At 46.5% G+C, this 144,179-nt stretch overlaps 3 protein-coding genes across 40 annotated transcripts; 2 read left to right on the forward strand and 1 right to left on the reverse strand.

The window, feature by feature from the left end:
- Nucleotides 1-17,530: 17,530 nt before the first annotated feature.
- On the forward strand, nt 17,531-30,203 carry LOC109754952 (uncharacterized). Of its 38 annotated transcripts, none has more exons than XM_073509266.1 (12): nt 17,601-18,512; nt 19,459-21,038; nt 23,184-23,301; nt 23,411-23,466; nt 23,544-23,613; nt 24,365-24,607; nt 24,785-24,865; nt 24,965-25,026; nt 25,204-25,295; nt 26,940-27,058; nt 28,852-28,974; nt 29,949-30,203. In XM_073509266.1, exons 7-12 carry the CDS (start codon nt 24,837-24,839, stop codon nt 29,995-29,997), a joined length of 474 nt encoding a protein of 157 aa, XP_073365367.1. In that variant the 5' UTR covers nt 17,601-18,512; nt 19,459-21,038; nt 23,184-23,301; nt 23,411-23,466; nt 23,544-23,613; nt 24,365-24,607; nt 24,785-24,836; the 3' UTR covers nt 29,998-30,203. The 38 variants fall into 38 exon arrangements, 13 of the variants coding, with proteins under 13 accessions (XP_073365378.1, XP_073365367.1, XP_073365366.1 ...); XM_073509268.1 differs by lacking the exons at nt 17,601-18,512; nt 19,459-21,038 and adding exons at nt 22,234-22,516; nt 22,762-22,845; nt 22,937-23,016 and having other exon boundaries at nt 24,365-24,865; XR_012203514.1 differs by lacking the exons at nt 17,601-18,512; nt 19,459-21,038; nt 24,785-24,865; nt 24,965-25,026 and adding exons at nt 22,237-22,516; nt 22,762-22,845; nt 22,937-23,016; nt 25,784-25,859 and having other exon boundaries at nt 23,530-23,613; nt 25,179-25,295.
- Nucleotides 30,204-33,537: 3,334 nt separating this feature from the next.
- Nucleotides 33,538-36,351, forward strand: LOC109754948 (pectinesterase QRT1-like). Its single transcript, XM_073509264.1, has one exon. The coding sequence runs from the start codon at nt 34,014-34,016 to the stop codon at nt 35,016-35,018; it is 1,005 nt and encodes a 334-aa protein (XP_073365365.1). The 5' UTR covers nt 33,538-34,013; the 3' UTR covers nt 35,019-36,351.
- On the reverse strand, nt 36,176-84,805 carry LOC109754955 (uncharacterized). The gene is made up of 7 exons (XM_040400693.3): nt 84,383-84,805; nt 41,988-42,959; nt 40,782-40,909; nt 39,793-40,595; nt 38,338-38,471; nt 36,796-36,936; nt 36,176-36,594 (listed from the first exon to the last, which is right to left on the reverse strand). The coding sequence occupies exons 1-4, from the start codon at nt 84,803-84,805 to the stop codon at nt 40,580-40,582; spliced, it is 1,539 nt and encodes a 512-aa protein (XP_040256627.1). The 3' UTR covers nt 36,176-36,594; nt 36,796-36,936; nt 38,338-38,471; nt 39,793-40,579.
- Between the last annotated feature and the right edge of the window lie 59,374 nt (nt 84,806-144,179).

Raw genomic sequence — 144,179 nt, forward strand, 5'->3', positions numbered from 1 at the left:
ACAGATCTTATCTTTAAAGACCATCCCGAAAATCGAGGCGTTTCTGCGGCAATATAATCATGTCTTCCGCCTCCTCTTTTCCCGCGCCCATTTACCAGCCGGCCCTTATAAATAGGCCCGGCCCATAGGTCTTCGTCACTCTTCCCCTCCATCGTCTTCCTCCTCTGACGCTCCAGAGCCCGAGCTCCACCGCCGCCGCCGCGCCTCTTGTCTTCCTCAGCCTCGGCCGCTGCATCAACCTGGGTTGGTCCAGAGAACGGCGGCGACTCTCCGCAGTGAACCTGCAACCGTAAGTCTTCTTCTTCTCGGATGTCAGATCCGCATTAGGGTTCCAAGCTTTCTCCGTGTTCTTTGTAGTTCATCTCAGTTCTTCACAGTTCCGCCACCAAGGTTCCCTTTGATCCAAAACGGTACAGACTCCCTGCGGTAGTAGTTTCTCACCCATTTTTATGCTAGTAGATCCCTTTTGTCCGCAAAAAGACCTAGTTCAGAGCTTATGAACTTCTCTGTATCAGCTTTCTAGGTCTAGAAAATTTTCCTTTCTGGACGATCGTTTGATCCAAAATAATCCCTGCAACCTGTGAAACTTGTTTATGCAACACTTAGACAAAAACTGCATCTGTTAGCCATGGCGGCTCATATCACCGGCTTAGAAGAAGCAGTGCTTTGTGAAATTTCCGGCTTACTCATAATAGAGTTAAATAACTTAAATTGCTTATAATACCCACAGCGGCTTAAATAACCTGACACAATTAGTCATATATTATTAGGCCCCTTCATAAGCCGCCATCTTGAATACTGAACTGAAATCTTCCTCCGGCTTAAATTTGAACCGGAAAATTTCTTTTGTCATAGGCTTCCGTCTTTCACAATGCCACCCAAGGCGCCCATTACATGCAACTGGGTGAGATCCAGCGTTACTGATAACACCTTAGATGACTTCGTGAAAACGGGTTACCTGCCTAAGAAGGAGGTCATGTCCTATCGTGCGCCTGACCCGTCCGAAGAAAGACCTCAACCAAGAGACGGAGAGGTTGTTATATTTGCTGATCACATGAGCCGGGGTTTTGCACCTCCCGGCTCAAAGTTCTTCAGAGATGTTCTGCACTTTTTCGATCTGCGACCTCAAGACATTGGACCCAATTCCGTGTCGAACATTTGTAACTTCCAAGTGTTCTGTGAGGTGTACCTTGGAGAAGAGCCCAGCCTACTACTCTTTAGGGAGCTGTTTTATCTGAACCGCCAAAACGAGTGTGCCAACGGGCCTAGCCTGGAACTTGGCGGGATTTCAATCCAACGACGGAGAGATTGCCTCTTTCCTTATGCTGAGCCACCAAGCCACCCAAAGGACTGGAACCAGACATGGTTCTACTGCCAGGATACTTCTCCGGCTGATGAGAACCCTCTGCCCGGCTTTCGCGCCCTGCGTCTGGAGTCAAATCACCCCCTGCCAGACAAATTATCTCAAGTTGAGCGTCAACCACTCCTCCCCACCATCAACAAGATTAAAGCTCTTCTGGGAAACGGCCTTAACGGCGTTGATCTGGTCCGGGTTTGGGTTGCTTGGCGGGTGATTCCTCTAAGCCGCCGCCCTGGCTTAATGTGTGATTACACGGGCCGGAAGGATGATCCTCTTCGGCACAGCCCCAACGACTTACCTGAGGACGTCGTTGATGATATGACCAAGTCCCTTCTAAACGAGAGCCTAGCAGAGTGCGGGAGGACAGGCTTAAGTCCCTTCTGCAAAGCTAACCCGGCTCCAGCGGTAAGCTACTGATCTGAGCACCTTACTTTCCATTTTAACAATTTTCATCTTTAACTTCAAGAAACCTTGGTTGTATTTTTCAGGCTAATGATAAGTTTTGGAAGGTCAGGTATGACCATGAGGCTGCTAAAAAAGCCAGGAAGGTCAAAAAAGCCGCCAGGAGAGCCGCTCCCCGTAAGAAGGGGAGTAAGCCTAGCGCCTCAGACCTGCTTCAGTTGGATGACACCTCCGAGTCAGAGGTAGCCCTTGATTCTTTAGGCTCTTCTTTTATTTTTTTTGTCTGTTTTTAACCACCTTATTGACACTGATTATCAGCAGGATGATACCGGAGCGAGTAACCCGGTGATTGAAGAGGTAACTATACTTTCCTCCGACTCGGAGCCCTTGCCAAGGCTGAAAGTCCGAAGAGTAACCCGGAAAGTAAGATTTTCACATCCTTTAGCTTATCAAGATCCTCAATTTCTTTTGAAGCGACAGATTCATGAGAGCCGGAGGCAAACCCGGACCAACAAGGAAGCAGACCTCTCCTCCGGCTTACCTGAAGCATCAAGGAAGCGCCGGACCGAGGTTATCTCCAACTTATATCCTTTCCATCCTTTGGCGGGCGTCACTCGTCAACCACTCAATTCTTCTGATTCAAACTATCAGGAAACTTCACCTTCCTCCGGGGACTCCATGCAATCTAACTTGCCGGCTTTCAAGACCGCTCCCGGGTAATGATGATTAGCTTACTTTGTGCTTATCTTACCCATGTTTTTGCACTAACCTTTTGACTTTCAGTGCACAAGCAAAGCTCAGCAAGAGGGCAAAGAAAAGTAACTCGGTCGAAGAGCCGGTCTTGATTGAACCCAACGCCTCTGCCTCTGAGCCGCCGTCTGCACTAGCTCCAGAAACCACCGCTCCAACTGAAGAACAAGCCATGGAGGGTTCTGACAACCCGGAGATTCCCAGCCCAGCTCAACCGGCCGATGACCCGGATGTGGTGATTACCCGGACCGAATATGTTGAGCCGGGAAGACCCACTGTGCTGGCTAGATGCTCTGCTAAGGAAGAACTGCTGGAGCGCCGTAGGGCCAGACTGGATATCACTGACTATGCTAACTTGAGCATTGGAGATATTGTTGCTGGTTATATTGGTCAAGTGCACAACAGCCGGGACCTGGAAATTGACATGGTGAAGCAGATACAGCAAAAATCTGAGGTATAATTCCGTTGTTTACTCCATAGTCATCCTTACCATGCTAGCCCCCAAGTCTATTACTTATGATAGAATATGTTGTAGACTTAATACCGGCTTACCTGGTAACACTCAAGGGCCGGGTTAAACAGCCTAGGTGAACCGGTCTTTTACCTTATGCTTTAATTAAATACTTGAGCAACTTTGCCCATTAGCCCCCAAGTGGCAAGCACCTTTGCCTGCAAAGCGCTTGGGACTTGTTTCCATGAACCGGCACTGTAAATAAAGCTTCTTAGCCTACATTAGCCCCCAAGTGCCAAGTGTCTTTGCTTGCAAAGTGCTTTGGACTTTAATGTTGCATGATAATCACTCAAACTGTAACCCGGAACTTGTACGGGCTGCCTGCAAGAAACTTGAATCGGAAATCTCTGATCTGAAGACCCGCCTGAAGACTCAGGAAAATGAGACCCAGAAAGCCAATGCCAAATTTGAGTTCAGTGTCTCTGCACAAGAAAAACTGAAGAAAAAATTTGAAACAGAAAGAAAAGCCTGGGCCGATGAGAAGACTGCCTTACTCAGCTGGGCCGAACAAGCGGAGGCTGCTCTTACTGAAAGAACCGCCGAACTCTCCGGCTTAAAATGCCATGTATCGCAGATGGTCTCCGCAATCTTTGGTAAGTTACTCTGTAAGCTTGAAATAAGTTTACATCCTTCATGTCTCATAAGCCCCACCATTGCCATCAGCTCACCTGACTTTGTCATACAGGCCCTAGAAGCTCCAATCTCAATCAGAACATGCTAACCAAGCTGAAGGCTGTTTACACCTTGGTGGAGCAACTCTACACCGGGTCACAACGTGCTTTAGACGTTGTGGCTCTGTCCAATGAGGTTCCCACTCACCTGGCAGACGTACTCAGGCGGCTTGCCGTACTTCCTCAACGCTTCCAAGAGCTGAGACGGGCTTCTGCTAGAGCCGGAGCTATAGCTGCTCTGAGCCGGGCCAAGGCGTTTCTACCGGAGCTAGACCCGGCCGACATCGCTCTTGGATACCCCAGCCTGAAGGAAGATGGTACCCCCTTTGACCAAAAAGACTTCGCCGCCTGTGTGAAGAGTGTGCGCCCGGTGGCCACCTTGATTGGGAATGACACAGATCTTACCAAGTATCAGCCGGGCTATGACGCGGAGAATCAGAGGATCCCCACTCCACGTTATGAAGCAGTTAGCCTGATCCCTCAGACTCGTAAGCATACCTTCGCCCCAGAAGTTGACCCGGCCGGGTTAATTGATGATGAGGCTCAATTCGAAGCTTTGAGTGGCATTGACTGGAAATCAACAACCTTCCAGGTCATGGAAACAGCCGGAGGAGCGGAGAGGGATGAGCCGGGAGCTTCAACCCAACAAGCACCTTGACTTCTTAGGAGGCTCATGGTTACTCCTTAACAACAATGCCTCACCTTTTTGACTCGGAGAGTCCTGTAATAGAGTAGGACAAACACTTAATTTTGTCGTGCCTTTGTGCACGTGTGCAGCGCTTAACTCTGTTGAAGTTGCTCTTTTATATTCCTCCGGGTTATGCTTGATCATTTATGTTTCTTAATTGTCCTGCATAGAAAAACCCATCACAAGTCTCTAGGCGGTTTACCGCATGGAGAGTCATATACCTTACACATAACCCGGAATATGAACCAAGGTCATAAAAGACCGGTTCCCAATTATATCTTCGCGATAACCATAATAGCATACCTGCAAGCCTTCAAGTACACTTCCGGTTTATGTAACCCAAAATAATGAGGTTGAGAACTCAACTCCGGCTCACCAGCATCGATAATGCTTATTGTGTGCTATCAACATTGTTAATCAAAGTTAAGCCGGCGGAGTAAGAACCGCCCTTGCACACTGTTGATATGATCAGAAGAACTTGTTGCAAATCAAAAGATCAAAACTTAGGGGCTTCTGGTTCGAATACGACCAGAGAACCGTCCCAAAGGGGTTAAGCTAAGATTCGAATGCGATCATATAGCCCCAGTGGCTTTGGCGTTGCCTATCAAGAGGGTACCGACAGCTATGTTCTCTTAGGTTCGAATACGACCCATGTTTGAACAGGAAGCCCCCAAATGACCTTAATAGTTGTTTAACGACGCTGATTCGAATACGATCCACGTCGGTTCCCAAAGGGGGTTGAGCTATGATTCAAATATGATCAAGAAAAACTCCCCAATGAGCTCGGCAATTTGCCAATCAAATGGGTATCGACAGCTATGTTCTCTTTGGTTCGAATACGACCTATGTTTGAACAGGAAGCCCCAAGTGATCATATTGTTAACGGCTAGATTCGAATACGATCATAAGCCGGATCCATCTCCAAGTGACCACGTAATGTTGTAATGGAAATAACACATTTACCTTTGGACGAGAAAAGGACGGAGGTCCTGCTTTATAATTTATCATAATATATACATGGCTATAGAAATAGGTACGTTATGAGAGCCGGTGGCTCAAGTGTAATAAGGCTGAAGCTGAGCTACGTTCCACGGCCGACGGGTCTCTTCCTCCGACTTACGTGAATCTTTGTGCTCCCGAACATCGATAAGGTGGTATGACCCGTTGTGCAAGTTCTTGCTGACCACAAAGGGCCCTTCCCAGGGCGGGGATAACTTGTGTGCATCTGTTTGATATTGGATGAGCCGGAACACTAGATCACCTTCCTGGAAGACTCTGGACTTAACCCGGCGGCTGTGATAGCGGCGCAGGTCTTGTTGGTAAATCGCCGAGCGAGCCGCTGCCACATCACGTTGTTCGTCCAACAAGTCAAGAGCATCTTGGCGCGCCCGCTCATTATCCGCCTCAACATAAGCCGCCACTCGAGGCGAGTCATGACGGATGTCGCTAGGGAGAACCGCCTCCGCTCCATAAACCATGAAGAAAGGCGTGTAACCCGTAGACCTGTTAGGAGTAGTATTGATGCTCCATAACACGGAGGGTAACTCCTCCACCCAACAACCTGGCGTCCGTTGCAAAGGGACCAAAAGCCGGGGCTTGATGCCCTTCAAGATTTCCTGATTGGCTCTCTCAGCTTGAACATTGGACTGAGGGTGAGCCACTGATGAAACATCAAGCCGAATATGCTCTCATTGACAAAACTCCTCCATGGCGCCTTTAGACAGATTGGTACCATTGTCAGTTATAATGTTGTGTGGAAAACCAAAGCGAAATATCACCCTTTTCATAAACTGAACCGCTGTGGCTGCGTCACACTTACTAACTGGCTCTGCTTCAACCCACTTTGTGAACTTGTCGACCGCCACCAAGAGGTGGGTCTTCTTATCCTTGGATCTTTTAAAAGGCCCAACCATATCAAGCCCCCAGACCGCAAATGGCCAAGTAATTGGAATCATCCTCAACTCTTGAGCCGGCACATGAGCCCGTTGTGAGAACCTCTGACAACCGTCACATTTACTGACCAAGTCCTCTGCATCAGCATGAGCCGTCAGCCAATAAAAACCATGAAGAAAAGCCTTGGCCACAAGGGATTTTGAGCCGGCACGATGGCCACAATCCCCCTCGTGAATCTCACGTAAAATTTCTTGACCTTCCCCAGGGGAAACACAACGCTGGAAAGTTCCAGTGACACTGCGACGATGCAGCTCGCCATTGATAATTATCATTGACTTAGACCGCCGGGTTATTTGTCTGGCCAAAGTTTCATCTTCAGGCAATTCTTCCCGGGTCATGTAAGCCAAGTATGGTACTGTCCAGTCTGGGGTAATGTGGAGAGCCGCCACCAACTGTGCCTCCGGGTCAGGAACAGCCAAGTCTTCCTCTGTAGGCAACTTAACAGAAGGGTTATGCAAAATGTCCAAGAAAGTATTAGGCGGCACCGGCTTTCGCTGAGAGCCCAGCCAGCTTAATGCATCAGCCGCCTCGTTCTTCATGCGATCGATGTGCTCTACTTGGTAACCCTAAAAATGTCCAGCAATGGCATCAACTTCGCGGCGATAAGCCGCCATGAGAGGGTCCTTGGAATCCCACTTGCCTGACACTTGTTGGGCCACTAAATCTGAGTCGCCAAAGCACCTTACCCGGCTCAAGCTCATCTCCTTAGCCATCCGAAGACCATGGAGCAAGGCTTCATACTCAGCCGCATTGTTAGTACAGGGAAACATCAACCGTAGCACATAGCAAAACTTGTCACCTCGAGGGGAAGTTAATACAACTCCAGCCCCCGAGCCCTCCAATTGCCTAGACCCGTCGAAGTGAATAGTCCAGTATGTATTATCCGGTTTCTCTTCAGGCACCTGCAGCTCTATCCAATCGTTGATGAAATCCACCAATGCTTGAGATTTGACAGCAGTGCGCGGCATGTATTTTAGACCATGAGGCCCAAGTTCTATAGCCCACTTAGCAACTCTTCCTGTGGCTTCTCTGTTTTGGATGATATCTCCTAGGGGAGCAGAACTAACCACAGTGATAGGGTGACCCTGGAAATAATGCTTAAGCTTCCGGCTTGCCATGAACACACCATAAACAAGCTTCTGCCAATGTGGATACCGCTGTTTGGACTCAATGAGTACTTCGCTGACGTAGTAAACCGGCCGCTGAACCGGATACTCCTTACCCGCTTCCTTACGCTCCACCACCACAGCCACACTGACGGCTCGTGTGTTAGCGGCCACATACAGCAATAAGGGCTCCTTGTCAACGGGAGCAGCAAGGACTGGTGGCTCAGCTAGCTGTCTTTTCAAATCCTCAAAAGCAGTATTAGCAGCATCATTCCAGATAAAGTCATCTGTTTTCTTCATCATCTGGTATAGTGGCATGGCCTTTTCGCCCAACCGGCTTATAAACCGGCTCAAAGCAGCGATGCGACCCGCCAGACGCTGGACATCATTTATGCACGCCGGCTTAGCCAGAGAGGTGGTTGCCTTGATCTTTTCCGGGTTAGCTTCAATGCCTCTGTGAGAAACCAGAAAACCCAAGAGCTTGCCTGCAGGAACGCCAAAAACACACTTGGCCGGGTTAAGCATCATCTTGTAGACCTGGAGATTATCAAAGGTCTCTCTCAGATCATCTATCAAGGTCTCCTTCTCTCTGGATTTAACTATGATATCATCCACATAGGCATGAACGTTGCGCCCAATCTGGTGATGAAGACAATTCTGCACGCAACGTTGGTAAGTCGCCTGTGCACTCTTGCGCCCAAAAGGCATAGACACATAACAGAAGGCTCCAAAGGGAGTGATGAACGCTGTCTTCTCCTGGTCCTTAACCGCCATTTTGATCTGATGGTATCCAGAGTAAGCGTCCAAAAAGCTTAAACGCTCACAGCCCGCCGTAGCATCAATAATTTGATCAATACGGGGGAGAGCAAAGGGATCAGCCGGACAAGCTTTGTTTAAATCCGTATAATCCACACACATACGCCAGGTGCCGTTCTTCTTGAGCACAAGCACCGGGTTAGCTAACCACTCTGGATGAAAGGCTTCAACAATAAACCCGGCCGCCAAGAGCCGGGCTACTTCCTCACTGATGGCTTTCCGCCTCTCCTCATTAAACCGCCGGAGGAATTGCCTGACCGGCTTAAATTTCGGATCAATATTGAGAGTGTGCTCAGCGAGTTCTCTAGGTACACCTGGCATGTCAGAAGGTTTCCACGCAAAGATGTCCCTGTTCTCACGGATGAACTCGATGAGCGCGCCTTCCTATTTCGGATCCAGATTGGCACTGATGCTGAACTGCTGAGATGAGTCACCTGGAACAAAATCAACAAGTTTAGTCTCATCAGCTGATTTAAATTTCATTACCGGCTCATGCTTCGTGGTTGGCTTTTTCAAAGACGTCATATCTGTCGGGTCAACATTGTCCTTGTAAAACTTCAACTCCTCTGTGGCACAAACAGATTCCGCGTAAGCCGCGTCACCTTCCTCACACTCCAAGGCTATCTTTCGGCTGCCATGAACCGTAATGGTCTCATTGTGACCCGGCATCTTGAGATGCAAATACACGTAACACGGCCGTGCCATGTACTTGGCGTAAGCCGGCCGCCCAAATAAAGCATGATACGGACTTCTTATCTTAACCACCTCAAAGGTTAGTTTTTCCGCCCTGTAGTTGTACTCATCTCCAAAAGCCACTTTCAGCTCGATCTTACCAACTGGATACGCTGACTTACCAGGCACCACCCCATTGAAAACAGTATTGGATTGGCTGAGGTTCTTATCAATCAATCCCATACGACGGAAGGTCTCATAATAGAGGATGTTGATGCTGCTGCCTCCGTCCATGAGCACTTTAGTGAATTTATATCCCCCAACCCGAGGAGCTACCACCAGGGCTAGGTGACCCGGATTATCAACCCGGGGAGGATGATCTTCCCTACTCCACACAATAGGCTGCTCAGACCATCTTAAATAGCATGGAACCGCCGGCTCAACAGCATTCACAGCCCTTTTATGAAGCTTCTGATCTCGCTTGCACAGACTGGTAGTAAACACATGATACTGTCCACCATTGAGCTGCTTCGGATTGGTCTGGTATCCCCCCTGCTGCTGCTGATGACCCTGGCCGGACTGCTGATTAAAGCCCCCTTGAAATTCTGAGAATTGGAATTTGAGCCGCCGCCCGGGCCATGAAAGCCGCCGGCGCCTGAGCCGCCGCCCGGCCCATTGTTGCCATTAAAAGCATTGGAATTTTTGAAGGCCTTCATGATTGCGCGGTCCTTCCATAGATGAGTGGCCGGCTTCTCCCTAGAGCCATGCCTTGGACAAGGTTCATTCAACAACTGCTCAAGCATCGGGCCTGACCCCCCGGCTCGAGGAGGTGGTCTTCCCTTGCGACGGTGGTTGTTGCCCTGCGCGTTGGCGTTGGCCACAAACTCCATGCTGCCATCAGCCTTACGCTTGTTACCTCCCTGGTTCGCCGGGTTATGCCGGTGGCCCTTGCCATTGCCGTTCCGTTTTCCCTTCCTTGTCCTTTCATCATCCGACGCGGGATCCTTGGTACTATCAGAGTCGGCGTACTTGACCAGAGCCGCCATCAGCGTACCCATATCATTGCAATCGCACTTGAGCCGCCCGAGCTTCATCTTCAGGGGCGCAAAACGACAATTCTGCTCTAACATTAAGACGGCAGAGCCGGCATCCATCTTATCAGATGAATGTATTATCTCTTTGACCCGGCGAACCCAATGGGTTGTAGACTCACCCTCCTGCTGCTTGCAGTTAGTCAAATCCACAATTGACATAGATTGCCTACATGTATCTTTGAAGTTTTGGATGAACCGGGCTTTTAGCTCAGCCCAAGACCCGATAGAGTTCGGTGGCAGTCCTTTCAACCAAGTGCGGGCCGTCCCATCTAACATCATGGTGAAGTACTTGGCCATTGCCGCTTCACTGACCTCCAGCAACTCCATAGCCATCTCGTAACTCTCGATCCATGCTCCGGGTTGTAAATCAGCCGTGTAATTAGGCACCTTCCTAGGTCCTTTGAAATCTTTGGGCAGACGTTCATTACGGAGAGCCGGCACCAGACAAGGAACACCTCCAGTCCTCGTAGGTATACCCGCGTCGATGGAAGCCGTCAGATGAGCCGGGAGTGGCTGGTAAGCCGTCAACTGAGCCGCCTGCTCCGCCTCTTGTCGTGCTCTGTCTTGGTCTACCGCATTAAAAACTCCATTATGAACCGGGCCGTGGCCTGGAGGCAAGTCACGGCGTCGGACATTGCTAGAGCCGGTCGCTGAGACCATGTGTCTGCTATAACTCGGGCTCCGGCTCGGACGAGGGGTTGAATGAATCATGTCCCGGCTATATGAATATGCCTCCTGTTGCGCCAGAGCCGTCCGAAGGAGTTCTCTGACCCGGTGGGTTTCAACCGCCGTCGGAGAGTCACCAGTCGCGCCGCCGCGGCGACCATGTTTTCCAACGGGTTGGCATAATGACCCGGTGGTATCGGCACGTACTGAGGCGGGGCAGCGTTCACCCGGGGAGGCCCCATCACTTGGGGCTGAATTGACGTTCCAGCCCCGGGCGCCGTGATCTCTGGCGGGTTACTGGGCCCTGCACCAGGCGTGTTGAAGAGGTTTCGAGGATCGTAAACCGGAGGGAGTCGAGATTGGGCCTTTTGATGCCTCCTTCTCATGACCTCATTGGACGCGTTCTGATCCATCGTGAGCCGGAAAGACTGCGCCTGAATCAGCTGAGTCTGGGCGTCGAGAGTCGCCCTCTCTGCAGCCATCCTGATCCCTTCCGCCGCCAGATCCTCCTTGGCTTTTACTAGATCCAACTTTAACTGTGCCACCTCCGCGTCATGCTAAGCTTGATCCGCCGGGGCGACCGTAGCGGTTAACAGGGTCGTCATCTTGTCTGTGAGATCCATCAGCACCTGAGCCGGCAAGGGCACAGGGCTTCCTGCCCCGGCGGTGGGGTTTTGAACAGGTTGTGCGCCAGCCATGAAGATTCCAACCCGGCTCGGCGGCTCAAAGGGGTCCGGAATACTGTCGCCATCGGAACCACCCCTGAGCCTGCCATCTTGAAGTTGGTATAACGAGTCGGTCTCCTCTGTGGATGATTCGCCGTCAGAGTGAGCGGCCGTCTCCTCGCCAGATCCAGATCCTTCAGAGAGTCCTCCGTGGACACATCCCACGAAAGCATGCTTCAAGGCAGGCAGAGTCCGGGCGGGTCGTGCACGCTGAGCCGTCTCGATGAGATCGGTGCAGAGGTCCGGCCCAAGGCCAGGCTCACCAATCTTGCCAATAAAGACATGGATTCCGCCGAAGGGGACCCGGTACCCGTACTCGATTGAGCCGGCGTCAGGGCCCCAGTTTGCATCGTCGATGTAGAGCTTGCCGCGACGACTCTTGGTCATCCGGCCCACCGCGTATCCCTTGAGCCCTTCGAAGCTACCCTTCAAGAACTCAAATCCATCATGCGCTGGCCCCACGGTGGGCGCCAACTGTCGTGGAATTGTCACGGCAGATGTCCTCGTGCAAGGACTTAGTCGTGGAGCCATCGCAGCTAGGAAGCTTAAAGGGGTTAAGCGGGACAAGGAACATGAGGGTTATACTGGTTCGGCCCCTTACGGTGAAGGTAAAAACCTACGTCCAGTTGAGATGGTATTACTTAGGGTTTCGATGACCAGGGAGCTTAATCGCTATGCCTAGCTCTCGATCTGTTGTCCCTCGTCCTGAACCGCCGCCGGGTCATCCCTTTATATAGAGAGGTTGACGCCCCGCGGCTCTCAGAGTCCCGGCCGGCTTATAACAATATCCGGCTCGGACTCTTAACTAATCTTGGCTTACACTACAAGTCATTGCCACAACGGCGGTTTATAACTACGGGCCTTAAGCCGCCTCCGGGTCTTAAGCCCATTATTGATGCGCCATCCTCAAGCTTGGTACTGGGCTTCACGTGATGATCATTATGACGTAACCCGGCCCCTCCTGGGCGGGTGACTCTAATGGTTATATCCTCAACAGGTAGGGTTTAGGATATGTACACAAGAGAGTATATAACCAAACTAGTACAATGCCCGTGCGTTGCCACGGGCTCTTGAAATAGTTTGCAAGAGTTATATAAAGATAATGCATGTTAAATTTCACACGTACGGACAATATAACACAGACACAATTATTTAATAATTAAAGTACATTTTTGCAATGTAAATTGCCAAAAAGAAAAATTAACGGCATGTCCATGTAACAAACTTAATGGAGTTCCAACTAAACATCTATTATAAAATTATTAATATCTAGGTTATACGCTTAAGAAATTCTTTCACAATATACGGAAAGTTGTCTTTAGCTTCATTCCCACGATGTTTTAGCAAGTATAATAAAAACTGCTTTCTCAACTCATATCCATCCTGCACAAACAATATATGTAGTTAGTATGAAAATAAGTAACGGACAATACTCACCGCGCAAACCGGCTTGACCCGTTCCACCAGAGCATAAGATGAATCATCGCTAATCATAATTCCCATTAACATCAACCAGTATTCTTGGTGTTTATTACTGTTAGTCAACTAGCATTTCAAGTTTCATTACTGCCTGAAATGAAGGTTATCACTCTAAAATAGCATGGTCATATTAGTGACCGTGCAAACTTCAAGATTTAAAACCGATAAGCAGCCCTTCAAATTGGAAAGGGTGCACGTGCAGCGCACGTAAGTTTAGGAATTTCTTCATCATTTTGATTATCTAAATCAAATTTTTTCATAATAGTTGTCACAATAATATGTTATGTTTAACAATAATTGGTCTAAACTGAAATTTTATAACAATCCAAAGTCCAATTTCGGCAAACAGCCTCCTCGCTAGCAAGATGTGTCAGCACCATCCAATCGCCATCTCGCAACTGTCATCCTGGTGGTTTGGATTTCTGAATATGTTTGTCTCTTTCCTGCCGCACGCAACACTTTATCTCCATGTCACGCCGAATCTTCTTTTTGGGCTATCATCAGGGGATTTTGTCTACCTAAATATAATTACACACCATGAAGACAAGCTCGAATTGCTGGTGGCTTGGATCGTCTCAACAACACCCAACCAAGAACCAACCGACCAGGCTCGATCCTCTGCAAGGAGGGCATACCAAATCATCTCCTTTTTTATCAACACAGATAGAATGTTCAAAACAATGCCATCGTAATCAACATGGGCAAAACATAGCAAAAAATAAGGACATGCTATTGTTCTACGCGAGACAATAAGCAACTTCAGCATCCAGTGTCCCATCATCTACCATGAAGATTGGGAACTCCGTCATTCCAAGATATGCTTCAATATTTCAATATTTCAAGATTGGGAACTCATTGCATGTAACTTTTTTCTTGCTTGTTAGCATAAACCCAGACATTATCACCCCACAACAGAAAACATTAAGGTTTCAAAACAAAAGAAAACATTTGAACAAAAGAAAGTTAACGTATAGCAGATCTCAACCCATCTTACATCGCAAACTGTTAACCCCAATATTTCATGATCTGAATGGGGGAATTAAGGTTGGATTTTGTCTCTGACGAATCAGATTTCTGGACATTGTCAACATCAAGATTCCATCGCATGGTTTCATAACAATCAACCTGTACATGGATCTCTGATTAAATTCTAGCCACTACCATGAAGCTCCCGGTCAACAAGAGTTGTATTTTTTCTGTTTAAGCGGGCACCTAGTTTTTCTAATACATGGATGTAATTCTCCCCATGTGGCTCAAAAGAAGCATGATGCCCCTGGGTTCCTGAACCTTGACCCAACGCCACCCATTTATTTGTGACAATTTATGCCCAAATTTATCTCAAACAAAAGGTATGCCCAGATCTGTAACACAAGCAGCTGAACAATTAAAAAATATAAATATCCTAGCCTTCTTTTTCATACGACTCATGAGATTCTACAGCAACAAAAATGATTTTACATTGTTTTTCACACACACATGAACCAGAGCTGCTAGGCAGCAATATTCCACCATTTGACAATAACTATAACGATAAAGAATGACTACCAGACCATATCCTTTACTACATAATGGAATACTAATGTGCAAACAAATGCCACCATTGCTCCTGAAGTATTCATATCATCGAGTAAGAATGGTTGCATGTTTATCACCTTTTCCAATCCAATGAAACTGATGTTATAACGCATTACACATGCTATGAAAGAAATTGATGAGAACAATATTACATTTGCTCTTACTGCAAATCAACACCAACAAATCTATAATAGGTTCATGCATAAAGCAAGTTAATTTGAAAAAGAAACCAGAACCTTATTAAGTGATCCTAATTCCATGCGAAGTTGCCTAGGAAAAATAGAAGTGGAGGATCAAGGTGGATTCCAAATAATAGTAATATAATACTCCTTCAAGGTAAAAAAAATGAAATCTAGTGGGTACAAGAATTTTGAATAATAAACAAAATTAAGATCTAACTATATACGTGCAATACATGTTTCTAAAATTCAAAGTATGTATGAATATATGTAAATAAAAGTTTTGCTTAGGTCATAATTTTTCATACTTCACAAACATCTTATCCTGTCAAATCATTGGTGCACATCCCCATTGTGCAGGATTTTTTTGGAACTTCCTATCTCCACTTACATCATGGATAGCATACAGCAAAAGTTAATTAAAATTCAATAGACTTCTATGAGATGACATGAGTGACGATCGGTGCAAGTTTATGGCATTGAGCATCATCTACTAACCCTTCAAAATGATGATTTTCATTTGGACCAAGTACATCTCAAGCTGCAAGCACAATAAAATCACCATGGGCTTGGAGCCACCACTCTCCACGTTCCTGCATGTGAAGAATTAACCAGTGCCCCAAGTCAGAACTACTGCTAACCTTATTCATGTAGACCTTACTAAAAATTCAGAAAATATGCAGAGTATCCATTTTTGTTAACCTAGCTATCTGCAGTCCAAGACAGAGCGTGACCATAATCCACACTACAACACATGAATATAGCTACCTTATGGGGCATATATGCCTAATCCTCATATCTTCTTGTTTGGAAAAGAGTTGACCATTTGCACATAGTATAGAATGGCGAAGATTGAACATGCTCTTGTACAATTGGGGAATGGTGTGGAGCTCCATAAGAGACGGCGGCGATGCCGGCTACAGTTGTTCTGACAGGAACTAATTTGCTTACTCTTCGTTTTCAGTTAACCACATAGTACTACACTGCCATATACAAAATCAGGAGAGGAGGGTACCTTCTGTACGCCCACTGCACGGGAGAGTTTTGTGGCGGACTGTATACCTGGACGCGATAATCTTGTTTCGGAGGAGCGCCCAACTGCGGCATGGAGGTCAGAGAGGGGTGAGAGCCGGACCGGCGTGATTCACACAGTGCAAACCTGATAAACAAAACGCAAAAGTCCAGCACCTGGTTTACTGCAAGGAGCTCGCTGGTGTCCAGATTCAACCCGAGGTAGACTTGCCCATTATCTCGCCCTTCCGCCATCGGATCGGCGGGATGTCCCCTGCTCAGCCACTCCCGTCGACAGGTACGGCCGTCCGCGACTGCAGGCGTTGTGGCGGCGAGGGACTCTTGGAGATGCGGTCGAGCAGCCTACCCCTTGACTTGCAGAGGCAGGAGCTGATACGGACACCGATCCCACTGAGGGGCCCGGCGGAGTGCTGGTGCGGACTTGATGATTCGACACATGAAGTCGAATAGATCATGGAACCCGGCACCGCCGCCGGCATCAGCGGGGTCCCGTCGCATGGGTCGTGGTCTAGGCTCGGGGGTCGTGTCGACAGCGGCATGGAGGTAAGAGAGGTAAGAGCCTGCTGGCCGTGCCCTTCCTCCCCTCCCTTCCTTCTGTTCTCCCTGGAACCGCAGCAGGCCATGGAGGAGCTCAGCCGCCGCCGTCGTCCCTCCGACTCTCGCCGGAGCCGTCCGTCGTCGACCCGATCCTGCTGCCATCCGCCAGATCCACAGCAGCCCCGCCGGAGCCCACAACTTGGCCATCACCGTTCCCTCGAGATGCCGCCGCCTCCCCGTGTTGACCGCGTCGCTCACCTGCATTCAAGGATCTTTCGATATCGGATTGTGTTTTCCTTTCCTTGGATTAGGAAACGATGTACCGGGGTCGACGCGGGGCGCGCGGAACGTTTGGTACCGCAGAGTTTTCGTCCGCCCAGGTAAATTGCTAAGCGCGTTTTTGGCTCTGGATTAGATTAAATTAAGTGATTCTGATCGTGTGGTTATAATTGAGCTATGTTGTTATGTGTACGTTAGGCTGGGTACACTTAGCGATGTACATGTTTTCTTCTTTAATAAGTAGTAGAGATGGTTTACCTATGAATTTCTTTAAATCCATTATTTGTTTCCTCAAAATCTATTATTTATTTCCTAAAGCAAATTGCATTAATGGAAGAGATCCGTTGATTTGGCTAAGGTAGGAAAGAATCTATCATTTGTTTCCTAAAGCAAATTGCATTTATGAAAGAGATTCGTTGATTTGGCTAAGCTAGGAAAGTTAGATCCGTGATCTTTTGTCATTACGAAAGTGTTGAAAATAAACCGTATTAAATCCATTATTTGTTTCCTGAAAATCTATTATTTATTTCCTAAAGCAAATTGCATTAATGAGAGAAATTCATTGATTTGGTTAAGGTAGGAAAGAATCTATTATTTGTTTCCTAAAGCAAATTGCATTAATGGAAGAGATCCGTTGATTTGGCTAAGGTAGGAAAGAATCTATTATTTGTTTCCTAAAGCAAATTGCATTTATGAAAGAGATTCGTTGATTTGGCTAAGCTAGGAAAGTTAGATCCGTGATCTTTTGTCATTAGGAAAGTGTTAAAAATAAACCGTACCGGACTACCAACTCCTCCATTAGGTTTTTTTCGCTGGTTAATCTTGGTAGGTCTTTTTTCGTTGGTTAACCTTCGTAGGTCTATTTTTTTGGTACGTGGATGGGTGCGGGTTGGGGCCTCAGGAGGAGGTTTTTTCGGTTTCTGGTGGATAAGTCAGAGGTGGGAGTGAGGACGAAAAAAACCGGACGAAAATGATGGGACGAAAATAAACCCGGAACGGAGACTACCAACTGCTCCATTAGGAGTAGAGATTATATGATGTAATTGACTACTATTTCTATCAACTCCTCGTGTACTCAATGTTCACGAGTTCGTGTATTAAGTACTACATTGTATTGTCGCCTCTGTTTAGCTCTTTTTTTAATGCAAGTTTACAGCTACTCGGACTTCCTAATTGCAGGCTATATTAAACTACCGATGATCTAATTTGTGGCATTATTACCTTAAGAAAAGATTTGTGTTTAATTTTCTTTATATGTAGGCGTATAAGTTCTTACCAAATGAACTTGCTCGGATTTAAGAGGTTACTGAAAAAATGCAAATATTTTCAACGCGGACATGGTTTTAAACGGGTCTTTGCGCCATTTGATGTAACAGGTCATCTAGTAATAACAAAGCACTGGTTGAGTCCGTTGGGTTCAACGTCATGGTCTTTTTGCGAAAAAGTCACTGTACGTTTTGATAACTAAACCCGCAGTCCCTTTCTAAGTGACTAAACTGAGATAACGTTTAGTTTTTGCAAAACAGACCCTGTAGTCTGATATATTTGACCCGCAGTCCTTTTAAAAGTGGTTAATCGAGAAAACGCACGGGCTCCTTCTCTGATGCGTGCTCTCTTCGATCCGTAATGGCGCCGCCGTCGCCAGCGGATAGTCTTCTTCTCCGGCCACCGTCCGTCGCCCTTTTCTCCTTCCCCTCCCCATCCGGCCTTAATCTTCTCCGGCGTCACCCGTAGCCTTCTCAATCCCCAACCTCCGCTCTCTGATTTGGATCGAAGTTGGATTTGGATCAAAGTTAGAGTCCGTGTCCTTCTCCAGCACAAAGCCATGGAGCAACTTGGCTGCCATAAGAAGGAAGGAGCCTCGACCGGAATCTCTATCAGGTTGCGTCGCCAGAACCTCCATCGAGCTCCGCCGAGTTCGCCGGCTGAAGAAGAACATCCGTCAAGTCGTACAATGTCGCCTCCGCTGAGTTCGCCGGAGGAACAACATCCGCCGTCCGAACGTGCTTCACCAGAGGTATGCATCCCCTAAATATAATCAGTTGATAGAAGCCTCTGATTCAGTTTACGTTTCTGATTGCTGCCACTTCCGATTGCTCTTGTTCAGTTTATTGTTTCTGAATTGACCAGTAGATAAAAGCCCCTGAAATCTGACCCACCTATGTATTGGCCAGAAGAAGCCCCTGACTTTGTGTTATGCACCAAGATGGCTTAGCATCAGATGTTTCCTGTGTCAATTTCTACTTTGTTTTATGGAACAATTTGTTTCTGAATTGGTCCGTAGATAGAAGCCCATGAAATCTGACCCATCTATTGACTGGTAAATAGAAGCCCCTGATTTTGTGTTATACACCAAGATGGCTTAGTGCCAGATGTTTCCTGTGTTAATTTCTACTTTGTTTTATGAAACAATTCATACAATGGTGCACAATATGGCAAAAATATATATGCAGTAATGATTTATCTTGATAGAGATGCACTGGATTAGCAAGTAGTTTTAGTTTTTTTTTCTAGAAGATAGCTCAAGTACTTAAGCTTCCGCAATCATGAAACAAAAGGTGTCCTGCAGCTGCTCAACCTAATTAAGTAACTAAAATAAAAGCGAACAATAGTCAGGTTCTATTAGCTTCACATCTATTAACCTATATCTTGATATAGATACACTGGATTCGCAAGTAGTTTTAGTATTTTTTCTAGATAGCTCAAGTATTAAGCTTCTGCGATCATGAAAAACAAAAGAAGGTGTTCTGTCCGCTGATCAAGCTAATTAAGTAACAAAAATAAAAGGGACCAGAGTCAGGTTCCAGTAACCAAATGCTTCACATCTATTAACCTGTACTCATATTAGTCCAACGTTGTTCGGTATTGCTTGGAGATTTTCCCTTTTTTACAAATCAAAAACATTATGTGTAACCTGGGCGTGTACTAAAGTTGCATGTACTTTTTAATAACAAACTTGCTAGAGGAAGCAGATTTGGGGCTGCGCTTTGGTCTGCGGCGAGCTGGATAGGGGAAGCATTTAATCCGATCAAGGCCACCAACTAGACAAGAAGAATCGAATAACTCTTTACTGATTACCATGGGAGGCAAGCCAAAATCTGACAGCGAGCACAGCTATTGTGGTGCCTGGTTGCATCCCTTGGTAATTATTTTAATCTTGCTTTGGTGGTGTATCCGTCGATCTAGAGAATATTATTCTGCATTATTTTCAACTGTTACTTTTTATCTATTTGCCTTATGGCCGTTTGGTTATCACTCAAAAAGAGGCCCAACAATCTCTTTTGGGGACTTCTTATCACCACGTATCTGATCTTATTGAACTACATCAAGAACTACAATCCCCAAAAGGTCATATATGCTTGATGTGCATGAACATATGGTGTATCTTTAACACCATTCATTTTCAACCACTAAAATAGTAAAAGTTGTTTGATTGGTAGATTATTTTTTAGTTTTCTAAACAAATTTATTTGAGCACAAGGTTTCTAGACACATTTTTGTAGATCAGATGTACACTTGGTCAGCACTAAAGCTCTCCAAAGATCTTCATATTTTGCAAACAAAACTCCCAAATCGAGAGGAGATAACAAACACCAGTACAGCTATGTTTCCATTGTATGAGTAGCCTCTGCAACCAGCCAACTGAAGGATGTGGCAGCTCACGTAAACATTGTGGTTAATATCATACGGCAGACTGTTCGGTGCCCCTAAGGTGCCAACTCCTTCAGGTCCATATTGCCCATTAAAGTCGGACACAACAGAGCACATATCTTCCTTGCCTTTCTACTTTGATGCAGGTGGAGCATCTAATAAGAATTTATCTCTACCAGTTTCATCAGCAAATTGCTGGTCTTCATGGATAATAAGCAGATCTGATTCTTCTAATGAAGCATTTCATAGCCTAACTTCAGTGTCATGCTTGAAGCCATCAGAATCTGAACCAGTTTCTGACTAATTATAATCATCCTATCAGCAAGGCTCTCCATACAAAATTTGTTTTTATCTGAAGACAAGGGATCATCAATAGAACAATTGTATTTCCTAGCTCTAGCACCCCTCTGCTGATTTCTTTGATTTGTTCTTGTCAGTACCACCCCGGTGGTATTTTCCCCTGGAATGCCTTAAACTTCTATGGGAGTGTGAAGATGAATGGTGAGAACTTTTTATCTCTGAAATGTTTTGATTCATCTTCTCTGTATTTTCTGTGTTGCAAGAAGAATCATCTCTGTCATACTCCACGACATCAGATGTCTAGATTTCTTGTGATTACCTATTGTCAATATCTAGCATTTCATCTTCAGATACAGATGAACCCTTTTTACAGACCTTTCCTCTTGCGATTACCCATTGTCAATATACAGATGAATGGCAACAACATAAGTATCTGCATTCTCATCTTCCACTGCGTCCTTTACAGACCTTTCATCTATACAACCTCCATCAGATCTTTTTTTTTGGGCGTCGGCGCTACGCGTCTATCAATGTATGATCTTTCTTTGTCATCCTGCATCTGGGATTATAAGATTCAGAAGACTTTTGGAAGGTTTGGTGTTACCTAATGTTATTTTTCTTTCTTTAATTAATATCTCTATTGTTGGTCTGTCCCCTCTTACTTCTACAACTCTGAAATTTTAGTTAGATGCCACGGTTGTCAAAAGCATTCAAACTGCATCCTTTAATATTTTCAGCCAAGATTATTCATAGCCTCCCCAATTATGTGTCTTTTGTTATGGACGATCTTTTTTTTTGTAGGGACGTCATTGATGATCTTCAAGAGTATGTATTTTGACAAAATTATTGTTTATTCCCGTTGCAACGCACGGGCATGTTTCCTTTTTTTTTTAAATGGAACACTTGTATTCCATTACGACACGGCCAAATCGCCGGTCACCGCACTGATTACATCTTCAGGGTAGCTTGTGAACCATTCACAGTGTTCATCATGAGCTAAACCTGCACCCATAGAAGCCAACACATGTGCTGGCTTGTTACAAGATCTTGGAACATAGACTACAGAGGCCTCTATAAAGAGTGCTAAGCTTGAACTTAATATCGCTGAACATGATTCCTAAGGGCGCCAGGTCATAGGCTGTAGATGTCACAGCTTGTTTGAGCACGAGGCAGTCTGTTTCAAAAACAACACGTCCAACACCCAAACGATCAGCCAGAGAGATGGCCTGTAGAAGAGCATAAGCTTCAGCGTGAAGAGCATCCGAGCAGTCATGTTTTCCGCCAGCTGCTGCAAACCGGACATCCGGCGTTTCATCTCTGCAGATAATACCCCAACCACCTGCTACTGTTTGTTCACAAAAGGATGCATCCGTGTTGATCTTGACCAAGTCATTCGATGGTTTCTCCCATCTACATTGCTGCACTATTTCTGGTTTGGGTTTTGGCACCAGGAATTCAAACCATTCATCAACATGGTGCTTGACAGTATACCTGAAGGCCTCAACCTCGAGTCTCTTCTCGCCATGGTTACCTTTGTTTCGCTCCGACCATCAGCACAACAGCAACGCCACTGCTAGAAGCATACGTTCCCCCGGGAGGCTAAAGATTACTGACAAGCACTCTTTGGGTGAAGCACAATCTAGCAGCTTGACTCGGACGTCCTCTAGAAGCAGAGCACGTCATCGTTGCTTGACATGTTTCCTAGTAATAATAATAATAATAATAATATATACATATATATTATATGTTAATATTAATATTATTTTTAATAATAAAGCACGGGTTGACTTTGCGGGCTCACCGTCGCCTCCTTTTTACACAAAGGTCCGTGTGATTTTTATTTATTGAACCCGCAGTCCCTATTTAAGTGGATATCTAAGAAAACGTTTCATTTTTACTGAAAGAACCCTGTGTTATTTAGTATTCAACCCGCAGTCACGCCCTACGTTAAAAACAACAGAGCTTCTACCTGTACGGAGCCGTCGAGGAGGAGGAGGGTTCCGGCGGCGGTCGTTGACGCGGGCTTGACGGAGAGGACGGGATTTGGCGACGGCGCTCCGGAAAAAAAAGGTCACCTGCCTCCTCTCTTACCCCATGCCTCCAGCGCTTCGCCTCGCTTTGCACCGGCGGCGGCCCACCCCGCCGTCCACCTCGCATTGCCTCGCGCCGGTGGCGGCTGGTGGCAGGTCGACCTCCACCGCCCCTCTGCCCTTGCCCCCGCCCCCCGCGTGCACCATCTAGCACCACCAACCCCGCTGCTCCCTCCCCTCCCCCATCCCGATCTAGAAGCCTAACCCGCCCCTCTCTGAGCACAGCGTGCTCCGACGGCGGCTCCTCCTGGCCAGATCGAGGCACGGAGACCTGTGGGATCCCCTCCTTCGGCAGGACCTCCTCATCTGGTGAGATCCCCTCCCCATGTCTGATGCCTCAAACCGTTCGGCAAGCACCACCAAGATTTTTTTACTGAGTAATTAATGTATTGAATGCAAGATTGCATTCTTGCACGGACAGAGAGTGGAACACCACCTTCAGTTTCTCATCTGATCCCACTTCTGGACTCCATGAATGAAGTAAGATAACAATCCATTGGTCAATTACATTGCCTCTTTAGATGGTTTTAAGTGGGCATCAGACTTGGTTTAGATGGCCTTTGTTGTGAAAGAAAACTTATCTTTCTAAAGACTGTACTCTGAATCTTACATCTCATACTTGATTTTTTTTTTGCATATTTTTTTAGGCCTGGTGAGTATCCAATGACATGGGAAATTAAAGATTTGCATGAGACTGACGATTGTGATTTTGGCCCTGTACTGAATAATTTTGGGAGTGACTGGGTGATGATGATTACAAGCCAGGTAACTGAATGAGTCCTTCGGCCGCTGGCTAGCTAGTTGTTCTTATCTTACCATTTTATGTCTTCCTCAGTATTGATTTGTGAATTATTTCTTTTTTCAAACTATGCAGGCGGACTGCATGTGATGAGTTAAGGCACAAGAACTACGACCATTTTAGCTCCAGCAGTAAGTACACAACCAATCAACAATGCATTTTCACGACCGAGGCTTCTGAATTTTGACTGACAGGCTCGCTGGCACAGCCACATAATCTCGCGCATTCAAATTGCTAGCTACACGAAATACGCCCAGATCTACGAGTAGAAATCCAAGGTAACACTTATTGCTTACAAGTATTTACTTCATTTTTCTTCATGTAAAAAGAGAATGCAAGCTGAAATGTAAAGTCTGCAGATTCCTCATGTATGTTCAATTTCCAGAATAGGAAGAACCATACCAATAGCCCTTGAACTACATTAGTTCAAGCAGCATACATACATATTACAGTTCTGCATTTTAAATTTGAAGACCAAGGCAAAGCCCGATCGATGTAATTGGAGCTGAATGTCTGTTTTCTTGTTTGTATTTAATCTTAGAAACAGAATCTCGTAAAGTGAAAATCCGCAGGCATTGCAGTCTAATTGTTCTAGGGATTGGAACCAGACGTGTGACTGAATACTGCTTGGAACATGTGATTCTGCAAAGTTTACGTATATGCACCTTCTTGGATGATACAACTTCTCTATGTTTGTACATCCTCGTCATTAAAATTTTACAAAATTTATGAGTAAAAAGTAAGAAGTAATGTTCTCACTTCTCTTTTTTCTGACCTTCATTATCTCAGTCTCAACAACATCCAGGAGATGTACCTATGTAGCTACTGTTAGTTCAAAAGCTTTATTTCACAAGTTGGCAACACGATATTCAGGATGTTAAGCAGGTGCTATAGTTATAATTTACTTTCTTCTCATAACATTTGGTCTCATAAACAGTAGAGACTGTAGCCCGATGTTGCTCACTGCACGCTTATACTTATTCTGATTTCTGATGGCCTCCTAAATTTGAATTATTGTCTTTATGCCAGGTGGAACACCTTTGCAATCTTATCAAGCTTTACGCTAAACTGGCACTCTTACTTGATCCCATATTACTCCTTCGAACAATTTGTGCGCAAAGTTGAGGAAGTTGGGGCCAGTAATCGTGTTAGAATAAACCTCTTTCTTCCTTTAAGGATTTGTTTCCATACTGTGGGGCAGCAGGATCTGAGTCCCACTATGAGGGATTGACCTTCAGAGATAAGCTACCGGCGTCATACTGCCCCCACAAGGTAAACCCGCCATTTATCTTGGGTCCCAAATTGCAGTGTTTGTCCCTCTTCATTTGTTATTAGTCTATGTGATTTCATTCTTTAGCATCTGATGTGGTAGACCGTTTAATCAATTTTCACGGATAGTCTAGCTCATGTGTTTCTGATCTAAGTGGTGCCACATGTTTCTTCATGAAGCCTCACAAGAAAGTTAGATTCTTCTCCATATCTTCAAATTGGCTGTTTATTGATGAGCAAGGTTGATTTGAGCCGTCTTCTGTAAGTGCTCCATTGCAACCTTAAAACCAGTCGCAAAATTGTTTTGGTCCATGCACGACTTAAATAACCTACTGTGTATTTAACTATTGATGTGTATAGGCAATTATTTACTTCTATATACGGATATCTTCGTTACATCAAAAAATGTTTTGTACTAATTGGTAAGTAAATAAATTTAAAATAGTCAGTATGATAGTTCTTCTCTCCTCAAGTCTCAGATCTGTTTAGACCTATTTTGTTTTTGTACTGACTCTTGAATTTTCTGCTTTCTATTTCCGAACCCTTTTGATATGTTCTTTACTCCTGATTTCAGCCTTTTAAGGTCTGTTCTTCTTCAGGGATTGCAGAGAGCATGGACCACCGTCGTTGTCTTTGGTGTGTTGCTTGCATTTTTCTAATTCTTGCACTACAGAGACCTCAGTCTATCCATGTAGGTCATGCCTTCTAATCAGTCTTGTGACTCTTATGTACGCGTATGCTCTTGCATTACTTACTAGATCTTGTTATATACGATGATCCATTGTCAGTTATACAAAGGTTCTGATTTTAAAATTTTGTAATGTTCAGTTTAGATTTAATTTTATTCCACCTCTTTTTGAATGGACAATGTGTGTGCTGTTTAAATGATCACTATGTGAAATTCATAGGCATTGTGAGGGCATGGAGAAAGGATTCGATTTTTGATTCTTTTTTTCAGGGTTCAGAGCTATTACCTGCTACACCTACACACATGGAAAACTTAAACTTAGCAGTCCAAAATTAAGCAGCAAACTTTATTGCCGGTCATCTGAAAATTCAGTGACAACTGCTGACACATGAGCTTCATTTTTTAGTAGAGTTAGTAGATGATGCAGATGACAGTTCTACCTCTCTGACTGAAACAAGAACTTTCTGACCAAGGGCATACCTGCAGTACAGCAGGAAGTCCTAAGGCACGCATCACGCATTCACAAAAGATATGGAGCTGATGTTTTAGATCAGTACTAGCATATTGGTACGTAGTGTGTGTGTGTGTTTTAGCATAGTAGTACTAGCATACCTGCAGGAGGTCCTAATTTTGTTCAGTTCTATACAAATTTGAGTTGGTACGTAGTGTTGAGAGGATCCTAAAATATTGTACTACATAATCTCTTTCCAGGTTCTTGAAACTTGCACTCTTCTGTTGAATTTCGCATTTTGGTCGATCTGTACTGCATCTTTTATTGTTGTCAGCCTAGAATTAGATCACATTTTGATCTTTAACAGCCAGATTCATAATTATACCTTAATACTAATTTAACTGCATGATTTAATAGTGGCTGCAATATTATTTCATGGTCCACAACAGAACTAAATGTATCAAAATGAAACATTCTTCTTCCCATGTGTCAAAGTATTAAGCAATCAAATATTTTAGTATCTAAATTGTTATGTTTAGGATGATATATTTCAAAGAGCCACATGTGCCCAAAACAATGGTGCCAAGTGCGTAGACAATGAAGCATTACCTTTTCTTGCTAAGGTACATATGTTGATTTCAGTTGTGTGCCACGTGTTTGCTGTAATGTCTAGAGGAGATTATGAAGTGGTTTTCTTTGGCAATTAAACAAATAAACCTCCCGCCCTTAGATTTTGAAGAACGTTTGTTTATGCAAGGGTTTGCTGGGAAAAACCATCTCCAGAAAAATAGGGCCAAATTTGAATTCTAATAGAGTTGAAAAGACGCATAGAGCAAGAGACAAGAATAATACTTCCTTGTGGGCTTCCTGAGAATCTACAATGAAGAATAAGAAGGGGGCAGTAACTAAGTATGCATGTCATAGCTGATTCTATTGAAAATAGTTATACATGCATTTTCAGGAAAATTAAGCTTTGAACCTTACCAACGCCCGTGATTTGAATCTTGGTGCTTGTGAATTCTGAACGAAGTACAAGCAGCCAATCTATCTGAATGAATTTGTTGATGATTTGCATGGTTATTCTTCATTCTGGGTGCATGACTATTCTTGGGTTTGAGCCTTGCATGCAGCAATGAGATCTAATTGCACTGTTTTGTGAGCCATTTAAACTGAAATCAATCATCCATTTTATTCAGAAAGTTTATACCAATACTTTGGATCACTACTGTACTTCTATTTCGACAACAAAATTTGTTTCAACTTGCCATGTGTCAGTTCACCAACAGCACCAAGACCATGCAACTTGGAACATCAAGTAAGAGCATATCCATGTTTACTTATTATATTCTTTGAGAAAGCTATGGGATTTACAAATTGAAAATATGAAATGTTCGAACAATGTTGTTCGTTTGATTACTTGCAAAGTTGTTTGAGTGGTATTTTTTTCAACTGCTTAAGCATTTATTTATTTATTTATTTTTCACCCGGTGCAACGCACGGGCACTTTCGCTAGTAATAATAATAATAAAGCACGCATTGAGGCTCTCGGGTTCACCGTCACGTCCTTTTTACACAAAGGTCTCTGTGGTTTTTAGGAATTGAACCCACAGTCCTTTTGTAAACCGATCAAGAAAACGTTTCGGTTTTACAAATTAACCCTGTATTTATCTGTATTCAATCCGCGATCCTTTCTTCCAACACTTATCCCCTCGCTCCAGCGCTAACCCTTCTCGGCCCCAAGCCGCTCGCCCTGGTCGCCACCGCCGGCCTCCATTGCATCGCCTCGATGCCCGACGCCCGAATCTCGCAGCCCTCCACCAGATGAAAGCCGCCCGCCACCACAAGACCGCTGCTTCCTATCAGACCCAAGGTGGTCTGGGCGCTGATCCTCTCTCCCAGAGGCGCCACCATCTCCGAGCCGCCGTGGATCTTGTGCTGATGGGACTGACCGCCTTCGTGGCCCTGGCAAGCTTGCTAGCCGCTGCCGGAGACCCAAATCCCCGAGCTCTACGAGCAAGCTAGCCGTCCTAGACGGCTCGCCAAAAAACCTCTCCATGCCCCCTTGAGCGGTTGAGCCCCGCAGCCACCTCGCCATCCGCCGTTGGAGCCGAGCGCGCAGGCGGACGGGGACGAGGACAGCGTGTACAGTGGAGGTGTTTCAGGGACGATGAGGAGTTCCAACAAATGGAAGAAGCGGCGGCACTCCCCGACAACCTCCTTCATGGAATCCTCGAGCGCCTCGACCCACGCAAGGGGGCGACCCTTCCCCCACCGTCTCTTCCTCCTGCACCTTAACGTCGGCCACTTCCCTGGCGCTGCACCGGTCGAGATCATGGGCACATTCACGGCTGCAACACATCCATGTATCCTCCTCCAGCCGGGTGCAAATGCGATTGCAAGATTGCTATCGAGGCCCCCTCATCTTATGCATGTCGGTCCTCAAGGGAGCATATATACTCATTGCTTCTCATTCCATATTTGTTCATTACGTTTATTTGCTAAATTGATGCTCATGATTGACTAATTGTGGTTCGCACTTCAGAATCATTTGCATCTCTTTGTTATCAATTTTTGTTGCAACTGTTCTGCCTGCAAGTAGGGATTCTTGGCCGCCCTCACATCCTTCTCCTAGCCTCGTCCAGGCAAGGAAACAGTGACCCAGAGTCAATGACTAAGTTGATTCAAGCCGGCTCCTTACCATGGTGAAGCTGTGATGTGGGATGGCGCCATGGCGCCATTGGTGCTACTTCTGATTGCTCACAATTTCAGTTTGGATGATATGATACAAGCCCCTGTTTCAGTTTATTTTTTCTGAAAAATTATTGTTACTAGCCAAGGATTGAACCATGAAATTTCATGTTGCTGAATACATATACCTAAACATGGTGGCTTCAACTTGGTTACAGTAATTCTTGGGCATGATGCTGGAGTAATTCTTGAAGTTTCATGTATTCTGCTCTTTCTTCAGTTATCAATTAGCTTAATTGCATACACATGAATAGATATGCTTGCTGCACCTAGCAAAATAAGATTAGGAGGTGTATTCGGTGGAGTGCATTTAATTGGTTTTGACATCTCTGTAATATACTGTATCCGTCGACTTTGCAGCTGTCGTCTCCGTCGACTTCGCCTTCGTCGTCTCCGTCGACTTCGCCGCAAGGCCATCTGCCATCGCCTCCGCCGACTTGGCCGGAAGACCATCAACTATCGCCTAGACCTACTTTGCCGCAGGTACTTTTGAATCATCTGATGGGTCTCGTCTGTTTGTCAATTCGTCAGTTTACTGTAGCCAATATAGCTGTTGCCGACAGTAGACTACATTTGACTGACAAGCAACACATGCCCTCCTACATATATGGATTCTGTTTGTACTGGCAGACTAAATTCATAAAAGAAGATGTATGTGATGAGTTCACTGATTAAAAAAAATACAGGATGCTTCAGTGACCCCATTCTATGAATATGTTTGTTTAAAAACAAGCTAGCATGTGTGTTCATTCCTATATTTTCTGTTATGTATGTTAGTTGATTTTATTTACGAAATTTACAAAAAAGAGTTTACTGATGTTCAATGGACTCCAAAAATTAATAGTACAGACTTGCCTCTGCTGCTGGAGGTAATTAGCCAGTCACTGAAAGCTTCCTCTGTTGATGTTGCTTCTTTAGGTAAAGACCTGACCAAATGGGGATCTGCAATTTGGATATGGGGATCCTCGATTTCTTTTTTGCAGTAACCTGAAAATATTTAGCAAATATTTATTGCCTGCCAAGCAATTTCCTCTGATAAATAATCTACAATCAGAAAATTAAGAGTATGTTATTCTTCTAATACATGTCTTGTTATCCACGTAGCAGATCCATCATGTTTCTGCAATGTCACATCCACGCTCAAGCTAGAATGCAGATAGAGGATTGGACTTTCAGTATACCACATAAGTAGAGATGTGTCATGCTATTCAATCATGGTTTGGAGAGGTTAAACTTTATAGTTAGGTTTTTCGGTATGCTCAGAGATAATAAAACTTGATGAGGCCTCTTACAGCGCACTCCTGATATGACAGATTGAGGGAAAGAATTAAAGAAGATATTGCTAAAATGAAGACCATTTTAATTGCTATTTCCTTTACAAAAATCCACTCTTGAGCTTTGCACCAATCAATTTCTTCCTTTGTGTATGACTTAACCTTCATTTCCTACTGATGCAGATGTAATTTTGCTTCAGGGTTGGCCATAGCAGTTCTTCGGAGCCACTAGGCATCAATTGACAGAGAAGAAACTGTTTCTATTAGTCCCTTTGATTTTCTTCCGCTTGGGGAGTTCCTACATGCTTTTAAGTATCTGTTTTCACGGGATAATTCAGTCCCTATGTTTCTTGAGAGGATAGGACTAACTGAAAAATATTATATGGCTCACAACATGAAGAAGCATGCAGTAATTTATAAGTTTTGCTGTTTGCTAAACTCCGGTTCTGATTCGAAACATAGGTACATTATTTTCTGAGTTCGCCTTACTTGGTCAGATTATAAATTGATGCATTTCTAAGATACATGTCCAAGCTGAAGAGTCAAATGTACTAAGTTTAAGAAATGAGTAAACTGTATTATATTTCACCTCAGCTTGGACTCAGGGGGTTGTTAAAACGTAGGCTTTATGGTTTTTACTCTACGTATGCAACTACAACCATCTTCACTTGCTTTTGCTGTGCTATTCTTGACAGCAGACTAAGATGGTTAGTTTGCAAAGTTCTTGGATAAATTAGGAAGATATTGTTACTCTTTTTGTACATGTTGGACTGTCTTATACTGCTAACGGTTTCTTAACTTGGTGTACCTATAAATTGTTCTCTGAGACTGACTAAGCAGTCTTCATTATCATAAATGGTGTTCATTTGGTCTGTATATACAATTGCTTGATGTTGTTTGCAAAAATTAAATAAGTAAAGTTCTGACGGTGGTTTTGCGGTATGTATACTATCAATCTGTTTGAAATATGTATAATTAGATCACTCTATCACCATCTGTATGAAAGTTCCTATGTTAGTGTCGTCTACTGGTCATGTATGGTCAGTGTTTGTGTGCGACCAGAGGTGCAGATGAAGATCTCATTTGACCCGCTCCTCCCCATCACCTACTCACAGAAGGACTAAGTGTTTGCTCTGCAGTGAACCCGTTGAAACGCACGGGCACATTTACTAGTACTTATATAGTATAGTAGTAGTAGTAGTACTAATAAAAGGGCTATCGCTTCTTACCACCGTAATTTCGTCTGTTTTTGGTCCACCCACCTCGCCCCAATAATTTTCGTTTGGTTTCGTACCTTCACAAGTCAATGGGCCAGAATTTTGTTTGGTTTCGTATGTTCTTTGCAACTTTGAGTCAATGGGCCAAAATTTTGTTACCAGGCCGGTAAAGAAGTTCAACCTCACAATCTGCCGGCGGGGAGGATTCAGCGGTGCAGAGCGGGCAGGCGATGGGCATCGGGGGAAGCAGAGGAGGGCGCCTGCCCCTGTCTCTGTGACGGCGCTGAGGGAGGACGAGGGGGTCGAACGAGAGTGGGGCTAGGGTTTTAAGCCAGGACGAGCTTTGGGCCTTGGGCCGGCTGGCTGCTGTTGGGCTTCTCTTTTTCTTTTTTCCTCTTGTCTTTTCACAATTGCAGAAATTGAGAAGAAAAAAAATCTTTTTTTATAAGAACAAAGGCAATGGGTAGGACTTCTCGAAAAAGGTGAAACTTGTTGACAGAGTTTTCTAGAATATTTCCAAACCCACGGAGGTGCTTCCAGCAATTTTGGATGAAGTTGAATTCAAATTCACTTGAACTTAAATCAATGGATTTAAACTAGAGGTATAGTTTAGAAGTGTCCAAAATCATGAGATTTTGGTGGAGCTTGGGAAAAATATGTAAGAATTTTCAGCAAGGTTTGGGGCCAAACTTCTTTCATCAAGAGGATAAAGAGAAACTTGGATTATCTTGAGATGTTCGGTGTTTGTCTATTGGACAAAATCACGTCCACGGAAGATATGGTCATCAAGTGCAGTGATGGAAATGGGTAGGTATACTACGAGTACGAGGTGATAGGGCTGCCACACGCACAGTCTCATCTACGCAACGTGTATATGGAATTAGCTATTTTGTTTTCTCCCATTGCAACGCACGAGCATGTTTCTTAGTAGAATACAATTGCTAGACAGATTTTTTTTGCACAACCAACAGCCATACCTCAAATTGCCCAACTTTAGTCAAAGGGATATATATATATATATATGGGTCATGCCTACTTCCCATAGCCATTCTCTAGCAGAAGCATCTTGGGCACATCACTTGGAAGGCACATACATGCATGAATTACGATGGTCTGGGTATATCAACTTTTAATACTTTTGCATGTAAACAGCTTACTACAGTAAAGTGTGCCATTAAGGTATAGGCGTATAACTACAGATGTTTCCAGTATATCTGAATATTTTGCTTGGCCATCAGCATGTTTGAATGCCCGAACATCTCCAGTTTTTTCTTTCTTTTTTTTGGCGAAGCGGAACATCTCCAGTTAACTTGCATTTTTCTGTAGGACATGACTTAGTCAATCTAATTCCTTACCTGCTACGCCATAGTAGTCTGCTCATATTTATCAGCTAAGTGTGCAACTGCTGCTGATCAGAAATGATAGGTGCATCTAGACGTGGTGAATATTCTACCGAATTTATCTTGCTTTTTGCATGGTTGTGTTACTGCAGCAAGAGTAGCATGAAAAAGGAGGAAGAAAAAGGATCAGAACTCATGTTTAATTAGAGACTTGGTAGCTGAAAACCAAATATAGAAACAGTACATGTTCATACTAAATAGTACTAGCTAGCATGGAAAAGGAAGAATAAATTGGATCAGAGCTGAATTTATTTAGTTGAGCCACCCCTGAACTGAGGTTTTGAGGCCGGAGTTGAGTGAAGTCGACTCCATGCAATTGATGTGCAGTTTGCTCTGGACCCCGGAGGCCCACTGCAAATTATGTACACTACTCCTACAGTCAATCAAAAGAGTAGGACGCTCGGGTTTCTTTGTAGAAATTCGATGGCAGTGTACTGGTGAATCTTCAAGGTTGAAACAGTGATGTAGTTGCCAGCAGGCAGTTCCTGGAACTTCGCCTCAACTTTGTACCGTAGTACTGTACTAAGATTATTTTTGTTAGAACGAAGAATATTTTTTGTCTCGATTAAAATTAAATTGTTGTTGTAGGTGGCTGATGAATCCATGAGGTCAGTCGACAACAGGATCGAGTAGCTAGCTAGTCCTTTGGAGAAACGTGGCAAGATCTGAAACTGAGACGTTGGTGGTTGCAATTAGGTTAAAATAATGACATGATGGGGCCGGGTACAATATGAAGTATGTACACTCCGGCTCCAGTATGGGCGTCGATCGTAGCTGGCATCAGCTAGAGTGCATTCATCTCTCACACTCCTGAATGCGAGCAAATAAAGTTCCCACCATGATATCGATCGATGAATCCCATCCAATATCTATGGAGAGTGAGGGAACAAAAAAAGGCGCATTGCATTCCTAGCTAGAGGCGCTGCACGACACCATTATAGCTCATGAATGCATCTTCAGGGAAGCTCTGGAGACATGGTCTCTCCTCCAGAAAACATATCTCTATATATATGACACTGATGCACAGTTTTTCTTTTCTGATGAGTAACATGAAAGGCCCCAAACAACCACGAATGTTCCCGTTGTTGTAGTTGTACGACCCATGCCCACCGGTGCCGCAGCACACTTTCAGCCCGTACTTGAGTCCTACACACACGTACATTACATGAATGAGTGAACCAGCAAGTTTATCGTTTTGCTGAAATCACGGAGACCCTCTTCTTCTTAATGGAAAAGACATGCAATGCTCTTGCATGTTCTTGAACAAAAAATGGCACATGCGTGCGTAAGATATCCTTATCCCCGAGAATGTCCCATGTAACCAATTGTTTGTCATGCAACACGAAGGGATGCATGAATTTTACATTGTAAATATGTATCTCGGTTGATGGAATAAAAGGAGAAAGAAATACATGTGTCATCTAGTCGATGATCTGGTAAAGGCAATGCAGACCATCCATAAAACTGAGGGTCATGCACCTACCTCGGGAGGAGAATTGATTCAAGACCACTCTCCTTGCTTGTTCTCTGCTCGTCCTCTCATTACCTGCCAATGTGAACTATATATACCCTAACTCAATAAACCGTTAGCCACAAAGAGAAGAAAGCACACCTTGCATATTGCATCAATCATGGGGATGAAGAAACTCTCGTTCTTCATGGGGTTGCTCATGCTTGCGTTGTTTCCAGTGCTGTCACGACAAGATGGTTTTGATCAATGGGTGGCATTGCAAGAGAGCAAGACTAGCGTAGCCACATCGACACTTGACGCCAAGCTCTCCACAGCAGAAGCCTCAAGGCTTGGTAATGGCGTTGATCCATACACTATCTTTGGCGCTGAAGATGGCATGTACAAGAGCATCAGTGAGTGCATTTCCAACATCCCCAATGACAACACTAGACGACATATGTTTAACCTAAAACCCGGAACAGTGTTCCGTGAGAAGGTGTTCATTGGAAAAGATAAGCCCTTCGTCACGCTAAAGTCCGATCCCTCCAACCCTGCTGTTATCGTGTGGAATGATACCGCCATGACCAAGGGCAAGGATGGCAAGCTCCTCACCTCCCGTGGTAGTAGCACTGTTACCATAGAGTCTGACTATTTCATTGCCTATGGTATTATCATCAAGAATGATGCACTTCCTGCCAAGGCGGGCGACAAACAAGTGCAAGCCACTGCATTGCATGTGACGGGCACAAAGGCAATTTTCTATAACTGCACGATCGAGGGCGGCCAGGGAGCCTTGTATGACCATCAGGGGCTTCACTACTTCAAGGCCTCTACAATCAAGGGAAGTGTCGACTTCATCTTCGGATCCGCACGATCTTTGTATGAAGATTGTAGTATCATCTCTACTAACAAGGATATCACCAACATGGAAGTGGCACAAGAGGGGTGGGCTAGCGAGAGCCGTATCAACAGTGAGAGTGGTTTCTCCTTCAAGAATTGTACCATCAAGGGTGAGGGGAAACCAGTATTCTTAGGAAGGGCATCGGGGAACTTCTCGCAGGTTGTGTACTCCTCCACTGAGATGGACAGCGAAATTGTTCCCATCATATGGGAAAAGGGGAATATGAAAATTCCTAAGAGGTACTTATTAACACCACTAATCCATGTGGCTTTAGTTCATATATAGGATTGATCAAACTAACACATTTTGTTTGCTTGCTTCATCACACACCAGTGGGATCTACTATGGTGAGTTCAAATGCTATGGGCCTGGGTTAGATGCATCGAAGAAGGCTGGATGGGCCCTATCCCTAACTGAGGCTCAGGCCAAGCCCTTTACGTGCAAAAGCTTCATCTCAGGTGGCTCATGGATTACCCCCCTTCCCCCGGCTGATCCATAAATACAACCACATACTCACCTCTTTAATATTGCATGCATATTATAAAGAAGTGTATGTTTTATCTCTTTTAACACTTCCAATATATAGCGTGATGCATGCCCATGCATGAAATAGACATATATTGTACTATGGTTTATATATATATTAAATGCCTAAATATTATTTTCTCTATTGCATGGTTCAAATGTATTTATTGTATAAATCTCAATGATCACGTGAGTTGATACTGTTATTGCACTGAGCTTTGATGACCTGTTCAAACATGTGCGGATAAAGGAAAACCCCTCTAAGAGATGTCTCTCATCCCGTGTTACTCTTATTGGTGTATAGCTACCGCACCGGGGAGTAGTGCTACCCCCCTTTTACAGATGATCAGCCAGGGGCTTTCCAGAGGAAGTAATCACACTAATACAGGAAAGTCCTAAGACGACACATGTATAGGAGACCATTCGACCAAACTGTGTGCGATGCATGAATCGCAAACGGTATGGAAAACTGTCTCCAATAAAATGAACTGCGTGTGATGGCTGATCCATCAAACACGATTCAGATAAGAGTTGTGTGTGCGATACATGGCATACATTCGATCCATACGATCTGTTTGAGATGATACAGCAGAACACAAATGATTAACCAGATCAAGATGTGTGCGATAGACGGCATACATGTCGCTCAGATGAACTATTTGCAATGAGCCAAAATAACACAAACGGTTACCCAAATCGAGATGTGTGCGATAGACGACATATAGGTCACTCGACTGAACTATCTACGATGAGTCAAAATAACACAAACAATTGCCCAGATGGAGAATTGTGTGGTAAGACCGATAATAACACACACGATTTCTGCTAATAAGGCGTGTGTGTTGTGAACAAACGCTTGATGTGATTTGCTCTGTCTGCACACCATCTATGCTCTCTCTATAGAACAACAAGATATATACTTATAACAACATGATTGCATAACCAAATTAAACATCCAATTACATAACTGACTACACTTAACATTTGTCCACCTCAATAAACAATAGCATGCATAATAAACTAGGAGAAACAATCATCAAATCATCTACTTGAGTGCTAGATCGATACTATATTGCCAGACTGGCTGCAGAAAGTACATACACTTGAGTGCTAGATCGATACTATATGAGCTACAAGCTGATATTACTACAGCGCCAAATAGGTAACATATTAGTATCATAATCATTTCCCATGTAATAGTTATCTCCATTTGAATTTTGAAGGGCCTGATGAATCTGGTAACACTAACCAGTGGGCATGTATGATGTTGCTATATATGATCCCATTGAGATCCGCCAGGTTGGTCTTAGCCTCTTTGAACAAGTTGTCTGCAGATCTTCGGAAACAAGAGAAAAGATATTAGCAAGAAGCCGTCTTGGGCTGAGAAATAGAGACATGAAAAGTCAAGTGACATGGTACATAAAGAAAATGTCTGAATCTGTCAAATGCAAAAATATTATTATAAATATCAGAAGTTCTGAATAAAGGACATAAGGAGAACATAGAGGGAGGAGAGGGTAGGGGGTTGGTTACTCACTGAGCATCATTGATTTTGCCGAATCCTGAAATAAGGATACTGTAAGTAACAATTGTCAGCCCAATGCCCTCAGCTTTCATTTCTTCAACACATGACAGCGCTCCACGCATATCTCTAGCAACTGCATAAGCGTGAACAAGGCTGCATGAAATGAATAAAATTTAATGCAGGGGAGAAGCCAGCAAAGTGAAGCAACCATGAAGATTATATCTAGCAACATCGCAAATGTAGAAGTATAATAGAAACTAGATGATACCCCGCGCGTTGCGGCGGGACATTTGGCTGCGATAACTTGTATCTTATTCTTTTTCTAAGCGTGGAAGCATGAAACATTTCAAATGGAGAGCAAGTACTGACTAATAATTTTCAGTAACTATAATTAATATTATACAACAACAAATTCCGTAGTTTTTCCATGTCTGACAAACATGTGGAACTACATCCATAATTTGGCCAATAGAGAGCAATCAATCAATATATCATCAGATATAACTATATACAACAAACGGACATCTGAAGATTCTGCTAGCCTTAAATTCTACATATACATCTTGCAAAAAAATACATGCTTGATAGGTCTACATGCATCCTTGCTTCAAGCATTCTCTCAAAGTTCTGCACTTCTGCTAGCCTCAAAGACTATATGTACATCGTGCAAAAAATACATGGATGACAGGTCGTCATTGCTTCAAGCTTTCTCTAACAGTGTGAATTATTCATAGGCTATATGGCTTATTGTGAATAAGTGGACAGATAAAAATTGGAAGAGTAGGTGCAGGAGGGAAAAGGAGATATAACCACAAATTTAGCAGGGGAAATCCTGCGTTCAACTCCTTTGGTATGTATTCAGCAGACTTAGAAAATGAAACAAAAAAATATTTTCCATTGCAAGATATATATATTTTCCTAATAGGCAAGAAATGATGGCTGACAATATTCTTATTAAAGAAGAAACATGTATTAGTAAAGGACAGATCCAGTGCATAGAAGCTCCCACACAAGGTGGGGTCTGGGGAGGGATTATAGGAACCTAGTCTTACCCCTGCAAAGTGCAATGCAGAGAGGCTGGTTCGAACCCAGGACCTCTTGGCACAAGTGGGGAGGACTTCACCACTACGCCAGGCCTGCCCTCAAGAAACATGTATTAGTAACAAAAGTAAATTGAGAGAGAATGACAATCGCAAGATCTTGGCACAAACCGCAAAATCATAGTTGGGTTCAACATGTTATTGGACAATGTCATGGATTTAAACATCAAGAATATTTAGCCTGCACAAATTCATTACTTATTGCCAGCTTGTTTAAGCCATCATATTATGCATTTCCTAGGCGTTCGAGTAATCAAAATATCAAACAATAGAGCTGTTGCTGCTAGATCAAAGTAGTTTCTTACCAAGGAGGACATAAAGTTATGCACCAATATGATGAAAGAAATAATGTACGACAATATATATTTATGCTCATAAAGAAACCTATAGAAATTTAAATGTTTTAGTTCTGTCCAAGAAAGAAAGATAGAAGCAGGATTAGGCATAGACCTACCAGATCGTATGATGGCCATCGACCATTCAGTCCTGCCATTCTTCGCAACCATGCCACTTCATGGGCTGAGACTCGTTAAGATTGTTTCCAGAACATGCACCCGCTGTATGAGAAACTCCAACGCTTTTGAGGCCCTGCCAAAACAACTGACTCAGATCCTAGCATATATTTATTTTCTTGATTTACAACACTGTTGATGAAGGTGAAATTTGGTGGCCATTATACTGTGAATGTCCTGTGAGTATGTTCTTGTTTCTTGGATACAAACAAAAGAACAGGTGGGTGACATTAGTGATAAAGATATCGGTGCATTCAAAAGATATAAATGGTGAGAGGAATAAGTTGTTACCTAGGACGTACAAATTTTCAGATTTGGGTAGCAGATTGACACGGAGCGTATGTACCAAATCTTGCATAATATTTCTAGAGACCACAGTTCAAGCGTAAGGAATCCTATATAGCAATGAAGTACGAAACTGTTGAGGCCAACATCTGACAACCATAAAAGCCACAAACAGTAAACTAAAAGGGCAGCCCGGTGCATGTAGCTCCCGCTTGCGCAGGGTCCGGGGAAGGGTCCGACCACTTTGGGTCTATAGTACGCAGCCTTTCCCTACATTTTTGTAAGAGGCTGTTTCCAGGACTTGAACCGTGACCTCATGGTCACAAGGCAGCAGCTTTACCACTTCGCCAAGGCTCCCCTTCACAAACAGTAAACTAAAATGGTTTAAAAAAATCTAATCAATGTGCTGGGCACATTAAGATGATTATCTATGACAAAAGAGGAACACATGTTCATATACATAAACTGCCCAACTTATAATTCCATGTGGATATATCTAGCAATCAAATTACTTGCCTCTATAGTCTTGGCTAAAAATGCTGCAATATTTAATTTACCGCTAACAAACAACCATGTGCAAAAATTTCGCCCACTTTAGTATGAAATTTTGGCAAATAATTGATGTGCATGCCAGCAAGTAAGGACCCTTAAAAATCAAAAAAGAAACTCAGTCATATCTAATCTACCAGATGCTTATGCTGAACCCTGAAACAAAGGACAATAAAACTGTAACCATTGGATCTGAAGGTAATACAGTAATAAATAAATTGTACCACAGAGGGAACTGATACATGGAGAATCATAAGAATTATCCATCTCAAGTCTAAATGAGATATACAGGAATCTTAAGAACTGCATGTTTTCACTGAATCCAACCAGAATTCAGATTTGGGTGCATGCATTTACTCGAGTCAATGGGAATTCAGAGTTTTCGCTAGATGCAAGGGAATGCAACAAATTTATGTACATGGTACCGTAGCAGTGGATGTATTGATCCTTGTATGAACAAAGCAACAAACGCATGAGAATATGGCGTCGTATCCTAAATCAGTGGCATAGCAGCAAGACAATAGATGAGGATTGGAGGGAGCGGGAGGGTGTTCTGGACTAACCTGATACATTAGAGATTTGTCCCATCTAGCTTTCATTGCCGCTGCCACACTCCGCCATGATCCCCTGCTTCTCTATCCCTCATAGCCGGCACACTCCTTATCCTTCTCATCCCCCTCGGATCCGTCGAGCGGCAGCAGGCGGAAGGAGCTGAGCAGTGGCTGCTGGGCGTAGTGCTAGCAGGCACCGATTTGGCATGGATGGCGACCTTGGAGCCGGCGTCTTGTACCAATGGCAGATTTGTGAACCAAGAAGATGGAGCGGGGGAGGCCGGACTGGTTGGGAATTAAAAGCGGAAGTGGAAGGGGAAGGGGAACGGGCGGCTGAGTTGGTGCCACCGTTCTTGGAAGGTGAGTTGAGGAAGGTGGAGCCAGCGCAATGCCGGATGAGCGGCTGCAGGTGAGGGGGGAAACAGATTTTTTTTCCACCGCCGTGACAGCAGGGAAATAAGACTGATTGGCTGCTTTTGAAAACTGAATATGACGTGGCACATTGCTGATGTGGACAGTGTGCATGGTGAGAGAATAAGGAGTAGTGGGGAGCAACTTCTTAAGAATGGTAGATGTGACTACAACACACTGTTGAAGGATTTTTATTTTTATGTTTAAAAAGAATTATGACTGGAGCACACTATCTATGTAAAGCATTTTTTTCTAGATGTGACATTGAGAACCACCTGCCTTTGTATCTCACTATCTGCATCGATAAAAATCTTTATTTCACATTGGCAAACTGGCACTAAGGTGGCAGCCTATTCTGTTTCTGGGTCGGTTCACTAGTAATATTTCCTCAGTCACCTTTCAATCTGGTACCATGCAGAAACAAGTTCATGCTCAATTAGTCAATTTTACATGTAATAAGTTTTGCAGTTTGTCCATTCCATAAAGTTGTTTGCACAATACCTCTGGCTTTTATTTTATCCTACATTAGTCTGTCTATCATGGAAAAGAAAGGACCTAAAAAATGTAAGTAACAGCTAACATGCACCTACCTTGTGAAGACAAAGGCATTGGGATCTATTCCCCTTGCTCTCATGTTCTCAAAGGTTGCACGGGCATGATGCTTATCTCCCCGCTTGGCATAATACACAATCATCAGACCAAATTCTCTCCTTGATGGCTGAAACAATCAAAATAAAGAATATAAATGGATCATATCCAAATAATTGAATTACAATGAGATTATCAGGCGATTCTATCTTCTGTGCAATAAAAACAATGCAGCGGGGTATTATGGGAAAAACAATGCAGCGGGGTATTATGGGAAAAAACAATGCAGCGGGCATCAATCAAACAGACATTATTTACTTTCTCGGCCCTGCATGTCAAATAAACTGTTGTGCAACTTCCATAGGAGGTTGTGGATGCATAAATATCATTATGCAGATTTTTGAACATGAAAGGATCAATATGAGTTGAAACACAGTTGCTTGCACGCACAAAAATACAATCTACCTGCACATGGCTACAGCTTACAGAATATGTAGAAAATGTAGAATGACTACAAGAATTGTTCATGTAATTGAGTAACACCTTCTGGAGAAGCTAAGTTTCAACAGACGACTAGCCAAATATTTGGGAACTTGAATTGTGATTGAATTGCAGATGACATCAAAGTAAACAGCAGAGGCAAGCTGTGCACCAACTGCATTAGGCTAATGAGATTTACAGAACTCATTAGGCTAATCAACTCATATGACGTTTTGGCACTTCAATTGAACTACCAAAACGTCTTATATTTAGGAACAGAGGGAGTAATATCAAAGATGTGCTTTAGCAAAACTGTACAAAATATGCAGAAAATGCAGAATGACTACAAGAACTGTTCATAGAACACCTTGTGGAGCAGCAAACTCTGTAACAGTCAACTAGCCAGATATTTGGGAACTTGAACTTCAATTGAATTGCAGATAACATCAAAGTAAACAGCAGAGGCAAGCTGTGCACCAACTGCATTAGGCTAATGAGATTTACAGAAAGTGAATTTTTAGTGTGTGCAATCACAGATCATCTGCCATGGATGGACAACTAGACCACCCACGCATTATTGTGCAATTGCCATCGTAGAGGAACTATTCAGTACCATATCAGTGTCACCACATGTTAAGATGATATATGCAATTGGCATATTAAGTGGAGGAGCACTGCAACTAGGAGTAGCAGATAACAGGGCTGAGGTGGTAAGAGAAACCACCCACCTTGGGGATCCTCTCGAAGGCGGAGACGACGGCCTGCCAGTCCTCAGGCCGCGACTCCACCACCCTGCGGAACTCGCGGCAGGCCTCGTCCCTGCCGTGGTGCCAGGGCGACGGCGCCTCCTTCCCTCGGCCGTGGTCCACCCAGCGCGCCCGGTCCTCCGCCCTGGCCCGCCCCTTCCTCCCGTCGTCGAGCCGCACCGTGAGCGACCTGCCCCGGAAGTCCACCCCGTCGACCTCCGCCGCGCGCTCCGCGGCGGCCTCGGCGCCCTGGCCCTCGGCGTCCGCGTCCGCGTCCGCGTAGTAGAGGAAGCAGAAGCCGGCGTTGCGCTCGGGGTCGTCGTGGGTGCGCACGAACTCCACCTTGTCGAGCGGCCCGAACTGGCGGAAGAAGTAGGCCACCTCCGCCTTCCTCGCCCGCAGCGGCAGGTTCCCGACGAACACCTTCCCCTTCTGCCGGAAATCCCCCTCCGCATCCTCCACATCCTCCTCTTCCTCCGGCTCCACTGGCGGAGGCGGGGGATGGTGGTGTTGCCGCGTTCGGGGTGGGGGAGGGGGAGGCGGGGGCGGGGAGAGCTTGCTGGAGAGCCATAGCTTGGAGGAGAGCGGGTTGGGGAGAGGGGGAGTAGGCGGGGGCGGTGGGGGCGGAGGGGAGGGTTTGGGGCCGGTGGCGGGGGCTGGGAGGGGCGGCGGAAGGAGGCGGCGGAGGAGGAGAGGGGCTTGAGGAAGAAGAGCTTGGGAGGGAGGAGGTGCGGCGCGGGGGAGGCGGCGGGGGCGCTGGGCAGCGAGAGGAACTGCATCGGCATTGCGACTGCGGGGGAGAGTTTGAATGGCCCGGGAAGAACGACGATGCCAACGCAATCGCGGCCGAGGATAAGGCGGGGACCGGGGAGGAAGAAGATTGGGGGAAAATGCATTTAAAAGTTTTTTGAGGGAATATATTGTAAGTTTTTTTATATTGAAAAGTTTATGACACTATTATTTTACATGTATTTTGAAGAGAGAAAAATGAGTTGACATGTATTTTTATTTACACATTTGCTAATCATCATGTGCATGGAAAAGATATTTGAGCGTCAGTCAATTTTCGCTTTGCCTGAGGCCGAAGATGGGGATGGCGTGAGGAGCGACAACGACGAGCATCGGCTTCCCTAAGGTCGAGCCAGTACCTCGTCGAATCCCAGGGCTCGTGCGAGGGTTGACGGAGTTTCTGCAAGTCAAGGTGGGGGAGGGGCCTTTAGAGGGATGGTCGGGGTGATAGCCAGCATGGCAACTGGGTAGGTCTTGAGAGATGAGGGAAGGATGAGATGTGGAAGAACAGTGCACACATGTTGGTTGTTGGGCCCGATAAGAGAAAAGTGATTGTTTCAAAAAATGAGGGGCCTATTAAATAGATGAGCCTTTGATTTATGTCACATAGTAACTTTTTTTTGGCGAAAATGATGAGATATTTTATAGAAGTTCACCGGAAGTACAAAGCATCTCAGACATAATAAAAATTACATCGAGATTTCATTACCGCCGAATGACCACTACTCCCACCAGAACGATCCGCCGATGTGACGTGTCGCCGCTTCGAAGCCAGCTTGACCTTGTCGATGACAATCAGGATGTCTTTGTGCCAGTAACCGGCATGGCGTAGTACGCATGCAACATCTCTCTGTTGGGGATCGTAGCAGAATTTTAAAATTTCCTACGCATCACCAAGATCCATCTATGGAGTATACTAGCAACGAGGGGAAAGGAGTGCATCTACATACCCTTGTAGATCGCGAGCGGAAGCGTTCCAATGAACGGGGTTGATGGAGTCGTACTCGCCGTGATCCAAATCACCGATGACCGAGTGCCGAACGGACGGCACCTCCGCGTTCAACACACGTACGGAGCAGCGACGTCTCCTCCTTCTTGATCCAGCAAGGGGGAAGGAGAGGTTGATGGAGATCCAGCAGCACGACGGCGTGGTGGTGGAATTAGCGGGATCCCGGCAGGGCTTCGCCAAGCGCAAGCGGGAGGGAGAGGTGTTGCAGGGGGAGAGGGAGGCGCCAAGGGCTAGGGTACAGCAGCCCTCCCTCCCCCCTATATATAGGCCCCCTGGAGGAGGGGGGGCGTCGGCCCTGGAACCCATCTACAAGGGGGGCGGCGGCCAGGGGGGAAACTTCCCCCCAAGTCAAGTGGGGCGCCCCCCACCCCCAGGGTTTCCAACCCTAGGCGCAGGGGGAGGCCCATGGGGGGCGCCCCAGCCCACTAAGGGCTGGTTCCCTTCCCACTTCAGCCCATGGGGCCCTCCGGGATAGGTGGCCCCACCCGGTGGACCCCCGGGACCCTTCCGGTGGTCCCGGTACAATACCGATAACCCCCGAAACTTTCCCGGTGGCCGAAAGTGGACTTCCTATATATAATTCTTCACCTCCGGACCATTCCGGAACTCCTCGTGACGTCTGGGATCTCATCCGGGACTCCGAACAACTTTCGGGTTTCCGCATACTAATACCTCTACAACCCTAGCGTCACCGAACCTTAAGTGTGTAGACCCTACGGGTTCGGGAGACATGCAGACATGACCGAGACGCCTCTGCGGTCAATAACCAACAGCGGGATCTGGATACCCATGTTGGCTCCCACATGTTCCACGATGATCTCATCGGATGAACCACGATGTCGAGGATTCAATCAATCCCGTATACAATTCCCTTTGTCAATCGGTACGTTACTTGCCCGAGATCCGATCGTCGGTATCCCAATACCTTGTTCAATCTCGTTACCGGCAAGTCACTTTATTCGTACCGTAATGCATGATCCCGTGGCTAACTCCTTAGTCACATTGAGCTCATTATGATGATGCATTACCGAGTGGGCCCAGAGATACCTCTCCGTCATACGGAGTGACAAATCCCAGTCTCGACCCGTGTCAACCCAACAGACACTTTCAGAGATACCCGTAGTGTACCTTTATAGTCACCCAGTTACGTTGTGACGTTGGGTACACCCAAAGCACTCCTACGGCATCCGGGAGTTACACGATCTCATGGTCTAAGGAAAAGATACTTGACATTGGAAAAGCTCTAGCAAACGAACTACACGATCTTTTATGCTATGCTTAGGATTGGGTCTTGTCCATCACATCATTCTCCTAATGATGTGATCCCTTTTATCAATGACATCCAATGTCCATAGTCAGGAAACCATGACTATCTGTTGATCAACGAGCTAGTCAACTAGAGGCTTACTAGGGACACGTTGTGGTCTATATATTCACACATGTATTACGATTTCCGAATAACACAATTATAGCATGAACAATAGACAATTATCATGAACAAAGAAATATAATAATAACCATTTATTATTGCCTCTAGGGCATATTTCCAACACACACTCTCTCTCCCTCACACACACACACACAACAAACAAATACATGGACTTTATTTCATGTTAGCCAATTTAAATTATGAATATCTTATTAATCATAATCTCATTTTTGAAAGAAAAATATATTTCAACTCACGGTGCAAGACCTTTAGAACAAGATCAATCTTGGATACATTTCAAACATGTTTAAACTTCAACGTTTCAATCCACTTGTTTCACTCAATCTAAATGTGTGAAACTGCCAACAAAGAGACCAATGAGTGAAAATTGTTTTTCAGTTTATGGAAATTATTCTTTTGAAATGAGCGGAACCTGATTTCTGAAAATGAGAGAAAGTTCTTTTGGTGGAATTAGTTTTCTTTTTAGAAGATTCAATGTTTTCATCTAAATGAAATCAAGTTTTTGAAATTAGTGAAATCTGCTACCTAAAATGTATAATGAGTGAAATTGGTTTTCTTTTGACATGAGTGGTTTTTCAAATTCAGTTAAATCAATTTTTTGAAATGGCTGAGGTCAGATTTTTGACATGATTGATTTTTAAAATTGTGTGAAATAAGTTAAGCCACTTCCTTGAAATAACTAAATTATTTTTCGAGTTGAGTGTAGTCAGTGTTTTGAATTAAGTGAAATCAAGGATTCAGAAATATTATGAAATATTTTTTTGGAAATGAGTGAAATATGTTGTTTTAAAAGAGTGAAATTGGCCTTTCTCATAATGAGTGAATTTCTTTTTTGAATTGAGTGAAATAATTCTTCCGAAATGAGTGAAACCACTGTATTTAATGTATTTCACACTCTTGGTTTTTAAGAAATGAGTAAACTCTATTTTTTCTATAAAATGAGCAAAGAATGTTGTTCAAAATGAGTTAAATGAGATTTTATAGAAGTGTGACCTTTTTAAAATGAGTGAAATAGTTTTTTTAAATGAGTGAAAGGAGTTTTTTGAATTAACTGGAATCATTTTTGCAAAATGAGTGAAACCTTTTTCTTGAATCTTGCGAAATTATTGAAATCACTCCTTTGAAATGAGTGAAATCTGCTACCTAAAATGTAAATTGAGTGAAATCATTTTTTTCTTTGAAATGAGTGATTTTTTAAATTCAGTGAAATCAGTTGTTTGAAATGACTAAGACCCTTTTTTTAATCGAGTGACAACTTTTTTTAGTTGTGTGAAATAAGTGAAACCACTTCTTTGAAATAACTGAAATTATTTTCTAAGTTGAATGAATTCAGTGTTTACTTTAAGTAAAATCAATGATTTATAAAATGATAAAATATATTTTTCAAAATAAGCGAAATATGTCATTTTGAATGAGTGAAACTGGTCTTTCTAATAACAAGTGAGATTATTTTTTAAATTGAGTGAAATAAGTCTTGTGAAATGAGTGTGAAATCAATGTTTTGAATATATTTCACAGTCCTGGTTTTTAAGAAATGAGTGAACTTTGTTTCTTTAATGGGCAAAATAAGTTTTTAAAAATAACTGAAATAGATTTTTTTTCCAAGAGTGGTTTTTTAAAAAAAAATGAGTGAAATGTCCTATAAAAATTAGTGAAATAAGTCTTTTGAAATGAGTGAACGGAGTTTTTCGAATTGAATGAAATAAGTTTTGCTCTATGAGTGAAAACCTTTTCTTGAATCATGTGAAATTCGTGAAACCACTTCTCTGAAAGAAGTGATTTTTAGTTGAATGGAATTAGTGTTTTGAATTTAGTGAAATCAATGGTTTAGAAAGTACTGAAAAATCTGCTTTTAAATGAGTGAAACATGTTCCTTTAAATGAGTTACATCATTCTTTCTGAAAATGATTGAAATTATTTATTTAGCGAAATGAGTAAAATGAACATTTTGAATGAGTGAAATCAGTGTTTTATATATATTGCACACTCCCGGTCATTAAGAAATGAGTGAAATCCGTTTTCTTTATAGATGAGTCAAAAATATTCGTGAATTCTGAACTTGTTTAAAATATATCAGAGATTGGTCTTGTTTTAAGGATCTTGTTGACCTAAATTCAAATATGTAAAAAGTTCCAATAACAAAATTTTGGTTGAAAAGTTATTTCCATTTAAAAAATGTCACAATTAAAATAAATGGCAAATCTTTAGTTTGGAGAGAGAGCCATATGTTCATGCAGCCGCCCACCCATCCCTGACAACATGCGGACAAAAAAGATTTGCATATCAGCACGTCTTGCAATGCACTACCTGGAGCAAAATGATTCTCAACTTATACGGCAATTCACTGCACTAATCTTGATGCAACGAAGGACAACGGTAGATCTATCGGTATGTAGCATTACATGTAGGTTTTTCACTTTCTGATTATGTAATGACTGATAATGCCATGGGAGGCTATACTCAAACAAAGTCCTTCCTAGCAAACAAATTGGTTAACTGAGACAGACATGATGACACATGGTGAATAGATTCTTTGCAAAATCTCCATCCAATTATACTAGCATAAAATCAGCTTTGGAGTTGAAATGATGACATGGACGGAGTTCGAGTTGATGGTTGTTGTTGTATGCTCGAGTTCACTTCAACACGACTTTCAGGGGTTGCGTTTTTCATGTTTGTGTGTTGGTGTTGGTTGTGTGCATTATAGTCGTGTAGAGGCCGGACGTGTGCTCGTGGTACTTGTATTCTTTTGGTGCGATATTATGAGTCAATAAAGTATGTCTTTTATAAATATAAGAACCAATTCAAGTGTATAGATTTGCTTCATTTGTAGAAGCAATGATAAGACATGTGCACGTGGATCGTTTTAAAGCTCTTGTCTAGCACAATGGCAAGGAAGACAAGACCCCCTCCGATCTGGTGCCGAAGGAAAGGGGTACCAACAAAGAACAAACAGTGAATGATTCACTTTGATATCTATTGTATATTATACACCCTCCGCCAGCGACACTTATTTTGGGACATAGGAATACAAAGTTGGAACTTCCTCTCCTGGAATGCTATCATGAGTGATATGCTCCATATAGTGGGGGACAATGCTGCTCTGAAGCTGAAGCTGGCGCTGGTGAAGAGTCAAACTAAACTGAGGTACGGTCAACACTACATGTCGGGGATATACCCCGCGGTATGACCCGGCCGGAAGTATGACCCGGCCGGACTTGGCATTTCACCGATGACCCGGCGGAGGACTAGCGACTCATGGGTCTGGCGGCTCATTGGTCAGACAACTCATGAACCAGACGGCTCATGGATGGCCCCGACGGCGGTCAGATAGAAGACTAGGCCCAAGGCCCAGAAGGCCGGCTCATGTTATGGTGGGCCGGCTTAAGAGGAAAGCGTAAGGAATATTCCCTTACAAAGGAAGCAAGACTAGGACTCCACTTGTAATAGAGTAATCCTAGTACTATTAGGACTAGTCATGTAACCCGCCCCTTCAACTTATATAAGGAGGGGCAGGGCACCCCAAAGAGGGAGGAGAAACAAGAAACAATCTCGAGGGCTAGACACAAAGAGCCGGCCAAACCGGCGACTCACTCATGATCATAATAAGACCTAGCCACAAACAGCATGTAGGGTTATTACCGGATGATGTTTCCCGGGGCCCGAAGCTATCTAAATTCTTATCTTGCGTGTTGCGTCTCTCGTCCCGATCAACCCCTCTCAAGCTACCGCATAGATGTGTTGGCCTCACGACTAAGTTCTCACACTAGGACATCTGCCGTGACGATTCCACGACAGTTGACGCCCACCGTGGGGCTCGCGCACGGTGGTGTTGAGTTCTTGAAGGGATCTTTTTTAGGGTTCGAGAAGCTTGCAACTTTCCGGCTCAACAAGAGCCGTCGTGGAAAAATTCACATCCACTATAAGTTCGTCGGTCAAGATTGACAAAGGTGTTCTGCGGCAAAAGGTATGAGATCGAGACTATTTTAGGGTTACATGTTGTGCTGCCGCCCCTGCACGTGGTCTGTTCGCCGTCGTTTCAATGCGCTGAGTCCGAGACAAGGTTTACTATACGAGCGATGTATCTACGGCGCTTTGACTCCGAGGTCAACAAAAGATTGATATTTGCTGCTGCGCCGTCACAAGGTTGCCGAGTTGATAATACCGAGAGGCGATGCAATTCAAAGACAGATTAAATTTTTTTTGAAGCACTCACGCGTCGGCGAGACCGAAGGATTTTCATCAAGCGCCACCATGTACCGGGAACACGGACACGTTTTCTACAGGGTCAATTCAAATCTGAATGCAGGGGATTGCCTTGGGTTTGGTCAAGTATCAAGACAATTTGATTATTGTTAGGTCACGATCAAACTAGCACCTCAAACGCAAAAACAGAAAAGAGAAGAAGAAGACAATAGTCCACGACTGGGAAAGCAGAGAGGACCACGAACTCGGACTCCGCCTTGAGCCGCCCATGAGAATCCGCTGCCGAGTCGCTGCCTGGCAGCCGCCGGCCATTACGCCTGTTTCCGAGCCGTGGCCTTGCTCCGCCAAACTGTTGCCGCTGCACCCCTCCTTGGCGTTGCTCCTTCACCACTGATGCCTGTTTCGAGCGACCTAGCCTCGACCGCCCGCACGCCCGGACCGGGTCACGGTTCCGGTCGGCTCCGGCGCACCCCTGCTGGCCTACACGCTTCCGGGTCACTGTTCCGGTCGGTCGGCTCGCGCTGTCAATGGGTCACTATCAGTTGATTTCTCAAACATCCCATGGGGGAGATTACAGTACTAAACAAAAGGTACAACTTCAACAAAGCAGGATAAAAGATTGGATTACACATTGGTACTAGTATGTACGAACTCTCCAAAATCCAACCAACAGTCACCGATGTGGAGCACATGCACTACTTCGTTTTGAGATTTCCTCGGCTGCCAAGTAAAATAGCTGGAGTTCAAGGACGATGCAATTAGCTGCAAACAAGTACTGCGACGGCTAGCTAAATCTATGGCCACAGCGCAGCAAACACCTCGTCCGTCATCGGACTCCATGGATATGAGTTTTGTACATCCTTATCAGTGGATCACCTCGCCGGTTGCCACCTCGCTGTCAGAGCCACTTCGTCAACCCGCTAGGCGCACCACCGAGCCGCCACTTCTACTATCGCGAGTCCGCGGCGCGCCATCCGTATTCTACCGCGGCCAAGCCGCTGGCCTCGACCCGCCACTCCCGCCACGAGCTGCTACACCTCTACTGAGCCGTCTTCGAACAAATCGCCATAGCTCCAGGGTCAAGCCGCTTTTAACCGCAGGCCATGCTGTATTAAACCGCCGTGCTCGACTCCTAGACTGCAGGCCTGCACTGCATTTAAGCCGCCAGACTGCCGAGAGCTGCCGTTATTTCAGTCAACCGAATCAACCAATTCAGTCTCAAACCGAGCCGCTTTCCACTGCTGGGCTGCTTCAAGGACCGTCTGCGAGTCGCTGCCTGGCCTTAACCACGGTCGAAGCTGCTGTCCCATTTTTTCCGTGCGCTGTTCCAGCTGCTGCGGTCTACCTCTGCCTTGGGCTGGCTTCAGTCGTGCCACGACGCGCCGCTAGCTCACCACCACTGCCAGATCAAATCCCAGGAATTTTTTTCGCCTACAGCCGTACATCAACAGGTTGCTGCTACCTGCGAATATGTGGTTGTGGCAGCAACAAGAACTGCGCTGTACAGCCACACGTGCTCAGACAGAAATTGCAAGGAAGGCCACGTGGGGCGGCAGCATGCTGTCAAAAGCTGCAAGCCCGACGCTACGTGGCGAACAATGAACAATGGGAATCTGATGACAGAAGTATCCATGAAAACAAGCCTAATAACGTGCTGCTAGCTGACGTCGAGAACCAAATCCAAGGTCCACTACTAATAGTACTTCTCACGAGAGTACTGCATGAGGACTATTAGTATCACGTACATCAGAAAAATCATCAAGACGCGCATCAAGCATTATACATCATCAGTGTCCGCGTTCATCGGACAAAATATACCAGGTGCTATTCTTTCTATATATTTTATCAGTACATATTTTTATTTCCTCTGAGCACCATTACACTGCCCTATTGGTGTTTTTATATACAGATAAAATTATTGTGATATTGCGGGTATAAAGCACGCACTGGCAACGTTCTACAACGGCGTTTTCCTCCGTGTCACATTACCTGATGAACGGACGGCCAGTTCACGTGTCCGCACCGGTTTACAACGTGGAGGATAGCTTGCCCATCCGCACCGGTTTATAATGTCGCGGCCGACTCATCTGTCTGCTCCCACGGTCGACCCGCCCGTGATTGATTTCAGCTTCACCATGGTGATGGTTAACTCTGCGGTGGATATTTTCTGGCCTAACATATCAGGTGAAATCCATCCAGTATATTTTTATTATATATTGCTTTCTTTAAAAAGAGCAATTACTCTGGCTCGCAAGTTTTTCAATGTAGGACAAATTATCTACTGCAAAAAGGGATTATTATATCACTGAGCTATTGAGTAACTCATGCCGGTTTATACCACGGTTAAATATGGAGAATCTCAAGCCAACTCCTCGAGTCATCTTGAGACTCGGGGGCTACAGTGACATGCCTCAAGAACTCTGGGTCGTTGGAGGGAATGGTAACCCGGTTCTGGAGGCTACTACCATATTGATAAAAATTTAAAGGCCGTCAGTAAATTGCCGGTTCAAAATAAAGATTCCGGATTAAAATCCGGTTCAAGAGATATCTCTCTCCCGCAAAGCTTTGAAGCTCTCAAATCCGGTTCAAACATCCGGCTCAAGGTAAATTTATCTCTTACAAAGCTTTGAAGCTCTCAATATCCGGTTTAAGGTTCTGGTTTAAAAAGAATTAATCTCTCGCAAGTTCGAGTTCTCAGAAAGATTAAAGGGTGCCAAAAAGGGCTTGCTGCCATGATGCACAGTTCAAACATGGGTATCCCGCTTTACGGCTTATCTTATTATGGTCACTTGGGGGCTTCCTGTTCAAACATAGATCGTATTCGAACCAAAGAGAACATAGCTGTCGGTATCCTCTTGATCGGCACACTGCCGAGCTCACTTGGGGGCTTCTTGATCGTATTCGAATCATAGCTCAACCCCTTTTGGGAACCGACGTGGATCGTATTCGAATCAGCGTGGTTAAACAACTCTCAAGGTCATTTGAGGGCTTCCTGTTCAAACATAGGTCATATTCGAACCAAAGAGAACATAGCTGTCGGTACCCTCTTGATCGGCAACGCCAAAGCCACTGGGGGCTATATGATCGTATTCGAATCTTAGCTTAACCCCTTTGGACGGTTTTCTGATCGTATTCGAATCAGAAGCCTCAAAATTTTTGAAGTCTCTTTTTGCAAACAATTTTTTGGATTTTATTTGAAGTTTTTTTTATCATATCTAAAGTGTATATTAGTGGTTTCTATTTAACCCGGCTTCATTTTCAATGATAAATCGCCAGCTTATGACAATCATCATCTATTTCAAAGCGTTGGCTTCTAAGGATTGGGTTATCGCCCTTACTGCACATGTCATGTAAACCGGCAGTACAAATTCGATATCACAGTGGTTATATATGAGATATTATGACCTGCCCTGCGGTAAACCGCCAAGGAATCTTGTGATCTACTTATGTGCAAGATAAGACTACATTCGGGTGGTTACCCGCCCTGGCTTTTGATACTAAGTCGCCAGGGCGTATGTTGTTTAAACTCTGTGCAGGATTTGCAGAACTGTGACTTATATAAATGCTTAAGTTCAAGCTCATCATTAAAATTGATGCTTCAAAATGATTATCCGTTCTGGATTTTCTCCAAGGCTATAAGCCGCCGGGTTCTAAAAATTCCGGCTTACAATGGAGGCATATTAAATCGCCATCGGCCAAGAGCCACCGGGTATTTAAACTCCGGATTTACTTATCAACAGATGAGGTATTCAAAGTCGCTTTGGCGCAATGGCTATTATTTTATCAATGGATATGATTTATTCTACAATGGAAGGAATAGTCCCGAGTCGCTGCAGGCTTACGACCCGACACTTGGGGGCTACATTATTCAATTTGATATAACATCGAATATGCAAGTCCCATGTTACTGCCAGCATGTACCATGGCACTTGGGGGCTAATGCAAAGTCATTTTTTGCTCAACTTATTGAAGACCTGACTCATCACATTCTAAATGAGCCGGCCCTTGGGGGCTACACATTGCTGGTCAAGTTTCCATGATTATATTTACAAAGTCCCTGCTCATTATTGCATAATGACCCGGCCTTTGGGGGCTACACTGGTTGAAGTTTTTATGAGCATAAGGCAATTACAAGTCCCAGCTTGCTGCAAGCATGACAACCCGACACTTGGGGGCTACATATGTGGAATATTCAGTTTATGACTAATGATTGAGATGAATAACCCGGATTTCTTCAGGGTTGCAACACTTATATTGAAGCAAGTCTTAAGTTATCACTATGTTCTCCTCTTAAGACTTGGGGGCTACAGGTGATATACATATAAGGGGAAAAAATCTTCAAATTCTCAGTTTTGAGAAGATCAAGTTGACCCGGTGTTTGCAACAATCATGATCCAGTGTCACCAACAGTTATGACCCGGTGCTATCAATATTTACAAGCCGGCAATTTTGGTTATGATAAACCGGCAAGTTTTACCTCTTCAAGCCGGCTGAAAGTCAGATGAGTATTTCAAAACCAATATCTTTTAAGACGGTGCTTTGGAAGCCGATTCAAGTGGATTATTTCTTACAATATTTCTCTACAAGAGACCAATGCCAGCAAATTGACTCTGAAGCTGGCCTATTGACCCGGACTTTTCAAAAGAAGTATCTGGATTTTTTGCATTGACAAAGTTGAAACATATCTGCTAAAGAAGATTTACTATGAGATCATAGACATATACATATGAACAAGGAAATGACAAGGACTTAAAGATGATCAGGTGCCGGTTCAGGAAAATATTTAACCCGGAACACAGCCTATCAAGTTTGTTCTTGTGTTTATTTTACAGGATCAGTTTAACATGGATAAATCCAAATTAAAACCGGGGGCTAATGTCGGGGATATACCCCGCGGTATGACCCGGCCGGAAGTATGACCCGGCCGGACTTGGCATTTCACCGATGATCCGGCGGAGGACTAGCGACTCATGGGTCTGGCGGCTCATTGGTCAGGCAGCTCATGAACCAGACGGCTCATGGATGGCCCCGACGGCGGGTCAGATAGAAGACTAGGCCTGTTGGAAATATGCCCTAGAGGCAATAATAAATGGTTATTATTATATTTCTTGGTTCATGGTAATTGTCTATTATTCATGCTATAATTGTATTGTCCGGAAATCGTAATACATGTGTGAATACATAGACCACAACCTGTCCCTAGTAAGCCTCTAGTTGACTAGCTCGTTGATCAACAGATAGTCATGGTTTCCTGACTATGGACATTGGATGTCATTGATAACGGGATCACATCATTAGGAGAATGATGTGATGGACAAGACCCAACTTAAGCATAGCATAAAAGATCATGTAGTTTCGTTTGCTAGAGCTTTTCCAATGTCAAGTATCTTTTCCTTAGACCATGAGATCGTGCAACTCCCGGATACCGTAGGAGTGCTTTGGGTGTGCCAAACGTCACAACGTAACTGGGTGACTATAAAGGTGCATTACGGGTATCTCCGAAAGTGTCTGTTGGGTTGGCACGGATCGAAACTGGGATTTGTCACTCCGTGTGACGGAGAGGTATCTCTGGGCCCACTCGGTAATGCATCATCATAATGAGCTCAATGTGACTAAGGCGTTAGTCACGGGATCATGCATTGCGGTACGAGTAAAGAGACTTGCTGGTAACGAGATTGAACAAGGTATTGGGATACCGACGATCGAATCTCGGGCAAGTAACATACCGATTGACAAAGGGAATTGCATACGGATTGATTGAATCCTCGACACCGTGGTTCATCCGATGATATCATCGTGGAACATGTGGGAGCCAACATGGGTATCCAGATCCCGCTGTTGGTTATTGACCGGAGAGGCGTCTCGGTCATGTCTGCATGTCTCCCGAACCCGTAGGGTCTACACACTTAAGGTCCGGTGACGCTAGGGTTGTAGAGATATATGTATGCGGAAACCCGAAAGTTGTTCGGAGTCCCGGATGAGATCCCGGACGTCACGAGAGGTTCTGGAATGGTCCGGAGGTAAAGATTTATATATGGGAAGTCTTATTTTGGTCGCCGGAAAAGTTTCGCGCTTTATCGGTATTGTACCGGGAGTGCCGAAAGGGGTCCGGGGGTCTACCAAGGGGGTCCACCAGCCCCGGGGGGCCACATGGGCTGTAAGGGGTGCGCCTTGGCCTATATGGGCCAAGGGCACCAGCCCCAAGAGGCCCATGCGCAAGAGATAAGAAAAAAGGAGAGTCCTAAAGGGGGAAGGCACCTCCGAGGTGCCTTGGGGGGGAAGGACTCCCCCCTGGCCGCACCCTTCCTTGGAGGAAGGGGCAAGGCTGCGCCCCCCCTCTCCCTTGGCCCTATATATAGTGGGGGGAAGGGAGGGCAGCAACATCTAAGCCTTGGGCGCCTCCCTCCTCCCCTGCAACACCTCTCTCTCTCTCGTAGAAGCTTGGCGAAGCCCTGCCGGAGACCCGCTACATCCACCACCACGCCGTCGTGCTGTTGGATCTCCATCAACCTCTCCTTCCCCCTTGCTGGATCAAGAAGGAGGAGACGTCGCTGCACCGTACGTGTGTTGAAAGCGGAGGTGCCGTCCGTTCGGCACTCGGTCATCGGTGATTTGGATCACGGCGAGTACGACTCCGTCATCCACGTTCATTGGAACGCTTCCGCTCGCGATCTACAAGGGTATGTAGATCCACTCCTTTCCCCTCGTTGCTAGTAGACTCCATAGATGCATCTTGGTGAGCGTAGGAAAATTTTAAATTATGCTACGATTCCCAACAGTGGCATCATGAGCCAGGTCTATGCGTAGTTACTATGCACGAGTAGAACACAAAGCAGTTGTGGGCGTTGAGTTTGCCAATTCTTCTTGCCGCTACTAGTCTTTTCTTGTTTCGGCGGCATTGTAGGATGAAGCGGCCCGGACCGACCTTACACGTACTCTTACGTGAGACAGGTTCCACCGACTGACATGCACTAGATGCATAAGGTGGCTAGCGGGTGTCTGTCTGTCCTACTTTAGTCGGAACGGATTCGATGAAAAGGGTCCTTATGAAGGGTAAATAGAAATTGGCAAATCACGTTGTGGTCATACGTAGGTAAGAAACGTTCTTGCTAGAAACCTACAAACCACGTAAAAACTTGCAACAACAATTAGAGGACGTCTAACTTGTTTTTGCAGCAAGTGCTATGTGATATGATATGGCCAGAAGATGTGATGAATGATATATGTGATGTATGAGATTGATCATATTCTTGTAATAGGAATCACGACTTGCATGTCGATGAGTATGACAACCGGCAGGAGCCATAGGAGTTGTCTTTATTATTTTGCATGACCTGCGAGTCATTGAATAACGCCATGTAAATTACTTTACTTTGTTGCTAAACGAGTTGGCCATAGAAGTAGAAGTAATCGTTGGCGTGATGACTTCATGAAGACACAATGATGGAGATCATGATGATGGAGATCATGGTGTCATGCCGGTGACAAAGATGATCATGGTGCCCCGAAGATGGAGATCAAAGGAGCATGATGATATTGGCCATATCATGTCACTATTTGATTGCATGTGATGTTTATCATGTTTCTGCATCTTATTTGCTTAGAACGACGGTAGCAAGTAGGATGATCCCTTATAATAATTTCAAGAAAGTGTTCACCCTAACTGTGCACCGTTGCGAAGGTTCATCGTTTCAAAGCACCACGTGATGATCGGGTGTGATAGATTCTTACGTTCGAATACAACGGGTGTTGACGAGCCTAGCATGTACAGACATGGCCTCGGAACACACGCAATACACTTAGGTTGACTTGACGAGCCTAGCATGTACAGACATGGCCTCGGAACACGGAGGACCGAAAGGTCGAGCATGAGTCGTACAGAAGATACGATCAACATGGAGATGTTCACCGATCTTGACTAGTCCGTCTCACGTGATGATCGGACACGGCCTAGTTGAACTCGGATCATGTTTCACTTAGATGACTAGAGGGATGTCTATCTGAGTGGGAGTTCATAATCAGATGAACTTCATTATCATGAACATAGTCAAAAAGTATTTGCAAATTATGTCATGGCTTGCGCTTTAGTTCTACTGGTTAAGATATGTTCCTAGAGAAAATTTAGTTGAAAGTTGGTAGTAGCAATTATGCGGACTGGGTCCGTAAACTGAGGATTGTCCTCATTGCTGCACAGAAGGCTTATGTCCTTAATGCACCGCTCGGTGTGCTGAACCTCAGTGTCGTCTGTAGATGTTACAAAACATCTGACATACACGTTTTGATAACTACGTGATAGTTCGGTGCGGTTTAGAATTGTGGCACCAAAGACGTTTCTGAAACGTCGCAGAACATGTGAGATGTTCCGAAGACTGAAATTGGGATTTCAGACTAGTGCCCACGTCAAGAGGTATGAGACCTCTGACAAGTTTCTTAAGCCTGCAAACTAAGGGAGAAAAGCTCAATCGTTGAGCGTGTGCTCAGATTGTCTGAGTGCCACAATCGCTTGAATCGAGTGGGAGTTAATCTCCCAGATGAGATAGTGATAGTTCTCCATAGTCACTGCCACCAAGCTAGTAGAGCTTCGTGATGAACTATAACATATCAAGGATAGTTATGATGATCCTTGAGCTATTCGCGATGTTTGACACCGCGAGAGTAGAAATCAAGAAGGAGCATCAATTGTTGATGGTTAGTAAAACCACTAGTTTAAGAAGGGCAAGGGCAAAAGGGATACTTCATGAAACAGCAAGTCGTTTGCTGCTCTAGTGAAGAATCCCAAGGTTGAACCCAAACCCGAGACTAGGTGCTTCTATAATGAGAGGAACGGTCACTGAAGCAGTACTACCCTAGATACTTGGTAGATGAGAAGGCAGGCAAGGTCGACAAAGTATATTGGATATACGTTATATGAATGTGTACTTTACTAGTACTCCTAGCAGCACCAGGGTATTAGATACTTGTTCGGTTGCTAAGTGTTAGTAACTCGAAATAAAAGCTGCGGAATAAATGGAGACTAGCTAAAGGTGAGATGACGATATGTGTTGGAAGTGTTTCCAAGGTTGATGTGATCAAGCATCGCATGCTCCCTCTACCATCGAGATTTGGTGGTTGCGCTGAACATGATTGGATTATGTTTACCGCAAAACGGTTATTCATTTAAGGAGAATAATGGTTACTCTATTTATTTGAATAATACCTTCAATGGTCTTGCACCTAAAATGAATCTCGATCGTAGTGATACACATGTTCATGCCAAAAGATATAAGATAGTAATGATAGTACCACATACTTGTGGCACTGCCACTTGAGTCATATTGGTGTAGAACGCATGAAGAAGCTCCATGTAGGTGGATCTTTGGACTCACTCATTATTGAAAAGATTGAGACATGCGAACCATGTCTATTGGTATATATGCATGAAGAAACTCCATACAGATGGATCGTTTGGACTCACTTGATTATGAATCACTTGAGACATGCAAATCATACCACATGGGCAAGATGACTGAAAGGCCTCGTTTTCAGTGAGATGGAACAAGAGAGCAATTTATTGGAAGTAATACATTTTGATGTATGCAGTCCAATGAATGCTGAGGCATGCAGTGGATATCGTTATGTTCTTACTTCACAGATGATTTGAGTAGATGCTGAATGTATTTACTTGATGAAACACTTGTCTGAATTATTGAAAGGTTCAAGCAATTTCAGAGTGAAGTTGAAGATCGTCGTGACAAGAGGATAAAATGTCTGTGATATGATCATAGAGATGAGTATCTGAGATACGAGTTTGGCACACAATTGAGACATTGTGGAAAGTGTTTCACAATTAATACCGCCTGGAACACCATAGTGTGATGGTGTGTCCGAACATCATAACTGCACCCTATTGGATATGGTGCATACCATGATGTTTCTTATCAAATTACCACTATCATTTATGGGTTAGGCATTAGAGACAACCGCATTCACTTTAAAAGGGGCACCACGCAATTCCGTTGAGACGACACCGTTTATAGAAACCTAAGTTGTCGTTTCTTAAAAGTTTGGGGCTGCGATGCTTATGTGAAAAAGTTTCAGGCTGATAAGCTCGAACCCAAAGCGGATAAATGCATCTTCATAGAATACCCAAAAACAGTTGGGTATACCTCCTATCTGGAAGCAAAAGTAATTGCTTCTAGAAACGAGTCCTTTCTCGAGGAAAAGTTTCTCTCGAAAGAATTGAGTGGGAGGATGGTGGAGACTTGATAAGGTTATTGAACCGTCGCTTCAACTAGTGTGTAGCAGGGCACAGGAAGTTGTTCCTGTGGCACCTACACCAATTGAAGTGGAAGCTTATGATAGTGATCATGAAACTTCGGATCAAGTCACTACCAAACCTCGTAGGATGACGAGGATGTGCACTACTTCAGAGTAATGCGTGATCCTGTCTTGGAAGTCATGTTGCTAGACAACAATGAACCTACGAGCTATGGAGAAGCGATGGTAGGCCCATATTCCGACGAATGGCTCGAGGCCATGAAATCCGAGATAGAATCCATGTATCAGAACAAAGCATGGACTTTGGTGAACTTTCCCGATGATCGGCAAGCCATTGAGATAAATGGATCTTTAAGAAGAAGACGGACATGGACGGTAATGTTACCGTCTATGAAGCTCGACTTGTGGCAAAGAGTATTTTCACAAGTTCAAGGAGTTGACTACGATGAGTTTTTCTCATCCGTAGCGATGCTTAGGTCCGTCAGAATCATGTTAGCATTAGCTACATTTATGAAATCTGGCAGATGGATGTCAAAACAAGTTTCCTTACCAGTTTTCGTAAGGAAAGGTTGTATGTGATACAATCAGAAAGGTTTTGTCGATCCTAAGGATGCTAAAAGGTATGCTAGCTCCAGCGATCCTTCCATGGATCAGAGCAAGCATCTCGGAGTCAGAATATACGCTTTGATGGGGTGATCAAAGTTTTTGGGTTTATACAAGGTTTGTTAGAAACTTGTATTTACAATAAAGTGAGTGGGAGCGCTACAACATTTCTGATAAGTATATGTGAATGACATATTGATAATCCGAAATGATGTAAAATTTCTGGAAAGCATAAAGGGTTGTTTGAAAGGAGTTTTTCAAAGGAAGACCTGGATAAAGCTACTTACATATTGGGCATCAAGATCCATAGAGATAGATCAAGACGCCTGATGATACTTTCAAAAGACAGCACACCTTGACATGATTTTGAAAGAGTTCAAAATAGATCAGCAAAGAAGGAGTTCTTGGCTGTGTTACAAGGTGTGAGTATTGAGTGAGACTCAAGACCTGACCATAGCAGAAGATAGAGAAAGGACGAGGGTCGTCCCCTATGCTTTAGACGTAGGCTCTATAGCATGCTATGTTGTGTACCGCACATGTAGTGTGCCTTGCCATGAGTTGGTCAAGAGGGTACAATGGTGATCCGGAAAGGATCCCATGACAGCGGTCGAACTTATCCTTAGTACCTAGTGGATTAAGGAATTTTTCTCGATTATGGAGGTGGAAAGGAGTTCGTCGTAAAGGGTTACGTCGATGCGAACTTTGACACTAATCCGGATAACTCTGAGTAGTAAACCGGATTCGTATAGTAGAGCAATTATTTGAAATGGCTCCAAATAGCGCGTGGTAGCATCCACAAGATGACATAGATATTCGTAAAGCACACGGTTCTGAAAGGTTCAGACCGTTGACTAATAACCTCTCTCACAAGCATAACATGACCAAACCAGAACACATTGAGTGATAATCACATAATGATGTGAACTAGATCGTTGACTCTAGTAAACTCTTTAGATGTTGGTCACATGGTGATGTGACCAGTGAGTGTTAATCACATGGTGATGTGAACTAGATTATTGACTCTAGTGCAAGTGGGAGACTGTTGGAAATATGCCCTAGAGGCAATAATAAATGGTTATTATTATATTTCTTGGTTCATGGTAATTATCTATTATTCATGCTATAATTGTATTGTCCGGAAATCGTAATACATGTGTGAATACATAGACCACAACCTGTCCCTAGTAAGCCTCTAGTTGACTAGCTCGTTGATCAACAGATAGTCATGGTTTCCTGACTATGGACATTGGATGTCATTGATAACGGGATCACATCATTAGGAGAATGATGTGATGGACAAGACCCAACTTAAGCATAGCATAAAAGATCGTGTAGTTTCGTTTGCTAGAGCTTTTCCAATGTCAAGTATCTTTTCCTTAGACCATGAGATCGTGCAACTCCCGGATACCGTAGGAGTGCTTTGGGTGTGCCAAACGTCACAACGTAACTGGGTGACTATAAAGGTGCATTACGGGTATCTCCGAAAGTGTCTGTTGGGTTGGCACGGATCGAAACTGGGATTTGTCACTCCGTGTGACGGAGAGGTATCTCTGGGCCCACTCGGTAATGCATCATCATAATGAGCTCAATGTGACTAAGGCGTTAGTCACGGGATCATGCATTGCGGTACGAGTAAAGAGACTTGCCGGTAACGAGATTGAACAAGGTATTGGGATACCGACGATCGAATCTCGGGCAAGTAACATACCGATTGACAAAGGGAATTGCATACGGATTGATTGAATCCTCGACACCGTGGTTCATCCGATGATATCATCGTGGAACATGTGGGAGCCAACATGGGTATCCAGATCCCGCTGTTGGTTATTGACCGGAGAGGCGTCTCGGTCATGTCTGCATGTCTCCCGAACCCGTAGGGTCTACACACTTAAGGTCCGGTGACGCTAGGGTTGTAGAGATATATGTATGCGGAAACCCGAAAGTTGTTCGGAGTCCCGGATGAGATCCCGGACGTCACGAGAGGTTCTGGAATGGTCCGGAGGTAAAGATTTATATATGGGAAGTCTTATTTTGGTCGCCGGAAAAGTTTCGCGCTTTATCGGTATTGTACCGGGAGTGCCGAAAGGGGTCCGGGGGTCTACCAAGGGGGTCCACCAGCCCTGGGGGGCCACATGGGCTGTAAGGGGTGCGCCTTGGCCTATATGGGCCAAGGGCACCAGCCCCAAGAGGCCCATGCGCAAGAGATAAGAAAAAAGGAGAGTCCTAAAGGGGGAAGGCACCTCCGAGGTGCCTTGGGGGGGAAGGACTCCCCCCTGGCCGCACCCTTCCTTGGAGGAAGGGGCAAGGCTGCGCCCCCCTCTCCCTTGGCCCTATATATAGTGGGGGGAAGGGAGGGCAGCAACATCTAAGCCTTGGGCGCCTCCCTCCTCCCCTGCAACACCTCTCTCTCTCTCTCTCGTAGAAGCTTGGCGAAGCCCTGCCGGAGACCTGCTACATCCACCACCACGCCGTCGTGCTGTTGGATCTCCATCAACCTCTCCTTCCCCCTTGCTGGATCAAGAAGGAGGAGACGTCGCTGCACCGTACGTGTGTTGAACGCGGAGGTGCCGTCCGTTCGGCACTCGGTCATCGGTGATTTGGATCACGGCGAGTACGACTCCGTCATCCACGTTCATTGGAACGCTTCCGCTCGCGATCTACAAGGGTATGTAGATCCACTCCTTTCCCCTCGTTGCTAGTAGACTCCATAGATGCATCTTGGTGAGCGTAGGAAAATTTTAAATTATGCTACGATTCCCAACAAGGCCCAAGGCCCAGAAGGCCGGCTCATGTTATGGTGGGCCGGCTTAAGAGGAAAGCGTAAGGAATATTCCCTTACAAAGGAAGCAAGACTAGGACTCCACTTGTAATAGAGTAATCCTAGTCCTACTAGGACTAGTCATGTAACCCGCCCCTTCAACTTATATAAGGAGGGGTAGGGCACCCCAAAGAAGGGGGAGAAACAAGAAACAATCTCGAGGGCTAGACACAAAGAGCCGGCCAAACCGGCGACTCACTCATGATCATAATGAGACCTAGCCACAAACAACATGTAGGGTTATTACCGGATGATGTTTCCCGGGGCCCGAAGCTGTCTAAATTCTTGTCTTGCGTGTTGCGTCTCTCGTCCCGATCAACCCCTCTCAAGCTACCGCATAGATGCGTTGGCCTCATGACTAAGTCCTCACACTAGGACATCTTCCGTGACGATTCCACGACACTACAGCTTGAAGGTAAAATGCACTTTCATTGGCATGAAGACCATGCATAACTTCCACATGGGACATGTTGTTGCCGAGGGGAGCAACCAAGGAGAGCATGCAAGGTTCCATGGCGCTGCCTCCTCGCAGCGCCGCTTCTTCTTCCTCGCACACAACTCTCAATTGCAGTTTCTCTCCTCTCTCAAGAACACACACACGCATATACCAGGAAGAACACATAGCTTTCCCAAGTGACTCTCCCTTGGCTACCACGAAGGCTGTTGTTGCCGCCCTAAACCCTAGCTCCTCCCTAGATCGCTCTCTCTCTCTGCCAGAACCAAAGGAAGAAGGAGGAGGAAGAAGAGGAGCACACAGTGGACACGGCGAGGTTTTTTCCGGCGCACGAATGCCTCTGCCTTGAGCTCGAACTCAACACACCCCGCACCATTACAATGATCACCGCGCGGGCTTTATACCCAGAGCCAGCGACAGGGCATGAACCCACGCTCCCCCCCTCGCGCCCGCGATCCGCCCGCCTCGCTCGTGCCCACGACGCGCTCCGACGCGCGCGGCTCATGGCGGGCCTCCAACAGATCGCACGTGATCACCCTGCACGACTCGCCAACGGCATGCGTCTACACTCATGCACACGGTGCACACCCGCACGGACACGCACGTGCTGCACCCACACAAACACGTGCTACCCCACCGCGGACCCGACACACTCAGCATGCCCGGCGCGCGCCCATACACGCACCAGTCGTGTCAAGCTCATCGCCGCGGCTTATGTGACCCAACACTCACCCCCTAAGCGGTGGCTCAGAGGAGGCCGCCATCCTCGACGCCGGCGTCCTCCATCATCGCGTGCTCCGTCGCTGGCGCCTTTCGCAGCAGCGGACACTCCCGCTTGATGTGGCCACGCTCGCCGCACTTGTAGCAGCGCCCGTGCCGGTTGCGACCGTTGCCCGACGCCACGCTCCGCACGTCGTCGTCGTCCCGTGCACCTCACTGCTACCGCTCCCGCGCCCGCCACTGCGCTGCCGTGTACATGAGCTGCCCGTCAGCTCGCTCGCCGCCCGCGTCGCCGTAGCCGCTCGTCGAACGCCTTCAGGCGACCCAGCGCCTCCTCGAACGCCATCATCGTCACGTCACAGAACTACTCGATCCTAGCTATCGCCGCGTACAGGTGGTCCGGCACGGAGTCGAGCAGCTTCTTCACCAGCGCGGCGGCCTCCAGTGTCGAGCCAAGCCCCGCGGAGCGCCCCACTGTCACGCCCAATATGCGACCCTATCCTAGAGGAACTCGAGGTCCCACCAAGGATAGACCCGCATATTGAAACACTTTTGCAAGGTGGATATCATTACACCAACATTACATAATAGATGGGGAAACATACAAAAGGCACAAACGCCCCAAGAATACATCAATACATCATACATAAGATCAACATCCGACTACAGATGAAACACAAATAAAAACTCAAATGCATCCACCCTGCTAGCCCAGGCTGCCGACCTGGAACCTATCCCCTGATCGAAGAAGAAGCAGAAGAAGAACTCCAAAACAAGTAACATCGCTCTCGCGTCATGATCATCGCAAAACCTGTACCTGCAACTGTTGTTGTAGTAATCTGTGAGCCACGAGGACTCAGCAATCCCATTACCATGGGTATCAAGACTAGCAAAGCTTAATGGGTATGAAAAGGATAAGTGGTGAGGTTGCAGCAGGGACTAAGCATGTATGGTGGCTAACATACGCAAATAAGAGCGAGAAGAGAAGCAACGGAACGGTCGTGAAACTAGCAATGATCAAGAAGTGATCCTGAACTCCTACTTACATCAAACATAACCCAAAAACTGTGTTCACTTCCCGGACTCCGCCGAAAAGAGACCATCACGGTTACACACGCGGTTAATGCGTTTTATTTAAATCAAGTGTCAAGTTCTCTACAACCGGACATTAACAAATTCTCATCTGCCACATAACCGCGGGCACGGCTCTCGAAAGTTTAAACCCTGCAGGGGTGTCCCAACTTAGCCCATTATAAGCTCTCACGGTCAACGAAGGATATTCCTTCTCCAGGGAAGACCCGATCAGTCTCGGAATCCCGGTTACAAGACATTTCGACAATGGTAAAACAAGACCAGCAAAGCCGCCCGAATGTGCCGACAAATCCTGATAGGAGCTGCACATATCTCGTTCTCAGGGCACACCGGATTGTCCAAACTTCCGGTAGGCCAGTCCAGAGTTGCCCCTGGTGGCCACCGGCGGCTGACAGGTTGGACCAACACTCAGAGGAGCGCTGGCCCGGGGGGGGGGGGTTAAAATAAAGATGACCCTCGGGAGCGCGACTCCCTAGGGAAAAGAAATAGGTGATAGGCAAATGGTAAAACCAAGGTTGGGCCTTGCTGGAGGAGTTTTATTCAAAGCGAACTGTCAAGGGGTTCCCATAACACCCAACCGCATTAGGAACGCAAAATCAAGGAACATAACACCGGTATGACGGAAACTAGGGCGGCAAGAGTGGAACAAAACACCAGGCATAAGGCCGAGCCTTCCACCCTTTACCAAGTATATGGATGCATCAATTAAATAAGAGATATTGTGATATCCCAACATAAACATAATCCAACATGGAGAAAACTTCATCTTCACTTACAACTAACAACGCTATAAGAGGGGCTGAGCAAAAGCGGTAACATAGCCAAACAACGGTTTGCTAGGAAGGGTGACAAAGGTTAGAGGTTCATGGCATTTTGGGGGGCTTGAAAAGCAAGTGATAGGTAGCGCAGCATAGCGATAGAACGAAGCAACTAGCATAGCAATGATAGTAGTGAGATCCAAGGTAACGGTCATCTTGCCTGAAATCCCGCTAGGAAGAAGAACGAGTCCATGAAGAAGATAAAGCCACAAAGACGAACCAAGCGTAGACGAACGAATCCTCACGATCGCAACGAAACGGGAACTATCGAGAAGAAGCACACAACATGGTAAACACACCACACATGAACAAGGCATGATGCTCAACCAAGTATGATGCATGACAAGGCTACATGAAGCTACTCATGGCAAGAGATGATGCATACAAGAATAACACATCAAATCAAGTTTAAATGAGGCCGGAAACAACATATAACAATTCCGGTAAGTCCTCATATGCAAATTTCGAAATTTTTCCAGATCTGAATAGGCCTTATGTTCAAGTTGTTAAACAGCAAGTTAACATGCACCAAGATGATCTACACGAAATTCTAGTCAAGTTACATATAAAGTTCATTTAGTTTGAAGCTACGGCCTAGAAGATATGAGCAAAACAAGTTAAACATGGCATTGATGCAAAATGCATTCAAACATCAAGAAAACACACTCAAAACATGGATGCAACAAGGTAACATGAAACTACATGCAAAACTAAGCAAGTTTCATATAGAGCACACTCAAAGCGGAGCAACGGTTCAACACATCCACATGAAACAAGGTTAAAGGACAAGCTGTTCAAAACAGCAACTAGGCAACTTGCAAGTATCAAAACAACATGCTACAGCACGTCAACATGAAAACAAATCACATGGACGTGATTTACAGGTAAAGCATGACAAAACATGAACACTGAGCTATCTCCAGAAACCACTAGAACATGTTCGAAAGGACATGACAAGATTGCAATTAATAACAGTTTCACAGACTTAGCAGAAATTACTGGACATGGCAGAAATAACATCAGGTTGCAATCTTTAGAGTTAGCAAACAACATGTTACAACAAGCTATCATGGCAAAACAGAGCATGGCATGCTAATACTAAAGACAAAGAACAAAACTCCAAAACAAGCTACAGTAGGCTATAAATGCAAACAAGGGCATGGATGGACAGAGCATAACATGCATAACAAAACATCCTTAGTGATCATCTCCAGATTATGCATGGAACTCATGGTAGCAGCATGGCAACATAGCAACAAAATATGACAGACTCAGACTTAGCAGAAATGACTAAGTCACATAAATCAGCAACATCATGGAGGCTACTTTGCATGCTTGTGCTATACCAACTTGTCACGCCCAATATGCGACCCAATCCGAGAGGAACTCGAGGTCCCACCAAGGATAGACCCGCATATTGAAACGCTTTTGCAAGGTGGATATCATTACATCAACATTACAAAATAGATGGGGATACATACAAGAGGCACAAACGCCCAAGAATACATCAACATACATGAGGGCAACATCCGACTACGGATGAAACACAAACAGTAACTCAAACGACATCCACCCTGCTAGCCCAGGCTGCCGACCTGGAACCTATCCCCTGATCGAAGAAGAAGCAGAAGAAGAACTCCAAAACAAGTAACATCGCTCTCGCGTCATGATCATCGCAAAACCTGTACCTGCAACTGTTGTTGTAGTAATCTGTGAGCCACGAGGACTGAACAATCCCATTACCATGGGTATCAAGACTAGCAAAGCTTAATGGGTATGAAAAGGATAAGTGGTGAGGTTGCAGCAGCGACTAAGCATGTATAGTGGCTAACATACGCAAATAAGAGCGAGAAGAGAAGCAACAGAACGGTCGTGAAACTAGCAAATATTTCTTCGTTCTAAGCTTTCGAATTCGTTATTCAATTATTCTATACCCGTGCCCCTTCGTTCGTCTCAATATTCTTCTGATGCTTTGTTCAAGTAATCTGTAATCAATTCGAGACCTCTTCATTCCGTGGTATCAAATTCCCTCAAGTGTCTTCGTGCTTTTCTAATTCTTCCCAGTGATTCATTCCTTTTCGTCATTCAAGTTTGAATTCTTACGGTGGTTCATTGAGAGATTCCTTTCCGCTCTTATCATATCTATTAATTCGTTATTCCCAATTATACCGGTGGATCATGAATATTTTCCCAAATTTGGCACTATATCCCCCCTTAATCCTTTTAAACGCGGATAAGTTGTATGCGATCTATTGCTCTCATCAATATAATTGATGGAGGATAGGCATATTATAATTCTTATTCTTTTTTTCTTCAAGTGGATTAATCTCTTCCTTTCGGAATTTGTTCATCTTAATACATTCTCGGTTCAAAGTGTCTTCATCTTTTATTTTCCGGAGTGCCAAGCTTCTCGCTTGTCTCGACGCGAAGCCCCATCTAAATCATAACAACGCTCTAATCTTACCCCTTTCATCCTTCAATTATATCTCGTCATCCTTTCGTTACCGGAGATCTTCACGGTGGTTCGTCAGTATTTAATTCATTCTTCAAGTGTTCATCAAGATTCTAGTGGGAGCTCAAGTATCTTTCCTTCTTGTTTCTCAAAGTGCAATTAATTCTCCGTATTCTTTTGAAAGTGGAGTTTTGCATTTCTTCATCCTTCTCAGCTATTTCAACCATTTCCGTTTGTGGTCGGTTATCACCCCGTAATTCTGAGATGTTATCCATAAGTCCACAACAAGCTTATTCTTTTGTTGTTGAATTTACAACAACTTCGTTCAATCCTTCCTTCTAAGGTTTCTTTCTATTTCATTCATGGTAGAAGTTGTCATCTTCTTCCTTGTTCTTCTCATTCCAATCTTTCAAGTATTCCGGAGGCATTGTGTTGTTCCTCTCGTCAAGTATCATTCCATCTTCTCAAGTTCTTGTTCTAATCTTTTAATGTTCAGCCGGAGTGTTGCCCAAATTCTGTCATCCTTATTCCTTTTTCTAGCTTGTTCTAACTGGAGCGCTTTCAGAGTCTATCTTGTTCGTTGAGCTTTTGATTCCCGTCATAATCGTCATTCCTCTTTTCTACCTGAGTGCTCTCGATCTTGTTCATCTTCTCTCGTCCGTCCTTGTTTCACCTCGTCCTCTTTTCTCCCGTCTCGTTCCTAAGATCTCAGGACGAGATCTCTTGTTAGTGGAGGAGTGTTGTAACGCCCCGGATCCGATGCGCCAGGTGTCTTCTAGTTATTCGCCGTCATTGCCTTGTCATTTGTTTGCGCGTTGCATTTTGCCATGCATCATCTGCATTTCATCTGCATGTTTCTCAAAACTTGCATCCGTTCGGGTTCCGCCGGTTCTCTCCGTTGTCCTTTCTGAGATCCGACACTCCCACACGCGCCCGTCGCCCCTCTCAGACCTTGTTTCATGAGCGGGAGAAAAATGTTCTCGGAATGGGCCGAGATTTGCTGAGTGGCCTTGGTATATCACCGATAGACCGCCCGTCAAATTTCATTCCATTTGGAGGTCGTTTGATGCCCCAACGGTTAACCGCGTACCCCAAAAGCCCCTTTTGTCTTGCAGCCCAATAACCCTCCAAATCAGCCCACTAACCCAGCAAAACCCCCTCCATACTCTTCGACGTTCGATCACGATCGTGTGGGCGAAAACCGCACCCCATTTGGACTCTCCTAGCTCCCTCTACCTATAAATATGTGCACCCCCTTTCCAAATCGCAGACGAAACCCTAGCCCCGCTCCTCCGCGCCGCCGAACACGTCCACCGGCCACCTCGCTCCGACCAATCGGAGGCCGCCACATCAGCGCCGCCGCCTCCCGCGCCCAACCGCGCCTCGCCACGTCACCGCGCCCGCACCCACTTGTCCCGCGGCCAGCCAGGCCCGCCGCCGGCCCCCGCGGGCCGGCTCCCGTGAGCCGCGCCCGCGCCCGTCTCCGCCGCCTGTCGCCCGGGCGCCACCGCCCGACTGGCCCCTCCGCTGCCGCGCTCCACGCCGGAGCCGCCTGTGCTCCGCCGGCGACCCCGCCACACGACGCCCGCCGCTCGCTCCACCGACCTCACCGGAACCCCGCCGGCGCCTCCGCGCCCGACCCCGTCCCGCGCCCGAGCCCCGCCGGACCCGCGTCGTCCCGTCGTCGCCTCGCCGCCCCGCCACCCGCCGGCGCCAGCAGCCTGCCGCCTCACCGGAGTCGCCGGATTGGGGAGTGGGACGAGATCCACCACTCCCCCGAACCAAACGCGCGTCCCCGACCCCGGATCTCTGCATCCCGTACCTCCTCGTCCAGTTTTCCGCGGGGTATAATTTTCTCTAAGTCCCAGGTTTTTATCAGCATGTTGCATACGTTGACATGCCATAGCTTCATGTGTACTGCTCCGTTTTGTGTGTGTGACATGTCATAATGTTCATTGTGAGATGCTTCACTTTGTTATACTGTGCCATGCTTGTTTGAGTTCATCTTGATTCCCTAATCATCGTTGCAAGAGTGCTATATGATGTTAACTGCTGTCTGTTTACAGAACTTGCTGATTTGTTATTTTCATTGCATTTCGTGTGTGCATCCTATGAGCATGAGCTCTACATGTGTTTTGTACTACATCATACCATCTTTACAGGGGTTCTTGTCTTGTATTTTTGTGATCTATGTGGTGACTAGCACAAGCATGCAAAGTAGCCTCCATGATGTTGCTGAGTTCTGTGACTTGGTCATTTCTGCCAAGTCTGAATCTGTCATATTTTGTTGCTATGTTGCCATGCTGCTACCATGAGTTCCATGCATAATCTGGAGATGATCACTAAGGATGTTTTGATATGCATGTTATGCTCTGTCCATCCATGCCCTTGCTTGCATTTATAGCCTGCTTTAGCTTGTTGTAATCTTTCTCTCAAATTGCTAAATAATGTTGCTGTCAGCCTATTAACTTTAAATTCAGTTTTGCCATGTGTTTTACTAGTGATCCATGCACCCTATGACTATGGTATTGCCATGTATAGCTACATAAATGTGTTTTCTTACTGTTGGTTACCTTGTCATGCCATGTTTTGCTTTGGGGTGAGTTGTACAAGCTCACCAACATGCCTACTTATCGTTGTTCCTGCCATGTGCTGTTATTTTCACCAAGTCTGAATCTGTCATATCATTTGCCATGTTTGCATGGATCCTACCATCTTTTCTGTTGATCTTTGGAATATGTTCAGTAAGGGAGTTTTGTTCTTTGTCTTTAGTATTAGCATGCCATGCTCTGTTTTGCCATGATAGCTTGCTGTAACATGTTGTTTGCTAGCTCTAAACATTGCAACCTGATGTTATTTGTGTCATGTCCAGTAATTTCTGCTAAGTCTGTGAAACTGTTATTAATTGCAATCTTGTCATGTCCTTTCGAACATGTTCTAGTGGTTTCTGGAGATAGCTCAGTGTTCATGTTTTGTAATGCTTTACCTGTAAGATGCTTATAAATTGATATCATTTGGCATTTCGAACATGTTCTTACCATGCCTTTTGTTTTCATGCTGGGGTGCTGTAGCATGTTGTTTTGATGCTTGCAAGATGCCTAGTTGCTGTTATGGACAAATTGTTGTTATATCTTTTTTGGAGTGTATGTGTTGCACCGTTGCTCCGTTTTGAGCATGCTCTATATGAAACTTGCTTAGAATTGTATGTAGTTTCATATTATCATGTTGCATCCTTGTTTTGAGGTGTTTGCTTGATGTTTGAATGCATTTTGCATCAATGCCATGTTTAACTTGTTTTTCTCATATCTTCTAGGCCGTAGCTCCGAACTAAATGAACTTTATATGTAACTTGACTAGAATTTCGTGTAGATCATCTTGGTGAATCTTAACTTGCTGTTTAACAACTTCAACATTGTGTTCTAATCAGATCTGGACCGATTCCAAAATTGGCATATGGGGACTTACCGGAATTGTTATATGTTGCCTCCGGCTTCATTTAAACTTGCTTTGATGTGTTGCTCTTGTATGCATCATCTCTTGCCATGAGTAGCTTCATGTAGCCTTGTCATGCATCATACTTGGTTGAGCATCATGCCTTGTTATGTGTTGTGTGTTTACCTTGTTGTTTGCTTCTTTCCGGTTGTGCTTCTCCTCGTTAGTTCCCGTTTCGTTGCGATCGTGAGGATTCGTTCGACTACACTTGGTTCGTCTTCGTGGCTTCATCTTCTTCATGGTCTCGTTCTTCTTCCTTGCGGGATTTCAGGCAAGATGACCGTCACCTTGGATCTCATTACTATCATTGCTATGCTAATCTAGGTATTAATAGAATCTATAGTATTCATATAGAATAAGAATAAAAATTAAGACAATAAACTGTGGATTCTTTCTTTCTGATGCCTCGATGTTATCGCTATGCCGCGTTACCTACCACTTGCTTACCACTTTCTTATCAAGCCTACCACAAGCATGCAAAGTAGCCTCCATGATGTTGCTGATTTCTGTGACTTAGTCATTTCTGCTAAGTCTGAGTCTGTCATATTTTGTTTCTATGTTGCCATGCTGCTACCATGAGTTCCATGCATAATCTGGAGATGATCACTAAGGATGCTTTGATATGCATGTTATGCTCTGTCCATCCATGCCCTTGTTTGTATTCATGGCCTGTTGTAGCTTGTTGTAATCTTACTCTCAAATTGCTAAATAATGTTGCTGTCAGCCTGTTAACTTTAAGTTCCGTTTTGCCATGTGTTTTGCTAGTGATCCATGTACCCTATGACTATGGTATTGCCATGTATAGCTGCATAAATGTGTTTTCTTACTATTGGTTACCTTGTCATGCCATGTTTTGCTTTAAGGTGAGTTGTACGAGCTCACCAACATGCCTACTTATCGTTGTTCCTGCCATGTGCTGTTATTTTCACCAAGTCTGAATCTGTCATATCATTTGCCATGTTTGCATGGATCCTACCATCTTTCCTGTTGATCTTTGGAATATGTTTATTAAGGGAGTTTTGTTCTTTGTCTTTAGTATTAGCATGCCATGCTCTGTTTTGCCATGATAGCTTGCTGTAACATGTTGTTTGCTAGCTCTAAACATTGCAACCTGATGTTATTTCTGCCATGTCCAGTAATTTCTGCCAAGTCTGTGAAACTGTTATTAATTGCAATCTTGTCATGTCCTTTCGAACATGTTCTAGTGGGTTTTGGAGATAGCTCAGTGTTCATATTTTGTCATGCTTTACCTGTAAATCACGTCCATGTGATTTGTTTTCATGTTGACATGCTGTAGCATGTTGTTTTGATACTTTCAAGTTGCCTAGTTGCTGTTTTGAATAGCTTGTCCTTTAACCTTGTTTCATATGTATGTGTTGAGCCGTTGCTCCGCTTTGAGTGTGCTCTATATGAAACTTGCTTAGTTTTGCATGTATTTTCATGTTACCTTGTTGCATCCATGTTTTGAGTGTGTTTTCCTGATGTTTGAATGCATTTTGCATCAATGTCATGTTTAACTTGTTTTGCTCATATCTTCTAGAGGCCGTAGCTCCAAACTAAATGAACTTTATATGTAACTTGACTACAATTTCATGTAGATCATCTTGGTGCATCTTAACTTGCTGTTTAACAACTTGAACATAAGGCCTATTCAGATCTGGACCAATTTCGAAATTTGCATATGAGGACTTACCAGAATTGTTATATGTTGTTTCCGGCCTCATTTAAACTTGCTTTGATGTGTTGTTCTTGTATGCATCATCTCTTGCCATGAGTAGCTTCATGTAGCCTTGTCATGCATCATACTTGGTTGAGCATCATGCCTTGTTCATGTGTGGTGTGTTTACCATGTTGTGTGCTTCTTCTCGATAGTTCCCGTTTCGTTGCGATCGTGAGGATTCGTTCGTCTACGCTTGGTTCGTCTTCGTGGCTTCATGTTCTTCATGGACTTGTTCTTCTTCCTAGCGGGATTTCAGGCAAGATGACCGTTACCCTGGATCTCACTACTATCATTGCTATGCTAGTTGCTTCGTTCTATCGCTATGCTACGCTACCTATCACTTGCTTTTCATGAAGGAAATATGCCCTAGAGGCAATAATAAAGTATTATTTATTTCCTTGTATCATGATAAATGTTTATTATTCATGCTAGAATTGTATTAACCGGAAACATAATACATGTGTGAATATATAGACAAACAGAGTGTCACTAGTATGCCTCTACTTGACTAGCTCGTTAATCAAAGATGGTTATGTTTCCTAGCCATAGACATAAGTTGTCATTTGATTAACGAGATCACCTCATTAGGAGAATGACGTGATTGACTTGACCCATTCCGTTAGCTTAGTACTCGATCGTTTAGTATGATGCTATTGCTTTCTTCATGACTTATACATGTTCCTATGACTATGAGATTATGCAACTCCTGTTTACCGGAGGAACACTTTGCGTGCTACCAAATGTCACAACGTAAATGGGTGATTATAAAGGTGCTCTACAGGTGTCTTCAAAGGTACTTGTTGGGTTGGCGTATTTCGAGATTCGGATTTGTCACTCCAATTGTCGGAGAGGTATCTCTGGGCCCACTCGGTAATGCACATCACTATAAGCCTTGCAAGCATTGTGACTAATGAGTTAGTTGCGGGATGATGTGTTACGGAACGAGTAAAGAGACTTGCCGGTAACGAGATTGAACTAGGTATCGAGATACCGACGATCAAATCTCGGGCAAGTAACATACCGGTGACAAAGGGAACAACGTATGTTGTTATGCGGTCTGACCGATAAAGATCTTCGTAGAATATGTGGGAGCCAATATGGGCATCCAGGTCCCGCTATTGGTTATTGACCGGAGACGTGTCCCGGTCATGTCTACATAGTTCTCGAACCCGTAGGGTCCGCACGCTTAACGTTATGATGACAGTTTTATTGAGTTTTGATGTACCGAAGGAGTTCGGAGTCCCGGATGAGATCGGGGATATGACGAGGAGTCTCGAAATGGCCGAGACGTAAAAATCGATATATTGGACGACTATATTCGGACTTCGGAAAGGTTCCGAGTGATTCGGGTATTTTTCGGAGTACCGGAGAGTTACGGGAATTCGTATTGGGCCTTAATGGGCCATACGGGAAAGGAGAGAAAGGCCTCAAAAGGTGGCCGCACCCCTCCCCATGGTCTGGTCCGAATTGGACTAGGGAAGGGGGGCGCACCCTTCCTTCTTTCTCCTTCCCCCTTCCCTTCTCCTACTCCCACAAGGAAAGGAGGAGTCCTACTCACGGTGGGAGTAGGACTCCCCCCTATGGCGCGCCTCTCCCCTTGGCCGGCTGCCTCCCCCTTGCTCCTTTATATACGGGGGCAGGGGGGCACCCCAGAGACAACAATTGATCCTTGAGATCTCTTAGCCGTGTGCGGTGCCCCCTCCACCATATTACACCTCGATAATACCGTTGCAGAGCTTAGGCGAAGCCCTGCGTCGGTGGAACATCATCATCGTCACCACGCCGTCGTGCTGACGAAACTCTCCCTCAACACTCGGCTGGATCGGAGTTCGAGGGACGTCATCGAGCTGAACGTGTGTAGAACTCGGAGGTGCCGTACGTTCGGTACTTGATCGGTCAGATCGTGAAGACGTACGACTACATCAACCACGTTGTGATAACGCTTCCGCTGTCGGTCTACGAGGGTACGTGGACAACACTCTCCCCTCTCGTTGCTATGCATCACCATGATCTTGCGTGTGCGTAGGAAAATTTTGGAAATTACTACGTTCCCCAACAGTGGCATCCGAACCTGGTTTTATGCGTTGATGCTATGCACGAGTAGAACACAATTGAGTTGTGGGCGATATAAGTCATACTGCTTACCAGCATGTCATACTTTGGTTCAGCGGTATTGTGAGATGAAGCGGCCGGACCGACATTACGCGTACGCTTACGCGAGACTGGTTTCACCGTTGCGAGCACTCGTTGCTTAAAGGTGACCGGCGGGTGTCTGTCTCTCTCACTTTAGTTGAACCGAGTGTGGCTACGCCCGGTCCTTGCGAAGGTTAAAACAGCACCAACTTGACAAACTATCGTTGTGGTTTTGATGCGTAGGTAAGAACAGTTCTTGCTAAGCCCGTAGTAGCCACGTAAAACTTGCAACAACAAAATAGAGGACGTCTAACTTGTTTTTGCAGGGCATGTTGTGATGTGATATGGTCAAGACATGATGTGATATAATTTGTTGTATGAGATGATCATGTTTTGTAACCGAGTTATCGGCAACTGGCAGGAGCCATATGGTTGTCGCTTTATTGTATGAAATGCAATCGCCATGTAATAGTTTTACTTTATCACTAAGCGGTAGCGATAGTCGTAAAAGCAATAAGTTGGCGAGACGACAACGATACTACGATGGAGATCAAGGTGTCGCGCCGGTAACGATGGTGATCATGACGGTGCTTCGGAGATGGAGATCACAAGCACAAGATGATGATGGCCATATCATATCACTTATATTGATTGCATGTGATGTTAATCCTTTATGCATCTTATCTTGCTTTGTTTGACGGTAGCATTATAAGATGATGCTTCACTAAATTATCAAAGTATAAGTGTTCTCCCTGAGTATGCACCGTTGTGAAAGTTCTTCGTGCTGAGACACCACGTGATGATCGGGTGTGATAGGCTCTACGTTCAAATACAACGGGTGCAAAACAGTTGCACACGCGGAATACTCAGGTTAAACTTGACGAGCCTAGCATATAACAGATATGGCCTCGGAACACGGAGACCGAAAGGTCGAGCGTGAATCATATAGTAGATATGATCAACATAGTGATGTTCACCATTGAAACTACTCCATCTCACGTGATGATCGGACATGGTTTAGTTGATATGGATCACGTGATCACTTAGAGGATTAGAGGGATGTCTATCTAAGTGGGAGTTCTTAAGTAATATGATTAATTGAACTTGAATTTATCATGAACTTAGTACCTGATAGTATTTTGCTTGTCTATGTTAATTGTAGATAGATGGCCCGTGCTGTTGTTCCGTTGAATTTTAATGCGTTTCTTGAGAAAGCAAAGTTGAAAGATGTTAGTAGCAAAGATGCGGATTGGATCCGTGATCTGAGGATTATCCTCATTGCTGCACAGAAAAATTATGTCCTTGATGCACCGCTAGGTGACAAACCAATTGCAGGAGCAGAGGCAGACGTTATGAACGTTTGGCTAGCTCAATATGATGAGTACTTGATAGTTTAGTGCACCATGCTTAACGGCTTAGAATCGGGACTTCAAAGACGTTTTGAACGTCATGGACCATATGAGATGTTCCAGGAGTTGAAGTTAATATTTCAAGCAAATACCCGAGTTGAGAGATATGAAGTCTTCAACAAGTTCTATAGCTTATAGATGGAGGAGAATTGCTCAACTAGTGAGCATGTGCTCAGATTGTCTGGGTACTACAATCGCTTGAATCAAGTGGGAGTTTATCTTCCAGATAAAATAGTGATTGACAGAATTCTCTAGTCACCATCACCAAGTTAATAGAACTTCGTGATGAACTATAGTATGCAAGGGATGACGAAAGTAATTCCCGAGCTCTTCGTGATGCTGAAATCGATGAAGGTAGAAATCAAGAAAAACATCAAGTGTTGATGGTTGACGAGAGCACTTCAAGTGTTGATGGTTGACGAGACCACTAGTTTCAAGAAAAGGGCAAAGGGATAGAAGGGGAACTTTAAGAAGAACGGCAAGCAAGTTGCTGCTCAAGCGAAGAAGCCTAAGTCTGGTCCTAAGCCTGAGACTAAGTGCTTCTACTGCAAAGGGACTGGTCACTGGAAGCGGAACTACCCCAAATATTTGGTGGATAAGAAGGATGGCAAAGTGAACAAAGGTATATTGGATATACATGTTATTGATGTGTACTTTACTAGTGTTTATAGCAACCCCTCGGTATTTTATACTGGTTCAGTTGCTAAGAGTAGTAACTCGAAACGGGAGTTGCAGAATAAACAGAGACTAGTAAAAGGCGAGGTGACGATGTGTGTTGGAAGTAGTTCCAAGATTGATATGATCATCATCGCACACTCCCTGTACTTTCGGGATTAGTGTTGAAACTAAATAAGTGTTATTTGGTGTTTGCATTGAGCATGAATATGATTTGATCATGTTTATTGCAATACGGTTATTCATTTAAGTTAGAGAACAATTGTTGTTCTGTTTACATGAATAAAAAACCTTCTATGGTCATACACACCAATGAAATTGGTTTGTTGGATCTCGATCGTAGTGATGCACATATTCATAATATTGAAGCCAAAAGATGCAAAGTTAATAATGATAGTGCAACTTATTTGTGGCACTGCCGTTTAGGTCATATTGGTGTAAAGCGCAGAAGAAACTCCATACTGATGGGATTTTGGAATCAATTGATTATGAATCACTTGATGCTTGCGAACCATGCCTCATGGGCAAGATGACTAAAACGCCGTTCTCCGGAACTATGGAGAGAGCAACAGATTTGTTGGAAATCATACATACTGATGTATGCGATCCGATGAGTGTTGAGGCTCGTAGCGGGTATCATTAATTTCTGACCTTCACAGATGATTTGAGCAGATATGGGTATATCTACTTAATGAAACAGAAGTCTGAAACATTTGAAAAGTTCATATAATTTCAGAGTGAAGCGAAAATCATCGTAACAAGAAAATAAAGTTTCTACGATTTGATCGTGGAGAAGAGTATTTTAGTTACGAGTTTGGCCTTCAGTTAGAACAATGTGAAATAGTTTCACTACTCACGCCACCTGGAACACCACAGCATGATGGTGTGTCCGAACGTCATAAACGTACTTTATTGGATATAGTGCAATCTATGATGTCTCTTACCAATTTACCACTATCATTTTGGGGTTATGCATTAGAGACAGCTACATTCACGTTAAATAGGGCACCATCAAAATCCGATGAGACGACGCCTTATGAACTGTGGTTTGGCAAGAAACCAAAGTTGTCGTTTCTTAAAGCTTGGGGTTGCGATGCTTATGTGAAAAAGTTTCATCCTGATAAGTTCAAACCCAAATCGGAGAAATGTGTCTTCATAGGATACCCAAAGGAGACAGTTGGGTACACCTTCTATCACAGATCCGAAGGCAAGACATTCGTTGCTTAGTATGGATCCTTTCTAGAGAAGGAGTTTCTCTCGAAAGAAGTGAGTGGGAGGAAAGTAGAACTTGATGAGGTAACTGTACCTGCTCCCTTATTGGAAAGTAGTTCATCACGGAAATCTGTTCCTGTGACACCTACACCAATTAGTGAGGAAGTTAATGATGATGATCATGAAACTTCAGATCAAGTTATTACTGAACCTCGTAGATCAACCAGAGTAAGATCCGCACCAGAGTGGTATGGTAATCCTGTTCTGGAAGTTATGTTACTAGACCATGACGAACCTACGAACTATGAAGAAGCGGTGGTGAGCCCAGATTCCGCAAAATGGCTTGAGGCCATGAAATCTGAGATGGGATCCATGTATGAGAACAAAGTATGGACTTTGGTTGACTTGCCCAATGATCGGCAAGCCATTGAAAATAAATGGATCTTCAAGAAGAAGACTGACGCTGATGGTAATGTTACTGTCTATAAAGCTCGACTTGTTGCGAAAGGTTTTCGACAAGTTCAAGGGATTGACTACGATGAGACCTTCTCACCCGTAGCGATGCTTAAGTCTGTCTGAATCATGTTAGCAATTGCCGCATTTTATGATTATGAAATTTGGCAAATGGATGTCAAAACTGCATTCCTGAATGGATTTCTGGAAGAAGAGTTGTATATGATGCAACCAGAAGGTTTTGTCGATCCAAAGGGAGCTAACAAAGTGTGCAAGCTCCAGCGATCCATTTATGGACTGGTGCAAGCCTCTCGGAGTTGGAATAAACGCTTTGATAGTGTGATCAAAGCATTTGATTTTATACAGACTTTTGGAGAAGCCTGTATTTACAAGAAAGTGAGTGGGAGCTCTGTAGCATTTCTGATATTATATGTGGATGACATATTACTGATTGGAAATGATATAGAATTTCTGGATAGCATAAAGGGATACTTGAATAAGAGTTTTTCAATGAAAGACCTCGGTGAAGCTGCGTATATATTGGGCATCAAGATCTATAGAGATAGATCAAGACGCTTAATTGGACTTTCACGAAGCACATACCTTGACAAAGTTTTTGAAGAAGTTCAAAATGGATCAAGCAAAGAAAGGATTCTTGCCTGTGTTGCAAGGTGTGAAGTTGAGTAAGACTCAATGCCCGACCACTGCAGAAGATAGAGAGAAGATGAAAGATGTCCCCTATGCTTCAGCCATAAGCTCTATCATGTATGCAATGCTGTGTACCAGACCTGATGTATGCCTTGCTATAAGTCTAGCAGGAAGGTACCAAAGTAATCCAGGAGTGGATCACTGGACAACGGTCAAGAACATCCTGAAATACCTGAAAAGGACTAAGGATATGTTTCTCGTATATGGAGGTGACAAAGAGCTGATCGTAAATGGTTATGTTGATGCAAGCTTAGACACTGATCCGGACGATTCTAAATCGCAAACCGGATACGTATTTAGATTGAACGGTGGAGCTGTCAGTTGGTGCAGTTCTAAACAAAGCATCGTGGCGGGATCTACATGTGAAGCGGAGTACATAGCTGCTTCGGAAGCAGCAAATGAAGGAGTCTGGATGAAGGAGTTCATATCCGATCTAGGTGTCATACCTAGTGCATCGGGTCCTATGAAAATCTTTTGTGACAATACTCGAGCAATTGCCTTGGCAAAGTAATCCAGATTTCACAAGAAAACCAAGCACATCAAAAGACGCTTCAATTCCATCTGGGATTTAGTCCAGGTGGGAGACATAGAAATTTGCAAGATACATACGGATCTGAATGTTGCAGACCCGTTGACTAAGCCTCTTCCACGAGCAAAACATGATCAGCACCAAGGCTCCATGGGTGTAAGAATCATTACTGTGTAATCTAGATTATTGACTCTAGTGCAAGTGGGAGACTGAAGGAAATATGCCCTAGATGCAATAATAAAGTATTATTTATTTCCTTGTATCATGATAAATGTTTATTATTCATGCTAGAATTGTATTAACCGGAAACATAATACATGTGTGGATATATAGACAAACAGAGTGTCACTAGTATGCCTCTACTTGACTAGCTCGTTAATCAAAGATGGTTATGTTTCCTAGCCATAGACATAAGTTGTCATTTGATTAACGAGATCACCTCATTAGGAGAATGATGTGATTGACTTGACCCATTCCGTTAGCTTAGCACTCGATCGTTTAGTATGATGCTATTGCTTTCTTCATGACTTATACATGTTCCTATGACTATGAGATTATGCAACTCCCGTTTACCGGAGGAACACTTTGTGTGCTACCAAACGTCACAACGTAAATGGGTGATTATAAAGGTGCTCTACAGGTGTCTCCAAAGGTACTTGTTGGGTTGGCGTATTTCGAGATTAGGATTTGTCACTCCAATTGTCGGAGAGGTATCTCTGGGCCCACTCGGTAATGCACATCACTATAAGCCTTGCAAGCATTGTGACTAATTAGTTAGTTGCGGGATGATGTGTTACGGAACGAGTAAAGAGACTTGCCGGTAACGAGATTGAACTAGGTATCGAGATACCGACGATCAAATCTCGGGCAAGTAACATACCGGTGACAAAGGGAACAACGTATGTTGTTGTGCGGTCTGACCGATAAAGATCTTCGTAGAATATGTGGGAGCCAATATGGGCATCCAGGTCCCGCTATTGGTTATTGACCGGAGACGTGTCTCGGTCATGTCTACATAGTTCTCGAACCCGTAGGGTCCGCACGCTTAACGTTATGATGACAGTTTTATTGAGTTTTGATGTACCGAAGGAGTTCGGAGTCCCGGATAAGATCGGGGATATGACGAGGAGTCTCGAAATGGTCGAGACGTAAAAATCGATATATTGGACGACTATATTCGGACTTCGGAAAGGTTCCGAGTGATTCGGGTATTTTTCGGAGTACCGGAGAGTTACGGGAATTCGTATTGGGCCTTAATGGGCCATACGGGAAAGGAGAGAAAGGCCTCAAAAGGTGGCCGCACCCCTCCCCATGGTCTGGTCCGAATTGGACTAGGGAAGGGGGGCGCACCCTTCCTTCTTTCTCCTTCCCCCTTCCCTTCTACTACTCCCACAAGGAAAGGAGGAGTCCTACTCACGGTGGGAGTAGGACTCCCCCCTATGGCGCGCCTCTCCCCTTGGCCGGCTGCCTCCCCCTTGCTCCTTTATATACGGGGGCAGGGGGGCACCCCAGAGACAACAATTGATCCTTGAGATCTCTTAGCCGTGTGCGGTGCCCCCCTCCACCATATTACACCTCGATAATACCGTTGCAGAGCTTAGGCGAAGCCTTGCGTCGGTGGAACATCATCATCGTCACCACGCCGTCGTGCTGACGAAACTCTCCCTCAACACTTGGCTGGATCGGAGTTCGAGGGACGTCATCGAGCTGAATGTGTGTAGAACTCGGAGGTGTCGTACGTTCGGTACTTGATCGGTCGGATCGTGAAGACGTACGACTACATCAACCGCGTTGTGATAACGCTTCCGCTGTCGGTCTACGAGGGTACGTGGACAACACTCTCCCCTCTCGTTGCTATGCATCACCATGATCTTGCGTGTGCGTAGGAAAATTTTGGAAATTACTACGTTCCCCAACATTTCAAGCCTCCCAAAATGCCATGAACCTCTAACCTTTGTCACCCTTCCTAGCAAACCGCTGTTTGGCTATGTTACCGCTTTTGCTCAGCCCCTCTTATAGCGTTGTTAGTTGCAGGTGAAGATGAAGTTTGCTCCATGTTGGATTATGTTTATGTTGGGATATCACAATATCTCTTATTTAATTAATGCATCTATATACTTAGTAAAGGGTGGAAGGCTCGGCCTTATGCCTGGTGTTTTGTTCCACTCTTGCCGCCCTAGTATCTGTCATACCGGTGTTATGTTCCTTGATTTTGCGTTCCTAACGCGGTTGGGTGTTATGGGAACCCCTTGACAGTTCGCTTTGAATAAAACTCCTCCAGCAAGGCCCAACCTTGGTTTTACCATTTGCCTATCACCTATTTCTTTTCCCTAGGGAGTCGCGCTCCCGAGGGTCATCTTTATTTTAACCCCCCCGGGACAGTGCTCCTCTGAGTATTGGTCCAACCTGTCAGCCGTCGGTGGCCACCAGGGGCAACTCTGGGCTGGCCTACCGGAAGTTTGGACAATCCGGTGTGCCCTGAGAACGAGATATGTGCAGCTCCTATCAGGATTTGTAGGCACATTCGGGGGGCTTTGCTGGTCTTGTTTTACCATTGTCGAAATGTCTTGTAACCGGGATTCCGAGACTGATCAGGTCTTCCCGGGAGAAGGAATATCCTTCGTTGACCGTGAGAGCTTATAATGGGGTAAGTTGGGACACCCCTGCAGGGTTTAAACTTTCGAGAGCCGTGCCCGCGGTTATGTGGCAGATGGGAATTTGTTAATGTCCGGTTGCAGAGAACTTGACACTTGATTTAAATAAAACGCATCAACCGCGTGTGTAACCGTGATGGTCTCTTTTCGGCGGAGTCCGGGAAGTGAACACGGTTTTTGGGTTATGTTTGACGTAAGTAGGAGTTCAGGATCACTTCTTGATCATTGCTAGTTTGACGACCGTTTCGTTGCTTCTCTTCTCGCTCTTATTTGCGTATGTTAGCCACCATACATGCTTAGTCGCTGCTGCAACCTCACCACTTATCCTTTTCATACCCATTAAGCTTTGCTAGTCTTGATACCCATGGTAATGGGATTGCTGAGTCCTCGTGGCTCACAGATTACTACAACAACAGTTGCAGGTACAGGTTTTGCGATGATCATGACGCGAGAGCGATGTTACTTGTTTTGGAGTTCTTCTTCTGCTTTTTCTTCGATCAGGGGATAGGTTCCAGGTCGGCAGCCTGTGCTAGCAGGGTGGATGTCGTTTGAGTTTCTATTTGTGTTTCATCCGTAGTCGGATGTTGATCTTATGTATGATGTATTGATGTATTCTTGGGGCGTCTGTGCCTTTTGTATGTTTCCCCATCTATTATGTAATGTTGATGTAATGATATCCACCTTGCAAAAGAGTTTCAATATGCGGGTCTATCCTTGGTGGGACCTCGAGTTCCACTCGGATAGGGTCGCATATTGGGCGTGACACCGCCATGCCACCGAGCTTGCCAGCGAACCCATCCAGCGTGTCGCCGTCCGCCATGCGCAACAGCTCAAATTCACCGCGGAGCGTGCCCAGCCGCGCCGCCAGAACTCGATCCGCGCCAATGAACTGAGCTTTCAGGCTGGCCCAGACCTCCGCCGCTGTCTTCTTGGACGCCACCTGCAGCAGCAGGTCCTCTGCCAACGCCCCGAGCAGATACGCCTGCGCCGGCTTGTCCTTCTTCGCGATCACCGCCGCCGCCGCTTCCTCCGGCACGACCACTGCCACCCACAGCCCGTCCGCGTCGAGGTTGTTCTCTCCGGTGAGCATCGCCACCGGCTGCGGCAGCGAGCTGCCCGCTCCGCCTGCGTACGGCACGAGCGACATCGCCGGCTAGCTCCTCCCGCAACAAGGCTCTGATGCCAAATGTTGTTGCCGCCCTAAACCGTAGCTCCTCCTAGCTCCTCCCTAGCGCTCTCTCTCTCTCTGCCAGAACCCGAGGAAGAAGAAGGAGGAAGAAGAGGAGCACACAGTGGACACGGCGAGGTTTTTCCCGGCGCACGAACGCCTCTGCCTTGAGCTCGAACTCAACACACCGTGCACCATTACAATGATCACCGCGCGGGCTTTAAACCCAGAACTAGCGACTGGGCACGAACCCACGCTCCCTCCCCCCTCACACCCGCGATCACCGCACGGGCTTTAAACCCAGAGCCAGCGGCGGGCCTCCAACAGATCGCACGCGAGCACCCCGCTCGGCTCGCCAATGGCCTGTGTCTACACTCACGCACACGGTGCACACCCGCACAGACACGCCCATGCTGCACCCACACACACACACACGCGCTACCCCACCGCGGACCCGACGCGCTCAGCACGCCCGGCGCGTTCCCATACACGCACGAGTGTGTCAAGCTCATCGCCGCGGCTTATTGCACCCAATAAAGGCTACATTTTGCCACTGCCCTCTCAGCTTTTTTTCTCATTACTGAAAGCACTATATATATACACAAAGTTTAGGCACTTCTGCCATGCAACTCACGCCATGACCCCGCAGCCACACTCGGCCACTAACTCAACTAATGCATGGACTAACTAATTACCTACATCTACGCCCACGTACAAGAGACTCTCACGTACTAACAGAACCAACCCATGACCTTATCCTCCTCCTGGAATCTCTCTAGGATCCTAAATACTACTCCCTCCGTTCCTAAATACTTGTCTTTCTAGGCATTTCAACAAGTGACTACATACGGAGCAAACTGAGTGAATCTACACTCTAAAATATGTCTATATACATCCGTGGTAGTCATTTGAAATGTCTAGAAAGACAAATATTTAGGAACGGAGGGAGTAGTACGTGCATGCAGCTAACAATCTCAACGCATGCATCTATCACTACTTGACCGAATCACTTGGCCAGACTTGTGCTACAGACCATCAGGCTCCACGCTCACGTACCATGGCATCTCATCTTGCGCCACATCGCACAACGCCTCGACATCTCACCTCCTGCACGTTCAACTGAAGCTCCACCTGACTGCACCTCCTAACTATATGCATGACTGAACTCATGCGGCGAAATGAACATGATGAACACCTATACAACAAGGTTAACTCTATCAATATAACCCCGCAAAAAAAAAACTCTATCAATATAAAAGCTTCGTTTTCTTCAAAAGAAAAATGCAGTCGGCCACGTCGGAGATATTACTAGCGCCACATTGTGTCCTCGAGAACATCTCATTCATCATATATTTTTTCTAGAATAAAGATGGCCATGTGCATCGATTGATGCAAAGGCCGGGGGTTTAACCTCCTTTTCCAAAAAATATATTCTAGAAACATCTCACTCATGGTTCTGAAAAAAAGAAGATCTCATTCATTATATAGGACACGCAATGCCGAGCTAAAAATAAAAGTAATGTCACCAAAAACGAACAAAGATGCTGGGCTCTACTTGTTTAGCTGGGCCTAACTATGGGCCCAAGAAATCAGCGCACGCCCCGTCGCGATAATGGCTTTTTTTTTCACTGCTGGGTGATTTAATTTCCCAGGGAAAAAATAGCGATAGGAAAATCAGTTGGAGATGCGAGGAATCGAACCCCATGCCTCTATTCCACATTGATTAGCTCTCTACATTGAGCTACATCCCCTTTTAATGAACTACATCAGTTCAGGCAGTTAATAAATATGATTAACTGCGATTTTTTAGTGCTGAGATTATATCTCAATTGGTACTTACTAGCCCACCGTTACCCTTTGTATGTTTTTTTTGAGTTGAACGTTACCCTTTCTATGTTGGGAACCTGGTTGGGAAACGTTTAACGCGGGACGACCGGCTAGAAATTGGGCCGGTCGCCTCGTGTTCGTGTCGCCTCGTGCTAGCTGTGGACCGCTCTTTCTTTATCTCTTTGCACGGATGCGTCCCTTATCCAGTTTGCTACTACCAAATTCCCCACCATCCTTATCATGTCGCTCGCTCCACCAAATTCCCCACCATCGTCTTCCTTGCCCGAGCTCCTCCCAGGCTCCCACCACCATCTCTTCTCGGGCCACCATCCCCACCTTCCCATCCCGTTCAGGGGCATCTTCGTTGGAAGCGGTGGCAGGGTGCAGTGAGGTCGCAGGGTGAGGCGTGCTGCTACGAGGCCGAGGCCATGGGGGCGCTGCTATGAGCTGCCCCTGGCCATGAGAGAAGCTCCGAGCGGCAAGGCGTCCTGCGACCACCGGCTCGCACGATGCTACAAACAGTTTGCGTGATGCGGCAACCGGCGTAGCACCCTGCTACTACTGCTGTCACCGCTGCTAGAGCTCTCCGAGGCCAGCCACGGCAACCATCGATGCTGAAAGTTGCAACCACCTCTGCACGGAGCTGGAACCGCGGCGCCGAATCAGGAAAGCTGCAACCACCCAGTTTTGCATTTTTTTGCTACAACCGTTTATTATTTTTGCTGGAACCAGCACCACTTTTTGTTACCACCGACGCTTTGGGTTTCCTAGAACCAGCGCTCGATTTTGTATTTTTGCTACCGTAGGCATTTTGGTTTGCTGGAACGAGCTTCATTATTTGCTACCACCGGCATTTTCGTTTTGCTTTAACATTGTTCAATTTTGTATATTTTGCTACCATCGTTTCTGGGTTTGCTGGAACCAGTGCCATTTTTTGCTGCCACCGTCGTTTGGATGCGTCATGGTCGCCATTGATTGCAACCGACACGATGAGGAAGACGCTACCGGTGACGCCGCGAGCTGTGGATCTGCGAACGGGATGCTATAGCCAGGTAGCCGATTAGCGCGATCCACGCGTGAGGATTTTTCCCCTGTCCTTTTTTTGTTTGCGAGGCGCTTCGTGAGATAGACGATGAAGTGAGCTGCGATCGAACGACATCAGGAACTGGATCAGGCGGCTAGGGCGCGACCGGCCGAACTGCTGGGCCGGCGCTTCGGCGCCTATTACTCCCCTTCTATGTTGCACGCTACCACGGCCCATGGCACCGGCGGGTGGTACTGACGGATTTTCTGTTCTATCGTGCCCGTGGCATGCACGATGACGGTGTCTCTCTTGCGGGCAGTGCGGGCTTCGCCCCGTTGCCGGTAGGATCGGTACCGTATATTACAGGAAACTAGAAAATATAACCGTGCGTTGCAACGGAAGAAAAACAATCAGATTATGCAGATGTGGTAGAGATAATAAAAATCTTAAACATATGCCAGAATGAGATAAGGACTTTTAAAATACGATTTAACAAACTACGTCTGAATCATGTCACAATGAGATGAGAAACTTTTAGAAAGTCATTTCAAAAGCTAAAAATGTGATGGTCCCATCACGATTTGACCTAATGTCACGATGTTTACCATAACCAATAAAACGGTGGTATCAAAATAAATATAGATGTCCGCCGCCAAAAAAAAGAATAAACATAGATGTGTATGAAGGCAAATTAGACATTTAGTCATTTTCATATAGCTTACAAAAACTAACATATAGGAAGATATGTTAATTTTTTAGGGCTCAACGCTGAACAGAACACAGAAACCGTTTTTTTTAGGAAATGCGTGATATACTAAATAAAATTATAAAACGACGTCTATAGATCCAAAAAGACCTCTATGTAAGTGGGTAAAGTTTGTTTCTTATTTACAGATCTGTTTGAATTTTGGAACATTTTTTTTAAATTCCAAAATATGTTTTAAATACACGATAAAATCATGAGTACTTTTTATTTCGTGAGCGTTTTTTTGAAATCATGATTTTTATTATAAATATGCAAAGAGTTTTTCAAAATACCGGACATTTTAAAAAAATTCAATTTTTTTTTTGAATTCATGAATATCTTTTGATTTAAAAAAATGCAAAACTCGGAACTTTTTGAAATTTGCATTTTTTTGAAATTCCAAGTTAATTTAGAGAAGGAAAAAGAGAAACAGAAATAAGAATAGAAAAAAAGAACGAAAAAAGGGGCGTCACGCCCCGCATGGTGGGCCGGCCCATGAACTAAGTGTGGGGTGGAGAGGCGCGCTTGCAGATTTGGGGGGGAGGGGGGAAGGATAGAACCTAGGATCAAACCTGGGTCTCTTTCGCGAGGGACAGAGGATCTAGCCACTGCAGTACTTGAGGCCAACTCCACCGCGCGACCCCATCCCGTCCGGCCCCTTCCGTTTGGGGTAAAAGGGACAAACCTGACGGCCCAGCACGCGACTGCCTGGACCCATCTGATCCGTTTTGTATCCGGGCCGACCCATTTCGAGCGCAAACATGCGCCTGGTTTGGGTTGCGGCGGACAACAAACGGACGCATCGCTCGTCCGCGTCGGGGCCGCGTGGCCGGCGGCCACCTACCTACCACCCGCCAACATCAATGCGCACGCGCGGGCGGCCCCACCTGTCATCCGCCCAGCGAACGGTCGCCGTCTTTCTTAAATGGGAAGTCATGGACCGGTCGTCGTCCACACTCCCCACTCCAGCCCTCCTTGCCCCCTCGAAGCCTGACAAGCCCCAAACCCTAGCTCTTCCTCTCCCCGTCCTGTCGCCGGCCGGCGGCCTCGCAGCCTTGGGGTTCTGGAACCACAGCCGCAAGGGGAAGCACGACCGCGAGGCTGGATCATCCTCGGGCCGCCGTGGCCGGGGCGTGAAAGAGGAGCCCGCATCACCACTGCGTCGGGCCCCCGCGCCGCCCGCATTCTCCGTCGCCTCCACGGCTGCTGGCGAGCGCGACCGGCACTACATCCACGCGGATGTATGCCATCATTATTGGGAGACGAGGACGCCGCTCCCTTGGAGCGACGTGCACCTCTCCAATAACTGGCATCTGTCCGCCGACCGGGTGCCGATCCCGCCGGTCCCCTTGAGCGGCCGTGCGCGCCGCGAGGAGATCGAGCACCGCCGCCGCCTGCTGCGGGACGACCTGTACTACGACCCTAGGTACGCCCCCGACTCGGACCTGTGGGACACATGGTTCCGGGATGAGCACGACACGCGGCGCGCGTCTTTCTTCGCCGGCACTTCGTCGGGGCCGCGACGGCCACGTCCAGAGCGTCGAGCGGCTGCTCCCCAGGTGCGTGGGCGTACTGTCGGTGTCAAAACCGACGGATAACGGGTAGGGGGTCCCGAACTGTGCGTCTAAGGATCAATGGTAACAGGAGACAAGGACACGATGTTTACCCAGGTTCGGGCCCTCTTAATGGAGGTAATACCCTACTTCCTGCTTGATTGACTATGATGGATATGGGGGTTACAAGAGTTGATCTAGCTCGAGATCGTAACAGCTTAACCCTAGATGTCTAGCATGTATGATTATGATTGCCTGTACGGACTAAACCCTCCAGTTTATATAGACACCGGAGGGGCCTAGGGTTGTACAGAATCGGTTTACAGAGAAAGGAATCTTCATATCCGAACGCCAAGCTTGCCATCAACGCAAAGGAGAGTCCCATCCGGACACGGGAAAGAGTTTTCTGTCTTGTATCTTCACGACCCATTAGTCCGGCCCACGTCACATAGCCCGGACGCCCGAGGACCCCTTAATCCAGGACTCCCTCAGTAGCCCCCGAACCAGGCTTCAATGACGATGTGTCCGGCGCGGAGATTGTCTTCGGCATTGCAAGGCGGGTTCCTCCTCCGAATACTTCAAAGCTTCTGAACCGGAGGACTGTATTCGGCTTCTGCATCTTCGGTCGTGGTAAGGTGAGTTCCTTGAATAGATCGGCCTTTCATTAAATGTTATATCTTCTGGCCTCCGCGCCATCGTCTCCTTGGCTTGCACGTGTCAAACGAATGCGAAGGGTCCAGGCATTTTTACACATAACCCCCTGGCGATGCAAGGAAGGTGTCTATTTAAGGATATCGAATCTCAGATGCCCATTCCACACCAGGCAAAAAATCCCCAAACCTTGCTAGGAGAAACCACTCAAACATGGCTAGCGCTCCCAGCTCTCCCTCCCGCCCTCATGGCTCCAAAAAAGGTTATTGGGAGAGATGTTCAGTGTCCCGTGCCCAGCTAATCAAGCTCCAGATATAGGGATATCTTCCTCCCGCGGATCTAGTCTCCGTTCGGGCGGGATTAACCTCCATTAATGATGAAGCCTTGGCAGAAAACTTCCCCAATCCGTCCGGGGGGAGCGGCTGTGCTTTGTCCCCTTCCTGTTGAGGGGGTCGGATTTCCAATCCATCCATTCCTCCGAGGTCTCTTGGAGTATTATGGCCTCCAACAGCACAATCCTACGCTAGCCTCCATCCTGCACATCGCGGGCTTTGTAGCCCTTTGCGAGCTATTCTTGGGCTGCGAGGCCCATTTCGAGCTATGGAGGAAGCTTTTTTGCCTCGTTCCTCGCTCCCAAAAGTCATCCATATTCGAGGTGGGCGGCGCCGAAGTATGGCGCATAGCCGGGACAGGGTACCTGTTCGGCACTCCGAAGAAGGCATCCGAACAGTGGCCTTCGGAGTGGTTTTATATTGAAGACGTGGTTCTCTCTGACCCAATCAGAAGGGGCCTTCCCGAGTTTTCCAGCACTCCATTAAGGAAACGCCATACCTCGCGCCCTCGGAGCCTCGAGGAGGAAGACAACGCGGAGGTCCAACAGTTGATGAGCAAGATAAGGATACTCGCCCGATCCGGATTATCTATTATTGAAGTAATAGCAATTTCAATATCGCGAGGCGTCTAGCCACTCCAATTCCAAAGGCTCCCTATGTGGCACTTCAACGGGGAAGACGATGCATCACGCTGCGGGCGCAAGGGGCCGGACAACTCTGCCGCTTTGGCCACCATGTTGGCTGATCTCTTCAAGGGGGAGAAAGAAGACTTTACTCATCTTAAGTGTCAAGAGGCCTTTTCCATGTACAATCCCCTAGTAGGGTGAGTTTTCTGCTCCATACCTTTTAATCCTCTTCTTGAGTAGTACCCGGTTAAACTTAGCATGGCTATCTTTGACAGGAATGGAGGAAGGTTGTCGCAGGGATCTATAGCCCTGCTCCACAGCCGAAGAATCATAACCGGGACCTTGATCCTGGATTCGAAGTGGATCCGGATATATTCATAGAGCTCAAGGAGGGAGTCTTCTACCAAGTGAGCTATGACGGCACGGAAGTGGCCATCATGGCCGACTATCCCGGCCTGCTTCCTGCCTCCCATGTAAGCACTCAGGAGACCTCTCCTCCGAAAGAACTTCCTCATGACGCCTCACCCACCGCAGTGTCTCGTGCTCCAAAGGGGAGGCGCTCATCTCGCCACGCTGCACTAGAGGCGTCTCGCAAGAGGGCGGCGCCCGTGCCGGGCGGATCTTCGAAAAGAAAAGCAACTGACAACACGGCCGAGCCTGCTTCGAAGAGGTATGTCTTTAGATATGCCCCATGGTAATCATATCAGACCGTGATATTGTCCTTTGTGTTTTATCAGGAAGAGCGTTTGCCGAACTGTGTCCGGAGATCCTGTTGGTCCAGTCTCCACCAATCCGACCCCGGACCCTGCCTCTAGAGCGGGGGTTGATACGGGTGTAACGCCAGATTGTCCTCCTTCAGAGGATTCAGATAACGTATCCGTCACGAACTCTGAAGTGGAGAGCGTAATGAACCATCGGCGCCGGAGGGCCGCTCTGCGCGACCCCAACTTTAGCAAAGAGGCGTTCAATGCCTTCAGCTCGGCTGATGCATACATCCGAGCTGCCCGAGATGGGCTTGCCAGAGCCACCGACCAGCATTGAAAAGACGTGCGGGTAAGTACGCATTGTATAGATCTGATAGTCATCTACCAGTAGCCCCCGAGACTTGAAACAGTTGAAACAACTGATTTAAGGATCATTGCATAATCAGGTGCTCATAGAGAAGAACAACATGTTGTCTCAGGAGCTGGAAAAATGTCGTGCCCAGCTAACTGTTGTTACCGCCGAACTGGAGAAGTCCCAGGTGGCACCATCAGGTAATGTTTCCCTCCATTCAGAAAAAATGTAATCATATACCAGTAATGATAACATTGTCGCACTTCCCTGATAGGACCGTTAGATCAACTGAAAGAGGAGCTTAAGGTTGCACAGGCGGGTAAACAACAGGCCGAAAGGCAACTGGCCACTGGTGAACGTGTGTTAACACGGACCAGGGATGATAAGAACAAGCTGCAGGATTCCAACACCCTGCTGGGCGAAGAACTAAAAGACGTGCGAGCCTAGCTAGTGGACGTCGTGAAAGAGAACATGAGGCTCCGGGGCGGCATATTCCGTATGCTTTTGAACTTACCTTAGTATAATGCGGTAAAGCAATGAGTTAACAGATTTATGTCTGCAGGTATACTGAATGGCCGGCCTGAGGAGGAAATGTCCGGATCACAAGACGATCTGCTGCAAGAGCTGTCCAAAGTGCATGATCAAGCTCGGAAAGCAATGCGGAGCATTGCTAAGGCTTTATGGCCATCCGCCTCTCCTCCAGAAAGTATGGAGGAGCTCGTGGAGCTATTCAAGGGAACTCGGCGCCGCTTAGGGCTATGGAAGATATCGGCTTGCCGGGAAGGTGCACGAGAGGCCTGGGCCATGGTGAAAACGCGGTACACCGGACTTGATCCGAATCATATGGCCCGAGTTGGTCCTCAGGGGCCAGATGGACAAGAAAGTCCAGTGAGCTTGGTATATGACCAAGTGAGGATAGCCGCCAAGTTTTCACAACAGGACTGTAAGCTAGACAGCCTATTAAACGACATAGAGGAAGAAGAAGCTTGTGTGTCAAAGTGACTATGTACTTCTATTTGACAAATTTGTCTCTAGCCGAATTGTAAAACGATTGTCATGGCAGACCTTTTCGCTTTAGCCTCCGGACCCAAAGGTGCGGAGTGTTTCCGAATACCGGACCGGTGATAAATACCAGAGTATGCGTGGAAACTAGGCGTAGGGGTCATAGTTGCTTGAACAGAGAAATTCTATTCGGCCAGTTATTTTATATTACTATTAATTGTAAGAAACATCTTCCAGAGAGAATAGTTCCGCTAAAGGTTGCTTTCCCTGGGTGAACACGCGTTCAGTATGCATGCCCAGACTGTAATTCGAAAAATCGTAGTGCAAGTAATATCTGGGGGTTCACAATATGACGATGGTAAAACATCTTTAATCCGCCGACCAATTATTCCCTTAATAACGCTAGCTTTCGGCTTCACCCAATCTGAGGTACAAGTCCGAATGACCCGGCTGTAACAATCGCAGAGGTGCTCCCTTTATGCCCTAGCCGAACAAACGGGAACGTAGGGCACAAGCACATGAGCCAAGCAACCCAGCTTGGCAAAAACTTAAGTCATAAAGGTGCATATAATGGCGAATAAAAGGCATATATATGTAAAAATGACACATATGTGGTGAGCTTGATGCTCGGAGAATAATAATAAGCTTCTGTAAAAGAAGCCCCCAGGTGTTATGGGCATATACATTTAAGGATGTGTGCCTCATAAGTGTGCGGTTTAGCCGCACAAAAGCTAGAAAGCTGAAACAAAAATTTGAAGAGAGAAAACATGGAACAAAGGAGAAAAAAGAAAACGAACAATGAGTCCGGATCTAGGCATAGAATCTTCAGAGTATGGCGGAATTCCATAGGTTCGGCTCCAAGGGATTATCCGATGCGTCACAGAGGCGGTACGCCCCGCCAGTGAGAACTTCATCTATAATGAAGGGAACCTCCCACTTAGGCTTGAGTTTGTCCTTTTTCTTCTCTGGCAGGCGTAGGACGAGTTCATCAACATTATAAGTCTTGGCCCGCACTTCTCTGCTTTGGTATCGCCGAGCTTGCTGTTGATAGAATGTTGAACGGGCTTTTGCAACATCGCGCTCTTCCTCCAGGGCATCTAGACTGTCCTGCAAATCAAACTCGGCTTCTCTCTCTTCATACATGCGCACCCTAGATGAGTCATGAATGATGTCGCAGGGCAAAACAGCCTCTGCGCCGTACACCATGAAGAATGGTGTGTAACGGTGGTGCGATTGGGCGTGGTTCGCAGCCACCAGAGTACGGAGTCGAGATCTTCAACCCAGAGTTTATCTGACTCTTTTAAAGACCGTACTAGTCTGGGCTTAATGCCACTCATGATAAGACCATTTGCCCGCTCGACTTGACCATTTGTTTGGGGGTGATAGACGGAGGCGTAATCAAGCTTGATGCCCAAATTAGCACACCAAGTTTTCACTTTGTCGGCTAGTTGGATCCGTTATCGGTGATGATACTGCGTGGCACACCGTAACGGTGCATGACACCAGATATAAAGTCTATCACTGGTCTGGCTTTGGCCGTTTTGACTGGTTTGGCCTCTATCCACTTAGTGAATTTATCTACCATAACCAGCAAATATTTTTTCTTGTGGCTTCCCCCTTTAAGGGGTCCGACCATGCCAAGCCCCCAGACCGCAAAAGGCCAGGTAATGGGGATTGTTTGTAGGGCGGTAGGAGGCATATGACTTTGGTTGGTGTCGTGGAATTGCCACGGCAGATGTCCTTGGTGTGAGAACTTAGTCGCGAGGCCAACGCATCTATGTGGTAGCTTGAGAGGGGTTGGGCGGAATCGAGAGATGCAACATAAGGCAAGGATTTAGACAGCTTCGGGCCCCGGGAAACATCATCCGGTAATAACCCTACATGCTGTTTGAGGCTAGGTCTCATTATGATCATGAGTGAGTCGCCAGCTTGGCCGGCTCTCCTCTAGTTGTGTCTAGCCCTAGAGATTGTTTCTTTCCTGTCTCTCTTGGGGTGCCCTTCCCCTCCTTATATAAGTTGAAGGGGCGGGTTACATGACTAGTCCTAGTAGGATTAGGATTACTCTATTACAAGTGGAGTCCTAGTCTTGCTTCCTTTGTAGGAGAATATTCTTTATGCCTTTTCTCTTAAGCCGGACCACCATAACATGAGCCGGCCTTCTGGGCCTTGGGCCTAGTCTTCTATCCGACCCGCCGTCGGGGCCATCCGTGAGTCGTCAGGCTTGTGCGTCGTCTGACCAGTGAGTCGCCAGACCCGTGAGCCGCCAGTCCTCCGGCGGGTCATCAGTGAAGCGCCATGTCCGTCCGGGTCATACTTCCGGCCGGGTCATACCGCGGGGTATGTCCCCGACATTAGCCCCCAGTTTAATTTGTGTTTATCCATGTTAAACTGATCCTGTAAAATAAACACAAGAACAAACTTGATAGGTTGTGCTCCAGGTTAAATATTTTTCTGAACCGGCACCTCATCATCCTTAAGTCCTTGTCATTTCCTCCTTCTGGATAGTCCGGGTCAATAGACCAACTTTATAATCAATTTGCTTGTAGAAGAAATATTGTGAATAAAGAATCCATTTGAGTCGGCCTTCAATGCTCTGGCTTGACAAAAATATTGGTCTTGAAATACTCATCTGATTTTTAACCGGCTTGAAGATGTAGAGACTTGCCAATTTAAGATTACGAAAATTGCCGGGTTATAAATAGATGATGCCAAGTCATAATTGTTGCCGACGCCGGGTCATGATTGTTGCAGACACCGGGTCAATCCGGTCTGCTCAAAACTGGGAATTTGAAGATTTTTCTCCCTTATGTATATTACCGGTAGCCCCCAAGTACCGGGTTGTCATGCTTGCAGCAACCTGGGACTTGTAATTGCCTTATGCTCATGAAAACTTCAACCAGTGTAGCCCCCAATGGCCAGGTCATTATGCAATAATGAGCAGGGACTTTGTAGATATAACCATGTAAACTTGAACAGCAACGTGTAGCCCCCAAGGGCCGGCTTAGTAAGATAATACTGAGCTGGGACTTTGTATATAACTCATTGATAATAACATCATATGGTGTAATCTCCACCATGGGGCTTGAACCCACGTCCACAAGGTTAAGAGCTTTGTACTCTACCAACTGAGTAGTGGATCTTTCAATATAATGGATTAAGGCTTGTGTACCTTGAATTTCCGACAGGAGCAATTGGTAGCCCCCAAGGGTCGGCTCATTACAATGTGATGAGTCGGGTCTTCAATAAGTTGACTTTGCATTAGCCCCCAAGTGCCATGGTGCATGCTGGGAGTGACATGGTACTTGCATATTTGATATGATCTCAATCTGAATAATGTAGCCCCCAAGTGCCGGGTCGTAAGCCTGCAGCGACTCGGGACTTATCTGTTGACAAGTAAATCCGGAGTTTAAATACCCGGCGGCTCTTGGCCGATGGCGATTTAATACGCCTCCATTGTAAGCCGGAATTTTTATAACCCGGCGGCTTATAACCTTTGAGAAAATCCAGAACGGATAATCATTTTGAAACATCAATTTTAAAGATGAGCTTGAACTTAAGCATTTATATAAGTCATAGTTCTGCAAATCCTGCAGAGTTTAAACAACATATGCCCTGGCGACTTAATGTCAAAAGCCAGGGCGGGTAACAACCCAAACATAATATATTCTTTATGCAATTATGAAAAAGACTAGGATTAAGGCCATTCAAGCCTAAACATACTGGCGACTTAACGTCAAAAGCCAGGGCGGGTCATCCAACCTCGCATATTTATATAATCAGGAAAACATACCTGTAGAATTAGCTCATACTGCCGGCTTATATCGCTGTATCCAATAAGGGTAATAATCCAATGATTGACAAACGCATGATTCGAATGGCGCAATCCAAAAAATAGATCGACGACTTAATGTCCATAGCCAGGGTTGGTTTAAATATAATCATGTATAAACAATATCATACCTGTGATATTGAATCGTACTATCGGTTTATGATACCTGTGCAGTAAGGGTGATAACCCAATCTTTAGAAGCCAAAACTTCCAAATGTTTATGGTTGTCATATGCTGGCGACTTATCATCCAAAGTCAAGCCGGGCGGTTTACCACAGGGCGGGTCATAATATCTCACATATAACCACTGTGATATTGAATTTGTACTGCCGGTTTATGTGACCCGAACAGTAAGGGTAATAACCCAATCTTTGAAGACCAACACTTCCAAAGATATGATGATTCCCATGTGTTGGCGACTTATCATCCAAAATCAAGCCGGGTTAAATTTAAACCACACCAACACTTAGATCTTGGAACAAAAAAGTCTCAAGTCAAATAAAGGCCGTGTTCAAATAAAACTTAAACCAAATAAGAAGAAACAATCAAGGCTTCTGATTCGAATACGATCAGGAAAGAGTTCCAAAGGGGTTAAGCTAGGATTCGAATACGATCATGTAGCCCCCAGTGGCATTGGCGTTGCGCCGATCAAGAGGGTACCGACAGCTATGTTCTCTTTGGTTCGGATACGACCTATGTTTGAACAGGAAGCCCCCTAATGATCTTGAGAGTTTTTTAACGACTCTAATTCGAATACGATCAAAGTCGGTTCCCAAAAGGGGTTAAGCTATGATTCGAATACGATCAAGAAGCCCCCTAGTGAGCTTGGCAGCGTGCCGATCAAGAGGGTACCGACAGCTATGTTCTCTTTGGTTCGAATACGACCTATGTTTGAACAGGAAGCCCCTAGTGATCATGAGAATATTTAACGACTCTGATTCGAATACGATCAGGGTCAGACCAAAAGGGTTAAGCTAAATTCGAATACGATCAGCTCCCAATGGTCATTAAAGCAGGGTACCTATGTTTGAGTTGTGCTTTGTAATAGACTCCCTTTGGTCCCTTTAATTTTTCCTGAGAACTGGAGCTTTGCGAGAGATAAATTCTTTTTGAACCGGATTTTGAACTGGATATTGAGAGCTTCAATGCTTTGTAAGAGACAGATTTCTCTTGAGCCGGAAATTTTCCGACGGCCTTTAAACTATCAATATTTACTGAGCCACATCCATGTAGCCCCCGAGTCTCAAGGCGGCTCGAGGAGTTGTCTTTGAGATTCTCCATATTTGACCATAGCAGAAGGTGTATATCATTGGTGTTGATAGCGCGATGTGAATCCACAGAATATTGAGGTGACTGCGGCGGGTTATAAATGATCTCATATGAGCCGTGTCAGCAACTCGGCCAATGGTTCCTTTCAACTGGATGTTTTGAAGTTAACCAAACTGTAGTGGCGGCGACTTGTGCGCCTGCCCATTGAGCCGTCCAGTGCAGATGGCGGCTGATAACACATGATAATTTTCCTCCAAGTTGTTGGAAGAAAACCGGGCTTCCCAAGCAGTGACTTGCTTATATTCAATAATCAGCTAACGCAGACAGGTGTGGCCCGGTATGTTGATAGAGACCAGGCTGCGAGAGACAGACGGTAAAGACGACCGTAGCATCAGAGGTGGTACAGACAGATGAGTTGGTCACGATGTTGTAAACCTGTGTGGACGGGCGAGTCAATCGCAGGCGCGGTAAACCACGCGGATTGGCGAGTCAACCATGTCGTGTTGATGTAGTGAACAATTGTCCTGTATCAGAAACATCACAAGCCAGAGTAATTGCTCTTTTTAAAGAAAACAATATATAATATATAAAAAATTACTGGATTCATTTCACCTGATATGTCAGGCCAGAAATTATCCACCGCGGAGTTGATGATCATCACGGTGAAGCTGAAGCCAATCTCGGCCGAGTCGGCCGCGGGAGCAGACAGATGAGCCGGCAGCGGCGTTGTAAGCCGGTGTGGTCGGGCGAGGCAATCGCAGGCGCGGTAAACTGCCTGGATTGGCGAGTCAACCACGTCGTGTTGATGTAGACCGGACCGCAGGGGCAGCGGCTTGCGCCCACCTGTTGAACAGTAAGCGGTCGCCGATGCCGTTGCATGACGATGCTACCGCACACTCCATGGATACGGCATTACACCATCTTTACGATGAATCATTGTCCTGCACATAAAAGTGTACATACCAAAGTGATTGTTTTTTGACAAAAAACAATATGAGCTAATAAAATAATCTTAGATGGATATCACCTGATTTGTTCGGATGACCGATGGTCCATTCAACGCAACAGAAAACGGCTCAGGTAGACCGGCAACCCATGGCAGGTCAACACAGCAGAGGCGACTCAACGCAGCCCCGGCGGCTCATCGCAGCAGCGAAACGGAGGCATCACCATGGCGGCGGCTCAGAAACTGCAGCACATTTGAGATGGCGGAGGCGGCGATTTGAACAGCTTGAAATGGATGCGAGTCGACCGGGGGCAGGTTGATGTAGATGAAACCGCAGGAGCGGCGATTTGCACACGTCCACTGAACAGCGAGCAAGCGCGATCCCAGCAAGTTGATGTAGACCGAGCCACAAGGGCGGCGCATGTCCATCAAGTAGCATGGCACAGACGAACACCAGTCCAGAATGTTGCTAGCGCTTGCACGCTCCCGCAGTGTAAACCATGTTTGCAATGGATGACTCCACGTGACCTCTCCTCCTTTGTCTCTTTCTTTTTCTTTGTCTTGATGTGATGAAGAAACGGCAGTGGCCCTTGATCCCCACGTATAAATAGTACTAGTAGTAATGCATTTGCAACACCAATGCTTTGCAGTATGCTTCGGGGTGCACTTTGTGTAATAGCACGAGGCCGCCACTGTCCCTCACCACCGCATGAGCCTTCTGGATTTAGGCTTTTTTTAACTAAAGTACATGGACTGATGGGAAGTAGCAGCCGCATGTCCTCATAACAATTATACATGGACTGAAGGAAAACACCTTCAGGCAAGCCACAGCAGAGAAGCGGAGGCGCGGGGCGAGCCGTAGCCAGAGGGGCGCCGGGCGGAGCAGTGAGTCAATGACAGGCCGACTCGCAGCCGGGGCGGCTTAGGAGGTGGTAATGGCGGATCAATGACGGCGTGTCGAGGCCGAGGGGCTCGAGAGCGAAGCAAGTCTGTGTCCGGGTTGAAGCGCGGCTGCAACGCACCGGCGGAGGCCATGCCTACGTCTGTTTTCCGGGTCATGGCCAGCTCTGTTGACTCAGTCCGTGTCCTTCTCAAAGTAGTATTCTTCTTTCCTCCTCTTCTTCTTTTGACCTTATCGCGAGGGTATTTCTGTAATAGCACTTGTCCTCTTCCGACTCGGATGGATGTAGTAATTAAGGAAAAAACACATCTGATCTAACAGCACTCAAGTACTACTAGCCTTTCTCCTAGGAAAGAATCCTTGATGTTGGCTTTCACGTGGCGAAGTGCTAGTTTAAGTAGTACTAGTCCAGTACTTTTGCCTTGGTCTTGTGTACTTGTCCGTAGATGGTAAGACGTGGCCGTGTTTTCTTGACCGGCCACGCGCGGCTGTAGCGAATTTTGCCTCTGATCCGGAAAACGAGACGCCTTTGGTGGATTTCTGCAACTGTATCAAGGGAATCTTCATGTTGATCTTCGGCGACTTTGTTTGTAGGACACTGCAGCAGAAACGTCGCGTGCGGCCACGCGCGCAACCCTAAATTCTCTTATCTCCGATCTCGCACTATCAGCTCCGAGTTTAACCATGACACTACTCTCAAAAACGATGATTTTACCAGCTCTGTCCGAGGTTGTCTCATGCCGGGTTATCCTGCGGGCTTTCCGTGCTAGTGCTTTTTCATCCGATCAATCGCGAGCTTCTCGATCCCTAAAAAGCTTCCTCCAAGAACTCATCACCACCGTGCACAGGCCCCACGGTGGGCGCCAACTGTCGTGGAATTGTCACGGCAGATGTCCTTGGTGTGAGGACTTGGTCGCGAGGCCAACGCATCTATGTGGTAGCTTGAGAGGGGTTGGGCGGAATCGAGAGACGCAACATAAGACAAGGATTTAGCCAGCTTCGGGCCCCGGGAAACATCATCCGGTAATAACCCTACATGCTGTTTGAGGCTAGGTCTCATTATGATCATGAGTGAGTCGCCGGCTTGGCCGGCTCTCCTCTAGTTGTGTCTAGCCCTAGAGATTGTTTCTTTCCTGTCCCTCTTGGGGTGTTCTGCCCCTCCTTATATAAGTTGAAGGGGCGGGTTACATGACTAGTCCTAGTAGGATTAGTATTACTCTATTACAAGTGGAGTCCTAGTCTTGCTTCCTTTGTAGGAGAACATTCCTTATGCCTTTTCTCTTAAGCCGGCCCACCATAACATGAGCCGGCCTTCTGGGCCTTGGGCCTAGTCTTCTATCTGACCCACCGTCGGGGCCATCCATGAGTCGTCAGGCTCGTGAGTCGTCTGACCAGTGAGCCGCCAGACCCGTGAGCCGCCAGTCCTCCGGCGGATCATCGGTGAAGCGCCAAGTCCGGCCGGGTCATACCGCGGGGTATATCCCCGACAGTTGGTGAAAAGCTGGCATCCTACACAACGTTGGACGAGGTCCTATGCATCCGCTCGGGCCGTGGGCCAGAAGAAACTGGCGCGGAAGGCTTTACTTACGAGGTCCCGAGCTGCGGCGTGATGGCAGCCGAGACCCGCATGGATTTCGGCCAAGAGTTGTCGTCCCTCTTCTTCGGAGATACATCTTTGAAGGACTCCGGTAGGAATTTTCTTGTAGAGTTCTCCTTCGTGATCCTTATAGGCTTTCGAGCGCCTAACGATGCATTGAGCCTCATTCTGGTCCTTAGGGAGCTCGCGCCTGTTAAGGTAGGCCAAGAAGGGTTCGGTCCAGGGGGCAATTAATGCCATTATTATGTGGGCCGATGGTGTTATTTCGGTGGCCGAGCCCCCGATGATATCGGTATTGTGTTCAGAATCCGTGGGTATAATCGGATCCGGACTAGTGTGGCTGCTCTCGTCCTGCCATACCACGGATGGCTTAAAAAGCTTTTCCAAGAAGATGTTAGGCGGGACGGGGTCGCGCTTGGTGCCCATTCGAGCAAGTACGTCCGCCGCCTGATTACTGTCTCGAGCCACATGATGGAACTCGAGTCCTTCGTACCGAGCTGAAATTTTGAGTACGGTGTTACGATAGGCTGCTATCTTCGGATCTTTGGCGTCGAAGTCTCCATTTATTTGGGATATTGCGAGGTTTGAATCCCCGCGCACCTCAAGGCGTTGTATGCCCATAGAGACGGCCATCCGAAGACCATGCAATAGGGCGTCGTATTCGGCTGCGTTATTGGAATCTGTGTATATTATTTGAAGTATGTACTGGACTGTGTCGCCTGTGGGGGACGTTAAGACAATGCCTGCTCCTAGACCGGCCAGCATTTTAGAGCCATCGAAGTGCATGACGCAGTTGGAGTATGTGCCGTACTCTTTAGGGAGTTCGGCCTCTGTCCATTCGGCGACGAAGTCGGCCAATACTTGGGATTTAACGGCTCGGCGTGGTTTGTATGTTATATCGAATGGCAGGAGCTCGATGGCCCACTTGGCAATCCGGCCGGTTGCGTCGCGGTTGTTTATTATATCATTGAGTGGTACTTTGGAAGCCCTATGATCAAGCACTCTTGGAAGTAGTGTCGTAGCTTCCGGGATGCCATGAAGACCGCATACACTATCTTTTGGTAATGGTGTGAGGACAGTGGATACATAATATACTGGCTTTTGAAGTGGGAATTTATGTCCGTCCTCCTCTCGCTCGATGACGAGCACCGCACTCACCACCTGGTGTGTTGCGGAGATGTATAATAACATGGGTTCACCGACGTTCGGCGCGGCCAGGATTGGGTTGCTCGCTAAAAGAGCTTTTATTTCTTCCAGTCCGGCCGTTACCCCGTCCGTCCACTCGAAGTGGTCCGTGCGTCGGACCAGGCGATATAGTGGCAATGCTTTTTCTCCTAACCTGGAGATAAAGCGGCTTAAAGCTGCCACGCATCCGACTAGTTTTTGGACCTGTTTGAGGTCCGTTGGTGTAGCCAGTTGTGATAAAGCTCGGATTTTGGGTTTGCTTCAATTCCTCTATTGGAAACGATGAAGCCCAGCAGTTTTCTGGTGGGGACGCCGAAAACACACTTTTCCGGATTGAGCATGATGTCATGTACGGAGGTTGTCAAATGTGAGACGCAGGTCGTCTATTAGTGCTTCGACGTGTTTGGTTTTGATGACGACGTCATCTACATATGCTTCGTCCGTCTTGCCGATTTGCTTCTCCAGGCATGTTTGAATCATGTGTTGGTAGGTGGCGCCGGCGTTTTTCAGCCCGAAAGGCATAGTGTTGAAGCAGAAAGGCCCGTATGGGGGAATGAATGCTGTGGCGGCTTGATCAGATTCCTTCATTTTGATTTGATGGTATCCGGAGTATGCATCGAGGAAACAGAGTGAGTCGTGCCCTGCGGTAGCATCAATGATCTGATCGATGCGGGGGAGGGGGAAGGGATCCTTAGGGCAAGCTTTGTTGAGGTCTTTGAAATCGACACACAGGCGCTAGGATTTATCCTTTTTTGGTACCATCACCAGGTTTGCTAGCCAGTCAGGGTGTTTTATTTCTCCAATAAACCCGACCTCAGTTAACTTGGCTAGCTCCTCCCCCATAACTTGTCGTTTGGGTTCGGAAAATTGCCGCAGTGTTTGCTTGACCGGCTTGTATCCCTTCAAATTATTGAGGCTGTGTTCGGCCAACCTGCGTGGGATTCCTGGCATATCAGAAGGGTGCCAGGTGAATATGTCCCAGTTCTCGCGCAGGAACGCGCGTAATGTAGCATTGACCGTCGGATTCAGCTGTGCCCCTATGGAGGCTGTCTTTTAGGGTCCGTCGGGTGGACTTGAAATTTGACTATTTCGTCTGCTGGTTTGAAGGAGGTGGATTTGGGCCTCTTATTGAGGATTACGTCGTCCCTGTCCACCGTGGAGCGTAGCGCGGTTAATTCTTCGGCCACCAGGGCCTTGGATAGTGCCTCGAGGGCCAGGGATGCGGTTTTGTTTTCGGCGCGGAGTGCTATATCCGGATCACTAGTAAGAGTGATGATGCCATTGGGCCCGGGCATCTTAAGCTTAATATACCCGTAATGAGGTATGGCTTCAAAGCGCGTGAATGCGTCTCGCCCCAACAGGGCGTGATATCCACTGCTGAAAGAGGCCACTTGGAAGGTTATTTGTTCGGACCGATAGTTCTCCGGCGTGCCGAATACCACGTCGAATTTAATTTTTCCCGCGCATCTTGCTTCCCGACTGGGAATGATTCCTCGAAATGTCGTATTACTCTGCTCGATGCGGCTCCTGTCTATTTGCATTTTATTGAGGGTGTCCTCGTAGATGAGGTTCAGTCCGCTGCCGCCGTCCATGAGCACTTTAGTGAGCCGAAAACCATCCACAATTGGATTGAGGACTAGGGCGGCTGGTGCCCGGACTGACAGGAATTTTGGTTCGTCATCGGTATTAAAAGTTATGGCCGTGTCGTTCCAGGGATTTATTGCCGCGACTTGGCAGACTTCGGCGAGGTCACGGAGCGCCCTTTTGCGCCGATTGTTTGAAGCAAAAGTTTCGAAGACCGTCAATACGTTGAGGTCATCGTCCTCCAGTGAGTGCCGCTCGGAGGTGTTTTTGGTGTGGATATCCTCGCCGCACTTGGCCACTTGCCGGAGTATCCAACATGCTCTAAGGCTGTGGGTTGGTTCGATATCCGGTGTCGTGTGTATTTTGCATGGCTTATTAAGCCATCCCTCAAGAACGGTTCCACGTCCCGCAATGGGTTAATTTTCTTGCTTACGGGGTCGGGTGCCCCGCGAGGGTGTATCCTTTTTGCCCGGAAGGGAGGTGGCGTGAAGGCCGGTGGTTCCTAGCGAGCTGTCTGGGTTTTCCAAGCGCATTCCATTGCGCAGTACTTCTGTACTATGGTTGTCAAGTCAGCGAAGTGCAATACGTGATGGCGGTTGAGGGCGTTGAGGACTCCTTCGTCTGTGCAATTACTGCAGAATACTGAAATCGCGTCTTCATCACGACAATCTTTAATCTTGTCCTTGACAAGGAGGAATCTGGCCCAGAAGTGATGGACTATTTCCTGAGACTGCTGCCGTACGTACATGAGGTCGCATATATCCGGGGGACCGGAATTGCTCGGCGAATATTGTTTGAGGTGGGTGGGTGGTGTTAAATCTGGACCCTGACCCAATGCGGAATCCGGAGTCTGAAAAACTTCCGAGTTTATTAGCTCGGGCTCCAGGATGTCCAATGATTCTTTAGGCTCGATGCCCGATTTTGGGTTCGGAGGACTAGGGGTGTGTAACGCCCGGATAATCAAGCTACAGTAATCCCACGCTAATGGTGCCACGTCATCACAGTTACTGTTGCTAATCTACCGTTAGGTCAAACCGTTTCAAAATTCAAATTTAAATTAATGTCGACAATAAAAGTTTTTCAAAATTTAAAACAAAAATGTTCGGGAGATGCCATATTTTGCATAAGTGAATATGGTGTAATAAACACATTTTTATAAAATGCCTAAACAATTTAAAATAATATAAAACAGAAAATAAAATAAATAAAAGAAAGAAAATGCAAAAGAGAAAGCAAACAAAAAAAAGAAGAAAGGAGAAAACCCCCCTGGGCCGTGGCCCAACTGGGCCAAACCACCAGGCCCAGCCGGCCACCCACCCCTCCTTCTCCCCTCACCCCACCCACTCCACCGACACCCCCCACTCTCCCCCTCCCTCCCCCGATCCAGATCGGATCGGGCTCGCCCCCGACGCCGCCCCGCTCGCCCCCGACACCGCGCCGTTCGCGCCTCGCGCAGGGCCGCCCCTCTGCTTCCCCCTGGCGCCGCCCCGGCTTCGCCGCTCGCGGTCGCCGGACCCCAGCGCCTTCGCCACCTCGTCGGCGTCGCCTCCTCGCCTCTCCATCGCCGGCCACCCCGAGCTTCCCCGAGCCCGCTGCCCGTGCCCTACTCCTCCTCTGTGAGCTCCCCCTCCTCTCTCTGCCATGGCCGCGCCCGCGCGTGACCGCGCCCCTCTGCTCCTGCCACGCGCGCGCCGTCGCCGCTCGTCGCCGGGTCCGCCCGCACCACCGCACCGTCGCGCCACGGCCGTGCTCATCGTCGTCGTTTACCTCACCACCGTGGCCATCATACGCACGGCTCGCGTCCGAGCCCCGCGCCGTGCTCAGCACGCCCCCAGTAGGCCAACGCCACGCGGCCCCGCTACCGCCTGCACACCGCCCGCCTCCAGACTCCTCTTCCCGCGCTAGCCTCACCTCCGCAGGCCCCCGCGCCGGACACCGCCCCTATGCAACTACCTCGCCGCCCCGCCGCACACACCACGCGTCGTCGTGGCCCTGCTGCGCCTCTACCCGCGCCGTCTCGCCTGGCCTCGTCGCGCCGCCCTGCTCCGGCAGCCACCGCGGCCGCGCCTCCTCCCCTGGTCGCCTCGGGCGTGCGGGCACCCCTTCGTCCGCACCGGCCACCCGCGCCCCCGCTTTGGCCCCCTGGGCCACTGCCAGGTGGGGCCTCGCCCCCCTGAGCAACTGCCCCTGGGCCCGAACCCCCTTGGGCCACAGACAGGTGGGCCCCCACGCCCAGAGAACGTTAAAAAATGATTTAAAAATAAAATAAAAATAAAATATATAAATAAATAAATAAAATAAAAATAATAAAAATAAAAAATAAAAAATAATAAAAATAAATTTAATTAATTAATTAATTAATTAACTAAATTAATTAAGTTAATTAATCCTGTTTAAATTAATCTAATTAGTTAGTTAATTTAATTAAACAGTAGTTAATTAGCTAACAGCCCCTGACAGGTGGGACCCACCTGTCAGGTTGACCAGGTCAACGGTCAACGTTGACTGCTGACGTCAGCATGACATCATGCTGATGTCATAAATCCAAATTTCGATTTAAATTAAATAATTAATTAAATTCCAGAAATTAATAAATTCTTTTGAAAATCATATCTTTTAATCCGTAACTCGGATGGAAATACTTTGTACATGAAAGTTGCTCAGAACGACGAGACGAATCCGGGTACGCAGCCCGTTCGTCCACCACACATCCCTAACCTATCGAACTCGCAACTTTCCCCCTCCGGTCCGTCTGTCCGAAAACGCGAAACATCGGGAATACTTCCCGGATGTCCCCCCCCCCTTCGCCATGTCACGCATCGTCATGCTTATGTTTGCATTGTATTTACTGTTTCTTCCCCCCTCTTCTCTCCGGTAGACTACGAGACCGACGCTGCTGCTGACCAGTTCGACTACGGAGTTGACGACCCCTCCTACTTGCCAGAGCAACCAGGCAAGCCCCCCCTTGATCACCAGATATCGCCTATTCTTCTCTATACTGCTTGCATTAGAGTAGTGTGGCATGTTACTGCTTTCCGTTAATCCTATACTGATGCATAGCCTGCCCTTGCTTCTACTGTTGTTACCTTTACCTGCAATCCTACATGCTTAGTATAGGGTGCTAGTTTTCCATCAGTGGCCCTACATTCTTGTCCGTCTGCTGTGCTATACTATCGGACCGTGATCACTTGGGCGGTGATCATGGGTATATACTTATATACTCTATACATGACACATGTGGTAAATAAAGTCGGGTCGGCTCGTAGGAGTACCCGCAAGTGGATCTTTGTGGCGGAGCGACAGGGCAGGTTGAGACCGCCTAGGTGAGAGGTGGGCCTGGCCCTGGACGGCGTCCGCGGTTACTTCGACATAACACGCATAACGAGTTCTTGGTATTTGATCTGAGTCTGGCCATTTGGTCTATACGCACTAGCCATCTACGCGGGAGTAGTTATGGGTATCCCGGCGTCGTGGTATTAGCCGAAGCCTTCGTGACGTCAGCGACTGAGTAACGCGCGCCGGATTGGACTGGAACGCCACTAGGCTAGGTCTGCTTCCGGCCGCGTACGCAACGTGCAGGTGTGCAATGGGCGATGGGCCCAGACCCCTGCGCGCATAGGATTTAGACCGGCGTGCTGACCTCTCTGTTGTGCTTAGGTGGGGCTGCGACGTGTTGATCTTCCGAGGCCGGGCATGACCCAGAAAAGTGTGTCCGGCCAAATGGGATCGAGCGTGTTGGGTTATGTGGTGCACCCCTACAGGGAAGTTTATCTATTCGAATAGCCGTGTCCCTCGGTAAAAGGACGACCCGGAGTTGTACCTTGACCTTATGACAACTAGAACCGGATACTGAATAAAATACACCCTTCCAAGTGCCAGATACAACCCGGTGATCGCTCTCTAACAGGGCGACGAGGAGGGGATCGCCGCGTAGGATTATGCTATGCGATGCTACTTGGAGGACTTCAATCTACTCTCTTCTACATGCTGCAAGATGGAGATGGCCAGAAGCGTAGTCTTCGACAGGATTAGCTATCCCCCTCTTATTCTGGCATTCTGCAGTTCAGTCCACTGATATGCCCCTTTACACATATACCCATGCATATGTAGTGTAGCTCCTTGCTTGCGAGTACTTTGGATGAGTACTCACGGTTGCCTTTCTCCCTCTTTTCCCCCTTTCCTTTCTACCTGGTTGTCGCAACCAGATGCTGGAGCCCTGGAGCCAGACGCCACCGTCGATGACGACTCCTACGACACTGGAGGTGCCTACTACTACGTGCAGGCCGCTGACGACGACCAGGAGTAGTTAGGAGGATCCCAGGCAGGAGGCCTGCGCCTCGTTCGATCTGTATCCCAGTTTGTGCTAGCCTTCTTAAGGCAAACTTGTTTAACTTATGTCTGTACTCAGATATTGTTGCTTCCGCTGACTCATCTGTGATCGAGCACTTGTATTCGAGCCCTCGAGGCCCCTGGCTTGTATTATGATGCTTGTATGACTTATTTATGTTATAGAGTTGTGTTGTGATATCTTCCCGTGAGTCCCTGATCTTGATCGTACACATTTGCGTGCATGATTAGTGTACGGTCAAACCGGGGGCGTCACAAGTTGGTATCAGAGCCGACTGCCTGTAGGAATCCCCCTTTCCACACTCCTTGGCCGAAGTCGAGTCTAGACATTACAAAACTTTTACTAACATGGCTGTGTGTCTTACGGGCCCACGTCACCATTGGGTGGTACTAGGATCTTTTACTCCTCGACCTTTACTCTGGGACTCTGAACTCTCTTCTACTCGGGTTAAACGAATTTGCTAACTCTAACACTAGGATCCCGTGACCGCATTCACCCCAAAGTTGGATAAGCCATAGTTGTTTCTTAGAATAGTATTTTGAACGATTCACACACTGTCATTTGACTCCTTTGAAACGTCTTTGCTTTCAGATGGAACCCACGAGGCAGGTCGTGCGCCACACGACGGCCATTGGTGCCTCGGGATCACCGGCTGTGCTAGCTGAGATGATGACCTATCTGGGTTATCGCTGGCACCCTGAGTACACCGTCTACGAGGAGTACCAGGACTTTAACCAGGAGCAGTACCGTGCCATCGTCCACCTCTACTCGCGGGAGTATGACTCCACTACTGTGCTGCACACCGCTCATGGTGTTGGAGTGACCATCGATATGGCTCTCCACGATGCTGCCTATGCTGCTCTGACACGTCTTCGTGGAGAGTATCGGGAGTTGGACACCTCCCCTTTCAGGCACATTGCTATCGCATCTGATGTTGGTGCGGAGGGATACTATACTGCTGCCTACTCCACTGTCACCCGAGAGCCCTTCTACCATCAGAACCTGGTTCTGCATGCTGATGGGCTGGATCGAGCTAACCGAGCTCTTCGCCACGAGATGTACACCACCCCGTCAGCACCTTTACCGTGCTCTGACGCTGCTGCACCCCTTTGTCCGATCTGGACAGCTACCGCGCACTGTGATCTACCCAGCCAGGACCGTGATGCCCCACGGTGTCGGTTGGCCAGAGGTGGGAGGCTACTCTCCCGCACTTGGTCCTCTTCTGCCACCTGAGCGTCGGGCTCTACACCTGAGTATCCGCGGCCCCCAGTCTGCTGACGTGGAGGGCTATCCGTTGCCTCACTACCAGCTGTCGGGCTACGATTACCTCCACAGTTCCTCTTGGGACTGATGTAGGCTTGCTTGTTAGTGTTAGATGCAATCGCCGTGAGCCTGTGTGCCGCCTATGTTGTTTTAGTCTATGTACTGAACTCTGTGTACTAAACCCTATGCATGACCCCTTTTGTAACTTATGCCGACTACTATGTAGTAGCTATCGTGCTCCTTTCATTATGCATGTTTCATCATGAATGATTCTTGTCTTTGCAAATTTCTCAATGCTGAACTACCCCTGTTATATATTAGCAGGATGGTTAGACCAGGTGGTCGTGGTCGTGGTGGCAATGCCCCACCACCACCTGAGTACATGGCTGGTATGATCCAACAGTTTGAACTGAACCGCCAATTCATGGAAAATATGATGGCTCAGTTTCCTCGCCCCAATATGGACCAGCAACCAACCCCAGTAACTCTGCAGGATTTCACGCGCCTGAACCCAACTGTGTACCGCAGCTCAACTCAGCCTCTGGATGCTGATGACTGGCTCCGTGACATCGCCTATGAGATGGAGTCTGCCGATGTAGCCCCTGCCAGCTATGTCAACTTTGCTTCCTTCTTTCTGAAGGGACCCGTATCTCAATGGTGGGACAGCCACAGGCGTACTCTGCCAGCTGGAACAATCATCACCTGGCTAGACTTCCAAGCTGCTTTCCGTGCCCGCTTCATTCCTTAGGGAGTCATGGACCGGAAGAAGCGTGAGTTCCGCAACCTCACCCAAGGCAACAAAACTGTTGAAGCTTATCAGCGGGAGTTTCTGGACTTGTCTCGCTATGCTGAAGAGGACATTGCAACTGATGCACGCAGACAGGAGAAGTTCCGTGATGGCCTTCAAGCTGACATCAAGCTCGCACTTCTAGTGCATGACTTTGCTGATTTCACCACCTTGGTGAACAAGGCCATCAATGTCGAAACTGGCCTGCAGAAATACCAGAGCTCTCACAGGCGCAACCGTGACACGGGCTCATCTTCGGGCCCGCCCTCATAGAAGCGTAAGATATGGATCCCGAACAGCATGTACCGTCCAAATGCATCTGCCCCAAGGCAGACCTATGCTGCACCTCGTCTGCCTCCACCACCATCTAGGCAGTCAAGACTTCCAGCTCCACCGTCCCAAGCCCCTGTTCCCACTCCCAATAATGGCTTGTGCTTCAGGTGTGGTCAACCAGGACACCGTGCTAGAGAATGCAACCAGAACCAGAATCAACTGGCCCTTCCAGCAACTGGCCGTGGTAACAACCAGCCCCGCAACAACAATGCTAAGTCTTATGGTCGTGCTCATGCCAACCACGTTGATCTCAACGAAGCTCAAGACCAGCCTGCTACTGTGATGGGTACACTCCTCGTAAATTCAGTACCAGCATCCGTTTTATTTGATACAGGTGCATCGCATTCATTCATGTCAGAAGATTTTGCATACAAGCACGACGTTAAATGTGAGGAGATGAACACCTCGGTATTGGTCAAAACCCCCGTGGGACAGTGTCAAACCTCCCTGGTTGGCATCGATGTCCCCGTGGAAATCGAAGGGCTGGAATTCTATGCCTCTCCCATTATCCTGAAGTCGTCTAACATCGACCTCATTTTGGGGATGGATTGGTTGAAAGCGCATACTGCTTCTATAGTTTGCGCCACTAAGATCGTTCATCTACTTCACCCTTCAGATGAAATAGTTGCTTACCAAGCTCATCTGGTGCAAAATGCCGAGGCCAGGCTCTATGCATTGAATGCATTGAACGCTGCACCACTCGAGGGCATTGAAAACATTCCCGTCGTGCGTGAATTCCTCGACGTCTTCCCTGAAGAACTTCCAGGGATTCCCCCAGCTAGAGCTGTCGAATTCATCATCGACTTGAAACCAGGCACCACTCCTATAGCCAAGCGACCCTACAAAATGCCGCCGCATGAACTCCTTGAGCTTAAGGAGGAAATAGACAATTCTCTTCGCAAAGGATTCATTCGCCCAAGTTGCTCTCCTTGGGGAGCACCTTCTCTCTTTGTCAAGAAGAAGGATGGGACAAACCGATTAGTTCAAGACTACCGTCCTATAAACCAAGCTACCATTCAGAATAAGTATCCTCTTCCTCGGATCAATGATTTGTATGATCAACTGGCTGGTTCATCAGTGTTCTCTAAGCTCGACTTGAGGCTGGAACACCGGATCCGTGTTCGCGAAGAGGATATCCCAAAGACCGCCTTCGTGACTCGTTATGGTTCATACGAGTACACCGTCATGTCTTTCGGTTTAACCAATGCTCCAGCCACCTTCTCTCGTCTGATGAACTATATATTCATGGATTACCTCGACAAGTTCGTCGTGGTTTATCTGGATGATATCCTGGTATTTTCCAAGAACGAAGAAGAACATGCTGAACATCTTCGACTGGTGCTGGAAAAGCTACGAGAGCATCAACTATATGCCAAGTTCTCCAAATGTGAATTCTGGCTACCGAAAGTAACCTATCTTGGGCATGTCATCTCTAAGGATGGTATTGCCGTCAACCCTGAACGAGTCCAGGCTATCCTTGATTGGACTCCTCCCAAGAACGTTAAGCAAGTCAGAAGTTTTCTCGGTCTCGCCAGCTATTGCCGTCGATTCGTCGAGAACTTCTCCAAGATCGCCAGGCCTCTGACTAACCTGTTGCATAAGGGCGTCAAGTTCCAATGGACAGACAAATGTCAGGAAAGTTTCCAGGCACTCAAAGACAAGTTGACTTCTGCCCCAGTTCTAGCTCCACCTGATACTAAGAAGGACTTCGTCATTTACTGCGACGCTTCCCGTCAAGGATTAGGCTGTGTCCTAATGCAAGACCGCAAAGTGATTGCTTATGCCTCTCGGCAATTGCGCCCTCACGAAGAGAACTACCCAGTTCACGACCTCGAACTTGCTGCTATCATTCATGCGCTGAAGCAGTGGCGACATTACCTTCTTGGTAATCGTTGCGAGATCTTCACTGACCACCAAAGTCTGAAGTATCTGTTTACTCAGCCAGATCTGAACCTCCGTCAGCAGAGATGGATGGAGCTTGTTGCAGACTTTGACTTGGGTATTTCCTATACGCCAGGCAAGGCTAATGTAATGGCTGATGCCTTGAGCCGCAAGTCTTACTGCAACCACCTCCAGGTTCACAAAGTTCAGCCCTCGCTTGTTGAAGAATTCAAGAAGCTAAACCTCCATATTGTTCCTCCGGGTGCACTCGCTCCCCCTCCTAAGGAGTTTGGCAAGGTGAACCACCACATTGTTACCCAGGGTTCCCTCAATACCCTAGTTGCTAAACCAGATCTCGTGGACAACATCAAAAGGCTACAGAAGTATGACTCTGAAGCCCACAAGATTAAGCGCTACCTCGCAGAAGGAAAGCCCTCATTCTTCACTATTGCTGAAGATGGCACCTTATACTTCAAGGGCCGCCTAGTGGTGCCATGTGCAGAGAAAAACCTGGATATGACACAGGAAGTTATGAAAGAAGCTCATGATACGCCTCTATGTATCCACCCTGGTAGTACAAAGATGTACCAAGACATCCGTCAGAGATTCTGGTGGTCTAATATGAAGCAAGACATTGCTCGTTATGTTGCTGAGTGTGACGTTTGTCGTCGTATCAAAGCAGAACATCAAAGGCCTGCTAGAACTCTGCAACCTATCTCTATTCCTGAATGGAAATGGGACCATGTTGAGATGGACTTCGTCACTGGATTTCCCAAATCACAGAAAGGTAATGATGCTATTCTTGTCGTCATTGACCGGCTTTCCAAAGTTGCACATTTCCTGGCGGTCAAAGAAACTATCACTGCTAGTCAGCTGGCAACGCTCTATATGTCCAGGATTGTTTCACTCCACGGTATTCCATTGGTTATCAGCTCAGACCGTGGCAGCTTATTCACTTCAAGATTCTGGGCAAGTTTCCAAGAAGCTATGGGAACTCATCTGTCATTCAGTACTGAATTTCATCCTCAGTCGCAGGGGCAAGTTGAATGCGTCAACCAAGTTCTCGAAGACATGCTTCGAGCTTGTGTTATTTCCTTCGGCAAGAAATGGGAGGAATCTCTCCCATATGCTGAGTTCTCTTATAATAATAGCTATCAAGCTAGTCTGAAGATGGCCCCCTTCGAAGTGTTATACGGACGAAAGTGCCGAACCCCTCTGAACTGGTCAGAAACTGAGGAACGTCCACTCTTCGGTCCGGATATTATCCAACATGCCGAAGAACAAGTCCGCATTATTCGTGAGAATCTCAAGACTGCTCAGTCACGTCAGAAGAGTCAGTATGACTGTCATCATAAAGACATGGTCTATCAACCTGGCGAAAAGGCTTATCTTCGAGTCACACCAATGAAGGGTGCTCACCGCTTTGGAATCAAGGGCAAACTAGCTCCTCGATATATTGGCCCATTCACTATTCTCGAAAGGCGTGGAAAAGTGGCATACCAACTTGAGCTTCCGCTGAACCTTTCTCAGGTTCACGATGTGTTCCATGTGTCACAGCTCCGCCGTTGCTTCAAGGACCCAATCCGAGCAGTGGATCATGAAGTACTCCAATTGCAGCAGGACCTCTCCTATAAGGAGCATCCGGTCCGCATTCTCGACCAAGCTGAACGCCGCACACGTTAGAAGGCGATCAAGTTTCTCAAAGTCCAGTGGTCGCACCATTCTGAAGATGAGGCCACTTGGGAACGCGAGGATCGTCTGCGCGAAGAATACCCCGCACTTTTTCCTTCTACCTCCTAAATCTCGGGACGAGATTTCTTGTAGTGGAGGAGTTTTGTAACGCCCGGATAATCAAGCTACAGTAATCCCACGCTAATGGTGCCACGTCACCACAGTTACTGTTGCTAATCTACCGTTAGGTCAAACCGTTTCAAAATTCAAATTTAAATTAATGTCGACAATAAAAGTTTTTCAAAATTTAAAACAAAAATGTTCGGGAGATGCCATATTTTGCATAAGTGAATATGGTGTAATAAACACAATTTTATAAAATGCCTAAACAATTTAAAATAATTTAAAAAAGAAAAGAAAATAAATAAAAGAAAGAAAATGCAAAAGAGAAAGCAAACAAAAAAAGAAGAAAGGAGAAAACCCCCCTGGGCCGTGGCCCAACTGGGCCAAACCACCAGGCCCAGCCGGCCACCCACCCCTCCTTATCCCCTCACCCCCACCCACTCCACCGACACCCCCCACTCCCCCCTCCCTCCACCGATCCAGATCGGATCGGGCTCGCCCCCGACGCCGCCCCGCTCGCCCCCGACGCCGCCCCTCTCGCCCCCGACGCCGCGCCGTTCGCGCCTCGCGCGGGGCCGCCCCTCTGCTTCCCCCTGGCGCCGCCCCGGCTTCGCCGCTCGCGGTCGCCGGACCCCAGCGCCTTCGCCACCTCGTCGGCGTCGCCTCCTCGCCTCTCCATCGCCGGCCACCCCGAGCTTCCCCGAGCCTGCTGCCCGTGCCCTACTCCTCCTCTGTGAGCTCCCCCCCTCCTCTCTCTGCCATGGCCGCGCCCGCGCGAGACCGCGCCCCTCTTCTCCTGCCACGCGCGCGCCGTCGCCGCTCGTCGCCGGGTCCGCCCGCACCACCGCACCGTCGTGCCACGGCCGTGCTCATCGCCGTTGTTTACCTCAGCACCGCGGCCATCGCACGCACGGCTCGTGTCCGAGCCCCGCGCCGTGCTCAGCACGCCCCCAGTAGGCCAACGCCACGCGGCCCCGCTACCGCCTGCACACCGCCTGCCTCCAGACTCCTCTTCCCGCGCTCGCCTCACCTCCGCAGGCCCCGCGCCGGACACCGCCCCTATGCAACTACCTCGCCGCCCCGCCGCACACACCACGCGTCGTCGTGGCCCTGCTGCGGCTCTACCCGCGCCGTCTCGCCTGGCCTCGTCGCGCCGCCCTGATCCGGCAGCCACCGCGGCCGCGCCTCCTCCCCTGGTCGCCTCGGGCGTTCGGGCACCCCTTCGCCCGCACCGGCCACCCACGCCCCCGCTTTGGCCCCCTGGGCCACTGCCAGGTGGGGCCTCGCCCCCCTGAGCCACTGCCCCTGGGCCCGAACCCCCTTGGGCCACAGACAGGTGGGCCCCCGCGCCCAGAAAACGTTAAAAAATGATTTAAAAATAAAATAAAAATAAATAAATAAATAATAAAATAAAAATAATAAAAATAAAAATAAATTTAATTAATTAACTAAATTAATTAAGTTAATTAATCCTGTTTAAATTAATCTAATTAGTTAGTTAATTTAATTAAACAGTAGTTAATTAGCTAACAGCCCCTAACAGGTGGGACCCACCTGTCAGGTTGACCAGGTCAACGGTCAACGTTGACTGCTGACGTCAGCATGACATCATGCTGATGTCATAAATCCAAATTTCGATTTAAATGAAATAATTAATTAAATTCCAGAAATTAATAAATTCTTTTGAAAATCATATCTTTTAATCCGTAACTCGGATGGAAATACTTTGTACATGAAAGTTGCTCAGAACGACGAGACGAATCCGGCTACGCAGCCCGTTCGTCCACCACACATCCCTAACCTATCGAACTCGCAACTTTCCCCCTCCGGTCCGTCTGTCCGAAAACGCGAAACATCGGGAATACTTCCCGGATGTTCCCCCCCTTCGCCGGTACCACCTACTGTCGCATTAGGACACACCTAGCACTGCTCATTGTCATGTCACGCATCGTCATGCTTATGTTTGCATTGTATTTACTGTTTCTTCCCCCCTCTTCTCTCCGGTAGACTACGAGACCGACGCTGCTGCTGACCAGTTCGACTACGGAGTTGACGACCCCTCCTACTTGCCAGAGCAACCAGGCAAGCCCCCCCTTGATCACCAGATATCGCCTATTCTTCTCTATACTGCTTGCATTAGAGTAGTGTGGCATGTTACTGCTTTCCGTTAATCCTATACTGATGCATAGCCTGCCCTTGCTTCTACTGTTGTTACCTTTACCTGCAATCCTACATGCTTAGTATAGGGTGCTAGTTTTCCATCAGTGGCCCTACATTCTTGTCCGTCTGCTGTGCTATACTATCGGACCATGATCACTTGGGCGGTGATCATGGGTATATACTTATATACTCTATACATGACACATGTGGTAAATAAAGTCGGGTCGGCTCGTAGGAGTACCCGCAAGTGGATCTTTGTGGCGGAGCGACAGGGCAGGTTGAGACCGCCTAGGTGAGAGGTGGGCCTGGCCCTGGACGGCGTCCGCAGTTACTTCGACATAACACGCATAACGAGTTCTTGGTATTTGATCTGAGTCTGGCCATTTGGTCTATACGCACTAGCCATCTACGCGGGAGTAGTTATGGGTATCCCGGCGTCGTGGTATCAGCCGAAGCCTTCGTGACGTCAGCGACTGAGTGGCGCGCGCCGGATTGGACTGGAACGCCACTAGGCCAGGTCTGCTTCCGGCCGCGTACGCAAGGTGCAGGTGTGCAATGGGCGATGGGCCCAGACCCCTGCGCGCATAGGATTTAGACCGGCGTGCTGACCTCTCTGTTGTGCTTAGGTGGGGCTGCGACGTGTTGATCTTCCGAGGCCGGGCATGACCCAGAAAAGTGTGTCCGGCCAAATGGGATCGAGCGTGTTGGGTTATGTGGTGCACCCCTACAGGGAAGTTTATCTATTCGAATAGCCGTGTCCCTCAGTAAAAGGACGACCCGGAGTTGTACCTTGACCTTATGACAACTAGAACCGGATACTGAATAAAATACACCCTTCCAAGTGCCAGATACAACCCGGTGATCGCTCTCTAACAGGGCGACGAGGAGGGGATCGCCGGGTAGGATTATGCTATGCGATGCTACTTGGAGGACTTCAATCTACTCTCTTCTACATGCTGCAAGATGGAGATGGCCAGAAGCATAGTCTTCGACAGGATTAGCTATCCCCCTCTTATTCTGGCATTCTGCAGTTCAGTCCACTGATATGCCCCTTTACACATATACCCATGCATATGTAGTGTAGCTCCTTGCTTGCGAGTACTTTGGATGAGTACTCACGGTTGCCTTTCTCCCTCTTTTTCCCCCTTTCCTTTCTACCTGGTTGTCGCAACCAGATGCTGGAGCCCTGGAGCCAGACGCCACCGTCGACGACGACTCCTACGACACTGGAGGTGCCTACTACTATGTGCAGGCCGCTGACGACGACCAGGAGTAGTTAGAAGGATCCCAGGCAGGAGGCCTGCCCCTCGTTCGATCTGTATCCCAGTTTGTGCTAGCCTTCTTAAGGCAAACTTGTTTAACTTATGTCTGTACTCAGATATTGTTGCTTCCGTTGACTCGTCTGTGATCGAGCACTTGTATTCGAGCCCTCGAGGCCCCTGGCTTGTATTATGATGCTTGTATGACTTATTTATGTTATAGAGTTGTGTTGTGATATCTTCCCGTGAGTCCCTGATCTTGATCGTACACATTTGCGTGCATGATTAGTGTACGGTCAAACCAGGGGCGTCACAGGGTGTCCCCCCGCGGACGGGTGTCCGGCTCTTCGAGTTCGGAAATCCGGACATGACTTGTTTTCAATATAGGGGAAGAGTTGTTGTTGGCCTGCTCCTGTACGACCGCTATCTGATGGGTGATTGGCGGAGATCTGATTTCTCTTTGATCGGGTTTAAGCCCAATCCGATCATAGTCTGTGGCGACTCGCAGGGCAGCGATGCGACCCAGGAGTTCGTTTAAAGAAGACAGATCCTCCGGATCCATCCGTTCGGAGTATTCGGTGTCAACACGGAGACGATTTTCGATGACTTGGGAAGTCATCGTCGGCTTAATGGCCAATCGGCGGCCATGGTAAAGCCACCAAGCCGAAGGGTTTCGCCTGAGGCCAGGGCTCCTCCGGAAGTGATAGTGTCCTTGATAACAAGGCGAGCCATCAACCCTGTCGTCGACGTCACATAGGAACTCTCAATGAAAGCACCAATGCCAGTGTCAAAACAGGCGGATCTCGGGTAGGGGGTCCCGAACTGTGTGTCTAAGAATAAATGGTAACAGGAGACAGGGACACGATGTTTACCCAGGTTCGGGCCTCTTAATGGAGGTAATACCCTACTTCCTGCTTGATTGACTATGATGGATATGGGGGTTACAAGAGTTGATCTACATCGAGATCGTAACAGCTAAACCCTAGATGTCTAGCCTGTATGATTATGATTGCCTCTACGGACTAAACCCTCCGGTTTATATAGACATCGGAGGGGCCTAGGTTTGTACAGAATCGGTTTACAGAGTAAGGAATCGTCATATCCGAACGCCAAGCTTGCCATCCACGCAAAGGAGAGTCCCGTCCGGACACGGGAAAGAGTCTTCTGTCTTGTATCTTCACGGCCCATTAGTCCGGCCCACGTCACATAGCCCGGACACCCGAGGACCCCTTAATCCAGGACTTCCTCAAGTACGCGGGTGCGCGGCCTCACGCCCATGCCGTCGCCTTCACCATCTCCGTCGCCACCACCACCTCCTCGCATGACAGCGAAGGAGGAGGCCTCGCTCATGCAGCGTGTCATGGACGACTCCATGAAGAAGCACGATGAGCGCCAATGGGAGGACCCCGAGGAGATGATGGCCCTCTCTGCGGCCGGCGACATCGCCATCCCCGAGATGGAGATGGTGAGGGCTGAGGAGGTGATGGAGGAGGAGCCGGTGGCCGCGTTCCACCCGGGCCTGGTGGGCCAGCAGTGGAGCTAGTCGTGCATGGCTCCGGAGATGGCGGATGCCATGGGGGGCGTGAACTAGTGCCCCATGCCGCCGCGGTCATCGGAGCGGGAGGCGTCGCCACGGGAGGAGGTGGTGCAGGCTCCCGTGTACCAGCCCGCCCCCGTGTACCACGCACCGCCGTCCCACCTCTGGACGCCGCCGGACTACGTCGACCTCGTCAGCGACGACGACGACAACGGCGGCCACTGAAGACGGCGACGGCCACGACATCGACGGGCAAGGCAGGAGCGTGCGGGCGGCGTTTTTTATTTTGTTTTTTATGTCAATTATGGCAATGTGAACCGTGAAACTGGCCGTTTTGTGGCCGTGATGGTTAACTTATTTTTTATATTTGCGTTTATTTACTTTTTTGGGCATTTCATTTTAGTTTTTTTGTTTTTTTAATCACGTCCATCCCGGACATGATTTGGGGTGCGGCCGCGCGTTGGACGCACCCACGACCCAACGGACAGAAGCGGACATGGGCGAACCCATTGCCGTCCCAAAGGGACGAAATCCGTACAAACCGGACATCCGTTTGGGGTCGTGCGGTGGAGTTGGCCTGAGTGCCTTGAGTTACAAGAGGGTTTGACCCTATAAGAACCTTTTCTGACGACAACGACTTTGAGAAAAAAACAAATCGTTTTCTTTACTTATAGGTGGTATGATGGGTAATTTACAGCAGTTTTGGGGCAATTTCAATGACGAACAAACAGAAGCGGTTTATGCTTTATTATTACTAGCAAATATGCCCGTGCGTTGCAACGGGAGAAAAGCTATTAGATTATGCACGTGCGATAGATAAAAAAAATTCCAAATGCCAGGATGAGATAAGGACTTTTAGAATGTAATTTCATAAAGTATGTCTGAGTGATGTCATGACGAGATAAGGGACTTTTAAAAAGTCATTTAAAAATAAAAAAATGTGATGGTCTCATCACGACTTGATTTTCTAACGCGTCATAAAGAAAAAAATGTTGGTGAGCAAACTGCATTGATGAACAATGCCTGACCTAGACTGATGAGTGAGTGCCTCGCCTTGACCTAGCGTAGCGGTGTTTATAATAATCAGTAATGTGGTACCAAAAAAATATAGCTGTGTATGAAGGCAAAATAGAAATTTAGTCATTTTTATATAGCTTATAAAAATTAACCCATAGAAAGTTGTGTCAATTTTTAAGGGCTCAGCGTTGTACAAGACATGGAAAACTTTTTTTTAACCCAAATCGAGGGACTGAATACAATCATGAAGCGACCCCTACAGATCTCCTGCGACGGTTTGTTATGTTCATTATTTATGGATCTATTTTAATTTTTGTGAACATATTCCAAACTTTAATGGACATTTTTTAAATTCCCTAATATGTATTGAGTACTGGATATTTTGAAAAAATCATGAACATTTTTTATTTCCTGAAAATTTATTTGAAATCGTGATAGTTTTTATAATACGCGAACAATTTTTTGAAATCATGATCATTTTATGATTTTCCGAATGTTTTTTAATTCACAAACAGTTTATAATTTTTCAAGACTTTTTTTGAAATATTGTTCTTCTGGAAATCACGAATAAATTTAAAGAAGAAAAAACTAAAACAGAAATGAGAACGTGAAAGGCAAAAAATGAAATAGAAAGCAGGGGCGTTGCAACCTGCTAATGGGCCGGCCCATTACCGTGTGCGGGAGGAGTAGGCGCGCTTGCGAGAGAAAAAAGGTGAGCAGGCTGGGGATCGAACCCCGGTCTTGTAGTAGAGACGTGCGGCGCTGGCCACTGCGCTCAGCGTATCTTTGTGTATGTTAGGGGATCTCGTCCTATATAAACCATAACCAACAGTGCGATGTTTGGCATTGATGGGTAATTTTTGCCAACTTCAAAGGTATTTTTTATGACGTACAGACAGAAACCTAATTCTCTTTATTATTATTAGGTAAATATAAATAGGTAAAGATTATGGAAAGAAAACTGGTACCACTGACCCTAAAAAGATATTAAAACTGGGCGCCTGTTTGGGATGTATCGAGGAAGACAACAGCCGCCTTCTCTACCATCCGATTGATTTTGATCCGGGAGTTCCCAGCTGCAGCCATTGAACGAGTCAAACTCAAAAACATGCTTTCTCGTCAGCAGCACGCAACACGTCATGGAGCCGCTGTGGCAGCTCGTGATGTCGTCGTGGTCACAACATCCGTCGAAGCAGTAGCCGGCGTCGCATCTTCCCCGGTGTAGCCCGGGCCACCATCACAACACCTCTTGTAGCATCTCTCCGGCAACTCCCTCATAGCACACCGACTCGCAGCAGTCCCGTCGCAACATTGCTTGCAGCACGTCGACGGCCGCCGCAGCACCGCTCGCAGCATCGCAGGAACAACCGAGCCACCGTATAGCATCGATGCTGCCGTCGTAGTCGCAACATCCGTCGAAGCACTGGAGCCACCGTCGCAGCATTCCGTCACCGCACCGGCTCGCAGCAGGACGGAGCCATCGCAATATCGCCGGAGCAACACGGTGGCGCCGTCGTTGCACCGGCTCGCAACAGACGGTGTCGTCGCAACACTGGCTTGCAGCACCCTGACGTCCACTCGCGACACGACAACACCGAGAGCATCGGTGCTCAGCACTCCGCTTGTAGCACGGCTGTGCCGTCGCAGCACTGGCTTGCAGCACGCGGTGCTGTCAGAGCACCGGTCGCACAAGGTGGCGTCATCACAACATGAGCTCGCAGTACGGCGGCGCCCCTACAAGACCAGCTTGCAGCAACCCAAGGCAGTGCAGCAGCAAGCTCTGCCGCCTGCGGGGAGCAGTTGGCCTCATCCAGTTTGTTGGGAAGTCATCGTGTTTGACTTAGTTGGGGGAGAAGATGAGAATGGAGAGAGCGGCTGGAGAAGATAAGGATGAGAAGGAGACCGTGGGCGGGTCCACATTACACATGTTCGGCTCACGACGTAGATGGCACACGACTGTTTACATTCGTTTGTTTAGAATCAATATCCTTAAAACTGACATAAAAAGAGACTAAAACTAACTCGAGTGGAAAGAAAATACTATTTTTTGAAGAAAGAGAGCCGACTCTCCTTAGAAACCACCTTGGTCACATAGAAAGCAAACTAAGGAAGAAAAAAATCGATCGAGGCAACCCTGATGGACTGGGGATATCACTGTCCACCTAACCATCCAACCACAGGTTGGTTCGCTAGACATAAACATGTTGTAACCTAGACTTCCATACGTCATAGTCTGGAGACAGTAGTCCACAACTGGCATCAGGGGCAGTTTACTCCTCCAATGAGGACCAAAACATCACGCAGGCTGGGAAATCCATAAGACATCACCAGGTTATGAAAAGGGCACTACCTAACTAAAAAGGAACTCCAGCATTACAGGCAAAGCATGTGTAGAGAGTAAACAGATGAAACCACATTCTACGTGCCCCCATCCACCATCCATGCGCCATCTTCAAGACTTCACCTACAATCGCTTCGAACATTTTTAGCCTCCACTGCATTGCTTCTTGGTTTTCCAATTTGTTCCGGGAAACAACCAATTATTGATCCACCAAGCAACCTTATGAACAACATTAATATTATGAATCCTTTTGTTATAAAAACAACATTATTCCTTAAGCACCAAATCATCCAAAATACCGCGGACACCGCAACTAACATGAGGTGTTTCTCATTCTTGCCAAACTTCTTAATCCATACGTCAATTATCTCATGTACAATATTAGGAATACTATCAAATTCAAAGTGCATTTCATAACATTCCAAAGCATTCTAGCAACTAAACATTGAAGAAGTAGGTGATCAACAGTTTCCTGTCTACCACAAAAAGGGCACCCCTGATCACCAGACCAACCTCTTTTGGCGAAGTTATCTCTGGTTAACACATTATTTCTATGCAGTAACCACACAAAGACTTTGATCTCGGGATGCATTTTAGCCTTCCACGAGAAATTATATGCATATTGGACCTTATCCACAATCAACTCTCTATAATAGGATTGATGGGGAATGCTGCATGGAAAACAAAAGTTTTTTCACGAAACACCCAAGATCTAATCTATGGAGATGCTAGCAATAAGAGGGGAGTGTGTCTACATACCCCTCTAGACTGAAAGTGTTAACGATCTAATGATCGTGGTTGGCGTAGTCGTACTCCTTCATGATCCAATCCTATCCAAGTACCGCACGAAGACACCTCTGAGATGTGCACACGTACGGCTCGGTGATGTGTCCTCCTTCTTGATCCAGCAAGCGAGAGGGGAGAGGTAGATGGGATCTAGGCCAGTATGACGACTTGGTGGTGATAGTGGCAGCGAAAATCCGGGAGGGCTTCGCCAACCTCGTACCGGAGAGGAGATGGGGGAGAGAAGAAGGCTGGCGCCTAGGCAAAGGGGCTAGCCTCCCCCTGCGCCTCCCCTCTATTTATAAGGGTAAGGGAGGGGGTTGGCCAACCCTAGCCCATCCTCCAATGGAGGGGCGGGGGACAGGGAGGAGGCCTGCCCCCAAGCCAAGTGGGGGCGCCTCCCACCCTTAGGGTTTCCCCACGCTAGGCGCATGGGCCTTAGGAGGGATAGTGCACCTGGCCCAAGTAGGTCAGGGTGCCCCCCAGCCCATGTAGGCCTTTGGGGCTGGTGGAACCCGCTGGTGGAGTCCCTTACTCCTCTGAATCTCTCCGGAACCTTCTGGAAGCTTCTCGATACAATACCAAAAAAATGACCTTTTTCCGGAACCCGAAAACCACTCTCCATATATAAGAATTTACCTCCAAACTATTTTGGAGCTCCTCGTGATGTCCCATCCGGGACTCTGAAAAACCTTCGGTCTTGCCAAGATTAGTATCCCAATACTACCCTAGCGTTACGGAATCTTAAGTGTGTGACCCTATGCTACTTGTGAGCTGCGTTGGGATTTTCCCTGAAGGGGAGGGGAGATGCAGTACAATAGAGATAAGTATTTTCCTCAGTGAGAACCAAGGTTTATCAAACCAATAGGAGAATCACGCAAAGACTCGTGAACAGCACTTGCACACACAAAAGCAAATACTTGCACCCACGCGGGCAAGGGGGTTGTCAATCCCCCTGAACTCGTTACTTGTAAGGATCAAATCTTGTAGTGGTAGATAGAGAAATTGCATAACAAAATCAAGTAAATAAATTGCAACAAGGTATTTTTGAGTTTTATAATATGATAAAAGTAGACCCGGGGTCATAGTATTCACTAGTGGCTTCTCTCTCGAACACATATGGTGGGTGAACAAATTACTGTTGGGCAACAGATAGAAAAGCGCATAATTATGACAAATTCACGACAATCATCATGTATATAGGCATCACGTCCGAAACAAGTAGATCGAATCCTTCCTACATCTATTACTATTACTCCACCAATTGACCGCTATCCAACATGCATCTATGGTATTAAATTCATGACAAACAAAGTAATGCCTTAAGAAGATGACATGATGTAGACAATGTAAACCAATCAATATGAATAAACCCCATCGTTTTACCTTTAATAGCAACAATACAATATGTGTCTTGTCCCCTTCCGTCACTGGGATATAGAGCACCGCAATATTGAACCCATTACAAAGCACCTCTCCCACTGAAGATAAATCTATCCAGTTGGCCAAACCAAACGCATAGATCAGAGAGAAATACAAAGCTATAACAATCATGCATAATAAGCTTCAGAAAAGACTCAATTACTTTCAATGAATAATCTGATCATAAACCCCACAAATTCATCGGATCCCAACAAACACACCGCAAAAGATGATTACATCGGATAGAACTCCAAGAAGATCGAGGAGAACATTGTATTGAAGATCAAAGAGAGATAAGAAGCCATATAGCTACTAACTATGGAGAAGTGAAGCGAGATGAAAAGCAGAGGCAAAGGCAAATAAAAAGTAGATCAAGTAGATGATAGTTTGTGTGAGGGTACTTGATAGGTTTTGATAATGTCTCCACGGCAACGGTGGCAGAAATTCTTCCTGCTACTTGTGAGCTGCGTTAGCATTTTCCCCGAAGAGGAGGGGAGATGCAGTACAGTAGAGATAAGTATTTCTCTCAGTGAGAACCAATGTTTATCGAACCAATAGGGGAATCATGCAAAGCCTCGTGAACAGCACCTACACACAAAAGCGAATACTTGCACCCAACACAGGCAAGAGGGTTGTCCATCCCCTTGAACTCGTTACTTGCAAGGATCAAACCTTGTTGTGATAAATATATAAATTGCAAAACAAAATAAAAGTAAATAAATTGCAGCAAGGTATATTTGTTTTTTATAATATGATAAAAGTAGACCCGGGGCCATAGTTTTCACTAGATGCTTCTCTCTCGAACACATAGCATACGGTGGGTGAACAAATTACTATTAGGCAATTGATAGAAAAGCGCATAGTTATGATGAGTTAAAGGAAATGATCATGTATAGGCATAACGTCCGAGACAAGTCGACCGAATCCTGCTTGCATCTACTACTATTTCTCCACCAATCAACCGCTATCCAACATGCATCTATGGTATTAAGTTAATGACAAACAGAGTAACGCCTTAAGTAAGATGACATGATGTAGACAAAGTAAACCCAATCAATATGAATAAATCCCGTCGTTTTACCCTTAATAGCAGAAATACAATATGGGTCTTTTCCCCTTTTGTCACTGGGATATAGAGCACCACAAGAATGAAACCATTACAAAGCACCTCTCTCACTTAAGATAAATCAATCTAGTTGGCCAAACCAAACCGATAGATCGGAAAGAAATACAAAGCTATAACAAGCATGCATCATAAAGTTCAGAAAAGACTCAATTACTTTCAGCGAATAATCTGATCATAAGCCCACAATTCATTACATCCCAACAAGCACACTGCAAAAGAATATTACATCGAATAGATCTCCAAGAACATCGAGGAGAACATTGTATTGAAGATCAAAGAGAGGGAAGAAGCCATCTAGCTATTAGCTATGGACCCGTAGGTCTGTGGTGAACTACTCACGCATCATCGGAAGGTAGCAAGGTTGGTGTAGAAACCCTCCGTGGTCGCTTTCCCCTCTGGCAGAGTGCCGAAAAAGGCCTCCAGATGGGATCACAGAAGAACAGAAGCTTGCAATGGCGGAAAAAGTGTTTTGAGTGGCTCTCTGTTGTTTTGGGAATATAGAGGTGGAATTAGGTCAAACTGAGTTGCATGGGAGTCACGAGCTTAGGGGGCGCGCCCTGTGAGCTTGTGGCTCTCCTGTACGTCTTCTGGCATCCCCCGAGCCTTCTAGGGTCCCTTTTGGTCCAGAAAAAATCACCATAAAGTCGCATTTATTTTTCACATATTTACTTTTCAGTATAGTTTGACATAACCCTGAGAGTTGAAGATATTCCGCCACCATTTACACAGAAGAGCTTGGTTCATCACAGCCAAATTTGGATTCCCAACTTCCCAAGATGTTTTGGTCTACAAAATACGGACCAAGTGATATTTATTTTGTTGTCTTCTTCTTGCCATGAAAGTCCGGCTCTAAAAAACCTAAGATTCTATTGACTCATAAAGGCAATCCATAAAATGACATCATGAAATTTGGGATCCTTGACAAAGTGGATTGAATCAAGGTAATCTTACCAGCACTAGCCAACAACCTACCTTGATAGCAACTACACTGATTCTCAGCTTTACCTGCAACACTTTTCCAGTGTTTATTCCTAATTCTTTTTTCGTCCACTAGGATCACTAAATATTTCATAGGCAAACAACCAATTTGACATTTAAAGATCTCAACAAAAGATTTTGCTTTGTCAACAACCTTCCAAAATAGACACAACTCACCCTTATGAAAATTAGTTTTCAACCCTAACATTTTCTCAAAGAGACACAAAGTAAATTATGAGAGTTGTGAAAATAATCTTGCAAGAGAATGGCCTCATCTGCATATGGCAGCATGTGACCCCCCAAGTTATCTAGCCCTATCCAAATAATGGCTGGAGAATCAATAGCTAGATCAAAGATCAAACGGATAGAGAGTCCCCCTGTCTCGGAACTTTGTGTGTAGGGGAAAAGGACCTATGTTGTCATTCTTCCTATAAAGGATCGGTCATGAGTGAGAGCAAAGGAGGGGGTTTAATGATAAACTATTGACACCTCATACAAGTTATTCCGTTACACCTTCGAATTATATATGTAGTTACCAACGATAGTTAGTCCTTTATACTCTAGAAACATTCTTTCATTAGTTACATTCAAATGGTCTAAGCACTCTACTGAGTTTCACAGATATTTAAGGATACAATGGACGAGGACATGTATAAATGCACCTTCAATACATTAAGAAGCATGAATTATGTTTTGAAGTTATTTAGCATATTGTTGGTTTGCTTAGATACAGAGTAATCCATTATAAAATAATATATATTTTTACAACACAATTTTTTTAATTTAGCTAATGAGAGTAAATTTGTAATGGTAAAAGAAAAAACCGAGCTTGGATATAACTGAAGAAGATTTGGCGAGAATTGTTATGACAAACATGTAGCTTGATATGCATAATCATGAGTTTGTTACTAAATTTGCTAAATATATACATGAAAACAACATTTAATATAAAATATGGAATGATGTATAAAACAATAACAAATATTCAGGAAAAAATCAGTTGTGGGAAAGTAAAAAATCTTAATAGAAATAGACCAAAAAAAGACAAATTGATTTGATTGTGAGATTAGATCAATGATAATTTATCAAGCTTGCTTAGAAAATAAAAAAGAATCATTCTTGTCATGGATTCTCTCTAGATAATCAATGACCAGTTATACACACGCTTGAAAATTAGTCTACTTTTGCCTTTAGGATGTGTTTGGATTGCAACCAAAACTAACCACAACAAAAAAATTGGGAAGTCCATGAAAATTGGTTAGCATTTGTATGGGTGCCAAAATTTTGGCTCGCCCAAGGAGCCCACGGTGCGCCAGCGCAATTCTCACCAACGCATAGGCGAATCATTGGCGTTGAAAAGTTTCACCAAAATATTGGCGGCATCCTCGGCCGCTCAGTTTGCGTGGGAACTGCATAATTAGTGCAATCCAGTAACAACCATGTATATAATACTTGCGATTTTTAATTCAGAAAAGGATTTAGCAAGTCCGCAAATCTCTCTTGTATCCAGATATATATGGTACGTACTCCTCTTTTGGCTCAACAAACTGGCCGGCAAGTGCATACAACAAGATAATTTCAAACTACAGAGTTGCATGTGATTCTTTTGGCTTAAAATTCCTTTTTATTATTGACCACATCTCTATCTAATTTTATTAGTATATATCTTTTCACTCATAGATAATGTGTTCAAATATATATGAGACCAGAATAATAATCGAATATGAGAATTTATTACCCCAAATGAATTAATGAAAATTTTCACATTTTTCATGCACTAGTTAATCTAAACAGCTTATCAACTCAACTGGTTACAAACCAAATGGAAGCCTATCCTATTTTACCAAAAAATTGGAAGGCACAATGGCTATAATCCAAATGATAACAACTTACCAAAATTTTGGTCATGCCCTTACTTTGGTCATACCAAAAAATTGGTAGGGCTGGCTGGGGCTCAAACACACACTTAATTTTGATTTTGTTGTATTTTGCTTTTAGTTTTGATTTGTTTTGTATTTTATCTTTAGTTTGTATTCTCTATATCTCAGTTAACCTAGATGCGGATTGGAGTCGATGTTTGTGGTTACATTCCTTCCGTTAAAATGTGAAGGTCTCATAAATTGATTCTATCCTGGTGGTTTTTGTGTCTCATCGAAGATTTAATTAAATTTATGGTAATAAGAAAATGGTCCTTTAGATGTTATGTTAGCAATTGGAATCACACAATATTTCCTCATGTTTGTCAAATGGAATCTCAACATTTCTTCAGTTTGAGATGTATGTAACTGTCAAACTTATATTACATTTAGCTTTGTAGGTGCACCTTTTGAGCTGATTGGTTTTATGTTTCTCTCTAGACTATGATGTAGTCATGACGGCCACGAGTATTAGTGACACAGGCATATAGGCGGAATTGACAACCGCCACTGGGCCATTTACGAGAACCGCTTACAATGCATGTTTCTGTAGTAGTGAACCTTCCCAACTAGAAACAAATAACTCTTGAAAATTAATTTTTAACCCTGACATTTGCTCCATGGCAAAGTTCAAAGCAGATAGAGAGTCCCCCTTGTCGGTGTCCAAACCGGCGGATCTCGGGTAGGGGGTCCCGAACTGTGCGTCAGAGGTCGATGGTAACAGGGGACACGATGTTTACCCAGGTTTGGGCCCTCTTGATGGAGGTAAAACCCTACGTCCTGCTTGATTGATATTGATGAATATGAGTATTACAAGAGTTGATCTACCACGAGATCGTAATGGCTAAAACCCTAAATGTCTAGCCGTTGTTTTTATGAATGTCCCTACAGACTAAAGCCTCCGGTTTATATAGACACCGGAGGGGGCTAGGGTTTGTACAAAGTCGGTTACACCAGAAAGAATCTTTATATCTTGGACGCCAAGCTTGCCTTCCACGCCGGAGAGAGTCCCACCCGGACACGGGATCGGTCTTCGGTCTTGTGTCTTCATAGCCTCAACAGTCCGGCAGACGAACATAGTCCGGACATCCGCGGACCCCCTAATCCAGGACTCCCTCAGTAGCCCCCGAACCAGGCTTCAATGACAAGAAGTACGGCGCGCAGATAGTTTGGCATTGCAAGGCGGGTTCCTTCACCGGTTACTTGATTCAGAGAGCTATATTCGGCCTTCCATTTAATGTCGCACCCATTGGCTTCCACGCCTCCATGTCTGCAGCTTCCACGTGTCGAGCGAATACAAGAGGTCGGGAAGTTTTTTCACATAACACCCTGGTTCTCTTAAAATAGATGTCAATTTGAAGAGGTTGAATCTCCAGATCCATTACGTGCCAAGCGGGAAATCCTTAGATCTAGATAGGAGAAACCATTCCAACATGGCCAGTGCTCCCAGTTCTTCCTCCCCTTCCCACGGCTCTGAGAAAGGCAATTGGGGGAGATGCTCTGTTTCCTATGATCAATTGGTCAAGCTGCACACGCAGGGGTTCCTTCCCCCCGCAGATCTAGTTCCCGTTCGGGCATGATTGACTTCCTTTGTAGGCGGAGCCCAGGCGGAGAATTTACCCAATCCCTCCAAGGGAGAGCGAGTATGTTTTGTCCTCTATTTGTTAAGAGGCGTCGGATTTCCAATCCACCCGTTCCTCCGAGGTCTTTTGGAATATTATGGCCTCCAGCTGCATAACTTCACCCCTGCCTCTATCCTGCATATCGCGGGTTATGTCACTCTTTGCGAGTTATTTCTAGGCTGCAAGGCCCATTTCGAGCTATGGAGGAAGTTGTTCTGCCTCGTCCCTCGCAATCAAGGGGGATCCTGTCACACCCTAGCTAGTTCATGCATTAGAGTGCTTGCATCATGTTTAACTTTATCACAAATTTGGAAATGGGGATGACAGAACCCCCAGCACCCCCTGAATCCAACTAGGGTTTACTAAAAATATTTTCAATGAACCTGAAATGCCCTTCTAAAATGTCCATCATTTTTGTCTTGGGTTAGAACCTCTGCCAAAAGTGGTCCACAATTTTCTAGGTCAGCATAAGGTCATTGAATTAAATCATATGTAAATTGCATTTCGGCATTTAAATGCTAGTAAATATTTAAAATGTTCAAATAATCCCAAACTGAAATGTTCCATGTTGGGCATATTATAAACAGTGAGCATGTGAAGTTTGGTGATTTTTGAAAATGCCTAAGTACTTTTAGAAATGCCACAAACCTGCAGAGATAAAAGAAAAACAGGAATTAAAAGAGAGAGGGCACTGTACCTGGCGGCCCACTTACCTGGCCAGCTGGCGGCCCGGTAAGACAGCCCAGCCCACCAGGGGCAGGGGCGTCTTCCTCCCCGCGCCAGTAGGCCGCCGCACGCGTGGTCGCCGCACGCCGGCACGCGCCGGGCCACCTCCTGCTTCCGCCGTGGCCCCGATGCGTCTGGACGACGCCATGCATCCCCCCGAACCCTCTCGCCCACTTCCTCGTCCTCATCCCCACCTCTCTCTCGCTCGGCACCTTGTTCCCGAGCGCAGTCGTCGCTGCCGCTCACTGTTGCCACGGCCACCGGCCCTCCCTCGCCCATACAACGTGCCCGAGAGCTCCGCGACGTCGTCCTCGTCATCTCCACCGAACCAATCAAGCCGGGGCGCGCCATAGCGACGTCATCACCATCGTCTTCCACCTCGGGAGCCGACCACCGCCGCCGTCAGCGTCTCCCCGAGCCCACTGGTCTGCTCTACGAGTTCATCGTGAGCTCCCGCTCTGAATCCCTCTCTTCCCCGCCTCGATTACGCCCTGCAGCCCTCATTCTCACCATGCTCGAAGCTCACCGCCGCCCAGCCATGTCGCCACCATGGCCACCGTCATCTAGAGCCGCAACCGAGCAGGCCACCGTGCTCAGAGCTTCCCCAGGAGACGAACGCGACCACCCCCACTTCCTGCCGTGCAACCTAGCATGGGTTTCACCGAGGCCGAACTCAGGTCACCGCGGAAGCGGACACCGTCGTCGATTTAGGTCGCCTCCGGCGACACCACTAGCACCACTCGACGCGCCTCGTCGTGCTGCAACCGTAGAGCCCAACCCTGCCTTCCCTCGTCGCCGGAATCGCCGGAATGAGCGCCGCCGCCGCGTCTGTGTGTCACCGGCGGTTAGCCGCCGACGTGGCCACTTAGTTAGAGGCTAATCACCCGCTAATGACTCCCTGCAGTCACTGACAGTGGGCCCAACCTCTGGTCAAACCCCAGTCAGCGCTGAGTTTGACCGGGATTAGCCCTGTGTCACTGACGTGTGGACCCCACACGTCAGGTTTGACTTGGAGCGACCCCGCTGACCTGCTGGCGTCACAATGATGTCGTGCTAACGCAATAATGAATTTCTATATTTAAAATAGTCCAGGAAATTCCAGAAATTGATTAAAACTTCTAAAATTCATAGAAATTCAACCGTAACTCCAAATGAAATAATTTATATATGAAAAATGATCAGAAAAATCCAATCTATCCATATGTACTGGTTTCATGCATGTCAGAGCAACATAACCTTTCTGTTTCGATGAAACAAGCTAAAGCACTAATATGACTTCATAATATGGGTTAGCATTTGAATCTTTGATTCAAATGGGCTCAAACCAACCTGTTATAGCTTGCATTAGCCAAAACACATCCATTTTGCCTTGTCATAGCATGCATCATACTGTGGCATACTGTTTGTTATTGATTGTTTATCGGTGCCTCTGCGGTAGGTTCTGCCCCGGAAGAGTACCGCGAGTATCCAAACGAGGAGCAATACCAGACTACGGACCCGCAAGGCAAGCAACCAACCATTTGAGCATATCGATACAATCCCATGTTCTCGCTTCTGCTCTCTTTACTGCATGTAAGACAACGCTTTTCAAACTGCTGTGTGCTACGATAGTTGAACCCTTTTCCTCTGCATGACCTGTCATTGCCACAGTAACTAGATGAAACCCACTAGCATGTGTAGGAGTTGATTGAGCCATGTGTGTGTGTTTTCCTACCATGCTATGCCTGCTATTCTTAGAGTCGTGTCAGGTCTGGTTCATCTGGGTGATGGGCTAGAGTGAAATTATCATGTCGGTAATGAGAGTGATATGGAACACGTTTTGGTGAAGGTATCGATGAGAGGCCATGTAGGAGTACATGGTGGGTTGTTTCATTGAAACCGTCCCTAGGAACTGAGATCTATATGTGTGATTTAAGAATCAGCTACTACCACGCATTGGGCCCTGAAATATGACCCCGCTCGACTTATTAGCCGCCCCTGTCCTCTGCCCAGGAGTTGAAAATAGTTTCTGGTGTTTGTAGGATATGTGTTGGAGGCCGTGCATAGCGCTGACCCTAGGGGTGGGCTATGATGCGGTAGATACACCGTGGCCCAGTGTACCGAGTCACCCGTTTGGTGTCTTGGGAACCCTGCACTCACCGTTTGGGGCTGCGAGCGAAACCCCGGCCGGATCTCCTCGCAGATGGAACCCGAATAGGCGATAAACCTGGACTAGAGACTCGTGTGGTTAGTCAGGTCGTGGTCTACACCCTCGTCGGCTTTCGCTTGAAGTCTGCCGAGCACATGTCGTGTGCAGACGCTAAGTGGTGGAAACATGTGTGAAGAAGTACACCCCTGCAGGGTTAACATCATCTATTCGAACAGCCGCATCCGCGGTAAAGGACTACTTGGTTGCCTATACAGTTCATAGATAATTAAATGGATACTAATAAAATCCTCAAGACAAGTGTGAGTTCTGTGGATGGCGTCTCCGTAGGATGACGGAGGTGAATCCACGGTAGAGTATTGTTGTGGTGAGTAGTGGACTCGAGTGCGAAAACATTTACAAGTTGAAGTCTCGTAAGATAGTTTAGCCAAGAGTCAAAGCTGGCTTGCTGCAACAACTCCACCATTCCTCTGTTGATAATGTGCATGTATGTAGGATCTGACGTAAGTCTTGCTGAGTACCTTTGTACTCATGTTTGCTTATTTTACATTTTCAGAATATGCCGCAACCCCTTCTGATGGGTTCTATGTACACCTTGATATAAACGAGTAGCTCGAGGCCCAGGTGGTGATCCTGAGCATGTGATGGACCCTTGTAGGATAGACAGGCTTCCCCAGCCTTTTATTTTCTAGATGTCTGTACCCAGACATGTTGCTTCCGCTTGGCTTGTATGCTTGTATGACTTGAATGCTGGGTCATGTGACCCCTATCTGTGTGAATTATATGTATGGCTCTTTGGAGCCTTTTAAATAAATACATGAGTCGTAGAGTTTTGTTGTGGTGCCATGTTGTATGTACGCATATCGAGCATGTTGTGTGTATGTTTGTAATGCATGGTATGCGTGGGATCCAACTATCTAGTTGTTTATCCTTGGTAGCCTCTCTTATGGGGAAATGTAGTCTGGTGTTTCCACCGAGCCTTGGTAGTTTGCTACAGCCCGGTTTACCGGAGTCCTGCTAGCCCAGCACTACTGCTCCGGAACACTTAGACTGACCGGCATGTGTTTCACCTCGTTCCTATGTCTGTCCCTTCGGGGAAATGTCACGCGGTGACATCTGGAGTCCTGCCTAGCCTGCTACAGCCCGGGTTCCCGGAGTCCTGTTAGCCTAGTGCTACAGCCCGGATTCACACGCTGCTGACCGACATGCTCGATGTTGATTCATGTATGCCTGTCCCCGTAAGTTAGTGCCACTTTGGGTTCACGACTAGCCATGTCGGCCCGGGTTCTCTGTCATATGGATGTTAGCGACACTATCATATATGTGAGCCAAAAGGCGCAAACGGTCCCGGGCCATGGTAAGGCGACACCCGTGGGAATACCGTGCGTGAGGCCGCAAGGTGATATGAGGTGTTACAGGCTAGATCGGTGTGACTTGGAATCAGGGTCCTGGCAGCGTTGGTACCAGAGCAGGACTGCCTGTAGGTTAGTCAAGCCTACTGGTCAATTTTGAGTCTAGAATTGTTGTAGTTATATGTAAGGGAATTGATTGTGGGAGGGAACGTAAGGCTCTTTTTATTCCTTTACCTCATGTCAGTCTGATCTGAGTCAGTCCATTCTTTCCACGGGGGTTAAGGACTAGGATATTTTCTCTCTATCAGGTTCACGTGTTACTAATCTGTAGACTCTTATAGGATTGTTGATCTCAAGCCCAGTTCAGTTCTTCTACTTTAGTATGTTGTTTGATGAACCCAGAACCTTCATATGATGTTGTTGAGTGGCTATGCAATCCCTTTTGCTAATGTCACAAAATTCTTTTGAGCATTTACAGCCGTTATGTTGTCCGATTTTTCCCAGAAATTCTAATGCCTTTGCATCATTTTGTGCTTTCAGATGGCCACTCGCCCCCAGAATCACGTGGTTTGCCTGACTTGGTGCCTCGATGTACCTGGTCACACGGCCATGCTGGTCTGGGTGATGATCGAGACAGGCTATCGATGGTATCCTGAGTATACCGTTGAGGAGCAGTTTTGAGATTTCAATCAGAGTCAATATCTATGCACAGTCAGGATATTCCCTTCCTATCCTGGATCCACTGAACCCCTCCATTGCTCATATGGACATGGGGTTACTATCGAGATGTCCGTGCAGGACGCTGCCTACTCGATGATGACTATCATGCGAGCTAGGATTGGCCTGCTTCGGAACACTGATTTTGACTATATGCCAGCATCACTCCGTGGAGCAGAAGGGTACTGTCAGGCTATCTACTCTGACTCCACCCATGAGGATTCACTACTCCGCACCACCACCCAGTTGCTTGAGGACAAGGACCGAGAGAATCGTGCCTTCCGAATGGAGCTTTTCAACACTCGTGTTGATCACTAGGCCACTCTGACATGGTTTGCACCTGGCGTGCAGGCTGGGTATATGGACATTTGGGACTTGTATCCTGTGCGGTCTAGTCTGCCGGATCTTATTGATTAGCGTGATGTAGGAGGCATCACCCCACCTCGTGGACCCCGTCTGCCACCATTTGTTGGACCTAGGCCACATCCGAGTCCCTATGGACCGCAAGCTCCACAGGACCGTCTGTTTCCAGATGATCATGTTCAGCTCCCAGGACATGGTGGTGATCTTTATGAAGATTACTACGGAGCCGTCTGAGTTAGTGGTAGTATCACTAGTGTTGTAATAGTTGTAATCTCCACTGTCTTGCGTGACTCGTGGGATACGACTTAGTGTGTATCACGTTCCGGAGGTGTAGAAAAATAATGTATAGGAGCATGGGATGCCTCCGATGAGATGTAACGTCTTTCACCGTAGTTGTATTTTAGCCTGGCTTGTACTGATCTATGTGCGGTGTGCATGACTTATGGTACATATTTGGCAGTTCTATGTATTACTATGTCGTGCAATGAACATCTCCACATTCCATGTCATCCATTACATTCTGCACTTTCTTGTCGGCATTTTGCCATCCATGTCTAAACTATTGTCTTGTTTTCCTAGGATGGTCAATACCCGCAACAACCCTGCTACCCCGGAGCAGGGGAAGGCAGTGCAGCTAGGGATGGGAATCTACCTCATCCGCCTTCCTTGGCTGAGGTTATGCTGGAGGCAGAAAGAAACAACCGCGAGACCAATCGATTGCTGGAACGCATCGAGCAGAATACTGCATATCACCAGAGGAACGACTTGGTGTCTCTCAGTGATTTCCTCAAGCTGGCCCCACCAACCTTCCATCATTCCGTCGAGCCCCTTGATGCAGATGATTGGCTTCGTAGCATTACCCATAAGCTACGTTCTGCACGCGTAGCCGAAGCTGACAAGGTCACGTTCGCTGCTTATCGTCTTGAGGGCCCTGCTAGCTTTTGGTGGGAAAATTATGAGGCTATGCGCCCGGTTGGCTAGATTACCTCTTGGGCTGAGTTCAGTGAGGCTTTCCGTGAGCATCACATTCCAGAGGGTCTCATGGATCGTAAGAAGGAAGAATTCTGCAATTTCACTCAGGGTAGACTGACCGTGGATGCATACAGCCGTGAGTTTGGAAACCTGGCACGTTATGCTCCTGAAGAGGTATCCACCGACGCCAAGAAGCAGGCAAGGTTCCGCAAGGGACTTAGCCCCAAGCTTCGCCGTGATCTCCGTCTGCACGAGTGCACCTCCTTCCAGAAGTTGGTGAATAAGGCCATCAGTGCTGAGACAGGCCAGACTGACTATGACGCCTCACGCAAGCACTCCTGTGATTTTGGTTCCTCATCCGGCTTTGGATCTCAGAAGCGCCGTGTGTGGATTCCAAACACAGCTCTGCCACCCAGGTTCACTCCGAGGCCATCCTTTGAGGCGCCTCGCCCCAACCAGCAGTTTGCACTGCCTAAGGCCTATGGTGGCCCTACTGCTAATGCTGCTCCACGCCCCAATGTTGTGACATGCTTCAAGTGTGGAGAGACAGGTCACTACATTCGCGAGTGTCCCCAAAACAACAACCCTAACCAGTTCGGAAAGTCCGTTGGTCGTGGTAAGCCAGCAGGAAAGATGCCCTATGCTAAGCCAGCCACCACTGCACGTGGTCATGTTAACTTTGTTTCAGCGGAAGAGGCTCATGATGATACCAACGTCATCCTTGGTACTCTTCTTGTTAATTTCCATCCGGCATCTGTTCTTTTCGATACTGGAGCATCTCATTCATTTATATCCGAGAGCTATGCTCGACTGCATAATATGACATTCTGCGACATGCCTACTTCCATGGAAATTCAAACTCCTGGCTCTAGATGGCAAACTTCTAGAGTAAGCCAAGGGAATGAAATTCTTGTCGATAGACTTGTTTTCCTTGCATCACTAATAGCTCTCAAGTCCTCGGACATTAACATTATCTTGGGTATGGACTGGATATCAGCCCATTATGCTAAGATTGATTGCTCTACTAGAAGTGTTCAACTCACCCACCCATCGGGCAAGACAGTCAATGTTTTGACCCGAGTGTCTGAGCGTCAACTCTATTCCTTAAATGCCAATCCCCTTCCAAACCTCGAAGATATTCCAGTGGTCTGTGACTTCCCGAATGTCTTTCCAGAGGAACTGCCAGGTGTTCCACCTGACAGGGATGTCGAGTTCGTGATAGACCTTGTTCCAGGAACCGTCCCAATCTCTAGAAGACCCTATAAGATGGCACCTCTAGAACTAGCCGAGCTTAAGAAACAACTCGATGAGTCCTTGAAAAAGGGTTTCATCCGTCCTAGTTCTTCTCCATGGGCTTGCCCCGTCCTCTTCGTCAAGAAGAAGGATGGTACAGATCGGATGGTTGTAGATTATTGACCTGTCAATTTGGTCACCATAAAGAACAAGTATCCGCTCCCCAGGATCAACGACCTGTATGATCAGCTCGCTGGATCCTCAGTCTTTTCCAAAATGGATCCGAGGTTGGGTTACCATCAAATCAAAATCAAGAATGGGGACATTCCCAAAACGACCTTTGTGACTCGTTATGGCCAATACGAGTACACCATCATGTCCTTCGGTTTAACCAATGCTCCAGCCACCTTCTCTCGTTTGATGAATTCGATCTTCATGGAGTACTTGGATAAATTTGTAGTGGTATATCTGGATGATATACTCATCTATTCCAAGAACAAGGAAGATCATGCCGAGCATCTAAGGCTAGTACTGACGAAACTTCGAGAGCATCGTCTTTATGTCAAATTCTCTAAGTGTGAATTTTGGTTGCCAGAAGTGACCTATCTAGGCCACGTAATCTTTGGTAAGGGTATTGCTGTCAATCCCGAGCGAGTTCAAGCCGTCCTTGACTGGACTCCACCTGAAACGGTCAAGCAAGTTCGGAGTTTCCTTGGCTTAGCAAGCTATTGCTGCCGCTTCGTCGAGAACTTCTCTAAGTAGCTAAACCTCTAACCGAACTCCTCAAGAAAGATAAGAAGTTCGAGTGGACCCCGCAGTGCGAGTTCAGCTTTCAAGAACTGAAAAGACGCCTGACATCTGCTCCCGTACTCTTGCCACCAGATTTTTCTAAGGACTTTGTTATCTATCGCGACGCCTCGCGAGAAGGACTAGGTTGCATACTCATGCAAGATCGACATGTGATTGCCTACGCTTCACGACAGTTGCGTCCACGTGAGGATTACTATCCCACACATGATCTAGAGCTTGCAGCTGTAGTCCATGCACTCAAAACATGGCGGCATTACCTTCTCGGTAATCGTTGCGAGATTTTCACCGATCACCAAAGTCTGAAATACATCTTCACCCAACCGGATTTGAATCTCAGGCAGAGATGTTGGGTTGAACTGATCACAGATTACGACCTAGGAATAACTTACACCCCAGGCAAAGCCAATGTCATGGGTGATGAACTAAGTCATAAATCTTATTGTAACAATCTGGTGTTACAACAAAGTCAACCACTTCTCCATGTGGAATTTCGGAAGCTTAACCTTCACATTATTCCTCAAGGATTTCTATCTACCCTGATGGCAAAACCTACCCTTACGGATCAGATCATAGCTGCCCAGAAATGTGATAAAGGTATATCTCGGATCAAGGAGAACATTGCTAGCGGGGCTGCTATGTGTTTTTTCATGGATGAGCGAGGTGTTGTTTTCTTTGAGAGCCGCCTGGTGGTTCCCAAGAAACAACAACTACGGCAACTGATTCTTAAGGAAGCTCATGAATCCCCTCTCACCATTCATCCCGGTAGTACTAAAATGTATCAAGACCTACGCCAAAGGTTTTGGTGGACTAGGATGAAGAGAGAAATTGCTCAATATATTGCTAATTGCGACATCTGCCATCGTGTCAAAGCAGAGCATCAACGGCCTGCTGGCACCCTTCAACCTCTAGCTATTCCTGAATGGAAATGGGATAAAATCGGTATGGACTTCATCACCAGGTTTCCCAGGACCAAGAGAGGGAACAATGCTATATTCGTTGTCATCGATCGTCTTTCCAAAGTAGCCCATTTCCTGCCTGTCCGGGAAAGTATAACCGCTAGCCAGCTAGCAGATTTGTATATCTCTCGAATAGTGTCTATTCATGGTGTTCCATTGGAGATTAACTCCGACCGTGGAAGTCGCTTCACCTCTCGATTTTGGGAAAGTTTCCAAAATGCTATGGGAACTCATCTCTCTTTTAGCCCCGCTTTCCACCCTCAATCAAGTGGTCAAGTAGAACGAGTCAATCAAATTCTGGAAGATATGCTTCGAGCTTCTGTTATCTCATTCGGAATGGATTGGGAGAAATGCCTTCCATTTACCGAATTTGCTTATAACAATAGCTATCAATCTAGCTTGGGCAAAGCTCCTTTCGAAGTTCTCTATGGACGAAAGTGTCGAACGCCTCTTAACTGGTCAGAAACCGGGGAAAGACAATTCTTTCGCCCGGATATGATCCAGGAAGTAGAAGATCAAGTTCGCATTATCCGTGAAAAGCTGAAAACAGCCCAATCTCGTCAAAAGAGCCAATATGATCGTAAATATAAGGCTATTACTTTTGAGGTCGACAAGAAGGCTTATCTTCGGGTTACTCCTCTGAAGGGAACCCATCGATTCGGTATCAAGGGCAAATTGGCTCCTCGTTACATTGGACCCTTCCGCATTCTTGCCAAACGAGGGGAAGTTGCATACCAATTGGAACTACCTCCGCATCTCTCCAGAGTTCATGATGTCTTCGACGTTTCTCAACTCAGGCGTTGCTTCTCGGATCCTATCCGTGGAGTGGACCACGAAACGCTTGATCTCCAAGATAATCTCACATATCATGAATATCTAGTTCGTATTCTTGATCAAGCCGAGCTTACCACTCGACGCCAGAATATCAAGTTTCTCAAGGCTCAATGGTCACACCATTCCGAGGAAGAAGCTACTTGGGAAAGGGAGGATCGTCTTCGACTTGAGTACCCCACCCTTTTCCCGACGGATCCTAATTCTCGGGACGAGATTCTTTTGAGTGGGGGTGAGTTGTCACACCCTAGCTAGTTCATGCATTAGAATGCTTGCATCATGTTTAACTTTATCAGAAACTTGGAAATGGGGATGATAGAACCCCCAGCACCCCCTGAATCCAACTAGGGTTTACTAAAAATATTTTCAATGAACCTGAAATGCCCTTCTAAAATGTCCATCATTTTTGTCTTGGGTTAGAACCTCTGCCAAAAGTGGTCCACAATTTTCTAGGTCAGCATAAGGTCATTGAATTAAATCATATGTAAATTGCATTTGGGCATTTAAATGCTAGTAAATATTTTAAATGTTCAAATAATCCCAAACTGAAATGTTCCATGTTGGGTATATTATAAACAGTGAGCATGTGCAGTTTGGTGATTTTTGAAAATGCCTAAGTATTTTTAGAAATGCTACAAACCTGCGGAGATAAAAGAAAAACAGAAATTAAAAGAGAGAGGGCACTGTACCTGGCGGCCCACTTATCTGGCCAGCTGGCGGCCCGGTAAGACAGCCCAGCCCACCAGGGGCAGGGGCGTCTTCCTCCCCGCGCCAGTAGGCCGTCGCACGCCGGCACGCGCCGGGCCACCTCCTGCTTCCGCCGCGGCCCCGATGAGTCTGGACGACGCCACGCATCCCCCTGAACCCTCTCGCCCACTTCCTCGTCCTCATCCCCTCCTCTCTCTCGCTCGGCACCTCGTGCCCGAGCGCAGTCGTCGCCGCCGCTCACTGTTGCCACGGCCACCGGCCCTCCCTCGCCCATACAACGTGCTCGAGAGCTCCGCGACGTCGTCCTCGTCATCTCCACTGAGCCAATCAAGCCGGGGCGCGCCATAGCGACGTCATCACCATCGTCTTCCACCTCGGGAGCCGACCACCGCCGTCGTCGATTCGCCACCGTCAGCGCCTCCCCGAGCCCACTGGTCTGCTCTGTGAGTTCACCATGAGCTCCCGCTCCGAATCCCTCTCTTCCCCGCCTTGATTACGCCCAGCAGCCCTCGTTCTCACCGTGCCCGAACCTCACCGCCGCCCAGCCATGTCGCCACCATGGCCACCGTCATCTAGAGCCGCAACCGAGCACGCCACCATGCTCAGAGCTTCCCCAGAAGACGAACGCGACCACTCCCACTTCCTGCCGTGCAACCTAGCGCGGGTTTCACCGAGGCAGAACTCCGGCCGCCGCGGAAGCGGACACCGTCGTCGATTTAGGTCGCCTCCGGCGACACCACTAGCACCACCCGACGCGCCTCGTCGTGCTGCAACCGTAGAGCCCAACCCCGCCTTCCCTCGTCGCGGGAATCGCCGGAACGAGCGACGCCACCGCTTCTGTGTGTCACCGGCGGTTAGCCACCGACGTGGCCACTTAGTTAGTGGCTAATCACCCTCTAATGACTCCCCGCAGTCACTGACAGTGGGCCCAACCTCTGGTCAAACCCCAGTCAGCGCTGAGTTTGACCGGGATTAGCCCTGTGTCACTGACGTGTGGACCCCACACGTCAGGTTTGACCTGGAGCGACCCCGCTGACCTACTGACGTCACAATGATGTCGTGCTGACGCAATAATTAATTTCTGTATTTAAAATAATCCAGGAAATTCCAGAAATTGATTAAAACTTCTAAAATTCATAGAAATTCAACCGTAACTCCAAATGAAATAATTTATATATGAACAATGATCAGAAAAATCCAATCTATCCATCTGTACTGGTTTCATGCATGTCAAAGCAACATAACCTTGCTGTTTAGATGAAACAAGCTAAAGCACTAATATGACTTCATTATATGGGTTAGCATTTGAATCTTTGATTCAAATGGGCTCAAACCAACCTGTTCTAGCTTGCATTAACCAAAAAAATCCATTTTGCCTTGTCATAGCATGCATCATATTGTGGCATACTGTTTGGTATTGATTGTTTATCGGTGCCTCTGCGGTAGGTTCTGCCCCGGAAGAGTACCGCGAGTTTCCAAACGAGGAGCAATACCAGACTACGGACCCGCAAGGCAAGCAACCAACCATTTGAGCATATCAATACAATCCCAAGTTCTCGCTTCTGCTCTCTTTACTGCATTTAAGACAACGCTTTTCAAACTGCTGTGTGCTACGGTAGTTGAACCCCTCTGCATGACCTGTCATTGCCACAGTAACTAGATGAAACCCACTAGCATGTGTAGGAGTTGATTGAGCCATGTGTGTGTGTTTTCCTACCATGCTATGCCTGCTATGCTTAGAGTCGTGTCACGTCTGGTTCATCTGGGTGATGGGCTAGAGTGAAATGATCATGTCGGTAATGAGAGTGATATGGAACACGATTTAGTAAAAGTATCGATGAGAGG

The sequence above is a fragment of the Aegilops tauschii genome, chromosome 2 (genome assembly GCF_002575655.3).
Source record: "Aegilops tauschii subsp. strangulata cultivar AL8/78 chromosome 2, Aet v6.0, whole genome shotgun sequence".
NCBI lineage: Eukaryota > Viridiplantae > Streptophyta > Magnoliopsida > Poales > Poaceae > Aegilops > Aegilops tauschii.

Excerpts from the sequence above, each read along its gene's own strand:
- LOC109754952 (XM_073509265.1), top strand. The coding sequence starts at position 24,837 with ATGAGCAAGGTTGATTTGAGCCGTCTTCT. Across the intron at positions 27,059-28,851 it reads CATGCAACTTGGAACATCAA|CTGTCGTCTCCGTCGACTTC; the intron begins GTAAGAGCATAT and ends TCGACTTTGCAG. Across the intron at positions 28,975-29,948 it reads CTAGACCTACTTTGCCGCAG|ATGTAATTTTGCTTCAGGGT; the intron begins GTACTTTTGAAT and ends CTACTGATGCAG.
- LOC109754948 (XM_073509264.1), top strand. The coding sequence starts at position 34,014 with ATGGGGATGAAGAAACTCTCGTTCTTCATGGGGTTGCTCATGCTTGCG.
- LOC109754955 (XM_040400693.3), bottom strand. The coding sequence starts at position 84,805 with ATGTCGCTCGTGCCGTACGCAGGCGGAGCGGGCAGCTCGCTGCCGCAG. Across the intron at positions 42,960-84,382 it reads CTATCCGAGTGGAACTCGAG|TGTCATAAACTTTTCAATAT; the intron begins GTCCCACCAAGG and ends GTAAAATAATAG. Across the intron at positions 40,910-41,987 it reads CCTTCGAGAGGATCCCCAAG|CCATCAAGGAGAGAATTTGG; the intron begins GTGGGTGGTTTC and ends TGATTGTTTCAG.